Source organism: Buteo buteo, chromosome 14, assembly GCF_964188355.1.
Source record: "Buteo buteo chromosome 14, bButBut1.hap1.1, whole genome shotgun sequence".
In the NCBI taxonomy this organism is placed as follows: domain Eukaryota; kingdom Metazoa; phylum Chordata; class Aves; order Accipitriformes; family Accipitridae; genus Buteo; species Buteo buteo.
Genome location: NC_134184.1, coordinates 33,366,007 through 33,510,185, shown reverse-complemented (window position 1 = coordinate 33,510,185; position 144,179 = coordinate 33,366,007). Strand labels below are relative to the sequence as shown.

At 45.2% G+C, this 144,179-nt stretch overlaps 1 protein-coding gene across 1 annotated transcript; it reads right to left on the bottom strand.

The window, feature by feature from the left end:
- Positions 1-64,555: 64,555 nt before the first annotated feature.
- On the bottom strand, positions 64,556-130,211 carry FOXO1 (forkhead box O1). Its single transcript, XM_075046325.1, has 3 exons — positions 129,545-130,211; positions 68,548-69,904; positions 64,556-68,155 (listed from the first exon to the last, which is right to left on the bottom strand). Exons 1-2 carry the CDS (start codon positions 130,160-130,162, stop codon positions 68,561-68,563), a joined length of 1,962 nt encoding a protein of 653 aa, XP_074902426.1. The 5' UTR covers positions 130,163-130,211; the 3' UTR covers positions 64,556-68,155; positions 68,548-68,560.
- Between the last annotated feature and the right edge of the window lie 13,968 nt (positions 130,212-144,179).

The following is a 144,179-nucleotide window of genomic DNA, read 5'->3' as shown; positions in this document are numbered from 1 at the left end:
TGCATCAATCTGAAGGCTGTTATTATCTCCACACCCCCAACCGCCCTTTTCTTCCCATTAAATCACCCATCATTCAGATTTTTCTTCATGGCACAGGATTTCTAGACATTGACCATCGGCACGGCTCTCTTCTGAATTCCCCTCTACAGATCTACTTTTGTCTTGAAGCCCCACCTCCAAAACCAGATATATGTCATAGCTGAGGATCCACTAGCAGTGGGCAGGATGGACAACTGATGGAGCGTGTCAGGCCAGACTTCTCCATGCACATCACAGAGTGGCATCATGCCTAGTTGATAGCATGTGCCTTGCCGTGAGGTCTGGGTTGTTACCATGACACTTACAGCTCTGTCAAGCCTGTATGGCAGAAATCGAGTTATAATATTGACTGAGGCACTTCACCTAGCCTGCCCAGGTGGTGAGAGAAAGAAGATGTTCAGGAGGGAATGAAGAAGAGTAGGCAGAGTGCACCTGGACTGATGTCAGAAGGAGCTGGCTAAGAGGCCCCAAGGTGTGACTTGTGATTAAATAGTTGGAGGACATTAGTTTTTGGTTCATGGCATGTAGGTTGAGTGCCTTGCAGAGAGGATAGCCACCAGACCTCCCCTGGGAAGCTGGTAATCCCCTCCCAATGGCACCAGTCAGGCCCCTGCATCCGGACCACAAACCATGGAAGGGCAGCTTGCCAAGTGGTTCTTCCAAGGCATCCACATACTTGGCATGGCTATGCTTACCGGTTTTCAGCCAGCTTCGAGCCTTTCCTCACAGCATCCTCTCAAGCCACAAGGCCTGGCATATCTCTGCTTCTGCTTATATAATACTCCCAAATTGGCTTGCACATTCTCTCTGAACCGCACACAAAACCTTTGCCTTAGAGCAAACAACTCTTCTCGAGAAACGAGGAACCGGAGCAGGCACTGAGGTTACAGACCTGGACTCGGCGAAGGGCAGCCCCACGACGCAGCATCCCCTGTGTCCAGGGGTTAGCGAGCTGTGTGAGCGGAAGCAGCTTTTCCCAAAACACCTGCTGCTCACCCAAACTCCCCCGCCTCAACCTCAGCATGCATATAAATTGTTGCAACCATGTCAGAAGACCAGGAATGCATCATGGAAACCCTTTCCCTGTAACCGTAGCTGGGTGTAACGTTTGCAAGTGTTAAGCGCTTATGTTTGTGCAACAGCGCTTCCGTACACTGTGTTCCACCTGGACTGCGGGAAGAGGAGTTCACCGTGACCCCATCACAGCATCGTATTTAGGCACAGTCACACTCTCCTGCCATGAAGGAGGTGAGGGAGGGAGCAGGGAGCTGAAAACTCCCATTTAGTGCCAGCTGAAGCAGTAAGTTGAAGTGACAAAATTCAGGTTTCCACCCACTTTCTTCTAAATTTGACATTTCACTGCTATCATTTTCCACAATTTCTCTCAGGAAAATGTACTTTTAGGAACAGCAGTATGAATCTAGTCCATAAAACTCAAATTAAAAAAAATCAAGTCATGTTATTGATACATGTGCCAAACAGCAATGCAGACAGTTCGGAGAGGACATCAGTAAGAGGGACTTGGGCTGCCAGGACACCTTAGAGGTTAGTGCAGTGGGACTGCAGGAGGGATCACATAGTGACTGTCAGATTGTCAACAAAAGCACTCAGATGTACCTCAAATTCCTTTCTTCAAGGGGGAATCTGGTATTATTCCAGCAAATATGAGATCAACTCTACTTAAGTAAGGGATAGATATACCTCTATTTAATCTCCACTTAAGCAGAGGCAGAGAATGCTTTTATTAGATCAGCTGTCTCTTAAGTGTAACTACTGCATGGCACACGGCAAAACAAATGGAGGAGAGACCAGGCAGCAAATAAGGCTGAGCACTTACCTACCATTTGTCACTGTTGTGAGACTCATGAATTGTTTTTAAACAGCCAAAATACACTGGCAGAGCAGCAGGGAGTTAATGAAACGAATGAAAACGCTGCACCGATGGAGTGACCTGCAGCCGGGTGTCATGCCGGGGTTTGGGGCCAGGACGTGCACTGCAGCCCAAGGGTCCTAGGAGAGCTATGGGGAGGTGTCTCTCAGTCCCGGGTAGAGGTGCTCCTCGCTGTGAAACAGCTCAGTGCTCCATGGGAGGAAACGGCGCCTGCAGACTGGGTGTCAGAGCATTTAAGCAGGGATGGAGGGATTCAGCCAGCCTTCACTGTTCCAGTTAATCACTCTGTGCAGAGTGGAACAGCCTGAATATGAGAAACTGGAAAGAAACCATCCAAAAATGCTGAATGACCTGGTGACTGGAGGAACATTCAGGTCCCATAAGAAAGCAGAGGAAGCTGCCGGATGAAGGGTGGCACGTTGCTCCCCCCATCATTTTGTGTATTTCTCAAGGGAAAGTTTTCCATCTGTACCACTAATTTAAGTCAAATTTACAAACTATTGGAGTCTGCTCAAAACTGCATTTCTCAATTGTTAAGTTATTGTCCAGGAGAAAAACAGGGAGGAGAAGGGATAGGGAATGTGGAATCCCAACCTGCAACTCTTGGAAACAGGTGGAGCTGAAGATTACTTCAGAGAGCAGAATCAGAGTCTTCTCCTGCTCTTGGGGAGCTCAGGGCAGTGAGGCATTGTAGCAGTGTCCTACTTCTGCTGCTGCTTCACGTGACAGCAAAGACAAGAGCTTGTGGTCCCCCTGTTCTGCTGCAGCTCCAGCTGCTGCGGTGGGTAACACTAGACATTTCTGCCAGGGCTCCAAAAACACTACCACACCTAACGATTGTGTGAAACCCTTTCCCATCCTTGCCAGAAGCATTTTGCAAAGGAATAGCTTGGAGTTTTGTCCTCCACTTGGCACCTATCCTGCCTTCAATGCAGTAATATGGTTTTTAAGATAAATGTGTTTCCCCAGCTGGAAAAACTTCATAATAAGAGTTTGTTAGAAGCTTATAGATTTTGCCAAACAAAGCCTAGGCAAAGATCACAAGATTTTTGTGGCAGAAATCAGAATTTTCTGTTTGTCTACATAATGCCCCATGCAGTGGAGTCCCAACCTATCTGGGGCCTCCAGATGCTCTGAAAATAAAATGGGATACTTAAAATATTAATGTATTTCAATAAAGCTACTAGTGTTACTGATTAAACCGCTATTATGTCAATACTCCTCCTGATTATTAGTACCATTAATTATAAGAATAAAGTAATAATAAGTACAACAGAACTGAAACTGACTTTTTAAAATGGAGATTCCTGAAACCTCTTGCATTTTGAGCTGAAATTCAGGAAAGAGTCCCATCATCTTTATTTGTTGAACAAATTGACGGTAGCCCATAAAGGAGCAGCTCATTTGCTAACAGGTCATCAGAAAGGCTGACAAAAGTCAGTACACTGAACATTAATATATCTGTAATAGTGCCAAAGGTCAATACCTGGATAGACAGCTCTAAACCTACCCTTATACTACCTTTTTTCCTAAAAATAAATCAAAACTGTCTCCTTTGGTAACTAAAAATAGGTGTTCTCAAGGGTTTTAAAATCTGGTATTGACCTAGACAGTCCAAATGCAAGAAAAAGTCAACACTGAGAGGGGCCCAAAGCAAAACCTCAGACCTGAATAACTCTGGTTTCAGGGAACTTCTAAGTCTGGTTCATATAGATGTTTCACATAAGAGAGATGTGCTCTCTGAGCTTCTTTTGTCTTGAGGACTCTCGCAGCCCTGCCAACGGTGACATGCAGGTTGCACCTATATAATAACAGGGAACTTTCCCAGGCACGGAAGCTCAATCACCTACATTACAAGGAGGGCTCCTGGCGTGCTTTCGGCTCTCAGCCACCAGCCCCCAGGACTGCCTCAAGAGCTGTCTGTGTTGTGAAGGTCCCTGAAGAGGAGAGAAGAGTGCTACTGCTGGGGGTGGCCCTTGTCCCCCCCACCTGCCTGGCACTGCAGAAACGAGCTCTGTGATGCGAAGACCTGCGCAGACCTTCCCATCACTTGCAGCCCTGATGCTCACTTCAGCCTCCAGCTGTCTCCTGTTGTTGTTGTCGCTGCCTCTTTGGAGGAGCGCGGGAGATGTCACCACCCATGTATAAAAACAAAACTCACTTTATGTTACATCAGTAGTCTATTGACATGGAACAGCAAAGTAAGCTTTCTTACTGATAAATAAAAATGATTAGCCTAACTGACTGTTGTATATTCATCATTCTTGATACCTGGCAAACATTCTGGTTGTCAAGCAGGCAATATCTGATACATCTGCCCTGTTGTTTATCTCTCAGGCTACACTAACTCAAGCACCTTGTCCTTGTCTGCATTCTTTGCCCACTCTCTCAAAAGGCCTGATTGAAAGTATGGCCATCTTTTTAATGTATTCTTTAAAACTCAGACAGTACAAGGCTAACAGTGGACTTTTGAAAGCTTATAAAAACTGCAGCTCATACTTAGTGCCATTATTAATTCCAACCATTTGCTACCTGCTAATATAATAAACACTTGCTTAGGGCTATATTCAGACTACCTAAAATAGCACCTAACACTCCAACTTCGGAGCCAAAGCTCAGGGGAGCAGGAGCAGTTTGGGTTGGCTCCCCACAGAGCCTTTGGAGATAAATAGTCACAGTGTCCACATTAGGCACTTTACAAGTACTGGTTAGAAAACACAGCCCCTACATCTCTGTTGGCTGGATAAAAAGCCAGCTCTGCAGCCCTGGATAGCAAGCAGCTTGTTCAACTCTCAGGTCCCTTGAACTTACGGTTTGTAACTGGCATGTAAGCGTAGCTCATGTGAGGCTCTCTAAAAGGCAGACAGGATACTGCTTGAAGGGCTACATTCAGATAAAGTGGAATTTTAGCTAAGTTTGTATCTAAAATCAATAAAATCTGTCAGGCACTTACAAAACCTTTTCAGAGCAATTTAGAGAGCTTACTCAAGGTGCTGAGTGCCATCTTGCTATGTTATTGGCATAGATTCAGAAGGTAAACAATTCTTACATGATAATGTCCATTTCTGATCAATTAAACTATGTTCTGTACATCTAAAAAGAAATGACACGTGCCTCTGATTCCAGTTTTCAGCTTTTACAATCGACAAAGACAAAACTGTGGCCCTTCACCCTTCCACCAAGATGTAATGAATTTTCTTTTAGAACTATTAAAAACAAGAACAGCAACTGAAATATTAGCCTTAAGAGAAGATTGTTTTATACCCTAATTACTTTAGCAACAACTGGAAAAAAACCATGCAAAACTAGAGAAGATCTTCAGTGCTGGGTCTCACTTGGGACTGGGTCTCAGCCTCCCAAAATAGATGCAATGCCGTACGCTTTGTCCTGGGATCATTAGTTTTCCCAGTTCTTCCCTCCAAATTGCCACAAGGTATAATGTGACCCTAACCTAAACATGGGAGAGAGAGACAGAGGAGAACGCTGATGTTTTCAGGTGATGAGTGGACAACCAGTTGTGCCAGTCCAAAAGCAGCAGCGCCGCAGGGTAGGCAGGAATAGAGTAGACAGGGCTGTGGGACCAAGTGGATATAGATGGCCCCTGCCTGCTCCCTACCAAGGGGAGGCTCTGGATAGCGGGGCAGCTATCCAGCTGCATAGGAGGGACAGCACTGGAATTGGCTGGGCTTTTCCATTTCGGAAGTAGCAACTCTAATGCTATGTGATGCTTCACTGACCGTATAGGCTCTGCCTCTGACACGGCTGGTTTCTGCAAGAAGAAGACATGCAGATGTGCATCCCTTTGGCTGAGGTCATGTCAGGCAGCTGTTCTGCACAAACTCTACACTACACCAGGATCCTGGGCCCTTGCTTATAGCTCGCCCAGATGGGTACATATCACAAGGAATCCAGGGAGTCGGAGTAGCATTGGAACCCATGCAGGGTGAGACGCCCTCCCCTATCAAGGAAAAGGGAGAATGGATTTTTTTAATTCACCTATTGTTTTCTCCACTTTAAAAAGTCCTGCCCTTTCCTTTGCAAGGCTGTATCAAACGTTCCCATGTCTTGATGACTGGAATAAGAAAGATTGAGAGACAGAAATTGAAAATGTGTAGAAAAATAGGAAGGACTGCTGGCAGCCAGAGAATGACAAAAAAGCCTGAGACTGAAGAAAGAGATGGGGAGAGCCCCTCACTTCCCATGACTGACTGTGAAATGGATGGCTGAGGATAGAAAGGCAATGGACAACCTGACAAAGAGCCATGTTGCACATAAGAACTGGGCCTAATTGGGCAGATTCACACTGGGCAAAACACTGACATTAGACAAGCAGCCCCAGAAGGACACCAGCCCATGGAGCTAATCTGGAGAGATGACTAGGAGCACAAGTGAAGATGGGGAATGATGAAAGGGAAGAACTCAGCAGCAAAGAGAAACTGATGGCAAAATGAAAGTGCTACAGTGCCAACCAGGAATGACTGGTTCCAGTCAAAACCAACTGGGGAATTTGGAGTGGGAAGTCATTGGAGGACCTGCTGAATGATGAAACTGGAACTTGAGATAGGAGAGCTAAAGATGAGAGAATGAAGCTGGCTGGACATGGAGAAAAGGATTGGAACAAGCAGCCGGATTCGGCACAGGACAAGGCAGAAGGATGTGTTAATCCTGTACACTGAAGTAAGCAGTGCTTCTGAGCCCTCCATCAGGAAGTTAAAGACTGTGCCAGGAGATAGACATAGGAAATTATTATTAAGTTAAAAATCCAGAATGAGCCTACACTCTTGGTCTAACTTGGAAGAGCTGAATTTTGCAGCCTTGGAGTTCTTGTAACATGCTGTGTGGGTATACATTTGTACTTTATAGCACAGGATGGGGTTGGTCTATTCTATGCCAGAAGCCAAGAGTGCGAAACCAGGGCTTTCCTTCTTTATGATTTACTGCTTCTGACTCTTCAGCTGGAAAAGTTCATTGGCCTGTCTTGTTTGTGCTCCACATTACAGCACCTAATCTCACGTCTGATCAGTTGTCAGACAAGGCTCGTCAGAGCTGTCTCATCTCCATTACCTGTCCCCCATCCTAGTTTTTCAAGCTTACTGCTCCACCAGTTTCTCCTTTCTGTGGGAGGAGACCTTACATCACCTCTAGAGGACTGGCTTATTTTTACCTACATTGAATTACATTGTACTATGTTTTCCACATATTTTAAACACTGATGTATCTCTTACTTAGTGTTTTTCTTTTCTCAGTGGGGCTCAGATCATCAGTTTAGTTTCCTCTGGAGACACCACCTTCAGCCACGAGCCACCATTCAGCAGAGTCCTTAGCAGGCCACTCCTTGGGGGTGCAGGTCTTGGAGGCCACGGGATAGCCAGGTATATGTGAAGTGGCAGGAGAACAGACCTGACAGCAGTACTAAGAAGTGGGCAACAGTACGTACAGCCCCAGCTTTCCAGTCCTGCTTCACAGGCAAGACCAAGCTCCTTGTACAGCACCCAGTGGTGTGCAGACACATCCCAGCCCCATCGGAGCACTTTCCCTGGGGCTCTAGGCAATTCCACACACATCTAGCTATGGATTAGGAGTAGCTAAGCAGCTTCAATGTTGCCACCAAAACTTTCATGGGCTAACAGCCTTTTCCCCTCTCCTGCCTATTCCAGTGGAAGCCCTTTTCTTACCCCCCTTCAAATGCCAGCTCCCCAAGCCAGGACCCCCAGCCTATAGATAACAGGATTTATGATTCTCTCATTTCCCAAACCCCTACTGCTGCCCACACAGCCCCAGTCCCTCGATTCCTGCTTCCCAGCTTCTCCTATAATTACTTCATAGAAGGAGCACTGACTGCCGACCTCTTCCATACTCCACGTCCACAGCCCCTTTTCCTTACTTTCCGATCCCATGCCTCTCCCACACCCTCAGCTGAAAGCGCTGAGGCCAGCATTAGCTGAATTCCTAAATTCAGTGCTCCAGAGATGGCTATAAAACAGATATCAGAGCCAAACCTGCCACCTTACACAAGACCAAGTTGTCACGTGTGAGCTGATCCTTGCTCAGCCGTAACAGTTCCTTTGCTTACCCACATCGTTGCTGCACAAGAATTTCTTCTCTATTGCTATCCTAGTGTTGCTAAAGTCCATGCAGTCCCAAGAGAGTAGGCAGGAGCAGCTGATATCTCCTGGCCACCTCAAAACTAAGACATATGGAGAGAATTGCTGATGAATTTTGAGATGTATCATGTGACAGGTGCTTTTGGCTCTGGTTGTCTGGAATGAGGGGGAAGAGGTGGAGAGGGTCTCAGATGGATAGTTTTCTAGTGAAGGTTTAAATATGCCTAGCCATGAATCATTCTTGTCTATGCTGACCACAGAGCATCACATCTGTTGTTTTTATGGTCAAAAAAAATAAAAAAAGAAAATGACTAATACATCCTTATTTAGACAAGCCACTTGAGTCAAGCCTAAAGCAGAGTCGGCTAGTTGGACAAAACCATGGCTTCCAATAGCATTTTAACATTTGTCCTGCTTAATGTTTGTGTTTTGGTTAGTTACTGAAGGGTGTTAACCTAGAAGTGGTCACCACAAGGGTTTGAAGTTACAGTAACACCCCATTAAGCAGAACATGGCAAATGCACTTCACACCTGGCTTGCCAGTGGTAGTATTCACACTCTGAAGGCTGCCAGCCAAGCCAAACAGCAGCACAGGGATCCATGCAATGACTGACAGTTTTACAGCCAGGAAAGCAGGCAACGTTCTTCCATCTCTTGAAGAAAGCATGGGGGGATTCAGGCAAAGACTGTGAATTGACCATGTCCATATCTGCAGCTCTAATAGGTCTTCTCTGCCAGCACTCATTGTACAGGTACATGCACACATGTACTCCATGATGGGCAAAGCTGCTGGTGAAGAAGAGCGGTGGGGAGCCAGTCTTCATACACTGTCTGGAGCTCAGCACATAGATTCAAATCCCAACAGTGGTAAAAAAAAACCATAATAAAAGCACACAAACATGGAAGCTGTGGCAATAGATCAAGTGAAAATGTTGGCTTGTAGGACTCAGCCTCGCGTTCCTTTGCTATCACTGAGTTAGAGCCTATGAAGTTTCAATCACGCTCTGGGTAGTATTTCTGTGCACTCCAAAGCACTCTTCATGGCTGGGTCTGGAGTTTTCAGTCCTCTTTGCCCTTCTCCCCTACTGATACACTTAATAGATTACACCACTGTGGCCTCAAATCTCCTCTGCTGCCATTCTACCAGTAAACATACAGCAAGGGGGAAAAAAATCTTTCTGTATTGCTGTAGTTCCCCAGGCTCAACTCCCAAACTTCCTCTGAAATAATGCCAGCTGCTTTACATAGCGTACATTCATGTTTTTATTTATATATGAAAATTTATTTAACCTACAGGGTGGGGTTTGCTTCTTGTCCACCAAATAGTGCCGCCTTCAAACATGCAAACTTGATCTGTTTGCAGCATACAAAATAGAAACACTGCTCTAACAGTAATTAGATCACAGTTTAAAAGGATCAGATCCTCATTAAGGCTTTTCCTCAAAGACTTTACAAGCTTAGAGCTTGAAGCTAATCTTCAGTGTCAGCTGAAAGGGAAGCCAGGGGGGTTGAAAGAGGGGAACAACAACCGTAACTTGCATTGGTTGCTGTTGGTGAAAAGAAACAAGGGTTTAGTGCTGCAAATACTTAAATCCATAAGATCCTTGAGGGAGAGCCACAGCCTTGAGACTCTCTTAAGTATGCCTGCTTTCAACAAGACTTTGGTGTATTGTAAAGCAAAAGCTGAACTGTGACTGCCCTGACTTTCCCACCCTCCCTCTCCCCCCAAAGCAGCTGTCACTGCAGACAGCCACACTGAGCATGCGGAATATCTCTGGAGGAAAAATCCATGAGGGTGCCGAACCAGCTAGATTTCTCTGGCCTGCCTTAATTCAGTCTTTCAGAAGCTTCATCCTCTCTTTTTTCTCTCTATTTAGTCTTGGTTGTTTCTTCCCTTCTTCCTGCCACACTGGTGCCCCTTCTTCCACACCCTGTTTCTAAATAGCACAAATGAGTCATGAAATATCCTGGTGAGTTAGCAGGGGTTTTATCACCCATGTTTTATAGATAGAAAAATGAGGGACAGAAATATTAGGTACCTGACCTAATCAGCTCTAAGAACTGTGTGGCAGGGCACAGACCCAACCTACAAAACCATCTTTCCTGTCTCTATCCATTCATTCGCACACAGCTCTTGCACAATGTGTTTCTTGTTTACTTTTCTGTCATTACCATCAACTTTCCTTCCTTGCCTCCTGTCTAAATCTTCAGTTTCATCACCCCTCTGCTTCTTAATGTTCTTATTTCCTTCTTGGTGTTTTGCTACAGTCCTCACTCCCACAGGTTTTTATTGGTACCCCAAAACATCCTCTTAGCAGGGTTCAGGTGATTTTCTTTTGTGTCAAAGCTTTGCACACCCGAGGAAAGCCTTCCATTTAAAAGGTATGAAAGACAGCAAGAAACCTAACAGACACTGGCAGATTTATTTCAAACTGTAGGGATGGCTTTAAGATACAACTGATTCTTAGGGTCTGGGATTTAATATGGAAGATGAGCTGGGGGAAGTAATCCAATTGATCTAAGCCTTAAATATGGCCCAGTTCTGCTTGCTAATTGAAAGCAGTAATTATGCATAACCTATAAAAGCATTTGATTTCATTTTAATGGCCTTTGCAAATTGCATTACCAGATCATTTGTTTACAAAAGCAACAGATTGTAAAACAAATCTATCACCTCTTACCCCTGTTATCACATTGATTACGATGAGTTGTGCAGGATATAAAACTGAGTGGAAACACATCCATATCTTTGATAATGCTGAACTTCAAATTTCTATCATATAAAAAGAAGACCAGTTTCCTCTTTAATACCCAAGATGGTTCTGGTCTAAATCTTATAGTATTAAGAATTGTATTTGTACCAGACGAATGATGTCAAAATGCTGGTAGACAAGTGAACTGATTGTAAAGATTGATGAGACATAAGTGCAGTCCATAATTAGGGGCCACCGGTCTACTATGAAGCCAGGATCAGAGTACCCTGCTCATGAGCCACTGAGTATGTGTGATATTGCCCCTTGTCTCACCTCTTGACACTCCTCAAATAACAGGGAAGCACCTAAAATTTTTTTTCAGTGTTGAAACAATGCTTCTTCCACATTACACTGCACTTCCATTTATTAAGATGGGTTATCCACTTCATGCTAAACCCTGACATCTTTTTAGTCACTAATTAGCTAAATTCCCATCAGACCTGCTGCTACACAGTTCTGAGATCTGTGTAGTCAGTTAGGCCTGGCCTAATCAGAGCAGTTTCATTGTACAATCAGTCCTCAAAGGTATAAAAGTACATAAAAGGATAAGAGAGAAAAAATGGAGTGTTTCCTCACATTGAATTCAGTGAGTCAATGGGAGGTCTGAATAAAGACTGGGTAAGAGCCAAGGAAAGAACCTGATAAATCAGTGCAATACAGAAGACATTGTCAGTCTATAGAAATGCTTTTCCAATAAAATAAAAAGAGGGTCACTGACATGCTGGGAGAAATATTTTAAGTGCCTCCAACTTAAACAGAAGTAACAAATAAAAAGAGATTATCCATTCTGTACAGAAAGCAAAGGATCTTAGGCATCGAAGAGAAACAAAAACCGCAGTGAAGGATCCTCTAGTTCAGTGGTCCTCGTAATGGAGAAGGAGGGGAAAGAAGAGCAGACTATCCAGACTTCACTCCCCACCCCTTTTTCCCTCTCCCTGAGGATCATAAGGGTTAGCTGAGCCACGGAGAGCCGGCGGCAAGGACGGTGTGGGTGATGGCAGCCAGCCCTTGGACCAGTCCCATCTCCTACCTTCCTGTGGGATCTGGGGCCAGGCCCCCGTAGGGATGTGCCAGAACAGGAATTCAAGGATTGCTGCAGGGAAAGAAGGTATTGTTAGCAGATACTACTGACTGCTATACTCGGGGAAAGGTAGAAAGTTTGGAGAGGATGTTAGCAAGACAGAGTAGAGGTTGTGTGTCTGGGAAGATGGGGACTGGAGAGTGGGTAAGAGGAAGGAGGACAAATTATTGAAATAGAAATCATTTTCCAATTGAATTATTACTGAACTGAAATAAAGTCAATCATTAATTAATTTTTTAGATTATTGAAATCTATGTTGAGGAGAGGAAAAAGGAAAACCTGACTGAGAATTGCTGTTCTGCTTTACAGCTGAGCCTTTACGCCTGCTGAGTGAAAACAAAAGGGATAGGACCATCACCTCATGCAAGATAAGTGAAATAGGTGTTCTGCTCACCCACCCCAGCTAGGGCTCTGGGCCCAGATCCAACCAGTAACAAAAATCATAACTTCTTTTTTGCTTCTGACTTCTTATTTCACTTTTAAATTATAAACACAGGTTTATGCATTTTGTTTGGTCATGAATCTGGCCCCTCAAAACGGGCCTTTTAGATTTAAATCTTCTGGAATGTATACCAAAAAAAGAAAGCAGTGATATGAGAAAGAATGAAGAATCTGTGCAGTGAGACACCATTATCTCAGAAATGCTCACAGAGAGCTTTTTGCCTGTGCTAATGAGTAGCAAACCAGATCATATTCCTATCTGAACTAGAATTGGGGTACTTTCTTCAAATCTTGTTTAAAAAAAAAAGTAGACAGTAGGAATGAAAGAGGCAGAGAAGTCTCATGGGCCAAAATCTGCTTTCTGAAGCCAACAATGGCTCACCTGGACTTCCATCAGACTCCTCAGAAACATCTTGGCTCACGCTGTGCCTGCAAGTGAGCAGGCACTGTACCCAACAGAAACATGCCATGTCAGAATGAGACAGATACCTTTTTGCATGTCAAAACTTATTTAGTAACTGAACAGAAATACACAGATATCATGAAGCACCTTTCATTAACCTCACAGAGCCTCTCAGTGTTTGAAAGCAGTCAGATTTTGCCTTTCTCTCTTCATGAAGTTTTGCAATCTTACTTCCCAGCCATAAACACTGAATTTCATCCCTATTCTGGTTTGCTGGGGTGCAGCCACCCTGCCACCCAAATGCCTCCCAAATACCCTGCAGCAGTGCAGGGAGAGACCCGCAGCTGGAGCCAGGTCACACCAGGGGAGGACAAGGAGCAGATCAGGGCCTGTTGGGGAAACTGAGGCACAGTGCTTAAGCTCATTTGGAGGTCTACTCTTCAGATAAGATATCTAATTCACTCTAAAGATTGTCATGATAGATGGTTTACAATGATTGTCACGATATATGGTTTGAAATGTATTTTCTTCGTTTTAATTTAAATTGATTTGTGGGTTGCAAAGCAAGGCACATTTGTTGTTTATAGCATAAATGCAGTAATGTATTAAGACCTTCACCAATTAAACAATTAACATCAATTCTGGCTGTAGGATTAGTCCAGTGGTTGATGTTTATTACTAAACCCAGCATCCTGGAAACATGTCCAACATATTCCTCAAAGAGACTTTTAAGCCCATGGCCAAATACCTTAGACATGCACATGGGACACATGCACGGTGAGCCTGCACTCAAAGCTCTGCTGCCATGGGATAAAGGTAAGAGTCATCCCATGCCCTGGGAGCTGGAGAGGAACATAGCCTAGCGTTAAGAGACCCCTGGTTTTCTGCACAAGGTGAATTTTACCTCAATTACCACATAAACAGTCTCAGTTCTATACTTCAATATCACACTTCGGTGCCTTTAAGTTGTTAGAGCCTCTTGGGATGCGATATAATGTTTTATTTCTTTCATATATTTTGAATGAGGGGTTCCTATACAGGAAGCTGTGAAATAAATTTCTGTCTCATCATGCTCTGTCTTACATGATGGGTCTAAGGCTCTGGAACAGGTAGCCCTCTATACCTGAAAGATCTGGGTAAGAGATGAAGTACAGGTATCCCCATGTAACTTAAACATACTTTAACAGGCCATCTCAAAACACATTCTCTGACTGTGTATCTCTCCCTTATGCCCTATAAATGAAATGTCTAGACAGTAATTAGGCTTTCCTCAGTTTGTTTTTCTGGAATGAGGGTTCTCCACATTTGTACCTAACTTCCTAGGTATGTATCTTCATAGATGCCTCTTCCTCTGACGATTCAGATATTTTTTTAAATGAAGTGTCATCTACAAAGTGTGCTTTTTATTCTATTAGTACTTTTAACTCTTACACAAACAAAAAAAACTTGTTCCAATTCCCTGGTTGTGATTTCTTGTTGGTTGGTTCATTGTCCAGCTGTACGCTCAGTGATCAAAATATTCAAGGGGCTTTCAGGAGGTCATCTAGTGGTGCCCAAAGGCAGAATTGACTATACATCAACCGTTCTTAGCAGCTGCTTGTCTAACCTGTTCTTAAAAATCTCCAGTGATGAAGATTTCATCATCTCCCTAGGCAACGTGTGTCAGAGCGTAACTGTCCTTATCATTAGAAAGTTTTTCTTCCCAGTATGTAGGATCACCTACTGGAAGACATATCAGTCACTGAGAAATGCTTTGAGATAATGCTGTGCTGTCATCCAAATCCACCAGGTGCTTGCTTAGGTCTAACATTCAGTCAGGAATATGCCATCCTTGAAAGATACAGAAATGTTTTTGAGCCACTCCCAAGACAACAACTGATAGCAACCAGTTTAGATTCAATTAGCTATTGGCTCCTTAGAGGTCATAAATATCTCAGTGGCTGCTCCTGGATATCTTCCACACAATGAATAGGAATGAACTGGGACGAACGCTTCTCCAAAACACTTAATTCTTAAAGAATAGCCATTAAGGGGGAAAAAAAAAAATATAAAGTGCCTGGATCAAATACTGAAAGCATCCAGCCCCTGATGAGATCCAGATGGCATTGTGAAACAGATCAGATTAGACTGGATTAGGCCAAATATATATTCCAAGTTCTTTTGCCAATGAGCAAAAAGAAGCAGCTTCCAAGAAGGCCTACTGAGTTTGCAGTAAACTGGCACTCCCTGCAACATAATCAGATCACTTTAGTGACAGGCAGCCTTGTGAAGGCATGCTCATTTCCTGCATGGCTGTTCTAATGCGAAAAAATAGTTGTTTAATGGCACAAGAGAAAAGGCATTTCCAATGGTGTTCTGACCAGCAGCTCTTATTTGGTGTGCACATTTCAAGAAGGAAAATGGAGGCCAGGAGAAACCGATCACTCAATCCATTTTGGCTAATTCAATTTTCCATGCCTGAGATTCCTGACTTTAAAAAGATACAGAGGTGTATCTTATTTCTTCATTAACTTTTGTAAGAAAAATATTGAAGCTGTTCTCCTGCTCAATTGAAAAAGCTTTCCATGGAAACCAGATAATGAGAGTTAAAAAAGAAAAAGAAAAAAGCAAACAAACAGAAACTTTAAGTCTCAGTCACAAGCCCTCCATTAAAATTTTATTCTGTTCAGATCCTAGCACTCACTTGGTCCTCATCCAAATGATGGCTGAGAGATCCCGCTGAGCCACCTACTTTTTTGCTTCCATTATCTGGCAAGAAAATCAGCAAGCTCTGTGCTTGTGTGAAGGCTCAAACACGTGCAGGGAGGCTACGACATAGAGGAAAACCCTACGACCCCAAGAATGAACCAGATGGCACACGAAACAAGGCAGTTATCTGAGCAGATGAACACTGCAGTGGTTTTCAGTGTTCCCACACTGGACTTCCAGGGGACTTGTGCCTGAATTCACCCCCTCTAACTCAGGCACGTAACTGAAATCCCTCTTCGCCCTTGGTGACTTCATTAGTCAGTGGAGGGAGACAGGTATTTCCAGCCCACCCAGGACCTGCGTTGCTCTTTGAGGTCTCACTCTTCCACCACTGTTGACAGGAGAAGTTTGGAGCACCCAGGCTCCTAAATTAGATATTTCCTGTAAGTGTCCAAAATTAGATAGAATGCAATCAGGGCTTACTGCACAGTGGGAGGCAAACAGGGCAACTTAGCTAGGCAACTGAATGCCTTGTGCAATGTATGATGGCAACTGGGGGATACAGGAACCTGTGAAAGAGTGCAAACTGTTCTAAGACATAACCTCTAAGAAAGTTTAGGGCTTGACTGCAGAGTGCAGAAAGGGCTTTTCACCCCTTTGAGACTCTTCAGGACTTGGACAACATGGCAATCAAGACTCAGCTGGAGAAAGGCAATGCAAAAGCCCCCTGAGCAGAGTACTCCCTATGGACAGAAGAATGCTGGGGCAAGCCCTCCTCCTGCCTGAGGGCGTTTCAGACCACTTCTACAAGACAGCTGTAACCACAAAGGCACAGAGTATTCAGAGGTTTTGGCCACATAGTCCCCATCTTGGCAGGCGAGGTGATCAGTTAATTTCTGTAGCTGTGATCAGAACACCTCAGAAGGGTAGGTCCTAGAGCAAAACTGAACTAACACCTAGCTAAGGGCCTGCTTTCTGGCTCTGCGAGTGTGTGCGCACATACGCATGTCTGCCTGTGACTTTCCCTGTGGATTCCTCACCAAGGACCTAAAAAACTGAAGTCAAGACTGTCCCCAGATAATGCGTCCCATGTTTTAGATCAAAACTCTCATTTCCCAGCAGTAGGAACTTAGTCAGCATTTTGGTAGCGTTCACACATTGCAGACATGATCATTAAAAAAGGCTTACGGCTGGCTGCAGCCAAGACTCCCTCTTAGACCCTTCATTTCGCAGCGCTGAGGCTGCGTCCCGGAGAGGCTGTGGCAGCATCCCCTAATCCTTTAAACTCAACCTTTGCAGGCTGCCGAGGACGAGCCGTCACAGGATCGGTACGGTTCAGCCTGTGGTTTTTCAGCTGCACGCGAGACTACCTCTTTCTCGCTGTCCCCAGCCTGAGGCTGACGTCTCAGGCAGCAGCAGCTCTGCCGTTTGCCTCGCCGAGGGCTGCCGGCATGGCGGCCGCCGGCCTGCCCCGCGGCAGCGCGGCCCGCGAGGAAGCAGAGCCCTGGGTGCAAGATGGCTGCTCTCCGGGCGAGCGGCCTCCGCGGCCGCGGCCGAGCAGCCTGGCCTCGAAGCGGCTCCTGCGGGCCCGGGGAGCGAGCAGCCTGCTGAGGGGAAGGCTGTCCCGGGCCCCGCAGGGCCTGGAGCACCTCGGCTGTCCTCGCCGTCCTTCATCCCCTCCCGGCCGCCGCTTTTCCAAAAAGGAATAGCGACTAGGTGCGAACGCGGGGGAAGCAGAGGGTCTAAGCTCTCCACGGGTGTTATTTCGCCCAGACCATTGAGTCTGTAAGAAGGAAACCGCCAGGAAGAATTATTTAATCTTAGTTTGGGCAGGACTAGCGGTTAAGAAAAGCTTTCTATTACCAATCCGCACGTCGTCGTGAGATCCTATTTCTCGGTGATAAACAGACCTAGAAATTGTGGTTAGACATAGGGATATTAAATTCTATTGGCTGAAAATCTAACCAAAGATTATAGGCCTAGGTCTGCTAATTGTTCTGTCTTCCATGTATTGAACAGCAAAAATCGCCCTGGCGCTAATAGCTGGGAAAAGAAGAAAAAGAAACGACTAAAGTTGTCTCTCTTTTTCCTTCCCACCATGAAGTCATCCAGAGCCGGGTCCTTATCCTAATAAGGGCTAGTTAGCAACTCATTTTAGAAAGAATAAGTATGCACGCTTTCATCTTGCACCCTGATTACTTGCCAATGGTAAAAATAAATCTGTTCAGGTAGGAACCTAGGAGGATTTAGAGTGGCCACAAAAGTCACAATTTCCTGAAAGGGTTTGCTGAACAACCGACATTAAGTTATTTTCCTAAACCCTTGGTGAAAAGCAGCCGAGCTGCAGGTCTGACACTTCAAGGTGGGTCAGAGCTCTATGGTCCCCTATGAATTCAGCCCCATCAAAATTATAAAAGGTGCATCCAAAGGGAAGCCAATCAGTGGGAACTCAAAGATTAAATAATGGGTCTAGTAACTCTCAGCCTCCCGATTCCTCTCCTGAAGGTACTAAACCTGTACAGAGCAAAAACCCACTTCAGTATTCCTTTCTCCCCTTGCTCCTTGCCAAAGGCAGGTCGGATAAGCTTGTTCCATGTGAGGCTGCTTTCCCTGTTTGATTGTAAGGTGCTTATTTCAGTACCACTGAAGCAGGAATTAATATTAATCATTCATTGCCACCACAATCTTGACTCATCCAAAACTGCAGGGGTAGGTTTTCTTTGCAGCTCCAATTAAAAATAGAGGTGACTTTATCCTTCTAAAGAGGAACTGTCAGCAATGAAATACAAGTGACAGAAACTTTGATGCCTCGGGATCTTCTACCATTCTCTGCTGTGAGGTTCAAAAGGCCAGCAGGTTCCTGACAAAAAAAAAGTATTCAAACACAGATACCCGCTAAGATTGGCTTTCAGCTACTATAAAAAGTTTATTTATTTCTCCGTGACCAAACCGTTGTTATGATTGGCTAGAATCTGTGTGTTTCCAAGATAAATAACTGGCTACAGGGGATGCTCTAATGGGTGGGGACTGGTATCCAACCATAAAGGAGTATCCATTTTTAAACAAAATTATATACTTGTAATTGCGTTTTGGCTCTCATTTGCAATGGACCAAACCACAACAACTTCTCAACAAAAAATTCACTATCAACTACTGAGGACCAACCTGGGACCCCCAAATGAATTTGCCCTGAAGGATTAAAGTCAGGAGAGCACTTCTGCTAAGACACGATGCCATGAAGTGTTTCAAAACACCAGTGCTGGGATATAAGGTTGACTTCGGGGAAACTTGCCAAGTTGGCTTTGCTTTCAAAGCCTCGCTTCCCACTCACCAAGGCAGGGAGGATCTGATTTGGTGTCGATGTCGCAGATTATGCAATATCACGCAGCAGAACACTAAAATGCACGTGTCCCACTCTGACTCAGCAGAATGGGGTGACAGGGATGTGGTCTGGTGAGGAGGGATCACGCACAAGCTCAGGTCACTGGTTCCCTCTTTGTGGCCTTCCTCCTCCCAGGCAAACACCCGACCAGCTGACAGCTCCTCAGGCTGCCACGCAGCCTACACCCAGGGCAGCACAGCAGATGTGCGGGCACCCAGGCACTACTGCACCCCGAAATGCACCCGTGGGTACGGGACCAACCGCCCAGACAGCGGGGACCCTCTTTGTCAGCTCCAGGATGCTGACACATGTGAATCATCCTCCTTCCCTCTTTCTGGGTTATTTCTTCCCGCCCCCGCCGCCAAAACCACTGTCCCTCTGCCTTCCCCCTGCAACCCGCTCCCACCAGACCCACGTCATGAGCAGCACTTCTCAATCCTTTCTAGGGGCCCCCACTTCCCGGCCATGAGCTGTTACGTGTGAGTGCAAACTTTGGCATTTCTCGTGGGTAATGCATTCATGCCCCTCTCTTCCTGAACTTGAGCTCAAAACTCAGCTGGTGGGGACAACTGTCATCTGTCTTTTTTCTTTTCGGTTGCTTGCCGATTGAAGGGACCACCCTTCACATCTGACTCACCACCCCGCAGGCAGGCCCAGAAGGAGTTAACTTCCTTGTCACCCTGCTTTGAGGTTTCCTGCTTTGTTACTGCAAAGAGTCTTCATACAGTGATGCAAAGGAAAAGGAGGGGGGAAGCCCTTCTTGTTGTAACACCTGGTCATGATCTGCTTGCGTGAATAAAAATTACATTCCCCTTTCGCTCGAGTTGAAGACAAACAGGACTACTTCCCTGCAACCAGAATTAAATAAGCATACAGCCGTGCTGAGTGGGGAATGGGGAACTGCACATCGGTCAGTGCCTGAGATACAAGCCTCCTCAGCTGCCATCGGCTTCAGCTGCTCTGTCTATACTGCTGCAGTGGAAGGATGTACAGACCAGCCCACACTCACAATGCTTTGGGAGTAGCCCCTTGACGGCAGGCAGGCTATGGCTGTACAACACAGCGCGTGGCCCTGGATCTCTGTCACTGTGGTCCCCTATAACAGTATCATAGACTCACAGAATATCTCAAGTTGGAAGGGACCCATAAGGCTCATCGAGTCCAACTCCCTGCTCCTCGCAGGACTACCTAAAACTAAACCATAGGACTAAGAGCATCGTCCAGACACTCCTTGAACTCTGACAGCCTTGGTGCCATGATCATTTTCCCGAGGAGCCTGTTCCAGTGACAGTGTATTATTTTTCATGCTTTTCTTAACTGAAAATGCCTGAAGTAGTGAGGACTTGGCTCCACCCCAGGGGCATAGCATTATGGCACCAAGAGTCCATATTGCATACTCCTAGGCTGGCAAGAAGGTATGTGGGCATGTTTGAGGATACATAACCCTCAGATAGCACTGGATGACTGTGTAGGGTGGAGGCACCCACACCGGGTGCCCTTCCAGTGGGCACTATCAGCCCTTCTGAAGACTCTGCCCGGTGCTAGGACCGTATCTTGGAGACAGCTCGTTGAAGGAGTTCAAAAGAGAGCTGGGGAATGAGCTATGCAGTAGAGTCAGTCATGGCTTCAGTGCTCAGGCTTCTTTCCTGGCCTTTTCTATATAACACTATGGACATACCCTATGAGGCTGAGGGTGAGGAGTGCCATGTGGACACACACCCTCTCCAGGAATGTCCACAGTGGCATGCCTGCAAGGCTTTTGTCACTGGGAAAGACGAGCTAGCAAGGATGTAGGATCCACTTAATCCAAATGAGCTGATCCGTGGCAGTTATGTATGAGTCTGCTTTCTGTCTGCAGTAAATGCAAAGAGGGCCCGGCTAAACCATAGTGATAGGGGGTTAAGCTGGGTCAGATTTCCTCCCATGTGCCATAGGGTAGGAGCATGCACTCAATTACCGTGCCCCAGCTGATGCTCAATGTATTTATTGTGTCACAATATGCTGATCATATGTCTGAGCCTCAAGAAATGATTAACATTTCTGGTTTGATTAAGTAAAGGTCCCTTTTGAAGCTGCAAATGATGCCACTACAATCTATCAAGCAAATATGTATTTATGAATATTTAAAAATGCTAGTTATGCAAATGTGCACTTAGGGAATTTAAAAATACACGTAATTAATCTCTTTGGGGTTGCTGTGATCTGTTGAGTGAATACATATCCAAGGAGAATAGTCAAGTCAATAAGCCAACAATGACTATTGCAGATGGATACTCAGTTGTATCTCCCTTCTCCCCAGGTGATGGTAACACACAGTGGTTCTGGAGTAGACAGTTATCTTACGTCTTGAGTCATTTCTCTGCTAGGTGGCAATAGTTCAGGCTGGCTGATGAAGCATTCCCTGCCACAGCCACACCTAATCAGGGAGTTAAGACTCATTACGAAATCATTACTGAAAAAAAAAAAAGAGTATGCAGCATCTTTTCTAGATTAAATGTTTGTGTTCACGTCCTTCATCCCACCATTCACTTCAGACTATGTCCTCAAAGGTACTCAATGCTTATTTTTGTAATGTCTGACCCCACAACACCCCAGTCCCTGGTGGAATCCTCATCCCCAAGTGCATGCAATGCCCAAGGAGTGTGGATTGTCTAAAGAAAGAGGTCCTGGAAACCAGCCAAGTCGGGATTCACTTAAGTTAGCAAAGACACAAAGGAAAGAGACGGTGCTTAAGTTATATAAGGGTTGTTTCTGTTATCTAATAGCTTAGCTCCCATGCTTGCTCCTGCATCTTGGTCCCCTTGCCACCCATACTGCATGTATATTACTTCACACCTGGGATCTTTTTTGTAGAAGTCAACAAGGTAAAGCATGAACGCAGTAATAGCAGGACAGACATAGCCTGAGAGGCTAAATGGAGCAGCAGTGCGTGTCTGCTGACCAGTTAGCATTCACACACTCGCTAGCTGTCCAGCTGCTCTCTCCTGACTTCTACCTAAGCCTATCAGCCTGTTCTTGTGGAGCAAACAAATGGCTATAGGAGCCACACATGATCTGGAGGCTATACAGCGTAAAAGCCCATTGAAGAAATCTGGTATCTTTGAGACTTATTTACATTTGCTGAATTTGACTGAAATCAGATAATTGATTTAAAACTTATTGGGGGCTGGGGCAGGGGGGCAGAGCTAGCAAGAACATACATGCAGAATATAATCTCAGAAGGCTTTTGTACAATTTTCTCAGCAGACAGTATTTTAAAAACTGTCTTTTCTCATAAATCTCCTGGTTACTTACCTGGTAATCTGTAGGAGATTTTTTTCTACCTGAGCTGCAGCAGACTAAGCACATCTCCTCTTAAGCTTTCAGATGTTCTGGGGTGGGCTTCTAGCTAGAGCTATTTCACTACTTCTTCCCTTATTCCTTATGTCAATTGGTGATTGGCTCTACAATCTGCTCAACAGGGCTTTCATCTGAGATACAAGGGACTGAGGAGCAGATCCTCCTCATAACCTATTTGTACAGTGTTCAACATCCTCCCTGTGCGTGGAGCCAGCTCAGCACCCATCCTGTGTGCATGCTTAGGATTTGATTTTCTGGGTTCAGTAGGCATGATTTTCAAGACACCAAGAGAACTTCATTGAAATACCTTTAGATTCAAGGCCTCATGCATAACTGCGGTAATGGTGGGAAAGGCACCATGGGAAGTACTGTTCTCCTACCTCCATGGCTTTCGTGCCACGCCTTGCCTGTTTATCCAGTGACAGAGCTTTGGTCCATATAGGCTCCTTCCTTGGAATAATCTCCCATGAAAACTCTGGGTTCACATTCACAGGATTTCTCACTCATTCTGGCCTTAGGAGCATGTCCTTGCCACAAGGCTTGCAGAGGATTCAGCCTGCAGCAGGCGAGCATCCCTGGGGGTCACTGGCATCTACCAGAGCTGGCCTGGCCATGGAGCCCATCGGCTTCTACTGCCCACACGCTCCAGCGGTTAGGGTCCAGCACAGGAACCCAAGAAAATGAACAACTATTTAGTCAGCACTGACTCACACCCGGAGGATAATGCTAAGCCTCAAATATTACACAGTCAGCTCTGTATAAGCAGCATAGCTAATTTTTTATTTATTTCGTATATGAACTAAGACAGGCAGTCAATTTCCAACTCCAGACTTGCCAGAATAAAACAGAAAGCAGAAAAGAACCAGCTAAATTTTCAGTGACAAAACTGAGAATGCCATACAGGCATTTAAAAATAATTGCTTTGAAAGCATGGGAGCTGTGTCCATTCTTTCTGGAAGTGAGAAGTATATCAGGATCCTCAAAAAGGCATTTGAACAGGCTACAGGATACAGAGAGTAAGGGCAAAATTCATCCTCATGCAGATGTCTACGGCAAGCTTAGGCTCCACTGATGCCCACATGGTCCTGGGTACTTTCCATCACAGACGTTGCAATGCTAGCACTCTGCACTTGTGGTAGGCACGCCACACAGGACCAGTACCGGTCCCAGAGCGGGTTCGGGAAATCTAAGGGCAGCTGAGTACCAATGCAGTGCAGCAGATGATACTGTGGATGGTTACATTCACTTAGCGATTACTTTCTGAAAGCAAGTAAAGGCAGCACAGCCGTTCACAAAATAGTTGCTGAAACCTCAGCCGAGGGCCAGGCTTGTGCAGAGAGGTGAAGTTCAGCCTTTAGGGAACAGGCATTAACTTATAGCTGCCTTTACTAGCCACATCTGTATCCACTATTACCACACTTGTGACCACAGGAGCAGCAAATGCACCTCTAAACCCTGCCTGGAAATCTGATCGGTGTGAAAGGGACCAATGCACTTCACCAGAGTTCAGCAGAACCAACTAAAGTTTAGGAAACAGCAGCCTGTTTCTAATTTCAGAGATCTGTGAGAAAAGGCAAAATCAGGACCATTATGTTCAGCAGCGCACTGACTGACATGTTCATATGCTAAGTTTCACTCACAAAACCACTTATCTCTAGTGGAAATATTGACACATATACGAACAGCAACACTAAATACTTTTAGAAAAGCATTTTATTCCTGAGCTTAAGACCTACTGTTTCAAGTGGCCACAACTAGTAGTTCTCTTAAGCAAATTAAGTCCAATTATCTGATGTCTAAATTATAATCCTCTCCCTCCTCAGCTCCATTTGCAGCAATTTTTAGCACAAGAGCAGTAACAGTTACACACACTTTTACCTAATTATAGATAATGATCTTTATAAAGAGCTGCTAGAATATGCTAAGCATCTTAGCATAAACATACCCATTCATTCCTACAGCAAGAATATGGTAAAGCCTAGTGATCATGGCAAATAGTACCCCCTTGCAAGCAATCTGCTCAGTACAAAATACTGTCAGTCAAATGACCTACCTCCTCCCTTTCTTCCATCCCATCGGCTGCAGGTGTTCCCAGCTCAGAGAGAAGATCTGTCTGTCCCTCACACCAGCAGTTTTTAGGAAAGCATCCCTTATTGCCTCTGACTTGTGACACTTTCTCTCATTGCTGCCATGAGGCAGGCCAGTTTGAAGACCCATTTTGTCCCAGACCCCACACTGCTCACACTGTTAGATAAAAATTAATGACCAGATTCTTCTGCCAGGGCAGATTAAAGGCACCACTTGTTACAAAAGAGCCAGATTTCCTCAGTATGATTGGGATGGGTAACATAATAGAACTCCAGTCCTGTCCACTACTCTTCCTTCCCTTCCTTGACCTTTGTAGTCTGATTCTGGACACTGATGTCCCATAGAAATTAAATAATAGGTGAACAAATCCTTTTGTACCCAATGATTTGGGGTGAAACTGTATCTGCACCATACCCTGCATGCTGAAATTTACCCTGCGCATTATAGATCTTTCCTCACAGAAATGTTCATTCTGCTAGGGACAGGTAAAAGGAAGAGATCCACTGGTAAAACTAGGAGCCTGAGCCCAAATATGGTGCTTGTGGACCTGTGGGAGGCCATGGTCACATGAAGAAAAGCCCTACCTCTGAGCAGCCCTATGTCCCAACAGCACTCAAGGCTCAGCCCTGTACCCCTCTGATGTCCAGGACTCCTCATCTACCGCTGCTCCCCAACCCGCAGCAACCCCACAGGTAAAGAAAAAGGCTTCCCAGCAGCAGTAAGCTTTCCAGGTAACTTCAGGGAGCTGGAAAGGGAGAGGATAAATGCATTGTAAATACAGATTCCCCAGCACCTGGGCAGTGGAGCAGGAGACTATCTTGACATTAAGATCACAGCTTTGCCTCTCCTGGCATTGCAGCCTAGGAGTTCAGGAGCAAACACTGCCAGTTGCCAGGACGGTCTGTGCCACACTTCCCAGCCCTCCCTGCGTGACAGAAACAGCCTCATCTCACAAAGAGCAGCTGCTGGAAAGACAAGCTCTCCTCTTGCCGCCATGAATTCCCATCGGCACATCTCTGAAAAACAGCGATGCTGCTAATAGCGAGCTAAAAGGAGCTGAACTACAGCCCCTGCATGAGCAGGAGCAGCCACCGAGGGCCCAGGGACGTCCTTTGGCAAGTTTTGGAGGGCCCAGCCCCTAACATGCTGTCTGAAGCACGCACACTTTTTCAGCATCTGAGGACCAGGTCTGCAAGCCCCAGGGAGGCAGGCTGAGAAGCAAGTGCATTTCCTCCCCTCGCTGCCAGCAGACCTGAAAAACCACAAACCGCAGGGCTGGGAGGGGCTGTGGGAGCAACTTCTTCACAACAGAGTGGTCCAGCATCTGCGCCTGATGCCAGAGCCTCCTGAGAGAGATTGTACTGGCCAAAAAGCTTCTGCCAGAGCAGTCGGTGCTTTGGAAGCTCTGACAGCACTGGGCTCACCCCCCCTGAGAAATTATTCCTGCTTTGTATCCCTGCAAAATAACAAAACAGAGGAAGCCAGTTCCCAGTTCTGTGCTCTGGCCCATCAAACTGCCAGCAGCTGCCCCAGGGTTTTAGGCAACGGGGGTATGACAGCAGCCTGAGGTAGCAAATTTTGTTACCCTTGTCACCTGGTAGAAACAGAAACTTCTGCACAGGGCGTTGGTGAGAATCATCACATGGGGCACTTAAAAGATGTGTTTCCATGAGCTGTTGAGGGTCTGTGTCTCTTGACCATATAAATAAGCCACTTCTGTCAGGGGAAACACATAAGGGAAGCACCTTTGCTGCTGTCAGGAGCAGAAAGAGATGCAGCAATAAAAGAAAATTAGAAAATGGCCCCATTAGGGCCTCAGCTGTTTGATCCTGCCAAATTAAAAGGTCTAGTCAGAGAAAGGCATGGTGCGGAAACAAAACTGCTTTGAGAGGCCAATGCCATGCTTGGGAAAAGCAGTGGAGATGAGGCTGTTACAAAAGAAGTATGTCTGGTGAAGGACCTGCTTCTACCTGTGGTACACTATCTGTGTGAATATCAGCTCAGATGCAAACTCATATGACAAGTTACTGTACAAAACCCTTCGTAATTTAGAGTTGAGGTTGCAAGACTGCTAACCTTACCGGCACAAACCTCAACACTGCGGACAAACCCATCTCACGGCTGCTGTTTGCAGCCTACAGCCAGACCCTCCCCACCGCCTCCGTACAAAACAACCATACAACGTGTTTTTAGGAAAGTCACACTAATAGCGTGCAGAACGGATGAGCGTGTAGCTGATGTGCTGGGTTACGAAGACTTCCTGCCTCTTACCCAGGAAGGGCATGGTCTGCAGGTGTCATCTGGGTGAAAAATACAGCGCAGCTCCCAGTGACTTATTCCTAGTTACCACCTTGACTTTCAAGGTTTGTCTTAGTGGGAGAAGCCCTTTAGCCATGTTGTAGTTATATGGAAGCATATACATCTAGAGAACACATGTGATAGTGGGAAAAAGAAACCTGGCATTATTTTGGGCAGGCAGAGAGGAATTGAAGCTACACACACACAAAACCCCATTCCTTGCAGTGATAGAGGAATGGATGGGCTGGAAAGGGTTGCTGGAAACAACCCTTGAAGCTGTATCTGCAGTGCCTTTGCATGACCGACCTTTGCATGCCCCAGGCGAGCGGAAAGCAAGAGACCCCGGGGCTGAGGGAGGCTTTCCACCGCCACCAGCTGCTCACCATAGCAGCTCTGTGAGAATCACCCAAGAACGGCCTCAGCTGGGTGGATTTAACTGTCAAGAAAGAAGTCATTTCCTGCTGATATGAGCAACAGCACTAACTCTCTCCTGCACAGAAATTTATTTGTCCCATTTTACAGATAAAGAAACAGAAAAGGGCTGTGATCCACCTGACCTGGAGTCAAGACCAGCACCCATCTGAATCAGCCAGGAGCTCACACTACCCACTCCCGTGATCCAAGACTTTCTCTTCAAGGGAATACACCCGCAGAATCAATTTTAATAGTGTCAGCCAGGAGCTATTCTCTGGTGAATGCGTACAGGTGTACATTTTTCAGTATCTGAAACTATGCAGATTTTCTACCAAATGGGCTCTGCTAAGTGATCTGAAATACTCAGTCAAATAAAGTCTTGATTAAATGAAGCTTTCCATAAAGTACTTCCTTTGCATAACTGGGAAATGTGAAGGGCATGTTTTCTTCTGCATACACCGGCCTCTTGCTGCATAGGTCCAATAGGCATTAATGATCCTGGTGTTGGCAACTATTTGCCATAGACTTAATCTGGAACAATAACTCTTACAATGCCCTTATATAGTTTCAGACGATTCACCGCAGAGCTCATTCTTTACTTTCAATCACTAATCTTTTTCTTCCCCAGTTGATACTATGCTTTGCAAAAAAGATGGTGTGCCTGATTTGTGTTATTCCTACAAGTATTTACAAAAATGATGTTTTAATGAGGTCAAGGAACAGTGGGTCTGGTCCCCATCTCCAAGGCAAGGGCTGCAGAGCACAGTAATGTCTGTTTTACTAAGCAAAATCTAAGCTAGCAAGATGAGTTGGCGACATCATGCATGGGCATGAGACATTTTCTTCCTCTTATCCCGTCTTTTTCAAAAGAAAATCGAGCCCAGCATGCTTTTTGCACTAGCGGAAAGAATAAGGAAGTTGTTCTATAGAGGACACATCAATGGGGACTATATTTCACCCAGGGACAGCGAGGAACTCGGCTTCATTACATCATGATCAGTGGAGAGGATTAAATCTTTTTATCTACTTCTAAGCACAGTTTTCATCTGTCTTAGCCAACGGATTAAACGGAAGCAAAGGAGCAGCACCCACAGTGATTTACAGACTGCTGATGATATCAAACGTGACTGCTCAGAGCAAGAAGGTATTCCTGGCTGTGCTGCACTTTCCTGTTACGATCCCCCCGGCAGCACCCTCCAGCCTCAGTCCCCAGCCACCACCTACTTAGCCAGTCTCTGGGGACTCCTCAGCCTACCAAGTGAGCATGTCCCTTGCTACACCAAGTGGGAAAGTTTGCAAGCACCGTTCTCTTATTTTGCGCTCTCTGGTCATCTATCCTCACACGGGCATCTCCAACAGGGAGGTAGGGCCAACAGAGACCACACAAAGCTGTGCAGCATAGTGCACGCCGTTGCACGAACATCCTGTAGCCCAGCATGCCCATGACTTCAGGCCTATGCAAAGTATCTGTAGCACAGGCAAGACATGATCATGGTGTAGCTACATCTTGAATACTGTGGCATATTTTGGCCCTTCCATCTCAAAAAGTATACAGCAGAATTGGAAAGGGTAGAGCGAAGGGCTGATATAAAGGCAAAAAACCAAAGCAACTTCTGTAGTAGCAATAGCCAAGGAGACAAGAACACTTCAGTCCAGAAAAACAGGGACTGAGGGGGAGTATGATATCATATATAATGACATGTATCAAATCCTGAGTGGTGTGGAGAAGGCAGGGAACTTTTCTTCATTTTTTTGCCTCATATGCAAAGAACTAGGGAGCATTTTATGAAACCGGCAGATGGCAGATTCAAAACAGAAAGAAATACTTCATGCACACACAGAGTTCAGCTGTGTCCTCACAACTGGCTACTGTGGATGCTAAACAGTTTAAAAAGCAACTGAACAAGTTTGCAACACTTGTGAAAAGTTCGAGAGCTTGGGAAAAAGAAATATAACCTATTGATAGCTATTAAGTACAAGGAGACTTGCCTCCCTCCCAGCTGAGGAAGTGCCTAGGCAGATAGCTGTTGGAGGTCAGGAAAACTTTCCCATGAAAAGTGCACACTTGCCCTACATATCCCCATCCTTAGGTGCCCACTGAGCCTTCTGGGAGAATTGCCTTCCTTCCTTTAGTCTTAGCCCTACAGATGCTCTTAGGGTGTTTCTCGTGACACACAGCTCTGGTGTCAGACCCTTAGTGAGCTGTTCAGACCGTGCCAAGGCAGCCCATCACCTATGGGAGTCACATAGCTCTGCAAGAAATCCCATACCCTCTTTTTCATCTGGAAGAGATATACATAGGTTCACAGTTTTGGGAAGGCCTTTTACAGCCACCGTGGTGTTGCAGAGAGATTACCTGTGTGTCACAGCAGGGTACAGAGGCAAGAAGGGACTCTGCTAGATGAAAGGAAATGCTGAAGAACACTTATTACAGGGCAAAATACACATAGCAGACCACCACTAACAAGCAGGATCCCAGCCCCTCAGCTACATCAGGCAATAAATAGGAGGAATTACCCTTCACAAGCAGCACGATGTCAGATCCACCCAGGCCCTCTGACAGCTCAGCAAACACCACCAGAGGGGCTGCCATGGGCACTCAGAAGGTCTCTCTTAGAGCCACCCGCTCCAGGAGGGAGAGGAGAGGCCCTGGGGCAGCCCTTGGGAACACCTTCACCAGGGCAGTGCAGATGTGGCCATCATTTCTCTGATTACAGCTCAAGCATGTTCACAGACTGCATCTGTTCCTGAAGTTCCCCATTTATTTCCTAGTTGTCTTAATGCATAAATCTTATGTATTACCTTATATGTAAGATTTAGGTTTGCGCCTGCTCGCAAAGCCTGTTTCCATTAGATGTTGCTTCTCCATAGCTAAGAATAAAGGACCTCAGAAGGAAGGTGCTGAGCTCCATCCACTTTAATTCACTTAGAAGGAGTCGAGCTGTGATTCACAATAAGCTGGAGGTGATGGCAAGTGCATAAACATCAGAAAGAGTGTTTTTTCTTTCCAGCACAAATCATTTCACTTGACTAGGTCTCTGTCGGCCTCATTTACAGAGGTGAAAATATTTACCCTCTTTGGAAATCTACAAACACAAAAGCATGAGATAAGTGCTAAGTATTAGCTGAGGGATTGTAACACTTCAGAGACATTGCCACCGTGCTGGAACTTCCTTTAGCAATGAGGAAAAGACATTGCCACGAGTAGAGGAGGAAAACATAATCCCTTCTCATTCACTCACTGAAAGCATAATTGTAAATCACCCTTGACCAGATGACATGAGAGGAAGAAATGCTGTTTCTAAAGTTGTTTAGAAATCTGTGTCAGTAGCACCAAATGCTCCAAACAGTTGTTTTTAAACTGGGGACAATAAAATTACAGTCCTTGCCATGCACATCAGCAATGATAGATAATGTAACTAAATAGCTTCTATCACACTCCTGCAAATTAAATGCAAGTGTTCGCAAAGGGATGGGATTGTATGCAATCAATGAACAGCCACAGGGCAATTAATTACTGAGCCTACACAGTAGAAAAATTCCCTTTCTCTGCAGGCAGATGGTTTAAACTATAGACCCTGCACTGCTACTTGAAGGTACATGTCCTAAGACTTGTGGCATTCTGTCCCTTTGTGCCAATGGAAAGTCTATCCAATTGTAATCAAGGTGAATATCATTGTTCAAGTCTCTGTAAAAGGTAAACACACATACCACAGGTTGGAGGAAATTGCAAGTGAGCTATTACAATGATTAAGTAACTGAGCAACCTTTTGATAAGTCCCAAGTAATTTAGTTTTCCCTGGAGCCACGCCATTGGGTCCATACAGTGAGCAGCACAGGCAAGAGAGTGAGGGGCTGGCTGGGAGGGCAGCCATCCTACAGCTATGCTCGTGCATGCAAAAAGAGTTTCTGGAACATGCGCCTCCTTAACCACACTTCCACTGAGCTCACTTTTTAAGACTACGATTATGTTATGCAGTCCTGCCAAAAAAGCAGGTGATATGTGATGAAATTTTGAAGAACTCTGTTTGCTCTCTGACTACAGCACTTGTCCTGCCCCACGTTACTTCTCTTGGCAACTCCATTGAAAGTCAATTTTATTTTTTGGCCGGTTCCTGTAAATAAGAATTTGGGGAGGGAGCACATGGCTTCAGACCCCAGGTCTGCCAAACTTTCTTTTAAAGCGCTACCTTTGAAGAAACAGGGAACATTCTGCTGAGTCAAAGAGTGACATTGATTGACTTTATATTGAAACTACTTCTTGGCCCTATTCTGCAGATTAAGAAACAAAGTCTTAAAGATGGGTTTGCAATTTAGCTAGGAGCAACCACACAGAAGAGGCATGTGGAAATGAGCATCCGGAAAAACCTGGATTAGCATCTGGAAGTGCCTACACTGCCACATTCCACTGACACAAACCCCTAAAGTGCTGGTGCCTGAGTAGCACTACTCCATGTGTACAGAAATAGCTGCACAGGACCTACACACAGACCTATTAGACAATTTCAAATGTCTCTCACAACATAGAGAAGTACCCAAAAGGCTGGAAGGAAGGGAATGGGTATGCAAGCACAGGAAGCGTTCCCTTCTCAGTGAAATCAGGTCCCTGGAACCATCACATCCAACACCCAAGTGCACATTCAGGTGCTAGATACTTCTGCAACTCCGATCCAAAATGGACTTCGGTCCCTGGGGATGACATCTTCACAAGTGCTGTCCTCATCTTCACAATTCTGTCCTCATCTTCATCTGCAAAATAACCAGGCTCTGCTCACCCTTTTTTCAAGGGTCATGTGTTCCCCTTAAAAATATCTCTTAACTTGCAGGAATATAGCAGCATCCCTGTAATTTACCTCACGTTACATGCAACCATAGTAATGAGATAGCAAAGCCTTCTGGCTTTAACCACAGCCCACCAATTAATGTTGCATAGGCAAATGTAGTTCAGAAGCAAATGAAGTTCTAACCAAAGGTTGTAAGCGCCACTTTGTCATTTTTCCAAATGGGAGAGAAGTGAACACCATAATTTGAATCTGATGTAGTTTTCCATGTTTTTCAGGAATCAAACCAAATATTTGGCTATGAAATTAGATCTGCTCTTTCAAAAGAGACCCAAGTGGCATTTTTCTGTGATATTAACGCTGGCCCATCATCACCAGCACTGAAGTCAAAGGCATGAGGAGACTGCAGCTGATTTCAGTAGAGCGGGGTTAACTCAGTGCTACCTGCCTTTGAAGACCCAGCCCAGCAGGTCCTCCACATGCACAGGTTGTGCAAAATCATGGCCCAAATAGCAGAACTTCAAAGTGGGAAGGAAGTAGGTGAAGAAGAGACAGCAGTGAGTTTTGACAAAAGGGGAAGCGTCAGTCCATAGAGAAGCTACTAATAGAATTACTCAGGGAGCAGCCTTGGCCCCATCTTGTTTAATGTTTTTGCAAGTGATCTTGCTATGCAAAGCGAGTGTGCTGCTGATATTTGCTCATAGCATAAAGGAGACAGTTCTCATTTTTCTAGGGGAGGCTTGCAAAGCCAAGTACTGGAGGAGCAAGGTGACTGGAGACACAAAAATGGGATGAAGTTCAAAGCTACTCAACACAAGATCATATATCCATGGAGCAATAGTAAGAACTGCTACCCTAAGGTGAGAGCTCATTAACTGGAAATAACTGAGGAGGAAAAGAAGCAAGGAGCATCGGTTAATTATAGGATGACTTAAGCTACCAAGTGATGCAACTACAAGAAAAAGCAAATGTGATCCTAGGATATGTCAGTCAAGGTATTTCCAGAGGAGACAGGTAATTGTTGTCATTGCATAAAGCAGTGGTGCAACACAGAATGGTAATAACATACAAATGACCGTGCTAGTTCAGACCAAGGGTCCTCCTACCCCATTACCATTTCTTCAACAGTGGCCAGCGTAAGAACAGGAAGGATAAGAATAGGACAAGCACATGTAAGACTTCCCTCTGATACTCCCACAGCCTCGAAACATTTTCAGCTCAGGGGATTTCCTTCACTCGTTGTGGTTTGACTATTAAGCAACCCACAATGGATTTATCTTCCAAATGATTCTCAATCTACCCTTGAGCCAGTGTAAATTCCTGGAATCCACTGTGTCCTTCAGCAAGGACTTCCTCACATTTACTGCTTATCACATGAAGAATCACCCTCTTTTTTGTTTTGAACCTAGTTCCCCATAATTTCATCATGTGGCCCCTAATTGTTGCACGGGATGAAACAAGGAACAGTCAATCTACATCAACCTTTTCCCAATTTTTTTAGACCTCTATCATATCTTCCCAAGTGGCCCCTCTTCCAGGCTGAACAGGCCCCCTGTATTCAGTCTGTCCATATCCCTGATCATTCCTGCTGCCCTACTCCCAGTTCCAATACACCCTTTCTAAGCTAAGAAGAGCAGGACTGCACTAAGCATTCAAGGCGTGATCAAGTCACAGGTTTAAACAGTGGCATGAAGATGTTGTGTTCTCTATTCCACTCCTAATAGTTCCTACATTTGATGGGGATGGGGATTTTTTTTTACTTTCTGATGGGTAGAAAAGTGATGTTTGCATGTCTAACTCAGTCACCTATGCCCAAGAAACATTAGCTTCACCTTGAAGAGGTACTGAAGTACAAAATCAGGCTAAGATAATGAGAGACATGAAGAGTCCATCATATGAGTTGAGTTTAAAAGAAACGTTATGATTCCTGTTTGTACATATCACTGAGAGCACCAGGCAAGGAGCAGAGTTATTGAGGATAAAAGGCAGTATTAGGACAAAGATGTAAATTGGGTTTGGATGTAAATCCGGCTTGGATATATTCAGACTGGTGATTAGAAGAAAGCTGGGGGCTGACTCTGGAACAGCCTCTCAACAGAAAGGGGGTAAAAAATGAAATTAATTCCAAGATGGGGCACAGTCAGTTTGTGAAAAGGCAGTTGCCTGCAGAGATTGGTACCCCAGGAAGGCCCCACCTCAGTATCCATTTATGAGGAGCTTCACACTCGCTCCCTCTGCGGCTTCCTTCAGGCCTTCCCAAGGGCGATGCTGCTTCTTTTCCTTTTAGGGTGGAGTATGTTTCTTTGCAGATAGACGTCCAGAGACCTACCGAAAGCATCCACAAAGAAGTGAAGGCAGAAAGCAAGACAGGCTGTAAAGCTTGCTGCTGGTTAGGGTTACGAGCCATTACCAGATGAAGAATTGGCTTGGGCAGGTACCTGGGAGTAGGAAACCTACATTAATCCTTCTACCTCAGAGCAACGTGGTGGGAGGAGCTGGTTACATAATCCCTAACCATTTAAATAATTCAATACTTAGTAAATACTTAAATCATTTAAGCAATTATTTCTGGACTGATTAATCCCCTTGTTTATTGCTCCTTGTGTAGACAATCTCAGAGTAACCATTACTGCAAATACCTGAGCTTATAGTAGGTCAGATAACAGGAGTGTGGAACTAGGCACTGGATGGACAAAGAAACTGTGTTGGTTTGGTATAAGCAGCTTTTTGGTAGGCGGGTTTTTTTTTTTCACCAGGCTCAGCACTTATAAAACCTCAGACTACCACCACATTAAAGAGGAAAAAAAAAAAAAAAGCCTCCAGAAGTCTTCAGTCTCACTGTTTTCCTCATCACTTGATATATGAACAAAACACGAGAAGATACATGTTGGAAAGTTAACTAGTCAAAGGTACTACTGTATACGCTGGCACAACACAGGCACATTTCAGAGAAGTGTAATGTGACTTTAAGACATTTCTTTTCTCTTGGGAGGTCAGAAAACTGGGAGGAGACGTTTCCGTATGCTCAAAGAGATCCTGTCTCACAGGCAGGAACAGTAAAAGTCTTCCTTACTAAATTGCCAGTAGAGATGGCAACCCTGATTCAAAAGAGTGAGACCACTCCTGTAAAACTCTCTTTACCTCAGCTGTCAAACAGCTGCCAGGGTCTTTAATGTCACTGACAATCTCAGAAGATTCAGCCTAGTGACATCGGTTATAATGCTGTGCTTTAGTGCCAAAGTCATCCAGCCAAAGCCAAAACCCAGTGTCCAAAGGGACAAAGATTTAGAGCTGACTACAGCGAGATCTTGTTAAATAATCTTAAAACATGAAAATATGAAATAAGAAAAAGTAATGTAAGTTTTCTATAAGGTGCATGGAAAAACATGCATGTAAAGATTGTTTAAAATTACCTATTTAATTACTTGGCATATATGGGCAATCCACAAATACATTCTTTTCTCAAGAAAAATATATTTTGCCCATCACAGAAACACAAAATCTTGGGTTTGATAATCACTGTCTGTATTTTTCTTTCAAGACTAGAAGAGGGATGGAACACAACAGTAACTGCAGAGTTTCAGAGGTCCAGCTTCACACCACCCAGCTATAGACACCTCACAAAGAACCCCCAGCTTCCACGTGAATGAAGAGAGATCAGCAGAGAGCAATGCAGCCTCCCTAAAACACAGTCCAGTAAATTAACATTCTTGAAATCTTGTTTGGAGGAGAAAAAAAAAAGAGAACAAAAACCCCCTCATGATTTCTGTTCTATTCCCACTGGGGCCATGTCTTCTCATCATCAAGAATAACAATAAAATCAATTCATTACGTTCCATTGAAGGCAGCCTCAGGAGAGAGATCAAAGAAGGAGAGGAAATGAAAGCTGACCGACTTTATCACCTTTGGAGTCAGTCCCAAAGATCTCAGATTAATTTAGATTGGTGGGGCAGTGCATAAAAGCTGGCAAGCCCTTTACCAGCGCAGAGCCTCTATACAAACCAGTGAAGTGCTGTCGTCTCCGGGGTTTTCCAATATGCCAAACATTTTTGCGAGTGCTAAGTACTTCTTCCTTTGGCCGTTTCAAGTTTGTCATCGGAGGCGGGGGGGAATACTTTCACGTTTTCCCCTTGAATTCTGCAGGGAGCCATCTCTCTCTCCTGAAAGACCCAGCGGTGACACTTCTGCATGAGAACCTTTCCCTGGGGGAGGCTGCTGGCCATCGGCCCGTCCCACCCCCGGCACCAGCCCTTACCGGCCAGCCACCCCGGGACAGCATCCCCAGCCAGACCCCAGGAACCGGGGGCTGCCTGCAGCGAACCGTCCTCTCTGCTCAAGACAGCAAAGCAGCTCCCCGACGCCGTCGGTCACGGGGAGTTTTCCAGGGCTGCCGCAGCGCAGAAACTCTCTGGGAAGGGGCTGCGACCTGAGGGGGCTGCTCAGACGGGGAGCGGGCATCCCCCCCGCACCGGCTACAGCGGGCAGCACAAACCCTGACCCTTCCCTCATCCACACCGGGGCCCCAACGGCTCCTGAGCCCCCTCACCCTGCTGTTTATTTCTGTCACTCTCCTAGGAACTTGATTTCAGACGTTTGAGAACAGCCCTCTGAGCACTAGCTTCCCTTCCGGTCTTTCCTTGCAATGCCTTATTGTGTTTGATTTTCAAACCAGATCACCATTTCCTTTTCAGCCTTTGTTTTAATACCCAGGCCCTGGACTCCCAGACACGAGACTGGCTCTGCTCAACTGCCCTGCCTTATCCCAGGCCAAATTCCACAGCGTCCGTGGTACCACATGCCAGCGAGAGAGAGAGCAAGATCCTGACAGACACCTTCCCTTTCCTCACCTCCTCGGCAAGTGGCTGCCTCCTGGAAACACCCAGTTATTCAGTGGATCCCATTAGCCCTGATGACTCAGAGCTGTGTCATCTGCAGCTGCAGACGGGCACTGCCTTTTTCCCCTCCACTGCGTGCGACTCTTCAAATGGCGTCAAGGTATTAAGCATCTCTGGCCTGATTTCTCAGCAGCCAGCAATGTGGAGCCTGAGCCTACAAGGCTGGGGACTCTCCTTCAAAACAAGACGTGCTTGATACCTCAACACCTTCTGCACGAGCCATAGGATGCTTTGAACTCTGTGTTTCAGAGAGGAGACGGGCTTTAAGGAGGCTTCCAGGTAGCCAGGCATTCCTCACGGTGCAATCAAGCCCCACCACCGAAACTGGACCCTATGAAAGGACTCTCTTTTCAGCTACTCACTGAACATCCAACAAAAAGTGAATTCCCTTATTCAGCCCCAGCTCTACACTCAGTAGGAGGTAAAACCTCATGAAAAAATTATATTTTATGGAACAGTTCCTGATCTTCCAACTTACCTACCACCTGAGGACTCCCACAAGGAGTCCCACAGGGACTGTATAAAGTTTGCAGATCCTACTGCATCAGCCAGTTTTGAAGGATCAGCCCTGAAAGAAAGCTGCTCTGAAGAACTAAGAAAAGACGCAGTTATTGCCATCGAAAATCTGTACTCTTCGCGAGCAGTTTGCAAACCACCACTTTCTTTTGTAGCCCCCTCGCCATGTTGCCTCACTGGAGGGCAGCTAATATTTGTGGAAGGTCTCCTTGCCTGCTATTCCCAAAGCATGGTGGAAATGCATCGTGAATAAACCTAGGCCTGAACTGTGTGCTCCAAAAAAAGAAACTGTCCCCAGTCCATCTCTTGACCCACAGGCATTCAAATTTGCATGCAAATAAAAAACAAACAAACAAAAAAGTTGAGATTTTTTTTAACCATCTGACAGCTGTTCCTGGACTTGAATGCGAGGAGTCATTTGTCTCTGCGTAGCTCTTGATGGATAGATCCACATGATCAAAACCACTTTCAAAAGTACAGTGTAGTCAGGCTGCTGGCAAGCTCAGAGGACAGAAGGGAAGAGAGACAGAAGGACTTTTCAGCTGCTTTTCCTGGTGGTCAGTTCAGCTGAGTGTCAAAGTACAGTGATAGTCTAAAGAAGAGATGCTGTCACTGGTGCATGCCAGCCTCGCCTGTAAATAAATAAAAGGCATCATTTTCCTCTACTATGAATCTGGCACTTTTCACCAACACTAAATTGATTTAAAACCTTCCAAAGGAAAAGCCTCAACGTTTAATTTCTCTGGCTAGCCTTAGATTCTTGGCCCTACTTTTATTTTCCATAACATCCAGTTTCTTTTGACGCTTGTTATCCTTCAAAAATGCTATTGTAATTAGATCATGACACTCTACAGCTATCTCCAAACTTAAATATTCCCTTTCATTTAAGACAGTTTATGTGTAAATTTCACAAGATTCTAACAATGTTATCTTGAAAGTACACAGTGTTCAGAGCCAGGTTGGAAGGAAAATAAACTCATAGAGAATAAAAAGCAATTCAAACTTCTGCCCAAAAACTCAAATTAAACTCTTTTCATCCTCCAGAAAAACTTACTTGATTTTATTTATTTTCCCATTCTTCTCTGCTTCCTCTGCAGAGGGAGGGAAATACTGAAAAACCACGTGAAAAAAATATTTTTTACTGTATTTTCAGCTCAGTGAGGACTGGAAAATTAAAGAGAAAGCACTGTGACCTGAAAGTAATCTCAGTTCATTCACCTCAGGAAAGTTGTCTGATTAAGGGCCACTATGTAACATATTATCTGAAATATGGATCTGTCCATTTCAAACTGGTGCGATGCCACGGACTCACCAAGGATCACTTGCTGCTATGGCCAGATTCGTTGCTCCCCAAACTCCTTTGATTTCAGCCTCATATAGTTCACCATCAAATAGTTCTCTCCCCTATTTTTGCCATAGTGGCTGTGGCCTAAAACCAGAAGTCTTTGCTTTCTTTTCACAATTCGATTCATCTGCTGAGGAAACCTCCCCAAAAGCAAGCAAACTAAATAGCAGCTGGCTTTTAAAGATGAAAGGTTAATGCTCAGCCTCTGTTCATGCCCAAGTACACGTGAATGCTTGGGAGTTTGTTGGCACCTCTCTAACTGCTGGCACCAGCCTTGAGGGTCCCTTTCCACACCAGTATCCACAACTTTCCCCCTGAGTTTCTGTATGGGCCAGAGACAGGTCCTGGCCTCGGCTTGGCAATCACATAAAAACACCTTTAAGGTGCTGAATATGAGAGCAAATTAATGCAGGGGGAGGAATCTCTGAGCTGCTCTCAAGCAATGTCACACGAGCCAGAAAAAAAACATGCAAGAAAAAATATTGGAACCAGCTCCAACAACGTTCCCACTGCCTTTGCATACTACTGGCACCAAATTTCTGCAACCCAGAGAATGATGTTATGGATAGGGTTATACAGAGGTCCCAAGGCAGCAAGAGAAGCGACCGAGTCCCAGAGGTGGTTCCTTTTACCACAGACATGTTATGGGTTCCAACCACCATCACCCACAGACGAGCTGACCGACCCGACGCTGCTGCTACACAACAGCCCACTGTGCTGGACAGGACTCAGATTTTATGTTCATGTTCTGGGTATATAATCCCTACCTAACCTGCTCAAACTGCCACCCAAATCACAGGCTTGCCATGTAGGCTTGATTTCCCTGAAGTTTCAGACTTTACACTCAGGCTCCCAACTCTGCCATCCCACATCTCAACAACCCCACCCCATAACAAGGCATCTAGAAGTCAGCATTGCTGGAGTCTAAAAGGAAACCAAGGACATTTCTTAACAGGCTAAGGAGAGACGAGAGCTTTCTTTACCATTGGTGCACTCAGCTTTTAGGAGCCCAAACCAAGCTCCTGAGACTGTTAAAACTGCAGAGAGTTTAAGGCACTTGGCTTTAGAGCAATCACACAGAAATCTGTTGATTCAGTGATTTGTTTCACGTTGATTGGTAGGTTTCAAAGCAGATAAAGATAACTCTGCTTTTTGGCACGTTTTGTAGGTGAAAAGCAGCTTTCTTGGGCCTGCCTGTGAAAATGTCCTTCCCCCTTCAAAGCAGACTGCCTTTAACAGCCAGTCACTGGGGTCCATTGCCCAAACCTTGAGCTGTGCCTCTGAAATCACTTCTTCTCCCTCGGACTCCGTATTCTCCCAGTTCAACAGGCATGTTCTGGAGGGCAGCCCTGCAATGAAGAGGTAATGAAAGCCCAGGAGGACTCATGTAATCAGCTTGAACTCACCTCATCTCCCCACAGCCAAACACTTAGAGTGTCCCAGTGCTCCACACAGTGATCTCCAGTGGTTCTCACACAACAGCATGAAGACCAACCAAGTCCATGCCTCGTTATCAGACACACTGCCTAGTGCTCATGTACTGCATTTCTTAAACCCATGAGAAATGTTGAGTCAGCCTGTACCTAATGTAAAACTTCTTAGAGTAGCAAAAAAAAAAAAAAGGTTACCTGAACCTATGTTACCTTAAGTAAGTTACCTAAACATTATGAAAAACAAGCAGTTCTGATTCAGGTTGCCCCAGGGCCAGTTGGCTTCAGAAATGAAGGATCAGTTCAGGATCCTTAGGATAAAGCTGTCTCTGAAATCCACAGGCATTTTACCCCAAGGGTCAAAAGGAGTGACCATTACAAGGCTCTTCTGACGGTCTCCCCCTTTAAGCCCTCTTTGTCTTAGTCCAGTCTAGTCTCTGGGAGCAAACACGTGGTAATAGCATTAATCCTGTTCTCTGTTGAACAGGTTTGTTTCCTTCCTCTTCTGATACCCAGTACAACTCCCAACATCAACACACCCCTAGCAAGAAAGGTTGTGAATGAGCAGTAGTGCCAGAGGCTCCATCTCTTCTCACCTTTTAGGGCACTGGGGTACTCCTCAAAACATGGTGCCCCACCTCCCGGGTTGAGTACCCGTCAGAGGGAATCCTAGCTCTTCTCTTACTTTTCCTCCTCTGGAAAAACCAGTTCATACAGGGAGGAAACTCATCCAAGCTTAACTCTCCACTCTAAATCTTCACAACACTTTTGGGTGCTCTATGAGCAAGTCAGAGGGACTAACTAAATGGGTACCTTGTACTATTCAACTAAGGGCAATTCAAATTTTTTTTAAAAAGTGTGAAAACAATAGAAGTGCAAAGTTCCCAGGAATGAAATTGGACTCTTCCTTCTACTGTTAGAGGAGTTAAAGGGGATGCTCTTTTCAATTAACTATGGTAATACACCCAGTATGTCGCAGGGCCAAAATGCTCCTTCAGTTCCCGCAAGTACAAGATGGAAAGAATTTCATGAGACATTATCAGAAAGAATTCACAGTGAGATAAACACTTACTTCTTCCATTTGTTTTCATTCAGACTTGACTTGTCACTAATAATTATGACAGAGGATGTGATAAATGTCCGCTCAACATTTGTAAGAACAATATGCTTTACCCAAACATGAGAACACACAGGAAAAAAAGGCTAATCATAAACTAATTATTTCTTTCACTAATCATTACTGTTCTGAGTCACTGTTTCTATGAATTGCCTCACTTTTTTTCCTTCAGGAGTGAAGCAAAGGAATACTTCAACTTTGGTTTGTTCCTTACCTTGCATCTTTTTCTTTTCGTGTTCTTATGTATTTTATTTCTCCTTGTCAAGAGTATGTTGATGTTCCAACAACTAAGTTTGAATTTTCCAGCCTTTATAAATCTATTTAATGGCTAAGAGCAGTTAAAATACCAAAATGCTAAACCTGACTGTGTTTTCATTCACATAAAATGTGGCTCCTGGGAAGTTACATTCTTTTTATGGAGTTGGATGGAGCTTGAACGACAATTTAGACCTGAGCTTTACTCCTCTTTCACCTGCCACCTTTCCAGGGGGTGGAAAAGCTCTTCAGCCACAGAGATAAGACTTGTTCTTATTTTGGGCCTCTGTTTTGCTTTCATAGTTCAGCAATGGGTGAAACATCTTGAGCAGACCACCTTCTTACCATTCCTGAATGAAAAATAAATATGATAGTTCCAAAATCTTGACACTTCCTCCTGCCAGGAAAATGAAAGTCACACCAACAGCCCTGGAGAACAGGTACCACAGGTAGGAGAGAAAGGTGGTGAGGAAAATGACACAGGCTCTGTTGGAAGATTACAATTGTTGAACCAAATACATTTAGAAAAGTCAATATTTCACTGAGTCGAATACTTCCTTCGTGAACCGTTGAGGTTCTTTCATCAACAGGACTGTGTAAAACAGCAAAACTGAACAAACACTTCGGGATGTTGTAATTACCAAGAGAGTTTCACAGACACAGAATACCTGTGCTGCTTCTGGGTATGTTCCGTAGAGCTATGTGGACTCTCAAACCCACCTCCGTGCTGTCCAGAAATGGGACTGTGCATCATGCTGGACACCTTCAGTTTTTTGTGCTGGCAAGTAGGGTTTCTGCATATCTTAGGATTTCATCTTAAAAGACAATTTATAGATCCTGCAACTAACTGTATAACTCCTATGGTACTGAGTACTCTCACCTTCTCTTGGCTTTCTAAAAAGTGCAGGATTCTCAGTGCTTTACAGTAGGATCTCAGCAACCTGCTGGATTTAGCCCTTGATAGAAATGTACTGTTTCTTAGGTAGGAAACTCGTGTCTGTCATTTACTTAACATTCAAGAGATGTGAGAACTTCTGGATATTGCACGATCTCTGGGGAAAAGAAAAAAACCCCAGCAACCACCGGCAAATGAGCAGGGGCAAAATCAACAAATCGCTCTTCAGAAGCTGCACAATCTGACAGTTACATAGCAATTTGGAGTTATTGTCAACAACCCTATCTCCTTGGAGACTGGCTGACGCTGCAGAGAAATATTAGATGGGAAATTAAGGTTAACAAAGGGTTTCCTACTGTTGTTCCTAGTAATATAAGCACTTTACACATCAGTTCTAATTCTGTTGAACTGAGAAAAAGGAAATGGGAGAAGAAAAGTTCAACAAACAGGGACCCTCATTCTACAGCAGAATTAGCTATCAGAAACTCCTGTTAAAATTAGAGTTATCCCATCCTCCATAGACTCATAGTGCAGCCTTACCTTACCTTGGCTGGCTAGTTCAGAGGCAATCTTGTAATTACTTTAAAGTTCCATGATTTTGCTATTAACCCAAGTTCAATAGCTGTTTTTCAGCAAGGTCTTGTTTCTAGTCAAGTAGAAACCTGACATGGTAATGCCCTCGAAGACAGGACAAATTGTTTATCCAAAAGCTGTCTCAGGCCTGATGCTGAGAGGCAATGGGCAAGCCCGACACGTGGTGCCACTGATGCAATGATTGCTCAGCACTACTCACCACCATGTACATCAAATGTTGCAAGTGAATATGAACTCAAGTCTCTTCATAACAGCTGTGTTGTGTTCTGCTTTCCAGCAAGACTCTGACATGAACCAAGTAAAAGACAAAAATTCCCATTTCTCTTACATAGAGGTGTCAGCAGTAATGAAAATATTTCAAGAGGTCTAGGAATTCATTTCCAGTCAGAGCCTGCCTTTTCTGCTGTTTTCCCAAAGTACTGCAATATTGCCATCTTGCACTGAGAAACCCTCAGGTGTTCAGAGATCATACTGCCAAATCCACATTAGCGTGAGTGGTTATGGTTCTCCATGTTCTCACATGCTTGGAAACAAAGGTGGCTATTTTGAAGTAGGAGCAGCACAGCATGCCTGCTTAATGGATCTTTCACCAGGACCCTGAGAAGGAGCTAACATTTCCCAGGTCAGGCTCCTGTCTGAAGAGAAAAGGCTGTCACCCTTCTCCTTGTTCATGTGGGGAAGAACACATCCAACCTTGGACACTGAATGTTTCTGTTGCACCAGGCCACATAGACCTCAAACATCATGTTCTAAGTTCTGCTCTGACTCAAAGACTCATGGCTGTCCTGTGAGTGCTCTTTGCTGCTTCCAGCTCTGCCTCACAGGGATAAACAGGTTTGCAGAAACTTAGGAGGGAGGAAAAAAAAAAAAAGATATTTGCTTGTCTCTCTATGCATAGAAAACAGATTTGGCCTATGCAGCCCCTGCCATCATCATGTGTGTAGCCACTGCTGCCATGTGCTTTCCTGATCCTTTTTTATTGCATTAGCCTTTCACTTCATCTTGCTTTTGGACTGAAAGAAATTTGGAGATGGACTCATCTATCTGTACAGTATAGCATATGCCGGGTAGAGAATTACACACCATGAGCTTTCAGATAACATCATCATCATAGAATTTAAGATATCAGAAGTCTGAAATTTTGCAGAACTTTTCTTCCTTTTGAACCACCTAAGCCTGGTTTAAAAGAACTGTGACAGAATGGAAACAATGCAGACTGGACAGCACAGAAATGACCTGCCAGTAGCAAGAGAGCTGATAAAATTCAGGAATTCTGGATCTGAAGGGCAAGTATGAATATATTGGCCAATATTTCCTCCAAACCCTTCCAAAATGCCTCTGTCCCCACCTATCTTCCTTACCCCTGGCTCAAGCTATGTCATGCTCATCTACCCAGTTCATGCCTCTGTATCCCAGTGGTCCTAGTCTATATTCCAGACCATCTCCCTCCCTTCACTGTTTCCAGTTTTCCTTGTTCAGTCAGTCCCAGCCTCGCCTTTTCTTCAGCCACATATCTGACCCCAGTTGCCTTCCCATCCACCTCCCTCTCTGCTAGTTCCACCTAAACTGAGCTTCCCCCCACTCAACCCCCCAACACTGTTTCTCTCCCCTCTTGTCACCTTTACGTGCTGAGGTTCTTATTTTATCCGCCCCCCCCCCCCCCCCCGTATCTGGATGAGACAGCTTTCTCCTCCATATGAGTGGGGCATGAGGAAAAGGTCATGACCAGGAGAGCTGTTCCCCATCCCGTCCTCACCTCCAGCAGCTGCCCCCAGCTCAGCCCACGGCAGCTGAAGGCACAGCCACAGGAGATGCTGCTCTCCAGCCCGCCAGAGAGACAGATGCTCTGCAGGGATGGAGCATGCACATCAGGACATTGCCAGGGCTGGAAGATGGCCAGTGAGGAAGATATCTTCAGGAGATTTGAACTCTCAAAAGACCCACAAGTTTCTACCTCCAATTTGTGCAAAATGCAGATTTCACGTGGCTTAGCAAGCCTGGAGAGATTTTCAGAGGGGTGGAAAAGAGCCATCTTTCTTTGATAGAAAAGCAACCATTTCCTACTGTATTTTGAATCTCTGCTACAAAGCAGAGGGAAGCATGGAAATTACAGCATTAAAAAAAAGAAAAAAAAAAGAAAAATCACTAAAGTGATAATAATTTTTTTTAAATTTTGACTTTATCTTGAACTCTTCTTTGAGGGGGGAAAAAAAAAAGCCATTCTGGCCTCATTTGCCTATTACCACACACCGTATTGAAAATTTCAGCCTACATAGTTGAGCCTTGAGAACACGAGTAATAATTAAAAACAGAATACTGAGCTGCCAGGTATCACATGACTTTAATGATAATCAAAGCTACCAGCCCCATCTATAATCACATCTTTAAAAGAATAGAAATGAACCAGCCTTTTCTAACCTCTTTATATTCACTATTGCTACACCTTTTTTTTTTTCTTCCCATCTGCCACTCTTCTCCAGCTCCTCCCATCCCAGCCTGAGTACATTGTGGAAAGACCAGTCGCAGCCTGGGGGTTATGATTGTTTTCTAGGACATGTACACAGAAGATTTCACTACAGCTGGCAGTTTAATGCTACGGCACGTCGTACAATAACATAGTAATATTTTCAAGCAACTGTGTAATGCTCTATTCTTTCTGAATCAGTTAAGAGTTTCATTATCTAAATCCGTGTGAGAACACAGGAAGCTGTGTTTCCCCAACTCCTGAAATATCTGCCTCAGGAAGGAAGGTATATTGTCTTTTTGATGCCTCTGTTTTGCTTGTGAGGTGGTTCTGTGTGCCTGTTTTGCAACAGCACTAGAAAAGCAAACCAATTCAAATCTCCTATGGAAATGACATGTTTGCTAGACACAGTTTGCATCCTTTTAACTCAAGGGTGACTGGATCTTGAGCATATCTTTAGCATTATCAAAACCTCTATGATCTGGGGAGCTCCAAAGTGCGATCTGTTTGAGTTGCAGTGGGAAATGAACGATATGAAAATGATTCCCTGCATTTCAATCACTTCATGTTTTTGTTTTGAGAAAGGGAAATATGCTTCCTGAAAGTCTTTTGCTAAGTCCAGGACAAAAAAAGAAAACCCTCTGTAATCTTTCCTTTTAGTGTGTGAAAAATAATATCTGCAGCAAGGGATGATTTTTATGACCTCTGAAGGCATGAAAGCAGAGCTGAAATAATAACGATTACCCAGACTTCAATCTTCCTCATTCTTTGCCTACACAAATCCTACTCCAGGCACCAGGAATTTGATCTGACTAATAAAACCTAAAGATATAGAGATTCAGCACAGTTAGGAAAGTAATACTAAGCAAGTGCAAGTCGCTGACATGATAAATCTTAACCTGCAAGTGTAAATCATTAAAATATCTCTGTGAAGTTTAACTTCTTGGACTTAAAAAGAAGCTAGTTTTATAATGCTTCAAAATAGTTTCTGAAAATAATGCTCGCTCTTCTACTCTCTTGTTCGTCCCCTACCAACAGAAGACACAGTTCAGAGAAGCATTTACACATGCACGTACAATGAGCACACCATCAAGTCCCACTGTCATCAGCTGGAAAGTGAATTTCGATTCGCACCAACCTATACCACCCTTTTGACTGCTTCTCTTCCAGAGTCACATCCTTAGTGACCTGCAGGACCCTCCCTCTGCTATGTCCGTGTCCAGTCCCTGACCCATCATGCCCGTGCTTCAGTTCAGCTGCAGGAATAGACCCACTGGCTCACAGGCTGCAGTAGGCTTTAGGTTAGACCTGGGAAGATTGCTGCTAGAGATTACCACAAATGCAGGCAGAGACAAGCAAGCTTTGAGAGAGTTGTCAGAAAAGGCTGGTAAGTCCCCTTCTGGGCATTGCTTCGGTCACTAAGGGAAGAGCAAGAGGGACAGACAAGTGCCCAAGGAGCGGGGCAGAGCAGGTGACTGAGTCCACTGGGGAGACATTCCCCGTGACTCTTTTCCAAAGAGGGATGTGATCAGAAAAAAAGTCGATAGAAACAATCTTTGTAGAAGGAAAAGGAGCACTGGGGGTCCTGAGCCATGCTGCAGCCTGCCATGCAGACTGGCGTTTATTCTTGTGGTGAGAACACAAGGCAGCTGTAAGCAACAGCTCAGCCTTGTGCTCACCAGTAATTCAGGAAATTTTAGCCTCATCACATCTACTGTTCTCATATTTATTGGTCTCAGAGAGTTGGCATGTTCTAGCAAGGCTAGCGAGAAAGGATAATACTTGAAAAAGGTGACAAAGGGGGTTTTCTTCTTGAGCTCATAAATGAATGTTTTTAGAATGGCAAGATGTTCCTTAAGTTTACAGGATACCTTCTCCCCCTACTACTCATTAGACTGGATAAACATTTCAGAGCAACAAAATAAAGCCTAGAAATAGCCCCAGTAGGCTCTGATAGTCCATACCACTTGTTATTCTCTCTCTCGCAGCTTACAGACAACTTGAATTTTTTTTTTTTAAAATTTCACATATCCATCTTTATCCATCTTTATACACAGTCGACATTGGCCTACTGGTATAAAACAGAAAAAAATTCTGAAAGGTTTAACATAGTGCTTTCAGGCCATGTATATTATCAGCTCAGAAAGCTTTGCCACAACACCCTATGGTAAGAAACAAAGAACAAAAAAATGCTCTTAAAAGGCTGCTGAATAAGGTAGATAGAACACTTGTTCAGGACTTCTTAATGTGTTTTTTATATTCTCCCATGGATACATTTGTACTTTATAATTCACTTTCTCCACTGTCCAATTATCTACAGACAATTTAGTCTTGGGTGGATTATAATAGGTTCTGCTTCAGTTCAGCCAAGACAGAATCATGGATGGTTGGTACAAGGCCAGCAGTGAAGGAGTGGCAGATTGCTGAAGTATTTTCAGGGTCACTTCTTATTCTGAGCTTCCTACACTGTGTCCAAGCATATTGTAATCTTAGCTTTTTATGTTCAGCACATATCCAGGTCTGAGATAGAAGTTTTTACTTCCCTGCTTATTTCAAACATCTTTGAGATATGAACAATTACCAGCTCACCTTTTGTGCAGGGTCCAGAAATAGCCTACCTTCCCACTCTTCGTCCTCCTAACATCGCTGTTTCTTTCATTTTTTCAAGACCAGCAGCTAAAGACAATGCTTTCTACTGACCAACTTATATGACGTACAATCAAGCATAAGAGCTTGGTTTTGATTGTTTTATTTTAACCTTTTCACTCAGAAGGACCAGAACTTGGGGAAAAAATTCTCTTTACGTGCTTTTTAAATGACAAGTCCACACTCCGCAGTTCAAGCAGTGTGATACTGTATGTGCCTGGGAATATACTGAAAGAGGGATAAATTGAATGTGTTGAGAGCTCAGTTATTACAGTGCATTAATACCACAGACCTTAACTTCTCTGTAATTCTCACATGTAGCTTCCTGTAATATTATAAAGTCCCTATTGTCTTGTACGGAACAGAGTCTGGTACTTTCCTCCTTTTTAAATTATACTTGACATTTATAATACCATCAAAAGCTTTGAGGTTTTCTGACAAAAGCTCTCAAAGCCTTGCTTCCTGTTCTGATCTACAGGCAGACATAAAATTCACAGCAGAGCAGCATGTGCACCAGCAAGCCCTCGGTTTCTAAAGGGTTTGTGCGTTTTAGGGGTTTTTTCCATTTTGTCTCTCCCGAGGTGCACTATTAGCTGCTACTCTGTTTGAAAACCAGCATCAAGGTGGCCTTAAACCCCTCTTTGAGTGAAGGTAGGCTTTCAAAGTATTAGCTGCCAGACACCAACACGCTCTTCAAAGCAGATTCTTGGAGGCCCTGAATGACCCTTTCCGTTGTCTGGTTTGCTTTTTCCATCATCTCTCCATCAGAGCTAAAATCTGCTGCTTTGGGCTGTTGATATGGCAATCAACACTGTACGTTGTGAGGCAGAAGAGACCCAGGTGGTGCGAGTCCTTACCCCAAACCAGGCAGATCTCCCTGCTAGACCTCGATCTTTCCGCTGAACCATGGGAATGGTCCATCGGATTCACGCACCCAACACAGGTCCAGCTCCAGTGGCTGCCCTCCAGACCTGGAGTCCCCAGCTGGCGGGAGCACCCTGCTGCGTAGGTGTTCAGGGTGACATGGGCGTTGGATCCTGCCAGCAGAGACGTGCCTGGGGCCTCCCGCAGAGAGCACCAAAGCTGTTCACAAACAACTATCCTGGAGAGCAACTATTCCATTCCCTCCACAGGTTTCTCGACATTTCTGAATTTCCTACTGTTCCCAGAGAAATAACTCCTGGGTTGTAAACCTGCTTGGTGGAGTACCCCTCCCTACAGCTAGGAATATGTTGATTCTGTGAATAATGGAAGGACCTTGGCAATAGCTTCCACCGGATAATATCCATTTCCTGCCACTAAACAACTCAATCTCCATCATAAAATATCCTTAGAAGGATATTTTTCATTTAGATAGTTGTGCTGCCTCCAAGATCAACCAGTCAGACAGGTCTATAGGTTTACTCCTTTGTCTCCAAAATCTTTTTAGCCTGATATAAACCAAAGGCACAACTAAAAAGCCAATATCCACAACATCATTAAATCATTTGCAAAGGATTTAACTTCAAGACAATAAACTAATGTAGCCAGTGGGCTAACATAAGCTCGGTTGGTTTTCACTAGCTAGCTTCTGGCAGTGACTCTGACAACTTTATAGGGACTGTTTACATTGCAGATGGCCTCTTAATTATGTCTCCAAAAATCTAGCTGTATATCTTGGTCCACACCCTTTTTTAACAGCAAACAGCAATGCCTTTCAGTGCCTCTAAGTGACTGTTCTGTGATAATTAGGCCTGTTTTGCAGAAGTCTCTGGGCTGCAAACAGCTAAGGACACTCCAGTCATTCCTCCCAAGAGCTCATCCCCAGGTCCTAGGACAACCACCAAGCAGCTCTTCCACACACTTAGTTCCCCGTGGTTTTTTTTCCCATGGACCATTTCAGAGCCACGAGGAGTGTAGTAGCAGAGCCCATCATAGCTGGTGGTCTGAGAGGTATGTCAGAAAAGAAAGTAGTGTGCTGTGATCCTTTGCATGATGGGAGATTGGGCCACGGGGTGAAGGGTCAGTGTTCAAAGGGGCTGAAGAACGTGGGCTACTCCCAGCACGCACATCAGCATCACAGCATTTTCCCCATATAAGACAAGATATCACATCACAGCTGGCAAATCTGATGTGCCAGTGAAATACAAAGGGTACTTACCATGGCCTCAGAGATCATCAGGATCCACAAACTACAATTTAGGAACCATTAACTTAGGCTTTAATAATACAGACAGTCCATACATGGCTTAAACTTTTGTCAAAACTATTCACCTTTATGGATCTGCAGACAAACAACAACTTTTCTTGAAATCACTGCTCCCGTTCTAAAGCCTGGTTTCCAAGCTTCCCACCAAACATTTTCATGTTACCAGAGGATGAAAACCCTTAACACTACAACTCTTAAGCAAGAATGATGTTTGTGGAGTAAGATAATCAACAGTCCAAATGCTTATATTTCTGACTCCTTCATGCTATGACTTCTTTGTGACTCCACTCAGAATATTAGTGCTGTAGTAGGCAAGGTACTAGGCAAGCTGAAGGCAGAGGTGCATCAGGACTTCAAAACCCCTCAACACTCAAAGGTGAAAGAAAATTGGAAAAAGAGGAAGAGCATGGACATATTGTGATGTCATATTAGTATCCCAGGCTAAAGGGTAAATAAATAGGTCAACCCCATTCTATCAGTCTGATACTGACCCTAGTAAAATAACAATGTGATTGACAAAAGGATTGGGAACAATGTAGAATTATATATCATTAATGATAATCAACATGGGTTTATGAAAAATAAATCCTACCAAATTAAGTTGATGTCCTAACATGACGCAGTTTTTCATAGCAGTAATAGGAGTGGTAGAACTGCTTAACTATACATAAAGTATTTCGATGGGTACTAACATTTGGACCAGGAAGACAGAAGATGAAGAAATCAATAAAATGCAAGTTTAATCAAAATCGGTATTGTCAAAATGTCAATGGCAATAAACATCAAACAACTGTCTTAAGGGATGCTCCATAGGCAGAGAATCCCCTCAGGCATCCATGACTCTGACAGATCATGGGTCGGGATTTGATAGCAAACTTGCAGTGCTGCACTTTGGCCAAAACACAAATGCAATCTTTGAATGTTAAAATGGACCTGTACTAAAAACGTGGTGAGAATCATATGACTACTGCTGGTTCAGTGTACCCAGCTCTGAGGTCAAGCGGGACACTGGAAATCAGAGGGGAACTCGAAGAATGACTAAAGGGTTTTAAAGATGTGCCTTATGAAGATTCCAGCCAATCACTCCAATTTGTTCCTCAAAGGTGATTAAGAGAGCAAATGACAGCACTTCACAAGAAAATAGAAATTCATCCACTCTATCAGAAAATATGAGGACAAGATTCAAAGGCTGAAGGCAGAGGTTAGGCAACTGGTGCAGCATCTTCAGCAGGGTTGGTTATTTCAGACTCCCTTTATAGTCAACAGACAAAAATAGGGTCTTACAGGATGCAGTTGATCTACGCCCATTTTAGATGTCTAACTTCGAATGAGAGACATCATAACACAATAGTGCCTATATCTCTTCACTGACCAGAGACAGAATCTGGGGTGGAGGGAAACAAGCTTGAATCTAGATACCCCTTTTGTAGAGATCTGAAGTTGGGAGGGAGCAAACCCACCTAGCCTAGCTCGGAGTCAGATCCACTTTTGACAGCACTAGGACAACGTACCAAGAGGCCAAGTAGATCTTCCTTCAGCAATGGCATCTAAATCAGAGCGAGAAGGTGCATTGCTGTGGTGACAAGTCCCATGGCCTGCATCGTGCAGGCGGTCACGCAGCACTGTTGCAGTGCTTCCTTCTGGCCTTCTATCAGTCTGCGCTTGGCTAAACTTCTTGCAAGGCAGCTTGAATTCTTCACATAAGCAATTCCATTTATTTACACCATCAGCCTTTGTTCACTGCCTATTGTCACGTGACAATGGCTATGCTATGCAGGGTTAAATCAACATTGTATGTGTGCTTGTGTATATATGTGTACAACACCTATGTATGTATACAAACACAAAGAGTTGTTACATTTATGCCTGGATCTTGATCAGCAATGAGCAAGCTAGAGATAGATACCTGTTCATTTCAGTGCACTTGGATCTAGGCTGTTGGCGTCTTTCCTCACCAAGGAGTCCTTTGCTTTAGAACAGTAGCAGTTTCCATCTAGACACTCGCAGTGGTGGAGAGTCATCGGTTTGCGACATACAGTGTAAGAAAAAAAGGCAAGGTTTGTTGATACTGGTGTTTGATCCCCTGTGAAGCAGCAACCATTTTCCTCACCCCAGAAACCTACCAAACAACCCAGAAACATATCAAAAAAGGCCATTTAAACTGTTTTGCAAGCACTGTCAGTTTAGGCTCGGTAACTAGACATAAGGTCTTGCCAGCATTTCTCCTTGGTTTGTCCATGCTCCTGGTAAAATCTGAGATTTTTAAAGATAGCTACAAAGGCCAGCCCAGCCTCTCTAATGACAACATTCACACCAGTTACTTGTTTTTCTGCTCTTCAGGTTCTGCCTTGGCGCGAAGCAGAGGCCGAATGAAAAGCAGGAGTTAGCTAGGCCAGTTCACATCTTGTGTTGCAACTTCGTGGGAGGGAACGCTTGCTCTCGCTATTGTAAATTAGGGAGAATTATTCCCTCATCTCTGGCTTGGGGTGGAGCTGCCACAGAATTGCACACCTTTGCTTTCTGAAACCCAGCCAAAGGCTATTACAGTTCCATGCATGACCAGGAAGCAAACAATCAGCTTAACCTGTCCGTGCTAGCTTGGGTCTGGGACTCTCGCTGTCCTGGCAGCCCTAGGAACAAAGATAATAAGGCAATGGGAAAAGAAATAGAAAGCGACATGGCTATTTTCAAACTCTCAAGTACAGCACATAGGTCAGATTTGTTGGGTCACTGTTATACCAAATCAGAACAGCTGCCTAGCAAGAATCCAATCCACTGACAAATGGTCCAGCCGCCACAGGGAGAGAGGATAGTGTTACTAAGAAAAGTTGCTCAGAACAGAGGACGTCTGGTCGCTTTCTGTAGTACCAGGTGACCAAAAAAAAAAATAGTTTACTGCAAGCTGAGGAGTTTTTCAGGCACTTTTTTCCCCCTGTTTTTGCTCTGAGCCCAAAACTCCAAGTTAGCTCAAACACCTGCGGCATTTATCAGCTCAGTTCCTTGGAAATATCACGGAGTGGCCAAAGGGCTCCTTCAGTTCTCCCACGCAAGGCTCTTGTACACACAGAGCTCTTCTCTACTGTAAGCACGAAGGTGAGACCAAAGTTCTAGCCTAAGTAAGCAGCCTATGTAGGAACAACATACAGTCATATACATATATCTTCATCTGAAGAACTCAAAATATTTAGAAACTGTCATTAACTAAGCTCCTAAAATCTCCTGTGAAATAGGTATGTAGCCCCACGGCTTTGGGGACATGGTGTAGAAGCTCTGGAGTAATTTGGGGTTTTTGTTTTTTGTTGTTTTTTTTTAACTTTTACCAGCCTATTTCAGCTGAGAGTGAGATGGCTGGAAGCTAAGCAAATGCTGAACCTGAGACCTCAAAACTGGAACACATTTGTGGATTTAGCAGCTTAAATTTTCCAACAAATGCAGTTTTATAGCATGAAGTCTCCAAAGCTGAACATCTCAGACCTAAAGACATAGGGCTTAACCTATGCTTAAAGGTCCCTCAGCACCTGATAGACTTCACAGCTGCTGAGTTTTATTGCTAGCACCAGACAGTTCAAACTGAGGACATCAGCCAGTTTAATAAAAGCACAGCAAAATATCTCAGCAGTGACCTATTCCAAGTATCATATGTTATGGGCATGCTCATGCCTTATCACAAAGTCATGTTTGAACAGGTCATTAGACTGGAAACAGCAGATTGCTACACCTAGTTGTGGAGCGTTTGACCATTGCAAGAAGAAACTGAACTCTCTGAAAGTGAAATCCACTGCACACCAACCACAGGCTCCAAAAAAGTAACAACACCACACAGACTAAAGACGGGATGGAGGAGGAATAGGAGGAGGAAAAAGCCTCAGCCTTCTCCTCAAAACAGACTTTTTTCTCCAAAAGAATTACGAGGAGCTGGGTGTAAATTTGAGCATTGGACTATGTACAGCTGGTTGTACTTCGCACAGATCCATCCATGTCTAAAAGTAAAGGGCCTCCCAGAAATCCTTCTATACTGCAAAGTATGCATATGTTGGTTTCTACTAGCTTCTCTAGGGGGTTAAACTGTCGACCAGAGCTGCCAGAGGGTGGGAGAGCAGGTGGAGAGGGCATGTCAGTTGTCACAAATTCTCTCAAACAAATGGGAATGTGGTGGCTAGCACCATAAATGGGGCTAGACTTCTCAGACCAGCATTGGAAGAACAGGCACTGGGGACTTTCCATGCCAGGAGTAAGTTTAGACCCCGAGTCAGGCAGGGCTGACTGCATTCGTTAGAAAATTTAAGCTGCTAAATCCACAACTGTGCTCCAGTTTTAAGGTTTCAGCTTGAGCATTTTTTTAGCTTCCAGCCAGCTCACTCTCAAATGAAACAGGTTAGTAAAAGGATAAAAAGAAGAAATTACTCCAAAGCTTCTAGACCAGGAGCACTGTTTGGAGTTCTCTTAATCAAATGGATCTGGCTTTGCAGAGGAAAAAGTAGCTGGCATGGGCGAAGCAATATTTAAAGCACGGTCCTTCGGGGCTTTCACAAAAGTGAAAGCTTCCTTGTCTGGCCAGTGCTTTCTGTCACTTGTGTTCACAAGCACAGTCCCTGGTGTAGGACTCGGCACCTGCCTTTTTGGCTGGATAGTAATGCCTGGGTTTCCCTGTGCCTTGCTTTGGAGGAAGTGCTGACCCAGCATAGCTCCATCTCTTAGCCACAGCTGCTATTCTCCAACTCCGTAATTCCCAAGACCTCTTTTCTGGCAAGTTATTTTTTGGCTGAATCAGCTCCCTGAGCGACTGCCCTGCGTGGTCAGCAAAAGGGCCAGGACAAGTAGCCGGAGTCTCTTAGGCTCTGGAGTCACTAAGATGTGGAGCCACAGTCAGCGTTGGGTTTGGCTGGAGCAGAAAGGTGTGTCTCGGCTGTTTGGGTTTGCGGGTGAGTGCCAGTTTGCACAGACCGCTAAGAGCCCCATCCCGAAACTCAGCACTTGGCTACATGAATCCCATTTCCAGTTCCCCTAAAGACAGGCAGAAAACCAGCCCCACACATAGCCTTGACAAGAGGCCTCTGAGGTGTCTGTGCACCCACCGTTTTCTTGAGACTGTCTACCCAGACACCACAAATTCATCTGCTTCACCCTGATCCTGCGAGCAAGCAGGTGATAGATTAGAAGCTGATATAGCAAGCAAAGATGTATTTAGCAAAATCTAAGAACAGATTTGATGTCTTGGAAACAAAACCCAAGATAAATCCTCACTTGCAGCCCTAGAGATTCAGGCAATATTTTGTCTTTCAAGGACTGCTTTCAGTTCTGAATAATCTCCATTTCCATTGCCATCTGCCTCATTTCGATTCCACGGGTACTATGCTTGCACTGAGAATGGCTCTACCTGGTGTCACACTCTTCCAGCGACTGGCAGTATGTTCACTTTCTTGGTTCACACCTGATCGGCCACACAAATACCATTAATGACTCTTCCAGAAGCTGGGAGTCCATACTCCCCAGCAGCCTTGTGGCCAAACACTCTCCATGTGTAGTCTAGACTATTCGTTTTATACAGGACTGTTAATGCAGTCCGTAATGTTATACAGTTATCCATTCAGCTATGAATACCTCTGTTAAGCTCATTGTTTTGGGTACTTTATCAGCTTTGGCATAAAGAGCATACACTGCCACATGGGATGTAGTGGCTGAGAAGCTGCTTTGCCTGGACGTGTGACTGGGATCATCCTAGCCCAGCAATTTTTGCTGGCTTTCTGCACCGCAGACCAGGGACATCTTGCCCAGCCACTGGTTTGAATGCCTGGTAACTCTCCCCAGCTCTCTCTGTTCTGCACTGACCAGCAACTGCGTCTGCTCTTCCCCATTTCTTTCTCCATCTGGCTCTTACCTCTCCTCCCAATCCCATTTCACTTACCTCCATTCCTTTCAGCAACTCAGGTCCTTTTGGTTTTTCTTTCCCCTTAGCTTCTCTCTTGCTAAACACATAAAAGTCAAAGATGAAAAACTTAGATCATAACAATGGTTGCCAGCATGCTACTCAATCCATTTCTTTGTTTTCCCTTTTCCCACCCTGTTTTCCTTTTCACAACAAAGACCATAAAGGCTGTGAATCAGCAATGATTTCCTGGAGCAGGTTTTTCCAACACCCAGCCCAGTGGGGCCCATTCTGCCATATACAATGTTGATAAGTAGCAGTATAAATCTCTTCAAAGAGGGGAAGACTGTAGGAACATGGATAAAACCAGGTACCCAGAAGCCTAGCACCCCTTGATTTCCATCATCTGTCAAGGACTATGTTTATTTCTGCACTCCACATTATTGAAGGATTTCTTTCAGACTGTGTCATACTAACAGAAAATCGACTATTTCTCCGCACATACCTAATAACTAAGATGTGCCTTGTTCAAATACATAGCTAAAATGTGTTTCAGTATTGTCTGTAATCCAAAAGAGCATAAAGGAATACAGATTGGTTTTTTAAAATTTAAATTCACTGATCAGAGACATGTTTTTGTCTTATCTTGAGAAAAATAAGTCAAAAATCCCCCCTCCTTCTCATGAAACCTGTTCCTACCAATATATCAGAATGCATTCTCATCTGAGCCAGAAGCAAATGATTTCCAAATATGGCAAATGCATCTTGACCTTAAAAAAATCACACTTTTAAAGTTTTAAAACCGCAGTCCCCTAAAAAATGAGAGTCTCCTGGAGAAGTGGGTCACTTTTTCAACAGATAGAGAGCATCCCAAGCAAACACAAGTTAGAGGCTGCTCTCGCCACTGCTGAGCATGACGTATTAGCGTACCTGCAACACCAGCAACTCTACGCACCTGAACACGCGGAATCGGGGACTATCCTACCTACCGCCTTTGATGAGTGCTTCCCAACTGGGTAAACTAAATCCTTAAAAAGGAAACAGAAAATCAATGCCATCATGCGCTCTGCAAGGAGCGCTCCCTTCCTGCAGCTGTCAGCAGGGAGGGCTCAGGGCTCTTCGTGGGCAGCTCCTGCGTTGGAGGAACGACTAACCTGAGCGGAGCAGCCTCCGGAGCCGGGGGCGGCCAAGGCTCTGGCAGTGGGCTAGGCAAGCCTTCGTTTGCCAGGGTTCATGCCCTCCCCTTGCGCCGTGGGTAGGAGTCACATTCCAGCAATTAGCACGGCAGCACGAGGAACACAGAGCGAGCAGGGCTGCCTGACGGAGACCCCGCGCCAGCAGATCTGCCAGCTGGATTTCATCCCCTTGGCTGCCAGAAACAGCTTTGTATCATCACTCAGTTAACTAATGCGCAAAAGGCAACTGTAATGTTGGTATGCAATTGCCTCTTAAATTAGGGAATTATGAGGCCTTCCTCAGACAAATTATGAGGATGCACAGAAACACGGTGAATAAGGGAGCTGTCACAGTCAGCTGGGTCGTGGGTTCCCTTTACATGGCCAAAGGTGCAAGAAGTCCTAACTTCTGCTTGACAGAAGCTACCGCTTCTCCAAAGAGCTGCAGTAACTGGCTGTGTAAATACCACCAGGCATTGCACATGAGAAAAAAAAAAAAAGTTGATACAAACCACCTCCAAATTAAGTTTATTCAGAGGGAGTAGACTCACATGTTTCACTTTGCATTTGCAATAGCCTCAGAGTAGCTCTACAGCTTCTGGAGTGGGTGGCAGAGAGCTTCCTGAAGCTCTCAGAATGACCTCAACGCATCTTAATGTTGCTAATGGCTAATGCAGTCAAAACAGGGTTCAGGACAAACTAGGAAACTTTGGGGAAAGATATAGCAGCCTTCAAAATGAGTCATGCAAAACCATTGCTTACTACAAATTGTCAGTTGCAAGTTTTTTCAGAAACAGGAATATCTTCATCATGTTTGGAAAGTGCTTCACACCTTGTGAACGCTACTAATAAAAGCGAGCAAAAGAGAAGCTGCTAAATAATAACAGATGCCAATATAAACAGGAAGGAGCTCTGGATGCCCAGTCTCTGACATTGCACCCATGATTTGGGTGTCACTAAGCCACTGCCAAACCTATCGCCAAGGAGAAGGTGGGTGAGAAAAGACAGGGAAGAGGGAATGGACCTGCTTGATAATAATAAAACCTAACCAGCTGGTTCTCTATTATTCAATTTGAAATACATTAAAAAGTCCAGGTTTCAGTCAGTTGAGGTGCTAAACATTAAGTTAATTTAAACAACATACAGGTTGCATTTATGGAGGTTTAGATATCTCCATTTCCTTTTAATGGTGGAAATTTAGAGAAAATAACCACTCGCTCTTGAAGGGGAACATACAGAGGTGACAGATTTCTTAAAAATTCTTTTTGAATGTTTTGAGAAGAGTCAGCATTGATCAGACTTCACATTTCAAAGCTTCACAGAGGAAGCAGCTTTGGACACAGATCTAAGGAAAGCAAGCTATGTTTGCAATGCATATGGTAGTCCATTAGCATTATATTTTCAACACTTGAGCGAAGTCTGTGATTTCCTGCATGTTGACTGGTGAGCTACAGCATAAATTCACTCTCACCCAGTATTTATAGCTGCTGGCATTCAAGACTCAGTTGTGATGTCTCCTCAGTGTCTCTTCACATGAAGTCCTATAATGGGCTGTCTCAGCTACAGGCAGGATAATAAGCCTTACCTTTCCTTCATCTTTAGTCCAGCATTTCTCAATCCATTACGGTGAGTTAACAAGCCTGGTGTCATTCTGTTAACATACAAAGGAAAGAACTCAAACCACGGATCCGGCAAGAAAATGCTGTTCTGTCCTGCACTAGAACTCCATTCTACATCATTAAAATATTTAGAAAGAGATAAAACTGCATATTTCACACACATTTCTCTTCTGGCTGACCTCAGCTGTCAGCATGGGAGAAGCTGCTACCACTGACACACCATTACTTCTAGACCAGTTCTGCTAGGCTCACTGTCCAGTATCACTGTTGACTATCTTCGAAAGGCTTTCACATGCCCACAGGAATGACTGTAATCCCTTACCTGCCAACAAAAGCAAAAAAAGTAGTGCTTTAGTCATGCGTGTGGAAGGGAGGCTGGGATTGGTAACACTATCTTATCCCTGCCCTGAGCACGGCCTCCATAGAGCTGCTAGGGAAGAGCTGCTTGCAAAGAACAGAGATTTTACTCCTCCTTGCTCTGTTCCTTGTGCACTTTTTTCTGCCCTAAAAGCTTACAGATCTAACCAGGTATTTTGCATTTGTTACAACACAGCTTATTACGGTGAGAACATAACCTCAGTTGAGGCTTCCCAGTGAAAGGTATCAAGACTCCCAACAGAGAGACAGCCAGTCCACAACCCCTGACAGAGAACTGGAAAAGGACACACGGATGTTTGAAACCTCCTCACAGAAGGGTATTGGGCAGCTGTTTCTGGCTGCACCTATTCCCAGCACAACTAAGTATCTGAAGACACCCTTGTAAGGTCAGATCAAAGGTCCACTTATACCAGTGTCTGGTCCCTGACAGTGGCCAGCAGCGGATGCGTAGGAGAAAAGAGCGTAAGGAACAGACCACAGACTGAGTAATCCCTTCCCTGGTACATGCTCCAAGCTTCCAGCAATCGGCCATTTAGAGACTTCCTGAGATAGAGGCCACATCCGGACCATTGTATTTAACAGCCACTGATGGACCTATCTTCTATTAATTTATATAATCCTTTTTTGAATCCATTTATACTTTTGGCTTCCACAACATCCCGTGGCAACGAGTTCCAAATTTTAATTATGTACTCTGTGAAAAAGTACTGCCTCTTGTTTGTTTTAAACCTGCTGCCTGATCATTTCATTGGGTGCCCTCAATTGTGCCAAGAGAAATACTGATTAATCATTTCCTATTCACCTTCTCCACAGCATCCACAATTTTACAAACCTCTATCATCTCACTCATCTATACCCACCCTCACTCATCCCTTCTTCTATCTAGCCTCTGCTCCTGGCTCTTTGTAGCCCTGCAATACCCTCTTTGAAAACCAAACAGCATGCAATCTTTACGATATAGGTGCATTTTGCATGTAAGCAGTAGCACAATAGAGGTTTCCCATTCTCTTCTCTTGCTCTTATTTCTACTGTGTCTTTTTCTCCATAGGTAATTGTGAGCTGAGACTTGCAAGAAATCCTTCCGACAACTCCAAGATCTTTCTCATGGTGGTAGCACCTCAGCCAGGGTTCATTAATGCATCCATACGCACTAGACTCACTTTTCCCTTCTCCCCTGTGCATTATTTCACATTTATCAACACTTAATCACATCTGCTGGTTAATTAGCCTCTCACAAAATATCCTGAAACCCTTCCGCAGCTCCTGGCACAGCCTGACATTTCACTATCCTGTATTATGATGCACTCAGCGATTTAGGTCATCAACCACTTCTGCTGATCGCTGTTCAAACTCATTGAACAGCACAGGTCCTTGAGGGAAGGCAGTGGCAGCAGCTTCCCTAGTTTGGAAAAGCCAAGTACTAGTCGCGCTCAGATGGCCCACCCTTCACGGCAGCGTAGGCACTGAGAGGACCTCCATTACATCCCAGTTGTCTCAGGAACTTCAGTGAGGAAAATTTCTGAAGCCACTGAAAATCCAAACAGGTTACACTGATCACCCGTGTCCCCATGCTTGCTGACTTAGCCACACTGGTGAAGCACAGCTTCCTCCAGCTGGGACACTGCCACTGTCCCCCCATCACTCCACCCTGTTACGAGTCTGTTACACATTCTGTGAAGTTACCCTGCGTGGAAGTCAAACCCAGCTCCTCCGATCATGCTGGGACCCCTTGCAAAGACCAGCATCACCTTTTTTTTTTTACTTCACTTATCTGCCACTCAGTCCTATTTAAGCAATGGGTCTCCCAGCAGTTATATTGGAATCCAGCATATTCAATATAATTATACTGAATATTATTATTTAATGTTATTTTTGAAGTAAATACTGGCCCCATCCGTCTGGCACGCCGCTCAGTCACCAGCAGGCTCTTGGCTTGCTATACCTACCACACCAGGACCACTGAGATGAAGGCAGCCAGCTGCCCAAGCAGTCTGTAGGCAGTAGGGCTGCACTTCTTATTTTATGCCAAAAATAAACTTCCAGACGCAGGGGCTTACACCAGCAGATTTTGCCTGCAGCAGGATGAGACATCTGGGCTGCGGAAACCCTGCTAAGAAACCCCTCCTGTGAAAGCCTTGCCTGGCAGACCAACAAGGCTCGGTGCAAGGCTTAGAGGACACCGAGGCAGGGTGGGAGAGGGCCAGTGGTGGAGCAGCTGCATGGCCCCAAGACAAGCCCCTTCCCCAGGACTTCCCCTGCCACCTCCAGGCTATTTTCAGTTTAGAAGCCCCCCAGCAGGAGAGCCACAGGCAAACAAAACTTCCCACCTCAAAGGGCTCCTGGAGTCATCCCCAAAGTGAATCAGCTTTGGCTTTGGGGCTCATCTGGGCGTTAATTTGAGAGGTCTGTTGTATGGGCTGAGGGAGGAGGAGGAGGCAAAGAACTTCCCTCAGCACAGCTCAGCCATCGCCGTCGGGGCTGAAAGAAGGACCCAGGGCCTTGCCTAGCCCAACTCCTCTGAGCAGCGTGGAAAGATATATAAAAAAAAAAGTCCCCAAACAGTAACGCTCCTCTCAAGTGCCGTAAATTGATGGGGTGAAGGGGGAACAAAAGGAGGAGCAGGAAGCGGCAACTTATTGGGACTCCTGAAATGAAACTCCAGTTCTCACAGGGTTTAACAGCTCGTCACTTTTTTCACCTGGTCAAAAAGACCCAAGCAACAAATCAGGCTAGGACGCTGTGCCATCTGTGGCTGCTACTGGACACAACTTCAAAGTCCAGCAGAAAGGAAGCTCTTTTTTTGCTACATTGAGCCCTTACCCCAGAGAAATCCAGCCTCCTCTGCCCCTCAAAGCAACTGCCTGCCTTGCTTCGTCATCCCAGAAACAGCTCATTATACCTGCAGAATTTCTCATCCCCTCTCCCTTTCCAGTGCCCATACATGCACTTCTATAATGGGCTTTTCCATGAACTCCTCTGACTTCAGCAAAATTGAAGTCGACTGAATATTTCAGATACAATTTAGACATTCCTGCTGAACTCCACAGTTCCCTGGAAACCCAGCAAAGCTCTTGTGCAACCTCTGGGCAGTTGCCTGCTCAGGTAGTGTCACTCCAAGGCCCCGAGAAGGAAATGCAACCACTTGGAAAGGCCCCTTCATTTAAGGATGGCTTGAGCAACTATAGATGAGCACACAGCAAGGACATAAAATGTTGAGGTTCCAAGTTATGAACAAGCTCCTTGTCAGACTCTTCAGTCCACAGCCCTGTTATACCCATCAGAAGCTTCCTGCAGGGCTCCTCCAGTTGTACTGCACAAACCCCTCATCCCTTTTCCCATCATCTCAGTGATAAACACCCACGCAAGAAGTTTACTCGCAAAAAATACATGCAAAATTTCTGAATGCCCCAGGGTCCAACAGCAAGTAGAAAAACATAAAATAAAATAAGATGGGGCGCTGCCCCTGCCTCCTCATTTTAGCTATCATTTTGGCACATGCCAGAACATTACCCCAGGGAAAACATCACCAGGTAACAGGGATTTGCATGCAATTCCAGCAGTGGGCATGACCACAGGCACTGCTCAGTGCAAGGTCTTCCTTCTCAGGGTCTTCACAAAACCCATCTTTGCATACCAGCTGCACGATAAATGGCTGCAACGTCTAATGCTATTTGTACTTTTAATTGGATTATCAATTGACATGACATAATAGCTGATGTTTCTGTACAAAAACATGTTTATTGCATTGATGCAGAACTGACTCAGAGCACAAGGATGCTTTGAGGTTTCTGTGCTCGATCAGCAGATTCAAATCCCTTGTTGCCAGATTGGCATAAATTGCTAGCCGGTCCCTTCCCAAGAGACAAGCTTTGACTATCTCTCCTGACAGCAGTAACTAGTCATGTACCAATTAGATGCGCATCCTTTCCAACAACGGCTTCACGAACACCCGAAGAGAGTATCTTTGGATCTTACAACCCTCCCATTCCAGAAGTCAGGCTTTTCAAAACGTCAGTGAAGATATCCTCAGCTTCCCCCAATGCGCAAAACCCCTTCCAAAACATATGCTGAAGAAAAAAGGGCAAAGCTAAAATAACGATGGAACTGCAAAGTACAAGGGGAAATTATTTTTTAAGTATCTTTAAATACTTCTATTTTTATGTGCCATGCATTCTTTCACGCTCTTTAGGTCTACCTCTGCTCACTTTAAGATCAAACTGGCATTTTTGCCAGCAATTCATTTAAAGCCTGCTCTCTGCCACCCCTCTCCCTCCCCACCTGCAGGCAAGCGGGGATCTGGGCCTCACAAGACTACTGTGGCGTGGGTGTTATTGGCTGCCTGTTTTGGCAGCCTCTCCTCCTTTCTTCCAGCTCTGTTTTGAAACACAATCTAAATTAAAAAATAAATAAATAAATAAATTAGACATTCCTGCTTTCTCTACTCACATCAGCGCTCCTGCTGCCACAGCATAAAGCACGGCTGTGAAAGGAGCAGCACCATGCAGATTGGCCTATATAGCCCCAATATTCGGCAAAGAAAAAACTCTTACTCCGAGAAAAGGTACGTACTTCAGGAAGGCAGGAGGGGCAGAGGAAGGCAAGAGGCGAAACCAAGGGAAAAGAAGGCCAAGAGGACTTTGTGAGCGGTCTCACTTTAACAGGGGGAGCAGGGGGAAGAGAAAAATGTCTCTCCAGAGCTGGCGCTCTCCCACATTTAATAGCATTAGGATCTAACATGTAATTTGGACTAACAGACTAATTCTTTCCTGCAGTTTGATGGATGTTAGCGTCCCATATTTTTTTCTTCTTTAACAATGTATTACATAACATTCTGATACACTAATTACCATCTCATGTCATAGCAATTTTATTAAGAGCTTATACTTACAAATACCCATTCTGAAAGGATTTCAGGACTTTTTTGTCATTTTCTCTGAACTAGGCTTGTTGAAGCACTGGCAACACCGTCTGATGCTGCCTAAATGCAGCTTGCAGTAACAAAGTGTCTCTACACGAAGATCTCTCGCAAGCCCTAAGAGTCAGGCATGGATTCTTCTTGCGTTTAGTCTCAAAGACTTGTAAACAAGTTACTTTTAGCACACTATGTCGTGATAAAACACTGGTAACACAGCCCTATTAGGTTCCTGTACCTGCTACAGCTCCAATTCCAGAAGCAATGCCAAGAGAGAGAAATTCCTTTATACCAAGTAATGGAAAATTTGTTAACTGTTCTGCAGTTAGTGTTTGCTCGTTAATATGGTATCGTCTTGCCAGGCAAGACTTGGTACCATGAGGTATTTTTCCATATAAAATTGCTAATGCCATCAGGATTGTCCAAATGGGATCATCATCATTAAAAAGATTACGCGGTAAGGAAACTGATTACGACAACGTCTGAGTAGAAGGATTGCTAATCACAAGTAGAATCCTGGTACAAATCTCATTCTCCGTATACAAGAAAGGACACAAAACCTTTTAAACATAATTTATATACATTTATGGCTTTATACAACAAACTGTCAGGGATTGTTCTCGTGTGTCTGTAGAAGTACATCAGGCACTTTTTCTGAAAATATCCACGTATGAATTTTAATTCTGCAATGTGACTAAGTCAGAGCAGTGAAGCGTTGAAGAGCTGTCACACCACTCGCAAGTAGAACTAGCAGTATGTACATGCCAATCTCTCACGATATTGCTGGTTTGTGGAACACCCTCAAAAAGGAGGCCAGTTTTAATGCCGAGTAATTTGCTTTTTGCTTGCATAAACCATGCTGCATTTTACATTATGACTACCAAAATAATAATAATAATTATAATAATAATAATAATAATGAGAATACCTTATTTAAAATCAGTCATAAATTAAGGATCCTAGCAATTTCATAATGAAAATAGGAATTTCAAATCAGTAAAAAAATAAAAAAGTACTAACATACATCCAGTGGTTTAACAAGTGCAAATTTTATACTGTTTTATAATTGGTCCAATTTTAACTTCTCTTCTTAGGGATGCTCTGTTGACTTAAGCCAATAATAAGCAATATGACTTTTGCTTATAAGTGTAGGCAAATTGTCAGTTTATCAAAGCAGAGCTTTCCAATTAATGCATCTACTACCTAAACATATATCATATAGCTATATTATGGAAACAATACATCTTTATATTTAAAATATCTGAACAGCTCTATAATACAATAAACTTTTAATAACAGTACAAACCAGAGAAAAGTCAAAAACAAGGCTGCATAGGTAAGATCATCTGCACAATTCACAAACCAATCATTTACAACAATTCTGACAAACTAAGTTACTCCAGAAACTTGGTACTTTTACTGAAAAAGGATTTATTACTAGAGGTCACATAATGTTTGTTTTCAAGGCAGAAAACACGCCCCTTCACCAGACTTCACAGTATTCCAGAATTAAAATTGCAAAATATTAGCATGGCACCACAAAAAAAAAAAAAAAAAAAAAAAAATTTGACCACACAGCGCAAACCACTGATTATCTACAACTGCTTTCTCACAATAATTAAAAGGGGCTTCCTACAGACTGTTTTAATTAAGGAACGGCTACATTTATGTTATTCATAGTTATAAAAGGAAATGCAGAAAATATCTGTATAGAGGAAGTTATACAGTAGCAGTAAATAATAAACAGGAGGTATATTGTTAAATGTAGCATGTTCAGCTGCAACCCCATGGAGTACAGCATTAAGTACTGCTTTCTTTGCATGCAGAGGTGTATTTTACAACTACTTTGGCCTATGCATATCAGTGCCCATTTGGGGGCAAACATTTTTGCACATGCAGCAGAAAGAAGGATCTTCAGAAACACGTATGTGAGCCTTTCGCTTGCTCCACTGCCAGGATTTACCATCATGCTTCAGAGACTACGAACCTGATGGTGAAGATGCTACTAGAGATATTTGCCTGTAAAAGCAGGCAGCTTCACTGAGGCTTCGGCACTAAGAACATTTCATTTTGCTCAACAGAAGTTCAAAGACCAATTTCATGCTGGAGAGATCCTGTATCACAGGACAGCTTATCATCTGCCGCTGGAACTGCTGACAACCATAATAGGATATCTAAAAAAGTAGGACCAGCTGTAATTAGTAGTGATTTAAGCCCAACAGGGAGCTAAATGCTAGCACATCAATAAATACATTGCAGAGCCTTAGGAAAGTCATAACAGGATCATTAAATGTATGGCTTGTTACTAAACTTCATTTTCTTGGCACATCCCATTTCTTTCTCTACCACACACCATCACTACAGGGAAGATAAGTTTCAATTAGAACATTTTCCAGTTGTGGGCTACGTAGACAAAAGAAAAAGCAGTGGAAAAATGTTTATTTCTCCCCTTCGCAACAGCCAGCCTTAGCACAAAAGCTGTTCATCCTGTCAGTGCATAAAAAAGCTCCAAGGATTTCTGTAACACAAATGATGTGTAGCAACCAGTGAAAAGACAGGTGAGGCCTGTTATCCACATATCCATGAAAACTGCATCATATGATGACGAAAAATCAGAAATCATTTATCCAAGACTGAATCCTGAAAATGCTCAGGTAGCTGTCAGTGTACCTACTCCAACACGAGCAAGTTTTTCCACAGGAACAAGGCCTCTGTCATTAATGCTCTCCCCTGCCCTAAAGTTCATGTATTTGTATAACTTTGCCACTTACTTTATCTTTCTTTAAAAAAAGTAATGTTTTGTCCTGCAATAGGGCATCACACAAGTTTTTGCCTCCCACTCAAAAGTAGCACTTCTGCCTCTTCAAATGTACTGCATTACAGCAGAAACACTGACAAACCCTAAAACTAGTGCTAATTAAGACAAATGACAATTTTGTCATTAATTTTACTAAAATAATGAATTTTCCCCAAAATGTCCTGCTCTTGAGTGCACAAACATTATGAGACCTCCATGAAATAAATATAAATGTGAAGCATTGTACAAGCATCTAACAATGAATACTTAACACTTTGTGGTAGTCTGAGTTAAAATGATAGTAGAAGCAGATGACATTTCTAAAAATGCATATATAAAACTGATTAAATATTTCCTAAACATAAAAGTTGTCTATATTTATACATCACACAACAAAAAAAGGGACAGAAATGTTTTGTATTCAAGATCCTTATTAAGCTTTTCCTTTATTAGCACTCCCAAGTGCTAGGGAAATTTATAAAAACATGTACTTAATCCAGTTAAAATACTGTACAAAATGAAGAGGTTATGAATGCTGCCAGATCTCAGATTTATTTTTTTTTTAAGTTGCCTATGTAACAAAAGTAGACTTTAATTATAAGAAAAATAGCTTGGAAAGTATTCCAAAAATTATCTTAAGTCCAACAATAAAGTCATTAGTCTGACAATGAAAACCAGATATATTCTTGCATAAATTTACATGAATACAGGTAACTTATCAAATGGCATTTAACCTACTGTTTCCTTTGAATAATCAGTGAGTTTAGTAGGATCATATTTAACAGGCTATTCTGTTCCCATATGAAATGTGTGGCAATTTTGAGTAAAATAATGCAGTTCACACTGCTGCAAGGGAAGTCCACAGTTATCTCAATTCATCAAAACACAGGTAACATCAACGAAGGTTAAACTTACTTAGGGCATGAGATCATCACAGTATTCTTACAAAAGTTTATAAACTTTTCTTGGACCAAAACAGATAGTCTTAAAAAACAATTCTTCTTCTACAGATCATTCTGTACAAAACCGAAAGCACAACATGATGTAAGTTAAGAGTCTTTGCTGTGATTATATGGTGTAGTGAATTTGGCACTTCAGAGTAATGAAATTTCCAATGGCACAGTTCTTATCTACAGCAGCACATAACCTGCAAACCTTGGGCAAACATCCTGTACAGGAAAATACTCTGCCTGCTGCCAACTCTGACGAAAGGAAGAAAAAAAAGAAAAAAAAAGACCCAAAAAAAAGCTAGTGCATGCACACAGCTTTGTCAAGAAAATTAAAAAGGAAGGTGAAGGACATCTTTGTACTGCTTTTCTCAGTTCCTGCTGTCAGACAAGTCTGGAGAATTTAACCGTAGCCTAGGAAGAAAAAAAACAAACAACAAAAAGAACAAATTAACATTCACACCAAAAGATTAAATCTATTAAAATACGCTCAAACTAACTTTAAGATACCTTAAATAGGGGAAAAAAATGTATTCATTAATTGCTAGTTACCAGCAAGTTTTTTGTTTAAAGTATTAATGGCAAAACATCAGTGCTTCACATGAAGTAACAGACAGAAGTTAGTACATGGCAATCCTAATGCACCGGTGCAAACCTGATTTTCAAATAACAAAGGACTGGAAAGTGACTGACTGTAATAGAGGCACTTCACATGGCAACACAGAAGACCACCCAGTTTTTAAGCATTTTGACATCTCTTTTCCCTTTAGCTGTTTTTCAGATTTATTATAAAAAGCACAGCTTACCTCCTACTACATCCTAGCCTGACACCCAACTGTGTGTGGTTGTCTTTACGCTGTGCTGAAAACTTTGGTTAGGCAATACACTGTCAAAGTTAAAATCTAACGTTTCTCCATCCATAAGGTCATTACGGATAATCGACTCCATGTCACAGTCCAACCGTTCAATTAACATGTCATCTAAGTCACTGGGAAGCTTCTCCTGGTGGAGGGAAACAATTCCCACCCTTCCGTAGCCATTGCAACTGTTAACAGGGGCGTACGGGTTCATAGCATTCATCTGCATTGGGTGACTCATAGGCACTTGTAACGAAGTCTTCACTGTCGACAAGCGATTTAGACCTGATGTATGTGACATGGTGTTCACTGTGTGTGACAAGGCACGACCATTAACTGCAGGTGTTGGCTGATTATGTCCTTGGTGAGGGCGGGCGTTAGGGTTCATCATTTTGTTGTGGGGTGGTTGACTGCCATAAGTTGGCATCACCGAGTTAGCAACCATCAGCACACTTTGGCCCAGTGCCCTGCCACCAGCCTGGGAAACACCAGTGTCTACTGATGCCAGGATATCATTGTGCGGTGGAGAATCGGAAGTCAGTAACTCCTTCAGAAGTCCTGCAGGACAGTTATATTGGCTCATCGATCCATAGCTTGATTTACTGTCTTGAAGAGTCTGCATAGGAATCTGGGGCAAAGAGTTCATGCTAGCTTGAGCATACGTAAATTTCCTGTAGTCTGGATTTGGTGAACCTATACTTGTGGTCGAGGATGCGAATGAGTAACCTGGTGTTTGCTGCATCAGGGTAGCAGATGAAGACTGGGTTGACACAGTCATTGATGTATTAGGCGACAAGAGATTAAGGTTATCCAAAAGATTTTCCATGTTCTCAGAATTACTCATCTCTGAAAGGCTGGGTAGAGTAGAAGTCATTTTGGTGGCTGATGATGGGTATACCATGGAGTGCACATCCCCATCTCCAAGATCATCTTGCTCTGGCAAAATAGGAGAAAGTCTTCCACTAATTGTACTAGCGTTAGAGCTAGTTCTAGGTCGAAATGTACTCCAGTTATCAAAGTCATCGTTACTGTGAGAGCTGGGGCTTGCAGGCCACTTTGAGAACTGCGATCCGGGGCTGTCACCATTTCCCTCTTGACCAGACTGAAGGGATGCTTTCTTCTTGGCAGCTCTGCCTCTGCTTTTGGCAAACTTGCTGTTGTTATCCATGGATGCCGCTCGCCTCCTAGGAGATTTGCCACTCTTTCCTCCTTCAGGATTGAGCATCCACCAGGAACTCTTCCCTGTTCCTTCATTCTGCACTCTGATGAACTTGCTGTGCAGAGACAAGTTGTGACGTATTGAATTCTGAAAAACAAAATAAGGTGTAAGAAATGGAGAAAACATGCATCTTTTATGGCATACTAACATTTGTCTTTGCAAACATGCTCTCATTTTGTTAGAAAACATAGGGGTAATCATGAAATGGGAAAACACGCCAGTCTGGAAACATCTTTTATCAGCTCACCACTCAGAAGTGGCCGCAACGAGCTTGCAAAGAGCTGCCATGTTAATGTGTCTGTCATGTGGCCCGATCACATCTGACGTTATAAAAACTTAAATAAAATACTGAAGGAGCTGTTTTGAAATACAAATACCTCATAAAGGAGACAAACTGTACTAGAAGACCAAGATGACTGAAGATCTCATCATCAGCTTCACTCTAGTAAGTTGCACCTGACTGCATTTAGGGTGTTGTTGGTTGTTTTTTTTTTTTAATTAATTTACCCATAGTTCAGGAATGCTAGATCCTGTTCTAGGGTCCTTATAATGGGTTCTTATCCTGCACATCCCTAAACCCTGCAAACATGCCAGCCTGTGAGTATTGCCACTGAGTATTAGTGAGGTTTATATTACTTGTGTTATGTGAGAAAACACATATAGAAAACCAGTTGAGGATTAAGTTCTAATTTTTATAAATAAACATCACAAATTGCCTAAGAAATCATTAGGGAAAAAGGAATGCAAACAGCATAGACAAAATTGCATTTAAAACTTCAGTCTTAAAACCATCTCGCTCTTTCAAAAACAACATTTTAATATGCAAAATTGACTCTTCTAATGCCTGAGGGCATAAGTTATCTTGTGCCAAGACTGACCACAGGTACTGAAGCTTTTCATTATCTCTTCGGCCATGAGTAATGTTTCATGTTTTGCTCTTAAATACAAAAAAAAAAAAAAAAAAAAATTCCCAAAATCCAAGCCCACAGGTTGACCTGTTAACAAGAGGCTACCCTTTGCATCACCAAGCTGTAGATAAGCATTTTTCTTCCTCACGTAATTTTCTGCTGAGCACATGTAAAGAACATTGTATCAACAGAAAAGCTGTCCTATATTTTGACATAATTGCTAACAAAGGCCACAAGTTCTAAGAGTTCTGAAGCAGGCAGCCACGGGAGTTGGCAGGAGGGTGGGACAGTAGCACAGTCTACATGGGGACCCAGGGTCTGTGCTAGGACTGCAGTTCATGTAGAACAAGTAGGAGGGAACCACAAACCAACACATGAAATGGGTAAACTAGAAATTAGAGCTCAATGGCGGAGAAGTCAGTGATGCAGTAGCTGCCTTCCATTCATAGTCATTTTTAGCAAGTTGTCTAAAGAAAAATTTGGGAGAGCAAAAATGGAAAGACCGTTTCTAGAAAGCAGTAGCCAGGCTGATCTTGACCAGCAGGCCAGTAGGCCAACTATCTCAAAACACTAAATGGTTACCAGACCTACAAAAACCCTGTTCTGTCTTTCCTGTTTTCCTACCTTTTTCCTCCCATCTATCTTAAGTTTTTAACCTGACCCCCAAGACCAAAGAGCAAACCATGAGGATGATACAGCTCAGGGAGTTTTGCGTGCCTCGCGAGGCAAACCGGAGGAGGAGGGACACAGCCACCGCTCTGCTCTCTGGCTGCTTTTGCTCTATTTCCCAACCCAGAGTGCTGCCTGTGACAGCAGCATCTCCAGAAATGTCTTCCCTCACCTTCTCTACCTGTCCTCCCGTGTACGTCTGCTTTCTCAAAGCCGCGCCTCTTTCCCCACTGCCCATACACCCAGTTGCCAGAAGAAAAGGCGCAAAGACCGTGAGGAGGCACACCAGGTGACAACGGTCACCTCGTAGGGCCTGGCCTAGATCAGAGACGAGAGGCTCAAATTCCCTGCGAGGGCCATGACACGCTGTGGACCACAAGAAGCCAGCCAGCCGAAGGGGCCTGGCCACCTGCAGAGCTCGCCGGGGCTCGTCACTCGGGGGTCCAAGAGGAGACCTTCGGCAAGACGAGGGCAGCAAGGAGGCGTGACAGTCCTCTAGCTCCTGACAGGCAGCCATGTGCCGAGACTACCCCGCCAGGAGGGCGGCTTCACCCCAAAGAGGGGCACGAGGCGCTCTTGGGCGGCAGAAGATGGCAGAACGTGGCCCCGCGGCAGCTCGCTCTTCAACCAGCGCAGCAGGGCGTCAAACCGCGTGCCTCACCTCAGAAGCCTGTCCAACCTCTCCTTCGCTCCGAAGAACCACCTTTAACAAATTACCCCAGTTAAACAAACGCCAGCAACAATTTGAGCGTTCCCTTATGCAGTTTTGAAAGGAAGTCGTTCTCCCATTAACTAATTAACGCAGGACTGTCTCTCTTCGCTGCAGGTAACCCTGCAATCAAAGTCTCATCCTCTACCTAGCTACGGGGCATCAGGGAAGGCCTTGGACTTTTATTTTCACCAGGTGCAGCTGACACGTCGGGAGGGTAAGCCCGAAAACCCACCTTTGGGCTCGCCCGCGGCCCCAGGGGCTGAGGGAGAAGCCTCGCGAGGCCGGCCTGGCGCAGCCCGTTGTTTTCACTCACAGGCCGCGGCCGAATCCCCGGCTGACACCAGTCCAGCTCTAGAAATGTCGCAAGAAAGTTGTTCTGCACGTCTGTTGATTAAAAAACCTCCTGCGCCAGTTCATTTTTTTACTGTATTTTGTAAACATACCCAGCTGGCTCAGGCTTACTGTTTACTTTCAAAACAGGCATATCAAACACACAAAACATCAGGCAGAGAAAATACCATGCTAAGGCTCAGTCCCCTCTTCTCTGCAACAGAAGTGTTAAATATTTAAGAAATTGCTGCTATTCCTTAGTCATCAAAAATGTTATAATCTGGTATTATTGTACTGAGGACATCTGAGGTCGCTCTTTGAGTAACAGAGCTGTCTCCTAACTCTGCCAGCGATGAAAAAAAAATTTTTCCTAACAGGAAAAGGTTTGCGGCCCAGAGCTTGTTACATAAATTCCTGTTTTTCACGCAGCCAGCAGGACATTAAAGAAGCTATGATTTACTAACTTGGAAAAAGTGTTGAAGAGGTAAATCTTGTGAAAATATGCACTGCTGTTAATGATGTTGTGTCTACAAATCTTTGCCAGACACAAACATGACCTGATAAAAAAGTATAGTTTCAGCAGTGGATCTTGGCAGCTGGAGGAGTGGCGCGGCTGTCAGCGGCCGGCGTGCTCCGCGGCACCGCCGGCCCTGGCACGCCGTAGGACGCCTTCAGACCCAGCTTTCAGCGGGACTTGGAAGCAAAACCTCCCCAAACCTGGCCCGAATGACGCGCAAAGCACGCGGCCGCATTTCGAGGAGGGTTTCCGCGCAGGGGCGACGCATGCCAGATCGCTCTGACAGCATCCACGCTGGAATTTTATCAAAGCCTCGTCAGGACGGCAGCAGGGCTGCTGCCACCTGTGGGGTGTTTCCTGGGATTGATTTTCCACCTTTGAGATAAAGCACAGAGAGCCTCCGCTCCCGTTTGGTCTGTGAACCGACTTCATGCTGTACTTCAGCACGCGGACCAGGAACTGTGGATATGCTTATCACTACTCGCTGATTTAAGAGCCAAAATATGCAAAACCAGTATCTGCTAAATACAATGTGATGAGCACATACCGGCTAATAAAACTCGTGAAGCCAAGAAAATGATTCCTTTGAATTTACACATTTATATCATTCAGCTGCATTTCCAACATTTCCTCCAGCCGAACAGCACTGCTGTGAGAACGCCCTGCTTGCTGCTCTTCTAAACAACAAAAAACCTCAAACTCCTTTACCTTTTAAAACAATTAAAGAAATAAATGTCTCAGCCATTTAATCCCTGGGTGCAAGTAGCTCTGCTGATATCTAATACTGCATTTAAACCCAAGATATTCATACTAAAACATGCAACTTAAGTTTAACCTGACTAATTGCTGAAAAAAAATCATACCCCTATTACAATTAAAGTTGAGGTATTTGATTATTTTTTCAGTAAGTTGTTTTGGTGTTTTACTGAAGAGAAACACCTGAAAACACAGTTGCTTTGTTAAACTTGACAACTTGGTAGGCCTGTACTTACTGAAGTGAGACCATACAGTCACGCTGGCCATCTTCCCTCCACCCCAGCCCTTGGAGCATGCAAGGGAGAGGGAAATAGAGCAGAGCTCCTGCTGCAGAGCTCCTGTTTAACACCTCTGCAAAGCTCTCCAAGCAGGATCTAACTGTGGAGCTGTGAGTATCTGGGGAGCTGCAAGACCCAGACTTTGTAAAAGCATCTACAAGTGCCCATGGTCTCTCCCACGCTCACACCCTCACACACGGGCACAGGCAGCACCCATTCAGGCACAGTGCTGCGACAGCCGCCAAAAGGGAGAGCAAGAAATGCATGCAACAGTCGATACACTTCACAAAAATGAGTGGATTTGCCACCAGAGTGGATATGCTGATGGTATTGCAATAAAGCACGCCATGGCATCTCAGAAAAGAGATTCACCAGTAACTAGTAACAAAGGCAGAAGGAGCTGGCCTCTGGAGGCAGAGGCCGCCATAACAAAGCCAGAGGCTGTAAGAGCAAGACTGCTTCCATAATACACAGGTCAAGCATTTCTATTAAAATTAACAGCCTAATGACTGCCCATTCATTCAGAAGACATCTCAGCAGTCCACTGCTTCCTGCACCTCATCCAAAGGGACAGTCTACATATGTTGCTGGTTAGCTTGCACTACTATCAGCTCAAATGGCTGCAAATACAGATTGGGGCACAGTGTCTGACTGTACTTCTCAGATCTCTCCAAATAATATCTGAAACAGTTTCGGAAGCTGGAGAGAAACTTCCAGGGAGTACGACACTCAAGACTGCTTCTGCCATGACCCTCTAAGATAATCACAATTCAAAAAAAGAAAAAAAAGGTATTTTATTTATTTATTTTGTTTTATTTTAACTGATAGCTGGAGAATATTGCAATAGGAACATGCTTGGCAAAAAAGTCAGGGTTGAGGACTGGTAGGAGAGAAGTTCAGAGACCCGTCAGCTAACATCATCACTGCTGAGAGCTGACTGCTACAAGCAGTGGTGGCTGGCACATGAGCCAGCTGTGTTAGCGTGTCCTGTTACTGACAGCTTACAGCAGGATTCAGAACGAGCAGAATCTCTCTGTGGAGACAACACCAAAGCAAAAGCTCTGGAGCAGAGAAGGGAAAACCCCAGCATTTCCATATGCTGTTACAGTGGACATCAGTCCTGCCTCTCAAGGTCTGTGTATGGTGACTCTACAGCAGGTCCAGAAGTTCAAATCACCCTCCTCTTGGAGCCTCAGCAGCAAGCACCACTCTAAAAAGAAGTCATAAAAAAAACCTCCGAGGAAAGCATGCAAAGGACAGGAAGGTCACCAGCACACTTGCTCAGGGTTCCTTCAGCATTAACAGCTGGACAGCAGCAGCAGGGGCTAACTGTGGCAAGTGGCACCACGCAGCATCTATCCAAGGCTAAGCTAGACCACACCTGGTGAAACAGACAGGTCTCCTTGGAATGGTTACACTGCCGGCACCCTCTTTGCTGTGGTTTCCAACCATCCTGCTAAGTTTGCAGGGGCAGGGTGAGGAGGCTAAGGAGGAAAGAGAACATGGATAACTCCAGATGTACCAGAATTTCCTTTGATACAAGTCTGGTGTAAGGCAATCCTGTTTGTCTTATCTAACGACTATGAGATACAAAAAGCTCAGATGCAGATGCTGCACATGGAGCTTGGGTTTGCCTTGGAGCTAGCGTTGGACACTCAAAAGTGTTTGGTCAACAGATAGCACGCTTGCTCATAAAGAGCCTTAGCCCCATTTCTCTCTTAAAAGGGTTCCTGGTACCTACAGTGTTCACCAACACAACCGCACATCTGACTGCAGTGTCAGAGGCTTCAAATGCTAACGAAATAGTTATCTTTGCCACCCAATTGTAGCATTCTTTGATTACAGCTCAGAAACCTTCTCCATTGTCAGGTAAGAGCATGGACAGAAAGCATGTCACTTAGCCTCAGGTCAAAGAGTCACATATAGAAGATGCTGGCAATGTGCCACCTGCAGCTGCATGAAGGTGGAAGGACAGGATTTCCTCCCAAACAGGTCATGCTTTTTTGGGTCCTTTGCTCTTGGGGGGGGTGCTTTTGTTTGACTTCAGTTTTGTCCTGCACTGTTAATACAGTTAAGAAGTGTCAGCTGGAAAAAGTGCAGAAACACTTCAATCTTACTAGAGGGACTTTGCACTGTTTCTCTGTGCTTTTGATTACAGATGGTGGCATAGCAAGAGCCTTTCCCAGACCACAACCCATGAAACACCATCTCCAAACATGGAGATACTTTCATAGACTGTTTTATTTTATAAGATTTCAGCAATGCATGCCCTTGTTCCATGCATGAATGTGCAAGAATGGGACAGACTGTATGTTATCACTATATGGTCTCTACACATCTCTCCTGTTGGGTGGGGGGTCTCCCATGACCACATATCAGTGGCTTTAATCTAAGTCCTGCACATTCTGCAGTTAAGTCTGCAGATTTCTACTCTCCTACACTTCCTTCTCACAGCTGTAGAAGACTAAAAATCTTTGGACACCAAAGGGGCTTGGCCATCCTCCAGGCTGCATCCTGCTGCCACACGTGGCACCAAGGACTGGACAGGATTTCACGACCACCGGAGCTTTCTCCTCTGGAACATGGTATGTAGTAGCAGAAAATACATGCACAGCTCCAGACATTGGTGTTTAAGGGACTTGGCTATGCATACTTACGTGTCAGAACTGGCAACTCTACTGACACGTATTTAAGCAATTCCAAATTGCTATCCCCAGATACCCTCCTCTTCATTCTAGGCAGACTCCTTTGAAGCACTTTTCCATAATGGCAGTTTGGACATTTCCAATGAGATGATAACACCTGCCTACTTTCCCTACACAGGCATTTAGAAAGAATGAGCGTAGAAACCATGAACAAGGTAAAGCATAGTATGAGCAGTATACGCACAGGGCAAGCACACACCTGGATACTGTTCCACACCCCAACCAAAACTTCCATCCAGGAGAGAGACAGAGCCACAACTAGGTTAACGATCGCCTACATCAGTGCCAATACTCCATTTTATAACTACATTTATTCCTACAACCACAATACAGGCGTGATATAATATCAACACAGCATACACCAAATATATAAACATTTGCTAGCATTTCAAAGCCAAGGAAACTAAGTGACACTGATTAGGAAAAACAACAGACGAAGATGCATATGAAAATTGTGAGATTTTTAAAAGGGATTTGTCAAATGGAACTTCCTCCCTCTCTGGTAAAATTATCTGGGAAGCCAAGACAGCCAACAGGTTTGTCTAAAACCTACCTGTTTTCAGGGGTGAAAAAAAGGCAACAATAAGAAGGCAGCACAGCGTTATTTAAAAAAAAAAAAAAAAAAAAAAAAGGCAAAATAGTCATCAGGATAAAACAAAAGTTGTCAAGTGTAGAAAATAAGGGAAGAAATAAATATCATATGAAAAAAATTCAAAGCTAGCAGGGATAACTACGTATTTGGTGATCCAGACAAATCCTAATACTGCCTTTACAAAACTGATGCTGTAAGCTTTCTATTCCAATGGATGTAAAACAAGTGTTTGACAAATATAAGGGTTCCATATTTGTAAATAAACATTCCTGTTTTCCAGAAATATGCAACACACACATATATATATGCCTATGTACATATATAGCTTATGATGAAGAAGCATTTCCCAAGTTCACTAGTGATACAGGCCAACACTGGGGCCTCACTGAAGAGGAACATCTTAAAGTCAGGATGCCCTTATAACTGGAGCCTCTTCTCCTCCCTCTTTAAGCGCTCTCAGACCTCTGGCCTTTGCAAGCAGCCTGTGCTGCAATTAACGTCAGTAACGCAAAAATAGCAAAGTAGGAGGACGCATGCATAACCTGGGTGCCCTGACATCAGTCCCAGGTGCTATCATAGAAAAGCTGGTAAAGGATTCAATTAATAAACCATCAGAGGTCAGGGATACAATTAATGTCTTTCAAAAGAGTCCCACAGAATATAGGCCACCACATGCACAAGAAAAATATATCTTTTGTTCAAGAAAGGTAAGCGAGAGAACACCTGCAGATATGCCAATGCCATACCAAATGACAGTGCAGTCAAGATTAGCACCATGCACCACTGCTAATGTGTGCTCATCAAAGGCATTCCAACCATTAAAATTATCTGTAGTGCAATAAGCCGTGAGGAAGGCTGCTGTGATTCATGACGGGCAGGTAGCCCTCTTACAATTATTCAATGCAGGTTCTAACGCGCCAACCAGGAATGCAACTGTACAGGGGACACAGGCACCGCAGCAGCGGTAACGGTTTGATGCAAGGCTGTCCTTGAATGCAGAGCACAAGCAGGTTATTGCAAGGAAAACGTGAATCACAATTGTAAGCAAAGTTTTTTAAAAATAAATAAATCAAAATTTGGATTAATAAAGTAGCAGTTCATCCGTACAATGCCAGAATGACTAATAGCTTTAAATTTTATTCTGCAACTATAGTAAAGAGAGACTAAGGGGTGTTTATTTTTTTTCAGCCAGTGGGAATAATTATGATCAGTAGGACAAAAAATGTTAATCACTCGTTTCCTGTTTAACAGACAGCCTGTTTCACCTCTGCCACTCTCCACGGTTACACCCAATTCATCACAAAGACTACAGCACTGTTTATAGAAAGCTTCCCCCTTTTTTTTTCTTTCTAAAACTAAGCTGCCTTTTATTGACATTCATTAGCTCTAGTGAAGAGGTACAAATGTGTATGCATGCTAAATATATCAATACTAATTAGACCAGCAGATCATCTTAAAAGGAGCACTAGAAACATGTTCTCACCAATAAGAGGCAATAAGGTGAGAAATAGGCCAAAGTCTCAGTGTAAACCAGAGAGGCAAGTAATATCATAGTCCGAAAATAGGGTTAATTTTTTGCATTGGCCTTCATGGACATGCAGAGAACTCCCAAGAATTTAAAAAAAAAAAAAAAAAAAAAGAGAGAGGAAACCAGGTATGATTACTCCAAAAACATTAATAGGATAAGTGAAACAATTGGAAAGATCTCTGCCTGAGAAGTCACATAATCTTTACATGCTAAAAGCCCTGCATAATGACCAAAGCAGTCATTGGCCACTTGCCTAGGTAAAGGCACAAGCAGACTTAACCCTAAATGTTTGGCTTCAGTTGGATGCTTTACTAGGGAGCCACACAACTCCTCTTCATCTTCATGGATCGAGATTATTTGCTTTCACAAAATCACTGACAATCTAAGGGGTTGGAATGATTGTCACGACCTGATGCATTTACAAGCAATGGGCTACCCGCAACAGTGGAAAATAAGTTTAAAACTGAGGCTGGTAAAGCCTGGTAAAGCTGGTAAAGCAAAGCAGGATGCACTGGAGACATGGGCTAAGCCCATGACACTTGCCCCATTCGCTGTGCTCCCCATGGGCTAGCTGGGGCTGGAGAGGCTTGAGGATTTACTTCACTGCAACAACGCCCACTGCCTGACCGCAGACCTCTCCTTAGGGACATGGAGAAGGAGCAGCTGCAAGTTTGCAGCCGTGGATCCACAGACAGAGCCAAGCACACCTGCAGCACTGCGCCCACAACTCCTACAACATCTGACATGGGCAGTAGAGATGTCTGCTTATTCGCAGGAAAGGCACCAAGCCTGTGTGTATTTCTTACCTTGGGAAGCAACATACCAAGGGGGATGTACAGATGCAATAATATAAAAAGTTGGGTTGACTGAGTCTTTGTGTAGATTGGGAAAAAAAATAAGAAAGAAATATATCTCCTTATTACACTTGTACTAGCATAGCAGAGGGAGCCTTTTCCTTTAGCAAGCAAAGGACTCAAATTCTCCGGACACGGGTGTCATTGAATACTAGTTTTTCAGAAACAAACAGTCAATGAAAGCAGCAAGCTTCCTTTGCAGCAGGGTTAGCTGTGCCCCACAGGAAATCCCTGGCTGAAGGAAACTGCAAGTCTTGTAAAAAGAAGGGCAAAGCCTTCCATTTACAGGTCGAACAATATCTTACGCTACATCTCACTATGCATTTGATCTTTATTTTGACTACAGCAAGTGCAAGGATAGGCTAGCAAAACTTTAGTATAGTCCCCAAAACTACAAAAACAAAAAAAACCCCAGAGTTCAGTGGGATTTTTTGTTTAGTTTAGTGCATCCTTAGAGACTCTTTACTGCATCTAGTGGTAAAGATGCTGAAGGTTCCACATTTGTAAGGGACAGTGTCAGCTTAAAAATAACAACCACCCTCTGGATTTCACCTAATGTTGTAAATATCCGATGTTGCTGTCGTCTTTCCTCGGTTTCTCTTGGTTACAACAGGGACATTTCTCTTTCCTCTAGTTTCTTCTGTACGTCCAGTGTATAAAGCCACCACTTTTACTATTCTACCTCTAGCCAATTCTCCCTTTATCTGTCTCATATATAAAAAGAAAATACCTTGTTAACAAAATATTAGCAGAATATTTTATTAAAATAGCTTAAACAGGATCAGATTTAAGTTCTCTTTAAACTACTGCATCATCTGCAAATACGTAGATAAAGGATACTGCCTTATGCAGCCAATATTTGTTCATTTGTATTTCTGTTCTGTTTTTCATACTTGTTCTTTACCCCGAAGTTACAAGAAGCAAGTACCAATTTCCAGTTACTCTTTTTTGTACATTCTAAAGAGGCAGCACGTATACTAGGTATTGTGTTTCTACTCAGCTTCTTTAAACACAGTTTGCCTTCGTACTTTTTTCCCCCAACACAGAAGCTTGCCAGCACACTCTCTTCAGGACAGCTTTTCCAATTCAAGTTTTCTCCCATAGCCTAGTAGATTTTATATAACATGATTTACTACTACAATGCCCACAAAAACCCTCATCCAAATTTCATTAAAGCCTTAAGCTATATTACAGTGTGCATTACCCCCTCCACTCTCTGGCCAGTTCCAGCCACCCTCTTTCACGTAAGGTGTGGTTTATACTTAAAGGGTTTTTAGTTTATTTTCTCACAAGAGGGTCTCAGGACTCGGAGGACTCCTGACGGGTGGTTGCACTGTTCATGCCAGCATCTTGCTCTCGAACGCTGCTTTCCATGACATTCTCCAGGCTGCAGTTTCAAGAAACACTGGCACTCATCACTGGTTTTTATGACAGCTGTTCAGCATTGTAAAGCCAGTCGCCCAATCTTGCAAAATGTGTAGCACCAACTCTGAACCAAGTTGCCCCCAGACATGCTCACAACTTTCAGTAGGCTACGGGAGGCAGAGTACTATTTCTCAGAGCAAGCTGGGCACACAGAGGAGGGAAATCTAAAGTGTAATTTCTTCCCTCACACCCGTTTTGGAAGCATTCCTATTCCCTCACTACTGTAGGCTGTGCTCTGTACTTAACAGACCCTTATTAAATCAAAGGACTATTTACAATCTGCATACTGGCAAGTCCACATTCCCATAGAATGTCATCTGGCAACAGTGACTTAAACCATCAGCTCTGTACTTACTTGCTTTCCTCCTTCCCAAACAAGAAAATTAAAAAGGACAAGAAAAAGCCATGTTTTTAATGACAAGAATGGAGCTAACAAGGTAAAGCCCAAGAGCTCTGGTGCATCAGCATTCATCACAATACCCAAACATCCATTTTTTTTAAAACAGTAAAATATTACAATGAGGACAATAAAAAGGCAAATAAGCTATACCATTGTGGCTTGGGACCTTTTACATACACACCTTCTGCTAGAGACGTGCAGGACCATGCTGGACACAAACTAAGATAGCTCCCAGAGTGGGATGCTGTTACGCAAAAACGAGCTTTGTTAGGCTTTTTGGGTGCTATTTTTCTCCTGCTAACTAGGACTAATTAATCTCCCCTCATTACTATTTCTCTCTACTTGATATACGCAAGGAAACTGGCCTCACCACGGCTGCTCAGAGCAGACCTCACCCATTCTCCCATTGCCCTGGACAGAGCCTGACACAAGGAGGCTCTGGGCGCACTGGGCACTGCCAGGTGCAACAGGAGGTGTCCCAGGAAGGACACTGCCATCACCCTCATCAGTTCAGAGAAGAAAACACTGGTTTTGAACAGCCTCCCACCCCCCTTCACTAACACCACAAACTCACAAAAGCTCTTATCAACTTTCAGATTAGGCTCCCTCCTCTTGGAGGTCACAGTCTTCACTTGGTGCAAACCTCACCATCATTGCTCCCATCCCCCCTCAGTGAAAAGCCCATGGGTAACTGGGCAGCCTGAGCCTGCCTGGGTAGTTATTCAGATTTAAGGACTGCAACATCCAGCTTTGCAATCCCAAAGGCTGCCATGGGCCTCCCATCCCTCCCGTGCCTTTGCCCAAAGACGAGGATGGTTCGGGAGCTTTCCTCCAGCCTTCTCCGGACATGCACTGAAGCTTTATGGCAAAAACACTGCCGAGACGGGGAGCTAAAATGCCCTCATCAATTCAAAGGGCTGCAACAAGGAAGTCTTAAGACACACTACAGGGACTTGCTCAGTATTTGTCTCCTTCTGACAGCTTTGCTTCTTTCAAGTACCACAGCTTAGTTTCCCTCTTGCAGATGTTCAGAGAAAGAAGCAACACAGCCCCCTGTACAGCTCCAAAGATGTGCAAGCTCTTTCTTGACCTAATGGGCTTGCTAGGTCACTATGGGGCACTTGTTGCAAAAAATAAATAAAAAAAATATTACAGGACACAAACTTACATCAGATTAAAAATAGCAGGAATGTCAGCAGTAGGAGCTGTCATTTGCAATAGCTATCAAGACACAGGAAGTTAAGTTATTCTGTGGATCACATACGGGCCTCTCTAAAAACAAGGATGAAGCAGAAAAAAAAGCGTGTTTACTGAGGCATGTTTTCCAATATTATTTATCTAGCCAAGTGTGTTTATAAAGTTTTATAATAATTCGTCATTGATACATCTATGGGTTTATGTCCACAGATTCGTTAAACCGCTGGCAAACTCCAGCAGACACTGCAGCCCTTGCTGCTCTTGTTTAATTTTTGGATTATTTTCAGTTTTGAAGATATTACAGGGAATGTTTCCACATTTTCATTTTGTTTTAAAAGAAATTAAAGTCTTCCCCCGGAAAGTCAGGTGTTTTCAAGTATTTTGTTTGTTGATTATTCATGTAGTCATAAATTACAGAGAGTATTTGGCAGGCCATGCCCTTCTCTGTTAAAACGTTTGTTTTTACTTTTTCAGTTATTGTTTAGATCCTGGTCATAACATGCTTCAGGTTGTTTTGAACAGCAAAGAGGAAATAAGCAATATTTTAACTTATATCACACTGTAACAACATTAAGTGCCTACACAGCAATATGCTGCCTATTCAGTATTTTCAACTTTCTTCCTGTCTGCCGCTGACTTACAACAGCAAGAAGATAATTCATAATTTCACACAGCTTTGCAACCTGTAAACACAGCTAGGATTTGGCTCACAAGCATGCTCAGAACAAAACACAAACAAAAAGGAGCAAGAAACTGGACATAAAAAAAAGAGCAGAACATAAATTAACCATATTTGCTGAAGGTTGGTTTTGAAATCATAGGAAAACCAACAAAGTTCTTTTGGAGTCAGCTCACACGCAACCAGGCATTGCAGGTAACACCGCTGGAAGAGGCAGAGCCCCAGCAAGGCACTGTTTGCCTACATTCACCCTGACACTAAGGCAGAGAGCTAGAAAAGAGACTTTGAACTACATGCCATCCCTGCTGCTCATCAGGATCACAGTCTGCTGTGGACATGAATACTAACCCGTTGTGACTCCTAAGAATATGCCCTCTGGATTAGAAAAAAGAGACACACCATTCCAAAAGTCACACAATTCATACAAAACAGCCTATGCACCAAAGTAGAAATTACAGAACTGCATTTCAGGAATTTCTCAAGGGTTTTTTCTATAGGGTTAAGTTGGACATTATCTTTCAAGCATTCAATTCTCATGCAGCAAGATTTCTGCCTCTCCTCTGCTAGAGAAGTCTTAGGAATCCCAATAAATAAGAGGGAAGAAATATGACTGTTTCACTATGTGTTTTCCTTTGGCCATCTTTGTGAAAAATATTTCTTCAAAATTTAAGAGTCTGAGTTTTGACATAACATCATATTCATGCCTCAAGTCCTCCAAGCACACAGGCTCAAGAAACCAACCCTTTGTGTTCTCGAAAGGCAGCGTGAATGAGCCCACCTAAAACTACCTTATTTTGGATCCCCCTAACACGAACTTTGAAAGATCTCATTTTCTAGGAAAATACAGACTACTGACTCAGAAATAAAGGTGCCTGGCAAGCTAACTCCCTCTCCCCACAGACATCTACAGTCTACCCAAGCAAACCTCTGTGGACTACAGCCATCCAAAAATATCCTTCTTTTGAAGGTGGAACACATTTACCAACTTACCAGCAGAACAATTCTGGCAAACCAGCAACAACAGAAGAACTCCTTCTCCCATCCCCGAATTTCAAGTGTGTAACTAAAGTACAAGGAGACATGCAAGAAAGAGCAGATCTGCTTGTCTGTAAACCAGAAGAGCTCATGGACCTTTCTGAGCTGTAAAGTTCGAAAGTTGCTGTCAGCCCCCAAAACATAGCAACTGGGGATTGAGCTGAGCCAAATTATAGCCAACTGGGCAACAATAGTTGGGGCAAAGGTAGTTTTCCTAAAGATAAGACTATGTGCATCAATTAATTTTTCTTCCCTTTCTCTCCCATCACCAGTTGTATGTATGCCAGGCTTGACACCAGGCATCACCATTCTCTACTTTTCTTTTAAATTAAATTGAAGTATGCCAGCTCGATAAAGTTACAAAGGAGCCTCTCCAACAGAGCAATATTGTACTGGCACCTCTCTCTGACAAAGTTGGTATCCGAAGGTTCAAAAAAGCAGTGGTAGAAGTTGAGAATAAACATAAATAATTGCGGTTTATCTGCTTTTACACTTGACCAATATCGAATGTATCTACTTCACAGTGCTTGGCCTTAAATAATAATAGGAAAGCTTACTTACCCTACCCTTTCTCTGTCCCTTCCTCTTCCCTTACTCCCTATTTACTCCAGAGGGGAAAAGTAATAAAATCAAAGATAACAACAGCATAATTATCTGCTCACAGGGCAGAGTCTTGACCTCAACATTTACAAGCTAGTTGTTGTTTGCCGCAAGATCAAGTTTGTATCTCTTAAAAGGACTACAACTAACAACTGCTCTGATTTAACTACATGTTCCCTATTTACCTAGAAAGGGGAGGGAGCTGAAGGAAAGAAGAACATTTCTTCCAAGAGTGGCTTTGTAAAAAAGGTACTTTCAAAACTCAGCTTTGGAGCAATGACTGAAAGATCTGGACCTAGTACCTTGAAGATACCTAGGCACCAATTACTATTTTAACGAAGTCTAGTACCCCCTTAGTCACTCCTTTTAATGAAATGCTCAAGGCATCAGCTGAGTTCAGGACCTACCACTCAAAAACACATTGCACACATCAAGCTCAAATAATGGAAACTGGCAAAACAGCCATAGCCTCAATCCTCCTTTCCGCCTCCATCAATTATTCAAGGACCCCTCCCTCATTCACTCCTCCACTGCTGCCTACTTCCTTCAATGCCAGGCATCTCTGGGGCATCTGATAAGGAAGCTCAGAGTTATCTTGCTCAAAGTTTGTCTAACAGCAGCAGCCATCCCCCACACACATACACATTCAATACATTTGACTGATTTTCCAAGGAGAGTAGCAGCTGAGTGATTTTGACAACAAAAATACAAATCTCTGGGCTCTACAGCTCTTTAAAAAAAATTAAGTGATATTTTAAACAGAAAAGATGGAATTTTTAGCAATTCTCACCTATTTCCATCTATTTTCGTGTTAAGTATTTAAATGTGAAAACATTCAAGATCGAGCGTGATCAACCAAAGCATTAAGAGACACATTCCCCCCTAAGGAGAATTGTAGAGAACTCTGATTCGTACAAATCCCCCAGCTCCAGCGACTTCTATGCTGTATGGCTAGCTAATAAAAGCCACAGCAACACGTTTAAAGCAGGCTTAAAGGCCTTTTACCCTAAGAAAGAACTTGCCAGAGAGCAGCAGTGACAAGGCGCTTGCTTCCTGGCACAGCTAAGGGCACACTGCAACTTTTGCATTGGCTTGCATGACTCCTCTGCATTGCCACAGAGACTGCCAGCTTCTCAAATAGCCTTAACCATACAGATTTTTAATTTTTTCATCAAGTCTGTTGGCAAATTCACATCCTCTCTACTGTAGCTGTTCTCAGCTTGAAGCCCACAGACTCTTAGGGCCTCCAAAATACTTTTAAAATCCTTTAGAAGGCAGCTCGAAGAGGTAGTGGCAGTCAAATGTCCTCTCTCTGATTGCACTGGCTTTCTTGTAATCCTGGCTTAAATACACCTTCACCACAGGAAGAAAATAGACAACTTTAAGTTGCTGACTCTAGAAAAAGAGCAAGAACTACCTAAGATTAAACCCAGCCCCCAGACTTTGTCAGAAGGCTGATTTAAAGGATAAGGCCAAAGGAGATTAACACAAGTACGATGTCAAAGTACACTGAAACGGCAACAGCTTCTTGACAAACACTGAGGGGTCGTAAAAACCAGAACATTTAGGAAACCGCTACTGCAGAGGAGAATTCATAACCCTGCAGTCTGTGCATGAAGGAAAGCTCTCCCGGACCAGGTTCTGGCACCTGGTAAACTCCAGCAAATAGTTCCAGTTGTAGTGATGCAGCACAACAACTCACTGAGCCTGTAACCAGAAATGAAGACAACCCAGATGACTTCAGAGTAAGAAACCCCTCCCCGAGAGACATATTGTCCAATGGAGAAGGTGACATTGCCATTCTTCCATGCACTTTGGGACCTGGTGGTTCTCCTTGCAGCTGCTAGGAGCCGGGGAGAGATGCAGTAGCAGACAAGTGCACAGTTTAGAAGGGGACATCCACAAACCCATCAGCAATGTTAGCAAGGGGCAGGAAAAGAGGTGGACTCATCAGCTGCCTCCTCTCATTCCTGCTATGAGGGGCAAGGGGCTTTGGGGATCATTCCTACGGAAAGGCCTGTCAGCCCCTCACAGGCAGGGATCAAACAAGAGCAGGTCTCAGGCTAGGAAGCTCTGCCAGCTTGTGGTCGTCTTCCCACAAGAGTGAAAAGACATGGGGGGAATAACCCCCACTAACAGCATTACCAGAGAAGGATTTAAAGACCATGACTCATATTGTACAGCAGTTTCATCATAGCTGCTCAACAAGCCATAGCAGATACCAGTCGCTTGGCGATGCCGAGGGAAGGAGTGTTGGCTGCTGAACCAGGCAACGCTTCCCTGAACACTTTGGGTTGTCCGGCTCCTCCAAGGCAGTGGTGGGCTTCTGGTGTCGTAGCACCAAAGCCACTCAAATTAAGCTGTTTCTGCTTCAGATGAAATCAGGAACCTGCAGCCTCAGCAGCAGCTTCAAAATAGAAAGGCTGCTGCTTCAAATAGACACCCAGAGAGAGCATCCCTACGAGAGCTTCAGCCGAACGCAATCCTGATTCCCAAGCACGGCTCGCTAAGAAATGGGGCCAATGCAGCAAGAGTTTCCCCATACAGAAGATACTCCTCCACACCTCAGCTGCCATCCCCTGAACCTGCATGTTAGCAGACTCAATCCCGTCGCTTACCAAAATTTTCCTCCTCCTCTTTCTCCTCCTGCCTACACCAAGTTTATTTCTACCAGAATGATGACATCTCCAACAGCGGGACTGAACACTGGCACTTTCCCCCAACGAAGAAACCAATTCCCACACACCAATTCCCAGCAGCAAAAGCTGCCAGTAACAGGTTCCAACAATTCAATATATGGACAAAACTGAAGTCAACAGAAACTTACCATCCATTTCTCTGCATCCAGCACCCATTTTCTATTGAGGGCATTAAAATACTACAGTTAATGTTGCTCGTTCTACCATATGAAGATCTGCTCTGCTATGGTGCTATTTTTCCTTTGCCTACATGTCAATACAATATGCTTGAATATTTTTGTTTCCTTTTTTTTTGGAAGATGAGTTTATTATCCATCCTAGGAGCCCCAAGATAAGAGAAAAGGCAGTATAGGCAGTATAAAGAGTACTTGTGAACATTAAAGACCATAATGACGATTGCAGGTCACACACAGAGGAGGCTGACACCCTCGCTGGTATTTTGGTTGTTGACTGCCTTAACGACTTCGCAAAAGTCTAACTGAGCAGCAACAAATGGCGGTGAAGAGTAACTTTCTCTCCCAGATGCTCTCCCTGATGATTCGAGACACAAAAACCTGCAACGTGCAGTAAGCTGCCCTCTCTTATCTACAGCACCACCGCTAACAGGTGTTCCTGCCAGCCCGGCACCTACTCCCATGTGGAAAGGCTGAGGGAGAAGAGGAGGGAGATGAAAAGGTGCCTGGCACCCTTGTCAGATGTTCGGAAAAAAACATTTTCTCTAGTGCAGAGAAGGAAGCAAACAGCAAGCACTGCAAGCACCATCCCTCAGCCGTGGCAGCACGCACGCACATGTACACGCATTTCCTCCAGCTTCACGAAAACAATGAAGTGTGGGGAGGCCGTCTCTTATACGAAGTACATACCAGCTATATATAAAATTAGGAAAGCAGCTGCTTCAAAAGCTCAGTCACCCTTTTACCATCAACAGGGCTTTAATTAGTACCCATCTGCTTCCTGTTTTATACTACAGAACTAACTTTCACCTGTTTCAGCAAAACACCCCTTCCAAATGCAAGTGTCTGCATACACACGAACACACGCAAAAAGTTAACAAACACCGTTACGCCTAAGTAATTAACATCGGAGCTACTAGTTCTGAGTATCTGGGCTATTTATTTGTTATTTAAAAAACTAAGCTTTGCCAGAGTTACCAAATTTCACAGCCTACACCTTTAAATCACGCACATTATATGCTTCATCGTTAAGATTAATTCCTTGGCACTCGGGCACCCCAAAGGAGGAGTGGAGCCCTGTTGTACTGGCACTGTACTACAGAGAGCCTGCCCAGAGGACTCACAATGGAAGTGTGGGTTTTTCCTGAGGTCCGTCACACACATGAAAGGATTTAAGAATAAACAATGGCAAGGCTGATAGTTAAGAATGGATTCAAACTCACCCCATTGTTTGAAGAGAAGAAACAACATGCAGAAGAAAAATATTACTGAGGGAGGAAATAGCTTCACCTTTGAATTTCCTGACATTTTTCCTCCCACGCTTTTCCCCTTCACGCGTCAATTATTTATTTATTTTGCAGGGAGAAGACAAGTGAAAGTTAGGTACACCAGCAAAGCTACGTGCTGTCAGACCTGCCCACCTCTCCTGCATGGAGGAGCTACCAGAGCTTGAAAGCTTGCCAGGCACATGGTATCCAGAGAGCAAAACAAGGGTAAGCGAAGCACTAGGAGGAAGAATTGCTTGGCAATGGCCAAGCAAGGAGCACCACTTGCCTGCTCCTAGGCCCAGCTATAGGAATGGGGAGAGGGGCAAGTGCCAAAAGGAACAGTATTCGTAAGGACTCTACGTGAATTTTGGGGGTATGCGAAGCATTCTCAAACTTAAAGCCGCTCATTGCGGAAAGGAGCTTTTCTTAGCACACCTTTAGCATCAGCCACCACCTCCAACGCTTCTTCTGCCAAAATAAACCTGGCAACCACTCGCCTCGTGCTCCAGTTTTGGAGCGGGAGGAGATCTTTCTCTCTTTACAGTTAGAAACCTCATCTGCAACAGCTTTCCCAAACACACAAAGCTGACCTAACCCCTAATTAGAGTTTTCTTCCATAGCATCTCGGAGCTGCTTGCCAAGGTTTTGGACCTGCCTGTCTGCAGGTTCCATGAGATTCACCTCCAGAAGGCTATTTTGGAAGACTGAGACTTTTTTTTCCATTCATTTCAAACCTTAAATCATTTGCTAGTTTGGGGATTTAACTTTTCAGAGACTGCCAATTAAATAGAGCCATGAGAACAGGTAAACACATACGCACTCCAGCATCAACCATTGCAAGTGCATTTATTCCCCTTTCTTTCCTACTCAGTGACAAAAAACAGTTCTCCTGACATCCTCCTTATTAGGGGACTTTTCCATTTCGTTCTCTGGGGTTGGAAGAAAAAGAGAAGGATAATACAAACATCTGAAGACTGAAAAGTAAAAAAAAAATAAAAAAAATAAAAAAAAAATCATCCCAGTAAACAGAATTTCAGCAGTTACCCCTTGATGTAGCTACTCATGGTGTTACCATGAGTAACCAGCCTATAATATCTTCCTGTGCCCCCTACATGATCACGCAAGGGGAGATCACATTGTTGGCAACACCAGAAGGGTCGACGCTAACAATCCAACATTGCTGGGTGTAAGACTCAGAGTATTCAGACTAGGTTCCCAGAGAAATTTATTTGCAGCATACTGCCATTTGTTATTGAAACAGCACACCAAAGTACCATCTATCTCTGTACACATATATACGGGTGGGGAAATGGAGAAATTTGTCCAGCATCACACGAGTCTGATAAAGAATAAGCATTGTCATTCAAAAGTAAAGATTGAGCCTTGTTTTTAAACCTCCAACTTCTAAAAGTTCTCACCAACTCTTCTGCTGTATCGCTGTCTAGCAAAGGCAGGATTTTGTACATACACTAAGGGAGGCACTAGTGAAGGGAATGAGCTCTGTCTCTAGAGGAAAAGATCAAATTAAAACAAATAGGCTTCCAGGCACAATGAATGCTCTGAGCATGTGAAATCAGTGAGAAAGGATGGAGCAAAATGAGCACCAAATGTGAGAACTCCAAATATTTCTTGGAAAAGAAAAGGTGGCTCACTTCTAACTCTACTGCTGCAATCAAACATGGAAAGAATAGGTGCACTAGAGTCTCGGTGTTTTTTTTAAAAAGATTCTATAGGTTTTGTTCATTGATAAAACCAAATAATCAATTTTCTACTAAAAAAATTTATAACCTGGTGTTTTCACCTAGAAGATTACACCACCACTTAGATATTTTTCCATGATATCTCAAGTAACATATTACAAAACTTCATCCAGGACTGAAACAACAGATTGTCTCAAGAGCAAATGACAAAATATTTGTACCAGAAATCCTGGCAACGTTGCGTGCAGATGGGTTTCTGAAAAACGGGGTTCCAAGAATAAGTCACCCATGGTTCCAAAAATAAGAGTTAAATTCAAACAAAAACTGGATGTTCACTTAGCAGGGCACTGCAGTCCCTCCCCAGGGTCCCACCCTCGCCACACACACGAGACACTTGCTAACCACAAGCCTCTGAAGTCTGAGCTTCAGCTAAATACACAAGACTGGGGGAATGCAACCAAGTCCAACATCCTGGCCACGTAACCCAGAAAATAGCACGCTACGGGGTGGCCAGCCATTTTACTGCCCATGGACTCGAACCTGAGCATCGGGGCAGCCCCAAAATTGCATGGCCACCATCTACAGGGGCTCTGAGCTGCAGCAGGAGAGGGACCACCCCATCAAACAGGGCCAGGAACATCTCTGCCTGCAGCTGGAGATGTGGGGACGCTGGTCGGGTCTCTCGGCCTGGCGAGGCACAGCTGGGACCACCTCCAAAACGCTCGCCCTCCCCAAAGCCAAAGCACCGGGGCAGGCGCCATGTGAACTGAGGCACAGAGACGTGCCACGCTTTGGTGGGGCGAGCACCGGCGCATGACTGCACCACAACTGAAACAGATGTCTGCTGAGACTACTCTTATAAACAGGGATGGAGGAATTTAAGACCTGCGGGTTATTTCTCCTCCTCCCCTTTTTTAAGGGGAATCAGAAGCAAAGTTCATTGGACAGTACTGACCTTTTTTTGAATGATTCCTGGGGTCTGGGACGCACTGCTGTCAAGGCTCTGTTTGGTTTCGAGAACCTTACTTAGCCAGACAACCACGGTTACTGTATTTTTTTTGTTGTTATTGTCAATAGCTACTGAACCGACAGGGAATTCCAGGATATTTTGAAACAAGAGTAAAAAAAATTGGATCCTTGTTTTAAAAGGCATATTTAGTCAATATATTTCCTATCCCTAGAATCTAGAGCCTTCAACAAATTTTTCACTGTTAGCTTGTCTTCCTTGGCAATGGCCAACTTCAAATATATATAAATACTGTTCATAAAGGTTATGCAAAGCTAGTAATGTTTGGTAGGAGACAGGCACACATTAACAGTTCTAGCCTGAGATGTAAAAGCTAATACAATTTTTTTTTTAAATTCAGCACTCAACCGAGACCAAACTTTTCCGTTAAGATGATTAAATAACTGGCTTGACGTATTTTGCATAAAAGTCTTAAAAATGCAATAGGGATATGGGGGAAGGAGAAGTGAAACAAGAATGGGATAATGACATTTCATGATAACAGAGAGCATTACAATCTGGTGCACATAAGCAAACAGTGCCCTCCCTTTCCTTTCTTCCCCTCCACATTTCCCTCTGTATATGAAGTTAATGAAACTTTTGTTTTGTTTTTCTTTAAGCTTAAGAGATGACATAAAAATCAGGGCTTAAACTAAAAGCTTGGTCATACTCAACAGAGCCCAAAGGAATGTGATAAGAGGAACAGAAAACAAACTCAGCACCTCATAACATCAGCAGATACAGTACACACCTATATTTTTGGTTGTAATAATTACAAAGCCACACACTGAAGTTTATTCATTCTCTGACATAGTGCAAACTTCCAGCTTACAAACCTGAATTTTCAAGAAAAAGCAAAGCTGTTGGTGTTACCACAACAGTTGTCTAAAGTATACGCTATTCTCAACATATAATTAGTTCAAATGACAATTGGATCAAACCTTAGTTTCTGCCCCCCGAAACATCAACAATAATGTGTGAAGCTGATGACTTTAGAAACTAACCACTTTCCAGCATTTTACTGCCTCTCCATCATATTCTTTACTTTGACCAACAACTCTTATTCGCATTGGATAGTTACATGCAATTTTTGTTGCATCAACACATTTAAGGCTTATTTAAGCGGCACTGCAAATTTATCTTAAAAAAGACACGCACACAAGAAGGCTTGAATTAATGTTCATCCAATATAACTTTGTTTTGAGCACGTCAAATCACTGGACAGAATCTGCAGATGACAGTACAGATTACTGCTGCCAAGAGATATGCCTGAATTCAGAGGCAAGGCTCTCTGCCATACTTACCGTATCTAAATAAGCGTTCATTGGATCTATTAAACAACCTGCTTACTCAGGACAAGCAGTATTACATGCCAAATTTTCTATCAGAGTTAAAAAAAAAATTCTTTAAAGATCTTCTCTTTTCTTTCTTGAAAAATTAGGCTAAATGAGAAAAACAAAACATGCAGCTTTGCACAGTTCAAATAAGGAATAAGGAAACTACCTACATGAGTGCAAGAAAACCTGCAGGGACTCAAAGGCCAGTGATAAATAGCCTGACTCCACCTCATATTTTTTTTCTTTAGAAGAGAAGCTTGGGAAGGGTCATTCAGTGACAAACCAAAATCAAATTACAAGTCTGCAGTCCTGCTGGACCCCACAGACACGCAAACTCTGCTTCAGAAGCTCTAGATTTCAAGGGAAGTGGGAAGAAGGTTCCCTGCTAAAGAGGAGAGATGGCAACATGATCAAGTAAGGCCTTATTGCATACTGCTCCCTTCCTATCTCACTGGGGGCCAAAGTTCAGCAAAACTGGATGAGCTTAAAAACCAGTAAACTGAAGATGACTTCCTTTGGTACAGGGGAAGGCAGAAGACAGACCCCTGAAGCATGCACGTGCATGCAAATACCAGCTGTAGGAGGACACGGGCAGCTTCACACTCATCCTGAGACCTCCTGTCCACAGAGCAGCTGAAGACAAGCAAGTGAGCTCCTATATGCTTAACTTCTAACAGCAAAAGAACCACCTTCTACCACCTTTCTTAATTTTGCATCTGGGCATTGCAGTAAGAACAAAAAATAACCAGAAATATATTTTTTAGAAATTCCAACCTTTTAGAAATACTAAGTACATTAAAACTAGCATTTTAGAGCCATCGGTGTAAAAGTAATCTTAATGATAAAACACTACTAACCCTCAGTTCAGTCAGAAGTTATTTCATAATGGAGAGCAACCCTTAAAAAAGAGCTCAGATACTCAAAGCCAACATTTAACTGTTGCTGTGTCTGTATGACTACTAACATATCCCGAAGTTTGATTTACTGCTAGTAAAACTCATAAGCACAGCTGTGATGAGACATCTTTCTGCATCCAACTATAAAGGTGACTTTCCTTTTAAATTGATTCATTTAACTTCAGTGTCATTTACTTCTGTAGTACCTCAATCATGGCAAGAACATACTTCTGCTTTAGGCCACAGATAGATACACTGTAAGAAGGTAGAAAGAAAAATTCATTTTCTTTATTAACGCAACAAGATGACTCACTTTCTCTATATAGCGATGTTACCTATATTACACCTCTCGAAAGAGGGAAAAACATCTAGAAAAATTTATTACAGCAGTCACTGTACTCACAGCCACCTAATCTTGCCAACTTGTGGGTACTTTGCACTACAAACACAACCACAGACAAGACAGGGTAACACCAATGGTCCCCAAACTCAGCTGGTCATGACACCGCAGCCAACAGGACCACATCAACCCCTCAGCAGCTTCATTACTTTTCCCTGCCTCCAGCCCAACCACAGGCAGCTTCTTGCCACCACAAGCACAAGGATGATTTGGGCAGTGTATTGCCCAAAAGCCAGGGATGGAGTACACTGGAGTACACGTGGAGTTATGCCAAAATTCCCAGCAACCAACCTTGCTCTGTTTTGTTTTCTGTGGGCTTCATCTGGCTGATCTTCCTTGATAATCCTGCCCAAACTGTTGCAGAGCATCTTTGCAGAGATCAAATCACCCCACAGCTGTTCCCCTCCCACCCAAACCAACGCCAGGCTGTAGCATTTTTAAGAGTTCAGACATCTTCACCTAACAGAAGTCACCTTCCAAGACTACTTAAGATTCTTCTGTTGTCCCCTTTTATATGTTTTCACTTCTAACCCTTAAACCTGGCTCTGTACCCTTTGGACCACAAGGCTCTCCACACAAGGGAGCTGTTCGTCCAAGTTCACCAAGGTAACAAATCAGGTCTCTACATCATAGATCTACCATCATTTTCTTGTGTTATGGATTATCCCGTCAACGTACGGATTGTGTCCTATTGTACTGGGCCTTCTGCAGAGGGAGAGAAACAGTGGCCTCTCAGGCAAGGGGTTTCAACCTGAGATAGGAGAGTACAGCAACAGACAAGCCGTGGTATGGGAGCAGCGTGACGTTGAACGATGAGGGAACGTGCATCTGCAAGGGAGTAGTAGGAGCACACCAGCAACCCAGCCTGTTACCAAGGTCTTTAAAACGCTACAAAGACTTGAAATAGGCTTTTGAATGAGGATAATGAAGCAGTTTTGTGGAAGCTTTCCCTCCAACAAGAGACCACCAAAACAGGTTTTGTACAGGTGCCTCAAGTAGGCAATGGAGACAGATACTGCAGGCAAACTAGAGGCTGGTGTGAACATCACAGGAGTGAGTAAAAGTGGAAGGGAAAATAACAGTGGGTTAAATGAGGCCCTGAAAGTGAAGACGAGACACTCAGATCTGACGCGACAGACGGAGGAGCGGGGAGGAGGTGGTTAGGCAGGATGAGGCACGGCCCAGTACGGGATATGGGGTGCCATCTGTGCAACCACGCTGTGAATGGACACAAGCATGGTGCTTTTCTCATGGTTAGGGACACGGTGCAAACACAGAGCAGCTTCTGGCTTCTCAACAGTGATCTCATATTTGTTTGAAATGTGTTTCAGATCCTTTAGCAAAATTTAAAGTGGTCATTTGCTTTCATCAGGTCCCTGGCACTATCTCCCCATTTCCCTAGGGGATCACCATTTCCGTGTTTTAAGAAAAAACACCTTTATTGTGACAGTGGTCAAACAGTGGCAAAAGTTGCCCAGAGAGGCTGTGGAGTCTTTACCCTTGGAGATATTCAAAACCCAGCTGGACCTCGTCCTGAGCACAGCCCCCGCAGATCCAGCTGTGAGCAAGGGGCTGGACTAGACAATCTCCCTGTCTCAACTACCCTGTGATTCTGTGATGTCTCCCTTAGCTTACCTCCACTGACGGTCATCTTATATGCCCTGGAGACTCTAGCACTGCCACAGGAGGGATGGCCACGTACCCTGTCTTAAACAGCAGTTTGATCCACGGTGCCTCTGTCCTCTTTTGACAACTTGGCCCACAGCAATTCCAAAGGAATTGCACTCTCTGTGTTTTATGAAAAGCCTGAAAGACTTTCAAATACTTAAATGGAAAATTACATGGGGCCTCATGTTCCCAAACCATCTTGGACACTGACTCATCACTGTCCGAGCCTTCCAAAACCGTGTCACTGCGGCGCAAACGTACTCGATCCACCCCTTGAAACAGAGCTGGCCCAGCACAGCTTTGGTTTACACTGCTCTGGAGCAGGTTGCGGTGAGACGATGGACTTTCCCTGCAGACCGTACTCATCAAACAACGACTTCTTCACAGAGCGCAGGACGGACTGAAGAGCAGATGGGTTGAGACGTTACTGTCTCTCTACTTAGGAAAACAGCATTCAGACGCAGTCACTGCAAGCTGTATTTGAGATACTCTGGGTAAAGTTTACATCACCCTCAACAGGCCCAGACAGCTATGAGCATGCATCTGAGGAGCTCTGAACAGCAGGAAGCCTCTCCTCGCTCCCTCTACATCCCCAGGGACGTCCATCAGCCGCAAGGCTCCTCCGAGAGGCTCCGGGCTGCGCTGTCCATGGGGGTGTCCAGCTCTTCCAGCTCCATCCTGCGAGGAAGGTGTTAGCAGGCACTGGGGGCTGGGTAAGACATTGCTCCTGGTAATCTGGAGCTGCAGGGCGGCTTTATGGTCACAGGCCCTGAAGTAATACACAGGTCAAAAAGATAATGAAGACATTGGCATGCAACTAGTGCTTGGAGTAAGGGAAGTTCACCTAAAACAGCGTCGAAGATTGCAAGTATTTACGTTCCCGATGGTTATAAACTTTTTTTTTTGCATGCGATCTCGCTCCCAAAAAAATCAGAGGCAGAAAAAGCAGAATTATTACTAAGTAATATCCATCAATAAAGATAGATCAGCAACGTCCTTCAAATTAATTTACATTAAGCATTCTGAAAGCTTTTCTTTTTCTCAAGAAAACGTTCAGTATAAATTCTAATTAATTTTCAGCTCATTACCTCCTGATGCATTCAAATGCCATCAACAAATAAAGACAAGACAGAAAAATCATCATCTCCCTCTTCTCTCATTTTATCATTATGGAAGTTTGATACAAAGTCTATCCTTAAAAAAAAAAAAGAAAAAAGAAAAAAAAGGAAGGGGAATCAAATCCCACAAGCTGTAGCAGGCACCCAGAACAGAATACAGTTCTTAACGAAAGGAATGCAAATAGCTGTCATAGCAGATAGCTTTCACAATGGACTAATTTATTAATTTATTTTTAAAGCAAGACCATAGGAAGAAAAAAAAATCTTCAACACTGAAATGAATCAAAATATCATTTTGATTAACCACAGCTAAGACCATGCAGTATTACTACAGATTTCTGAAAGAAAATTCCAAGCATGTTCACAAAAATCAGACTATTTTGATTTTTTGCCAGACAGGCTACCTTCCAAGAATAAAAGTGTGGGAAAAAATGCTAGTACAGTGACAGAACAACATCCCCACTTCTCACTCCTAAAAGAGACAAACTGAAGATAAAATGAAAGAGTTGACAATTACTTGGTGGATCTTAAAGCTCATGTATTCCAAGAACTAAGGTGCGATAATAAGTGATGTCATCTGGAGAAAGCGGATGAAAAGATGAACAGAGTGTCTAAAAAAGCACTAGGATTTTCCTGAGCATTTATCAATGGCAAGTACGAGAAGAAGTTAAATTTACGGAGGAAGGCATTTGTCTATTAATTACTCTGAAAGAAAAAATACTATTAAACTTTAAACCATACTTTCATTGCCAAGGGTGGGCTTTTTTGTGGGGAGGGTCTGATAAATTTACTTCTCCTGTTTCTTTTCCATGGGCAATGCAGAGACATCTTTAACAGGCAAACTATGTAGGTTCCACCAATCTACACTTAATGTTTTAAGTGTAATCAAATTAACATTGTCTCAAGCGTATCGAGTCCATAAATTTTTAAGCTGCTATAAAGCAAGAGTCACTTAATGCCGGTTTTTGTTTGTAAGGAACCAGGCAGTACTCGATGGTGTAAACACGGCCACCTGTCTCTCTCCGTGTCTTCACGTATTGCGCGAAAGCCAGCGTGAACATTTTTTCGCCTAAAATGCTCGGCATATGGTTGGACTGACAATTTAATAATATCTCGATAAGGATGTTGCCACATTTTTGGCGGGAGATAAGCATGTTTTACCATTAAATATTTGTACTACAGTAGCACCCAGAGACCTTGAGCAGAAAGGGGCCTCGCTGTGCCAGGCACAGCGGCTTACCAAGTCAGCGACCCAAAGAGCTGACGGCCCAGGACAACCAGGCCATGAGAAGAGACCTAGGAGGGTATGTACCACATGTCCTACACTGGAAACAAGTCCTCCTCCCAAATACACCTACACACCTACCCATTAAGGCTTCTTCTGCAAGTCATAATTGCCCTGGAGACAGAAATTGGAAGGATCTACTCTGCACTGACCTCCCACCATGCTGAGAAACCATAGTGACTTTCATGGGGGAGAGGACTGGTTTACCTTCAAGATGTTTTCTTCTTTATGCATCAGAAAACCACACTTCAAAGGCAAAATCAAAGTGGGCATTCGACATAACAGCTAGTGGCTTCATTAACAGCACCACACACTGAAGCTTTGTTTCCTACAAAGTTTCCTTTAAAACACTGCACGTGAACATTGCTCTGGCACTGCAGATCATTCTACCTGCAAAATTTATAGCGTATTCTTATTTATGGCCCATGATCCAGTGAAAATCCCCTCCTCCCTCCAATTCCATCAATATGATTTCTTTGTTTCCAGAACATCTTCTATCCTTAACAACCAAAAAGTGAAAAGTGAATAGAGGAAATTGATTAAGCACAAAATTGGGTCTTGGGATACCTTCGTTCCATTCACACTGCTAAAGTCAAGTTAGTTACATAGACATTACTGAAAGTAGTTCTCCTAGGCTGTGCATTAAATCTAGTGGCAACCCCATAAGAACAGAAAACACCCCCCTGTATAGCACAGCTGTCTAAGTCTTGCCCATCTAACAGTGTTTCCTACTCAGTGACTTCCTATGAAAATGGGCTTTATTAAACCATGGACCAGGAGATTGATAACTATGACCCACGGTACAGAGAAAAGATGAGAGCAACAAAAGTTTCTATTCAAAAAGAAACTGTATGTGTGGAAACTTAGCAGTAAGACTACAAAAATGAAAGACCTCATCACCAGTAGAAATGTCTCAAGTCTGATTCACCTCAATCTTTAGACAATGACCCAACGCATTTGCTCCACTGTTATATCCACGACATGAAAATAACTGCTGCAGAAACAGGATTTTAGCATATAGATGTTACATGCCTCCTAAAGGCCGCATGCAATTAAAGCATCTGCCTTTCCAGCACCACCATTATTTGTGTATTGGCCATTCTACATGGTTTTGATTTGTTTTTTTTTTAAATGTAAATACATCATATACAAATTAACAATGAGACACTAATATTTTATATATATTATATGGAGATAGATAATATTTATATATATATCTATCTCCATATATGTGTGTGTGTATATATCTTTAGATGCTTAGATGAGGCATCCTCCAGGCTTACATTGCACAACAGCTGGTAACACCTCCTTTTCCCCTTCTCCACTCCCAAAGGAATAAGCAGGGGCAGGCTCAAATAACTTACTTTCATCTAAGGTTCATACCAACACACAAATTCTAGAATATTTTTGCCTGCCATGTGTTTTCAATTGCTTTTTGTGTATCACATTTGTTCTGACTTCATATTTAACCGAAGGTTTAACTTAAGTAACCCATAGTATTTTAATTTGCCTTTACAAGCCCTGTTCACAGCTGACGAGTGAACTCTGTCCTTATTGCTATTTGCAGACATGTCTGCACATGCAAGTCAGCCTTATTCTGCCTTCTCGCTTCTGGGACTTGAGGAAGTATACACAAGACATCATTTCTAAGAAAGTTATAATGGTTTTAGTGAAATTTATTCTAAAAGACCAGAGACCCTTACTGCATAATTTTTTTTAAGATAGCCAATGGGATTCACTTTTTTATTTAGTATTTTTGTGATTTCTTCCTCTTAACAAGAAATATGACTGAAAGCTTCAACAGCAGCAAGTACCTTCTTGATGAAGATTCTCAGCTTGTAAAATTTAACAAGCATTTTATGCACACCAATGACAGTAATACAACATCGTATTTTAGGAGCCCAATGTGACACCATTAGCATTATTTGCTATTCATTTAACCTAACATGACAAATTAAGAAAATGAAAATATAATATTTATGACGATACATGTGTAACTTGAAAATTCAGTGTGTTCCAGCTATCCAGCTACTTTAAGTTATAATTACATGCTTTCCACAAAATAAATTCAAAGACCTTGCTTGAAGTGAAGGTGTTTCACTGAACAGATGCATGCCTGGATCTTGAACTCTAAATGCAATAGGTCCCAGGCAGAGAAAAGACTGGAGTAGAACGATCTTAGGCCTAATCCAATAAAGGCCATTCTTATATTCTGAAATTCACTTTTAAAACATCCTTTGGCTGCGGTCGGGTAGCGAACGGAGCCTGCAGGCAGACAGTGATAAGTGCACTGGGATGAATTGGTTTCAATCCTGACATTAAGCCCGATGGGTCAAACATCTCCCGTTCTCCCAGCTCCATCTCACGGAGCCCCTGCCAGGGGGTCCTGCCTGCCTCCCCCGGCGGGTGAGGAAGCCAGGCACAGCTTCTTCCCCCGGACAGACAGCAATACCAGGGGGGAAATCCTTTTACAACTGGAGCTCCTCCCCGCTCCTTCCTCCCTGCGTTCGCTGTCATTGTGCTGTAAAACAAACTGGAGGGGAGATGTCGGGATAACAATTACAGGAAGAGAGCTTGTGACAGCCTGGCCACAGAGTTATGGTGCCCCGAGACGGGAGGGCAGGGGTTCACGCGGAAATGATGCCGAGACCAGGACCCTGCCCTGGCTGGCAACCGGCCTCTCAGGGCTACGAGTTTCAGGGGGCGGAGGGAAGAGGAGGAGGAGGAGGAAACGTATTTTGCTCTTTACCTTTTTAAAGGAATCAAAGTACACGGTGGCGTAGAGCCACTGTACAGCACAGGCTGCAGGATGTTTGCACTGACAGAAGACCTGAAGGACTCGCACTTAGAAAAGTCCGCTTCGCTCGGCTCCGTGCCGCTGCAAAGCCAATAGCAGGCTCTGCCCCGCAGCTGTTTAGCACCACGCGAGGAATTCAAGCGTCTCTCTCGCTTGAGTTGGGAAAAAGTTCAGCACCATCTCCCATAGAGGAAGGACTTCTCTGGCTCCCAAGATGACTTCCAAGAGTGGCAACAAGTGAGTCCTTTAAAGAAAACCATCTGCCAAACCCAAACACAGACTTGCGTCTTCCAAGGGACTAGGGTGCATTTGAGAGCTGCTGCAGTCTCCAACACCATTAAACATTGACTACAACAGAAATCGTGCAATAAGGAACGAACTAAAAAGGATCTTTGAAAAATAAATACATTTATTTTAGATGATGCAGAGTACTGTGTGCTCTAAACTTAAAAAATCCTTGTGAGACAATTTCAGATTATGCTAAAGCAAGTTATGCTCACTCCTTTCTGGTGACCGTGCTCTCTCTCCACTCACCTTCTGCTGGAGGAGAAACAACAACATCACATGCTGCCCTGCAGGTCTGGGACGGGACAGATGTTCATAAACACTTGGTCATGTGTCTATCCTGTTTTCCACATTTCTAACTTCATGCCAGTTATTGATAAGTTTTGAAATTCCAATACAAACATGAGTTTAAAATCCTCTAAAAGCTGCCCCTTCTTGCAATAGCAGAGTTTCTGATTTGTTTACCTATATACTGCAATACAAATACAACTTTCACTTGTGTTTCTCTACCCCATTTCAGTCGAAACTCCCATTTGCCCAGGCCATTCACAGCAAAAACACTGGGCTTTGGAAATGCATGTCCTCATCTTCTGGTAACAGCTTCCTTTAAATTTTACAGCCTCTCTGACATGTTACTGCAGCCAATGACTCCAAGGGTGGTTTTGAACTTGGTCTCCCCACAAATGCCTCTTTGAGAAGCTCTAGCCTGGCACCACTTTCATGCTGCTGCATGTGATAGAGGCCAAAGTCTCAAAGCTATAAAACCCAGCAAGTTCAATCACCCGCAGGAGCGGGAGGCACAGTGCTCTGCCCACACATTGCTGTAGAAAAAAAGTCTACCCAGACTTCCTGATCCGATTAGCAATGCTGGCATCAAACCCTCACCCAGACAAAGTACGTGTGACTGATACTTGCCTAGGACCAGCTCAAGGTTTCTCAACAGTGTAGGCAAAATTGAATCTGGTGGCATTACCAGGTTGGTAAGTGGGAAGCTGAGAACAGCCCCAAAAAAGTGTTTTCCATTCCCTGCAGCACGACATCCTCCATCCATCTACCTCATACACATTCCCATTACAGCATGCCCATCCTCCGTCTTCTCAAACCCAGACTCAACTAACCACATTTGTCCAAGCCTCATTCTTTCTACAAAAGCTATTCACCCTCCACGTTGCCCTGCTGCAACCCTTAATCATGGTCAGGCAACTTTCAGGCTGCTGCGGCAGGGAAGAAATCACCAGGCTGAGATCTTTGCCTTGGGGAAAAGAGGCAGTGGGATTGGGCAAAAGCACCAGGACTGAGAGTCGGGCTTTCTTCTTTTACTGCAGTCTTACAAAGCTGGAGTGATGACTGATGCTGCTGAAGAGGGCTTTCCTCCCACAAAAACGCGGGCTGGTCCTCCCAGCGTGGCAGAGGGTTGTATGGAGGAGAAGTAAAATAAGCCATCTGGGCACCAGGCTGGTCCTCACAGCCTCTGGTTCAAACAACGCTGGCAGCCGTCACCCTGCCAGCTTCACCCAGGCCATAGCGTGCCCCGACATCCCCAGAGGACTTGCACAAGGGCTGGTGTACAAGGATGCAGGGAGCTGTTTTCACCTCAGCTCTATAGAAACCATCATTAGAAGGTCCATTTCCCAACAGGTTTAAAAAAAAAAAAAAGTTGCTAGCTGCAATGCAGAACCTCTTTCTGGGAGCAGCTTTTTCAAGGTGTGCATTTTATAACAGAGGGAAGGTAACAGGAATGCTGTAGCTAGGCAGAACAAGCCATTTTTAATTTTATTTTTTTTTAAAGGGGTGGGCCACAGTTGCACAAAGCAATGGAGTTCTCCATCCCAAGAAAAGCACTGTGTGCAGGCAATACTTAAAAAAAAGGATTATCTCCAGGTCCCAGAAGGAAAGAAGACTCAAAACCACACCTAAATACTTCCTACAATGTGACTGTTTAAGAAATCTTTGCTGCCTTCTCTAATTTTCCATGGATATCACCTTGGGGGGCAGAGGCTTCTCAGCTAGATATTTAGTGGTGGGTTCCCAGAGCAAGCAATGGCTCAAAAAAATGAGGTGAGTGGAGACCCAGGGGCAATAAGGATCACACCATGCTTTCTGACATGCTATGGTTTGGGTTTTCTCTGCACTGTGAGCTCAGTGCTCTCACTGTAGTCTTTTTCACGAAATAATATGCTTCCTAGGAACACCCTTCCTATTAAATATTTGGGATAACTACCACAAATAGGCTCTAGCAAAATACTGCTCACAGAGTTTTTTCGGTTTCTATATAGGACAAATCCAGAAGTGGACCAATTATAAATACTTGTTGTTAGAGGAAAAATGCAAATTTTTATTAATGAATACTCCCAAGTTTTCCCCAGAAATATAGGGTAAAATATACATACATATTCAGCTACAGTTTCTCAACAAGAATTCTTATCATAAAGCAAATGGCTTGAGAGAGGTCCACATACTTGAGCTTAATACAAATCTAGCTTGATAAATTGATGGGAATGTGGGGTTGGTAGGATTTAATTCATTCTTAGCCTCAAACCAGTCTTTCATAGTAAGTCTAAAGCTAATAATATCAAATAACTGTAGTAGAAAGATGCTTGGCACGTGTAGAGTAGAGTTAATCATCAGTACATTCCTGCTTTATGATTGTAAAGCTGCTCATTATCCAGCACCATGCATCTAAGAGAAGATGTAACCCCTATACGTTTCTTTACTAGCCTGGATTTAAGTACCTAGAATTTAGTCCTGCAAGTCTCATTTTTATCTCAACACTTCTTCTTCCAAAACACATGTAATAACGTCTTTGCTTTTTCATAAATAATTATTTGCATGGGTCTTTTGAAGTATGGAGCAGAAAACTCTCCTGGCTGGGTAAGTGGCTTGCCTAGAGAAGGACTTGTAACAAACATGCAAGGCAGTGCTACAGCCAGACTAAGTAACAGCAGCAGAGAAAACACAACGTATTTTGACAACACAACAATCTTAGTAAAAAAACACCTTGTAACTCGCAAGGAACACCTACTCACACATTCTTTGTTGATACACATACAAGGGTAATTTCTTACTCTAAATTTAAACCAGACAGCTCTTCCTACTTACAGATCCCCATGACCCCACGGAAAGCACCTACCAACTACAGCTCTAACTCCAAACCTGCTACCGGTCTCTCACACAGGAGCTCCAGAGCCATTCGCTTGTTAATCCTGTTCTGGGAGAAGCTCTCTGGTTCTCCAAAGAACACAGTCAAAGCCCGTTCAAAACCTGTGCCTTCTAGTTTTCCCTTCAACACGAATTCAGGCCAAAAAAAAAAAAAGAAAAAAAATCATTAATTAAAGTAAATGACAGATTACCAACGTGCTTCATATGATAAATAAAGGGTTCATAACATAAATGCTCCCTTGGGCCCACACTGCCTTTCAACTTGCGTATTTTGTATAACCTTTTCCCATACTGTGATTTTTCAGATTAGATTTGCCAGTATTGTAGCCTAGAATCCAGTATTTCATCTTGGAAGGTCTGTGCAGACCCACGGCACTGGGAGCTGACAAGCCTACAGAAAACCATGTAAGATTCTGGATCCTTGGACAGTTTACGGAGAACTGCACTGCTTGCATACTTCAGTTTCTTCTGCGTGCAAATATGCACAGACTATGCATTTATAAAGAAGCAGCTTAAAAGACAGACTTCATACAAAGGGCTGCTCTGCCTCCAAAAAAAAGAAAAGAAGGAAAGCAAGGAGATGAGTAATTTTGCTTGCCTCTTTTATCATATGATAAGTTATGAAGCCTGGCATTAATATTTACTTATTAAGAAAACTGCGTGTTCACCATCAGATTTTCTTCTCAGCAAGTCTATGCCTTCAGCTGTCGTACATTCTTACACACACTAGAGCTTCAACACAGCTAGTGAAAGTTCCTGGGCTACTATGATGAACTGCTTGTAACTCCAATCTTGCCATTTCCAAGGAGCCTCAAGCTATCAGACTCTCTCTGCTAAGTTTTAATCCGTATGCTTTCTTGCATCCTGATTTTGACAACACATTAAGTACCACATACTCCCTAAAGATGAATTAAAAACGAACCACCAAGCAGAATTTGCTATGGAAACCTACCAAGCAGTCTTTTTGATGCCTTGCTCAAATTACCCTGCACAGCTAAGTGGGCAATCTGCATTGGTTAAGCAACCAATTATTTTGACTCCCGTCAAACATCCTATATTGTATATATCCAATACTGTGAGACAGAAATGCTGCAACACTGGCATACTTTCTGAGCACCCAGGGAGGGAAGAGACAAAAGAGTAAAATATGTGTTGAATAGAGGATTTGATGGTTAACTACAGAATGCTGCTAAGTAGCAGGCTTCAAGAAGACATGGGTAGTCTCCTCATCAAGAAGAGACGGGATGAAGCAATTAAAGGGCAGTTTAAGAGTGGACCATGCAAAGCCTAACTTCTTCAGGATAATAAGTTGCAAAAAGGTAGCTCCTATATGCATAGGAAGTCTCACTGAACCTTGATTTAGTATTTGTACTCAAACATGTGCTCAGTATCTGGCAAGCAAAAGATTATACAGTCTCTGCCAGATGAACTCAACAGAAAATCTCAGCATAAGCTTAACTCTGAGGTTAATCTCTCCATCTTCCTCATAAGAAAGCAATCAAGCTCTTGTGCGCATGAGCCCACACAGAAAATCAAGGGGCCAAGATCTTCAGCTATGTCAACCAGTTCTTCTACTTGCAGTTTGGCTCTTGCAAGTAACTTTTGCATGTGTTAAATGTGTAAGGGGACATCTGAATCACACTCCGTTTGTCACTCACTGGCAAAAACCAAGTCGACATGAGAGTCTTTCAGCTATGCAGCTCAGGGAACACATTAGCCAGATACCAGACTAAACGAACTGACCAGCAAGAACCAGTCTACTGAATCAGCGGCCACCTCCTCTCTCAGAAGCGCCAGACCTCAAGTCTCTGCTGTTAGAGGAAAGAGTAATGAAACACTGGCAGAGCCCCTATATGTGGAAGGGGGTACAGTACCCACCTGCATGCAGGACTGGTCCCTCCCATGGAGCAAGCCGGCTTTCCTCCCAGCATGGTGGGATGAGGTTGTCTGAACACCAAGGCCCAGAGCAGAGCACTGGCTACGCTCTTACTTTTGAAGACACTCTCAAAGTAGACAAGACTTTCTGACCTGCCTTCCTACTCCTCTGATTCACTATATATGTGGAGCTGTGGGTTTGAGTAGACTAGAGATATCCCGTCACAGGTTGCCCACTGTGATGCTTATCAAAGAGCAAGAGACCACCTACTGTGCTTAAATAGCTACGTGGAAGACTCTTAGCTCATCCACTGACGAGGATCTCAATATTCCTTTCCCGGTCACCTTTCAACATTTGGCTATCAAAAGGCCATGAACTTCACAGATGCCCTCATTCATCAGTAAATGCAATAGTATTCACAGGCTGTTTCTGAAAAAGTAGAGTACAAGATGATGTGACACATTTCATAGTAAAAGGAGCATTTTAGGAGTTGGCTTGGCCAGTCAAACACTCAAGTTCTGGTTATTTTTATTCCCAGGCCATATATTTTGAAGTTATTTATACAAGTACCAAACATGACGGGACAGATGCTTTCACGAATGCAAAGAATGAAAGCCAGGACTTATCACCCAAAAATGTACCAGAGCATTTCTCGGGCTATACACAAGTGCGAGGATAAAGTCACTCACCCGACGTCAAAATACAGTTACCTCCAAGGTGCGATGAAGCAGCCGCTCCGCTTGAACACTACGGGACTGTTTATAAGAAGGGCAACAAAGCTCAACCTCTCCAGCTGAAGCTGCAGAGGAATTCAAGGCAGGCAGCAAGTAATTATTCAGCTGGAGTTTGGCCAGGACACTGGAGTTAGCGCTGCTGTTCTTGCAGACTGTGTCGGGGGACTATGCAATGACCACCAGCGCTGTCTACTGAGTCATCAGCACCGCCTCCCGCAGAACCCGGGTTCTCCTTGGAAATCTCCCGTTTCTGGATGGAGTAAGCCCAGCCCCGCTCAGTTTGGGAACAACATAGGACAAGGAGGAAGGGCGAGAAGTATAACTATTAGTGTCACTTTCAAGAGCAGTAAAATTTACATGGATTAAAGGGATGAAATCTTTATATATAGTAAAAGGGATAATTATAATGAAGGCATCTGTCTAGCTGGCACCACCTACAGCAAGACCTGCAAGCAGTAATTGTACAATAACAACGTGGTGTTTAGTGTGAGGTTTAGGACATTCTGCCAGAAAACCTAAAGCATCCAGGTTGTAAAACACTGTAATAAGTAGGTAATCCCCAGCCTGGCGTCCAAGTTACTGCCCTAACCTGTTCCTTATGATTATAAAATGTCTCAGTGTCAGCAGGTTCACTGTGAGTCAGAGCTGAAATAATAAATGGCTTATTTTCCATCCTGATGGAGGAAATACATCACGGCTCATTGTGGCTCACTTACTGAGGCTTTTTTTTTTTTTTTTTAAACAGGAAAATGTAAAAATAACCAAGTCATTCTGCCTTATTGCACTTATTTTTGATTAACAAAGCCCTTATTACAATCAAATTAGAAAAGAAAAAGAAGCATGTTTTCAATATGGTCTGCAAAAACAATACCTTAGGAAAAAATACAGAAGAAAAAATACTGCACAAACAGCCAAAGAATATGAAATATGTGACAAATAGCCTCTTTGCCAAAGTGATTCCACCACTACGCTCCTGTAAACAACGGGTTGCTTGAGCTGAGGTAAAGGTCTAAGCTCTAACCTCGCCTGCACTTTTGCTCCCAAGAAGCTGTCTTTAATCAAGTCCCAGTGCTCACAACACACTCACAACTGCTCTGTTGTGTGTTTGCACACTCAGAATCTCTGGCTGTAAGCTCTAGAAGAAAGGTGCTATCTCTCGCTTGGTGCATTGCTAGCAAGCAATAGTGTCCTACTTCTGGCAGGTCTGCCCAAACACTACATAAAAACCACACAAATTGTCCAACTGAAAAGTGTTAAGAGACAGATGAAACACCAGCATCCCCAAAACACTCATCATTTACCTAACACAGAAATATGTAACAGCAGTATTGCCAGCAAGGTGCAATCAGTCCTTATACCATTAGCAAACTAGAAGAACTGTAACAAGTAGGAGAAAATAAGCATCATTATTTTATGGACTTAGACAAAAAGCACAGACATATTAAGATGGCTATTTCAAGCTCAAATTTGGAGCACATCATATATTTTTACACACACACACACACACAGAGTGGCCTACATACACAGAAAACGTAAAACCACAGAATAATGTAGAAAAAATAGAACAGAACAATATAGAAAAATCTATAAGCAAATTATATATAAAAGTCTTAAGTGGCATCCATTTTTAAAAAAGAAAGAAAGATACCTAAAATAGTAGAAAACACAAACAGACCACTATTTGCAGAAACTGTAAAAGGAAAAAATCTGAGGTGGATATCACAAAGACAGCCCTGATTGTTTCCAGGCAAAATACCTGTCTCAAAAAATTGCAAGCTCTATGACTCTGCATATTTGAAATATACAGTAATTGATATTAGACATACAAAGAAAGCAAAATTCTTTGAATTAAAACAAGATGGACTGAGAATATAAAATTTCTCCAATATTTCATTGTAGGGAAAAAAACCTGACATTTCTCTGCATTATAGGTAGAATAACAAATTGTAAACCAATGCTTTAGGCTGGAGTATGAAAAGCAAATGGTAATTCCTGGGGCATTACTGCTCGTAAACAGGCAATCAATAACTACTAAGTTATTTGTGACCAAAAGTCTAATACTGTACCAAAATTACAGATAAAAGTACGAAGTTGCTTTTAAAGTGCCGTCTCCTGACTGCGAGTTTTTTAAAAGTACAGTTTAAATGCACAATTTAAATGAACAATTTCCATTTCTTGCATATCCTTCCTGCAGCTTCTTATGCATGCTTCAGTAACTCAAATTTTTCATGACCTTTAAAACCTCAAGACCCTTCGGCTCACAGCGTCAGGACTCTCAGCTAGACTTGCAGCAGGCCAGACTCTTTCCTCCCATGCATGTTTCACCGTGCCAGAGTTTGCCTGAGAGACACACTGCAGCGTTGGTTTCCACCCCATGCTGCTTTCTAGCTGAAAACCCCGAATAATTCGAGTTCTGTTCTGGCACTATCCACCAGCCCTAATTCTTGGCAGCCCTTAAGGCAGCTACTTAAAAGGACTAATGGTCTTGCAATGGAGTCATGGGACTTTGACTCACGGTCCCAGACTCAGCTCCAGGTCCCACCACCAGCCCCAGGCAGCCCCAGCCCTCTCCTCTGCCCCGTGCTCCTCCTCAGCCGCCGGCAGCGAGGATGCCGAAACCCCTCTCCTCCTGAGCCTCCCTAGGCTTTAGACTATTTCGTGGCGGTTTCTGATACATTCAGGGTTGCCTTGGCTTGCAGTTGCTCCTCTCAGCCGCCCTCAGCACAAATACATGTCAAAATAAGTGAAAATACCGTCATGTGAAAGGTTGACATGCTAAAGCTATGCGAGCACAACAAGCCGTGCCACGGTTTCCTGCAGATTTACAACCCCCTCCCACTGCCAGGTCCCACACGGCTTCCCACGGGCATAACCTCAACCCCAGGATCTGCACCCCCTTTCCAACTTAGCTACTGTCACTCCTTTATATCAGCAGCCCTTACATACTGCAAGCCCCCAGTACACGGCCCCCAAACTCCACAGCACCCTTCGGCCCCTCCTCAATGATGGCCCTTGGGGGTCCATCAGGGCCACGACAGAGCTTGGACTGGTCAGCAAGCTGCTAGCCACCAGGAGCAAAACAGGAGATCCCAAGCAAGGCTACTTAACTCTTGAACTGAACCTTCTTTTTTTTTTTTTTGTGATGTTTTATGACAGTTAGCTGTAATGACGAATATTACAGTGATGAGCACAGAAGCTGGATTCACTACTGCCTTGTGAGTCATTAAAGGTTTTTTCTAAACTGAGTAAAGTTTCCATAATTTTTGGGCCACATTTCACATCAGAGCTACACTTCAAAAAGTGTTACAAATCAAAACAATTTTGATGACAACGCTACAGGGAAGCACAAGCACCCACCATTTGGAATGGCAAGAAATTAGGATTTATAAACATCCCTCAGATACATTTAGAATTTTTTAATCCTTTTCGCACTTTGGATTTCAACCCTTAAAAATGCAGGAAGAATGGTTCGTTTCAAGCTTCTGGATTATTTTTTTTTTAATTTATTTCCGTTTTGGCTTGTGATGTGAACAGATCCATTCAATGACATTACGCAGCAGTGCTTCTGAAAGCAAAAGTCTGCTCTTTTCTATCCTACACCAGTAAGAGCAAAAAAATTCTCTTCCTTCCGACCCAAAGATCATGGAAAAGAATACATATGTCTAAAGACAAGACTTGCAGACAGACGTCATACCTTGTACTGGACAACAAAGTTGGAAAAAGGAGACAAGCTTTGAACTACACAAGCTCTTCCTTTGACTCTTTTTATTATTTTAATTTTCTGCATGGGAATAGCCATTTTAAACACACTTCATAGCAAGTTACCTTCCTTATTAATTGCAGCTTGTTTATAACATTCATTTAATTCTGCATCTTTTTCTTTTCTTCTCATCTGTGTTTACAATGTTACTGAAGAGGTCATGCTTCCAGGTAAAGATTGTTTTTTTGAACTAATGGGAAATCCTATAAGGCCTTACTGTTGCAGTTTTTCTCCATAACAAGCCCTTCCGTTACATAGCAGATGACATACCTTTAAGATATTCCTTGTCTTTGTGACACACATCGTCTTCTCTTTAGAAAGTAAAACTTTACTTACTAAGCCTCAGCAAGAGAAAGCAGGATTTTACAATGCAAAAGACGAGAAAAACACAACAACTCATGGCAGTCATGATTTAACTCACATTTCAAAGCCTTCTCATTTCCTCTCTCGCCTTTTCTTATAAACACCGCAACCAAAACACATTTGTTCGCTTTGATTTTCAAAACTCTACTACTCCTAAATATGAGGAAATTTCTTTGCAACCCACTGAGGTTACCGGCACATTATAGCCTTTGTCCCCATATCGAAACCATCCAGCCTTTGCAGACTTTCTAGGAAGCACACAACAACTTGCAGTTCAGATATTTCTGACGTCTGTCCTGGGAGTGGGCAAGCCTGCGACTGACGGACATCTTGGCTGTCTCTGGCTCCAAGAGCCTATTTCATCACATGCAACCGGGACGGACAGCGTACTGCTCTGTATGCCTGGTCCTGCTTTCAAAACGGAAAAGGGGGAGAACCCTCTCGGACTGCACATGCATGGAAGTTACGCTGTTTCTCTGAAAAAACACATCTGTGCTCCGTGTGAATTGTGTGGTTGTGTGCAGTCGTTAAGGGACCAGAGCAAAGACCTCCCAGCGCTGGCAAGCAGGGAGTCAGGCACTGGTTAAACCCCATGTAAGACTCTCACCTTTCCACCTCCTTGGAGGAGCAGACTGCTGCTACTGCGTGTGACACCCGTGACTTCTCTGTCGACTCAGAGATTCTTGCTTTTTTAATCCTTCTTAGAGAACCTTCTTCCCAGTCCTTTAGCGACCACTGTGGTATGGACAGGAAGATGCCCAGAGCTTTGTTTCCAAATCAGTTTGCCAAAATATAGCCAGTACAGAGAAAGCCAGAGGTTCCTAAACTCTCAACGTCTGCACAAACTGGGCCAGTCCCTCAAGGAGCCAAAATACAAAGTCCTCACATCAGCTGGAAACAACATGGTCCGAGGTACTATCTTAGTCTCACGCACTCAGGACTACTGGCTTGAATTTGATGAGGTTATTTCGTAAACACTTGAAACTGTCCCTTGGCCTTTTCCCTAAACTGATGGTGTCTCATCGTTTGAGCCCCAAAAGACCTCTGAGGATGTTCACAAGGGCTGCCTCCTTTCTGGGGAGTTACTCACCATGCCTGATGAAGTTTCTCCTTGTGAACAGTTAGAGCAGGAACCTATTCTCCTTCACCAACTACTGATCCCAAAGAGACCAGTCTCCTAAGCTAAAAGCAGTCTACGCAACCCTGTTCACATCTAGCTGTCTTCTTTCCCTTCTGCTGTTACCCAAGGGCTTTCCTTGCAACACGAAGAGGTACTTTGAATCACAAAAGCCAACAGATGCAAAGGAACCACTACGCTTAACTGAAGGCAACTACAAGGCTTTCTGACTCCAGGCAACCTCACGTGGACTGGGGTCTACACACCAGCCAACTGGTCAGGGACAGGGAAGAAACCTCTGTTTCCTACTCAGAAGCTTCGATGCTGCAGAGGAACCTCAGAACCCCATCGAACTCTCATGCAACCAGTTCCCATCAGCAGTTACACACACGATCTTTAGGCTGCCAGTACAAGATGAAAGGTCAAATCTTAAATGGTAAGCGAGATTTACTTTTCCTACTGGCACTACCTATGTGAACATTAATGCAAGACTTATGTGGCAGAGGAAAAAAGGTGTTAACAGGGAGGGGGAATATTCGGGTCAGTACAGATACATTTTGCTACTCTATTTCTGTTCCTCATGTAATAAAATGCAGTGTATGTGGTACTTTAGCAAATCAGCAGCAGAAGCAATAAACCCGGTCAGAAGTTTCTGACAATAAAAGCATATTCTGCCCCCTGATTTTTATTCTTTTTTTGCCTTAAATTTGGAAAGAAGTTTCACATTTCAGTATAATTCAGACCACGTTAAAGACATTTCTAGGAAAAGGCACGTTTCCTACAGCAAAGCTCATTTAACAGTCACTTAACAGCAACAAACTTAAAGCCTTGGTTGGCAATTTCAATTTCTCCTCTGCATGATTCATTTATCCCTGGGATAGGCTTGAGCAAGGGATTCTCCCAGCAAAATACAGACTAATCAAATTATTTCAAGTCAGTCAGGTATTCACTTTATGCCATCCGGCCCCGATGGCAAAATCTCTTGTAATAGCAGATCTCCCAACGTTAAAAGAAAAAAATATTCGCGGGCTAAACACTGGCTCAATCAGAGCCAAGAGGCAAAGCTCCTACAGTCAGAAAGACATTAAGTGTTACCACGGTCTCATTCTTGTTCCTAATCTTTCACGCTGCGTTGGAAAGTGGCTTATATACATACAGATACACGCACCCCATTTCAGACACGCGCTTGACAGAGCACAAAATGACCCCCACGTGCCAGGCGCCATCGGTACGTTGCGTCCCAGCGGCTGGCAGGGAGAGGACAGATTTTTGCAAGATGCTGAAAGATCCCGGCACCGCGGCCAGCACCGAGCAACAACCCGAGAAGGCCGGAGGCTCTCCGCCCCCCGTCTGAGCCGAAGGGCCTTCCCCGTCCGTCCCAACGCACGCAGTCCGGGAGAGCAAAATTCTCCTTTCCCGTTTCCTTGGCCTCCAGTGAGGAAGGGAGACGGGACCCAAGTCAGTCCGCCCCAGGTTCCCAGCGGCCGGCACAGCAAAGGCCCCGTCGGGCCCGCATCCCCAGCCTCGCGCGCCGCCATCGGGCCGGGACGCCGGCCCGCCGCAGGGATGCCGCCCCGAGAGCCGGCTCGCGAAAAGCCAACGCAGCCCGTGCCTCACTAAACCCCGGGGTTCAGCCCAACAGCTGGAGCCGTTTGGAAACTTGTACCTCGGGAGAAATCTCGGCAGCCACGGCGCTGCCCCGGGCCATGGACGGGCTAATGGAGAAGGCCTGACGACTGTGGCCTGAGTCGCGGTTGATGCACGGGTCGTTTGCTGACACTTTTACACGACGTGCCTAGCGAAAGACGCCTGACCTGGTAAGTGATTTTTGGCGTAAATATTTCTTATCTCTGTCTCAACCTGGACCGTAACTTGAAAATCGGGGCGCCTGGTGCGCTCTCACTTTACCCTGGTTTCCAAAGGACTGGCTGCAGCATCCATTCGGCCGACAGGTACCTGCGCTGCAGCTGGCTGGCGGTGAAAAAACACAGCAAATGCCAGCTCTTGCCCCGCGAGCAGATAGGGAAAAGATCAAGCAGTGATGCCGATAACTACGGTGGGTTATTCTTTTCCTCCCTTCCCACTGAGCTCTCCAACAGCTTCCAGCTCGCCCTCCTTTGGGAGAACCACACAGCCCTCCAACTCCCCCGGTGCCCCTTCTCTACACCTGCCAACGACACTCTTGCTCTGATCGTCTTTGAAAACGAAAATATTTCTTCTCAGCTGTACAGTTTTCAAGTTGACAGCTTTTATTTCACAGGCGGAGAACCTCCTGCAGACCTGAGCGCCTGCCAGCCTTTCCCCCACGGCACCCTGGGCTCTAAGAAAAGGCACTGCCTCCTTTAAGAGCATCGTGACGCCGACGCCGCTATTTCCTACATTCTCAAATCCAATGCAGAGGGCAGTCACATGCTCCTGTTTATACATCCCATAATACAAGGCCCCTATTTATCAATAAATGCCTTGAGGTGCAGAGCAAAGCCCAAGCTAATAAAAATCTGCTAGGATTATCTGCTGGTGTTTCACATCAGCAACAGCAGTGGCCAGGGGAAAGTGAAGGGAAATGAGGATGCAGCAAAGAGTAAAGAGCAAAAGGAAGGGGCTGCTACAGGTATTTGAAGAGTTGGGGAATGAAGAGGGAGGACAAGGCAACACAAGTAGGAGCCCAACTCTTTCCCCCCCCCCCTTTTTTTTTTTTAAACTCTAATTCAAGGCATTAAAGAATGACTCAAAAAAATACACAGACAAACAGAAAACTGCTATGTTTTGCTGAGTAAATAACTAACCATTGGAACCCAAGGCTGCAGGATAACTACTGGAAAATAACTTGCAGTGATTAAAAAGGGATTAAATGGGTTTTATAAACAACAGTATCTGTTGTTAAACATGCTAAAATAAAATTACAAGAGTTAATAACCCATTTGCTTCAGGGCATAAACTAATCCTCAGCTAAGGGTAGCAGAGATCTGCCTGCATGTCAGCTCGATATCTGGTGCAACAACTCCTCTCTATAGGCAAGCAATCCTTGCTTTTAATTCCTGGCATTTAGAAATTGTCTTTCTTGCCTGAAAAAGAGAGCATGCTATTGTTCAGGCCTTCAACTGACCTCACATAATTAATTCTGGAGTTTACCAGATATATCATTCCCTTGAGGGGTGGGGGTGAAATGCATGAAAAGGGAGGAAAACAGTTTAATTGCTCTGCACTTCGATATTTTGCTCTCCATTTCTTCAAATATGGTTTGTCAGGGCACTAAAACCAAGCACATGAGATAAAATTCTCGTAAAAAGCTTAAAGACATGAACAAAGCACAAAATCTATGAGTACTTTTTGGTGCAACAGTTCACCAGCTGAATCAGTTTATGAGAAAATTAGATCTTTAGGACAGGCAGCAAGGGAAGATTTTTAATATATTAGAACAGAAGAATTTACTCTGCTTGGTAATAATTAAAGCATTATCTAGTATCATAGCCTGTTCTCAGAGATGGGATAGGGTTGAAGTACAAACTCCTCGAGATTACGATTCGAGCCCTCTCCAAACCCAAATCCAAACCCATGAGCCTTACTAACAGATTGGCTAGTGTCCCAAATAATTGCTTCTGGACAAAACACAAGATGGGACACGACATATCCAATGCTCCACTGTGGTTATGAATTTTTGCTTTCAAACACCAGCTTGCTCTTTCCCACAGGTAAGACGGCTGCGCGCTGGGGACGCTCCTCCCCTGGCTCAGGAGAGCTCCTGGAAGAACAAGTCTTGAACATCAGCCCTACAGAACTCAGTCCACAGGTGACCTTTCCCTCCGTATTGCCAGGCTACTCGCTCCGGTTTCATTTGTCTACAACTTTTTGATTATTTTTTTTTATTATTTTTAGGGGGGTGCAGGTTACAGCTGGCTCAGTCTGGCTATCCCAAGGGTCAACATTTGAACTCTGTTTTCAGAAAAGGACTTTGCAATGGTCCACTTCAACTCACTAGCAGGCCAGATCAAGCATGCCCTGTGCCTTATGAGTCTCTGCAAAGTTTGGCACTGGCCACCCAACAGAGCAATATCAGTGCTGGAGCCACACATTAAACCGATAACCAAAGCAAGAAATATAAAATGCCTGCTAGGGGAAAAAAAAAAAAAAAAAAAAGCTCTGAAATGTAAATTAGTTTTACAGTGAATGCAAACACACTGTTTCAGATCACTGTACGTACACATTCCCTCTCCTCCCCTACTGCTGAAACAGCAAAGCATGCATGGCAGATGGCATGATTCATCTGAAAATTACTCTAGCAGCACTCTATTAGCCTCTAAGGAGTAAACTAGGATAAAAATATTCTGAATGTTAACTTAAACTAGGCAGTTGTCATGAGGAGTCGTCAGGTCAGTCTACTTGCTTAGTCTGCAGAATTTTTCTTTCAATCAGCAATAAGCATTACATATGAAGATACCATCATTTATTTGTTCTACCAACCAGGAATGAATACAGAAGCAAGAAGGGAAGCAACTGAGGGACAAAAAGGTTTATTTCCCCACACGTATGTAAAAAAGTACCAGCCAGAGTCAGGTCGAGAGCCACAGCACATCACGTTAACAGCGGCACGAGCCATTTCTGGTGCGATGGGATAGACACAGCTTCAGGAGACTGCGCATCTTAGCTGGGAGAACAACTTCCCCGCAGCAGCCGAGTATAAACCTGCCCAACTGAAGACATGGAAGGGACCTCAATTACATCCAGGACATTCGCAAGAAGCTGCTTGGTAATAACACCCACCCCGGGAGGACCCCCAGCCCCAGCCCCCAGCTCACTCCCAGCCCCGCAGAGGACACGGGTGGCCGGCAGCCACCCCCGAGGGGGTGAGCGAACACAGCAAGGGGCTGATCACGCCTCTGCTCGGCTGCGGTCCCGCTCCGGGCTCTGCAGGCAGCGCTGCCCACCAGCCCGCATGACACGCAGGATAACTTGCCAGGGAGGTGACAAAACCAAAGCCTGCATCACTCACGTTCGGTGTCAAGGCAGTCTTACCCATCAGCCTGCTCCAAAAATGCAGTTGGAGCACCCAGGGCATCGGACCCTCTCCTTTACACAAAAGGCAGGGGTCAGCGGTGCTGCACATCTTCTTCCAGAGAAATTAAAAACCATAGGAAGTAAGGAGTTGGGTTCCCAGCTGCAAGGAACGCTGAGCGCTCGCTCGCAGACCTGTTGGACTGGCAGATGATGCCTTCAACTGAAACTCCATCACTCATTTGAAAACAAGAAACAAAACACACACTCGGGTGGTTCAGAGTATGCTAACGGTACAAAAACTGACTACAGTGCAGGATCCTGCCCCAGGACTGACTACGGTAACGTTAATTGCCTGGACTCTGGGCCCCAAGCTAAAAAACTCCTTCCCAAAAAAACAGTGCACAAGAACCAATTTTTTTTTTTTGCTCCATCAACAATAAACCTCACTCAACAGAAGCTGAATATTTGGTGTGCTCTAATAGGCAGGTTAACCAACCGGTGGTGAAGCCAGTAACACAGTTGCCCTCATCTTTGGGGAGAAGGTGGTGAAACTGTGTTTAATGTCATCTCTTCAAAAAGGCGTTTTCTACATATGTATACGCTACCACGTCAGCCTCATTGCATAACTGGGTTGTGCAATCATTGCAAATTCATTTACATCTCCATTTTTGCTCCAGAGCTCCAGAAGGGGGAAGGAGGGATTGCTCTCAAAGGATGGGGTGGACTTTGCAGAACTGGCCTCCTCGGCCGCAGGAGGATGGTCTGAAGAGGGGTTGGAGGCAGCGGGAGGGCACCAGGACTCCCCCACTACTGCCACTACCGCTCACCCACAGCAGACGCTTCGAGCAAAGTCTTAGTTAGAAACCTCAAAGCAAAGGATGACTTCATAGCATCAGGGAATGAGTAGCGTTGGCTTGGACTGCAAGCAGAGAAGATTATGGTTTCTTCTTTTAATACTTATTACTATGTCATTGCCACAGAACTGTAAAGAAGAAATAGGCAAGAGTGCGGTATCAGGTTTTCATAGACTGAACAAACTGGATTATTCAAGAGTGACTCAAGTTTCCTAACAAGCATGGAAAAGTCTGCATTAAGATAGCATCTCTTTATTTTCCCAAAATCGGTTGCAACAGGCTGCGTTTTAAAATACTGCTTTAAACTCCTGTCCTCGTTTTTATTTCAAGAAGGCATTTACTGGATTTACTACATTTATGGATAAGGGCACAATGCACCAACAACACCAGGGACCAGACCCTAGGCCAGCATTAATACCCCACCGGCTAGAACATACACTTACACAATGTTAGGAGCGACGCTTAGCTCTTGCAGCAAAGGCAAAACCACAGCCATAAAGATCTAACACCTTAGTTTTACTTGCAGGCTGTCTATGTTCATCAAGGAAGGCGGCAAAATAAGGCAAAAGAAAATTAATCCCCCAACTTGAGCCGGAAGAGAAAGGTCCTGGTTGAGCCCTCTCCGTCATTCTCCCAGGTTTCCGAGCATTGTGCCACCTGCGTTTAAAACGCAGAAGTGCCTTCCAGCTCTGCCTGATGCCATCCCAGGAATGGCAGGGCCAAGATACCATAACAGCTACAAAAAAGGAAGCTGCTCTGAGTTAAACATGCAGTCACACTCTGGGTTTTCACATCTAAAAAAAAATTACCCCCTTTTTTGGTATTACTTCCTTCACTATAGATTTCTAGGTATTAATCAAGATCTAAATACATCTAGCTAGATAAAAACCCGTAGTGCATTCTTATTTCTGTTTGAATTACATAACACCATTTGATCAGCTCACACGTAAATTCACCCTGAATTTCAAATAGCTTCTGGTTTGAGCTGCAGATCCGTCAGCTGAGCAGAGCTCAGCTCAAAGAGGCAGGGCTGAAGTAGGACAAGCGTAGCAGTGGCAACAGGCAAACAGCAACTGCAAATACCTGAGCCAGATCTGGCTCTGGCAACTTAACCTTCCTTGATGTCACCACAAAGCTCATTTAAAAAAAAAAAAAAATTAGTAGTAACACTAATGAATCTAATCAATAAACATTTATCTTGGAGCAGCACTTCCATCATGAATCTTTCACGTTAGAACAAGTGTTGCTTCCTCACCTGAACCTCCATAGACACTGGAAGGTCTCACTGAGGAATAAAGGCAGCAGCCCGGTATCCTGCAGGGAGGCCAAGGGACGTACCTTAACTGCTTTAATTTGGAGGGAACCCATGGGGTGGATGACAGCAAACTTCTCCCCGTAACTGCTCAGAGGGGACGCGACTCCCTTCCCCGACCTCCTCGTCGCACCTGAGCAGCGAGCAGAGCGGTACCCACAGCCGAGCCCAACGGACGGCAGCGTTTCGGCAGGACCCCCCCGCCAGCGGGCTCGGCTCCGGTACGGAGCAGCCGCTGGGTCACGGCTCCGACGCCCAGAGGAACTGGGGCAGCAGCACCCTGCCAGCACCGGAGCAGAAGGCAGGCTTTCCCAAAAAGCTGCCAGCTCACACCTCCCCACCTCCTGATGCCATCCCACGCTTCCATCCAGAGAATGCTGCTGGGGGCAGCCGGGAGCAGCCCCCCGCCCCGGCCCCCCAGCGCTCCGATGCTGGAGCCTCGCAGGGCACTGCTGCGGGCGAAGGGGGCGAAAAGGAAAGAAGAGGGAGACTAACCAAACAGTTACAAATTACACCTGCTAATTATGCCTTTCCAGAGGGGAGACAACAGCAGGAATAATCCCTCTTCCCTCAGCGCGCTGCCAGGGTGCCTTCAGAGCCAGGTTTTCTGGGAGAAGGGGCTGTGGGGGTTGCAAATAATTACATTTAATTTGAAGGTTCACATTTGAAGAGAGTATTTTTGGAAAGAGAAATCAACACGTTAACAGCAAGCAGGAGCACAGAGCGCATAATCCTTTCACATCCTGACAGGGGAGAACTGCGGAGGCCTGCTATGAAGCATCTCTGAATAACAGCATCTTCATTTTTTGAATATCTAATTAGGAGTTTCTATATATTGCAAAGCATCGCTATAAGATATAATTTAGTTGGCAAACACTAAAGATCTCTCAGTCTGTAAGTATGCTTTTGGCAATCAAAATTTAAATCTGGGTATGTATCTGAGATATGTACGGCACAGGTACTTTTTTTTTTTTTTTATTCTAACAATCACGTCCAAATTAGCAGATTAACTCGAATCAGTTTTAAGCAAATGCAAGCTACAAGCAAATCAGCCTCCCCCACCACCACCACAGTGTATTTTTGGATTGTTAGTACCCTTATTCCTGTTAGTGGCTTCAAATACATTTAACACATATTAAAGGGCAGCAGACAAAGTGAAACAAGTTTTGTCTAAACCTGAGAAGGCTACAGATGCCAGAGCTTAGCACCAACTCGGACTTGAAACTCACACATGCCAAAAAAACATTTGCAACTGCGCTAATTCCCACTGTGGGAACTAAAAGGCAGCTTCATAACACAATGGGCAACACATCCATTCCTTTAATTTCAGTCGCCAAATTTTAATTAATTTCCATCCAGGCAAACATTAAGCGTTTCTGCTGATCTTGCGGGATGCAAACTCATTTGCACAATAAATGCGGTCTAACAAGTCACCACATTTATAGCACGTTGCTTCAGTCTTATCTAACTGCGTAGTTTAAGTCAGTGATGGGTAAGTGAAACTCCACCCACGTCACAGTTTCTGGAGTTAAGCATAAGAAAACTGAAGAAGTTGCTACCTTCGCACTGCAAGCAAGACTGCCGACAGTATTTGGACGATTGGAGCCCATATTCTGAACTACACATACAGCCCTTGTTGAGGAAGCGGGGGGGAAGCATGCAATTTTCACTTCAATTTTCTTCTACAAAATGAATGTCTGTATCCCAAAGCCCCAGAGCTCCCCTTCCCAAAAAAAAGCAAAGTCAAAGACCCTCTACTGCCCGCTCGCGGTAACTGCCAAAATGAGAAAAAGGGGGGGGGGGAAGGAAAACAAATCAAACTCAAATCAAAGTGTATAAATTTAAATAGGTCAGCATCTAAACAAACCAGTCACAAGTTCTGCCCATGCCAGGAGGCACAAACCACTGCAGCGTCAAAGCAGGGACCCTCAGCAAGAACAGGGATTGCCCGAAGGTGGATCTGGCAGCAGAAAGGGCAGCGGGGCAGCCAGGGCATCAGCCCGCACACAGGTAGCGGCTCCAGCCCGGCGACTGAAGAGCAGCTCCGGGTGAACAGCAGCGGCGCAGGGCCCTCCCAGACGCAGCACTTTTGCTCACTTGCCTCCCTCCTCCTCTGCAACTCCGACAGCGGAGCAGGAGAGCGGTGGTGCCCTGGCACCCAGCTGCGGGGCTGTGGGTCCGCCTCGCCGGCCAGCGCCTGCCCTCGGCATCTCCTCTCTTCACGAGCCTTCAACTCTTCCCAGAACCGCAGCTGCCATGCGGAGCACAGAGGCTGCTTACAAGGACAATTCCTTCACGTGTGCACGCCGCTCGCTTCGTAGAAAAAAGTTTTTGATTTCCCAATTTCTGCGCATGATGAAGATTTCACTCTGGTGCTGACTACATGGAAAGGGGGAGGGTGTCTCCAACGCTTCTAGAGGGAGACGCAACACCCAAGACGCGGAGAGCAGCCCACTTCACCCTTCGCATCCTGACGCAGGAGAAGCATGGAGGCCTGGCACGAAGTGGCCTCTGAACAGTAAGAGATTCCAAAAAAAAATGAAGATGCTAAGTAAATAAGAGCTCTTCCGTATTACAAAGCATAGCTAGGAGATATAACTTAGCCGGCAAACACTATGGGTTAAGGGCGCCTCTGCTTGCAAGCACTTTGTCGGCAATCAATCCAAATTGAAGTCTGAATATGTACTATTTTAGAGAGCGTGTCCCACACATACACAGCACGTTCTCTCAAGCACGCACATGCCAGGCCCCAGAACTTACACACCCCTTAGACCTAAGCAACAAAACCAGCCTTGACAAAATGCAAACGGAGCCCCACGTGCTCCCACCAACGTGCGCCTGGGCTGCAGCTAACACACCAGCAAAGCACCGGGAGAAACACGGGCTGCTTAGAAATGCAGTCGCAGCCATCCCTGGCACGCTGGCTTGAAGCGGCAACGGGACTGAACGCACTTCCAGCTGCATGGATTCCTAGCATTCCCAAAAATTAGGTTTCTAAGGCTAGAACAAGAGAAGACTTGTACCTTTAAGTTTAATTAACTCTAGAATAAGACGTATTTTCAAACAGAACTATAACATCATTGATACCGTGCAGTGGTGCAAGATGCCTTTAACAACAGTAAGCTGTCTGAGCAAATCGAGTGTGCTCTCCGCTCCTCCAGCAAATTTCTAATCTCCTGTCTCATGCGGCAGCCGTCAAGGGTCCCAGGAGGTTTTCGGTGACTACATTTTTAAACCTAGCCACTTCTGGTCCCATCCACATACCACAAAGCAAAGCATTGTTAAATCTTCATCATTTACTGCAGAAGTGCTTCAAAACTAAATACGTTTGCCTCCTTGGGTATTATTTTAAGTCATCTGGTAAAGATCGGTATCCACTATTGAAATCTAGCACAAGCATGAGGCCTAATGAAGTCTTAGCAGATAATCATCAATCCAGTAAAAGCAGCTGACTTTGTTCATTTTATTCCTCCACCTCATCCATTCGGAATGGAGACCTACCAAGAAACTTTGCGAAACAGCTGCTGCGCTGCTAACGTAAGATGTCTGCGTATCACAAACTACAGTACAGGAATGAAGCACCTTTGCTTGACGAACGCACGTGAATAACATTTACTATGTATATTTAGAAATAACACCTAAATGTGAATAGCGCTTGTCCTCAGAGATCAATTTAGTTCATGCTGAACCTCTCTGTGGAGCAGCAGAGATGATGTTCTTCAAAACGTGACTCCTCCCCGGGCATGCTTTACTTCTGAAGTGCAGCCTATCATCACGAAGAACAGTGTTTCCCCAGTATTTAAAACCCATTTTGGCAACCAGACTTACAAACAAAACGCTACAAAATTCATTAAAATATTAGTATGCACTGCCATATGCTTAACTATGACTAGCTGCAGCCAGCATCAGTGAATTTGAAGTTTCTTCTTCATACGAGTTGACAATAAAGTAAATATATCCATCTTCTACATACTTCTGGAACAGGAAAACAATAAACTATTTACCAGGTATCTTCACTGTGTCTTACTTCAGCATTCATTACTCAAGGTTATAAACTCATTTTCATTAGAAAACCTTGTTTCATATACAAACTTTCTCCCAAAACAGAAGGGGCTGAAGGATGAATCTCTGTAGCCACAGCCCTACATATTTCACAAATCTGTGGCTGCGAAATGTATCAGCATTTTTGTTCCAAAAGCCAAGCACTCATTTTACAAAATATTCACCAGTTGTGTAAACAGAGGAGCACATATTTAGGCAGTATTATGCTTTGGAAACTGAAAAAAGTCTGAACAGACATCTCAAGAGTACATCATTTCTGGAGTCTTATAAAAAACCTAAAGCACCAAAAAAAATTGCCTATTTTATTGTTGATCAGTGTATTTAAAAAAAAAAAAAAACAAAACAAAAAACCAAAACAAACAACAAACCTCACATAGCCTACCTAAACATCTTTATCCCCTTGTACCACACTGCTTCCCCTTTCCATCCCAGGCAGCAAAAGCCCCAGTTCCCTGAACCGCCAACTTCACCGACAACTTGTGAAATCGTCTAAGTGATACAAAAATAATGATACTAAGGAAGCAGCCGAGTGTGTCGTAAGGAGTACGGTGGCAAAGGGAGCAGTTACCTCGTTTTTGTATTGAAGTTCTTTAAAGTCAGGCAATTCAGGAAAACTTAGTTCATTACGTCAGTACACAAAGCCACTCAGGCGTTCTGTTTTGGTGTTTCATCTTACCTATAATCATACGAGTAACTGAACAGACATCACAGCAGATAGAAAATGGGCAAAGAAAACCAAGAGTATTTCCAACGCGTCATTCCAGGCCCTGATGGGAAGCTCAAAACCACGGATGAAGGCTGGGACGCACCGCACCGGCCCCAGCTGCTGCGAGGCGGCTCAGTCCCTCCCGGAGGCGACCTGCCTGTGGGACGGGGCCAGGGAAGCCCGCACGCCCCCCCAAAAACAGGGCTGCCACATACAGGTTTGAGGTCAGAATGGGCTTTGTCCTTCAAGCAAGGGCCAAGGTCCAAAGGGCAAACGCAAAAGGAGAAACAATTACGTTTAAAAGGAACAGACAGTTAAGGGCCGGCACTGCCGCTCAGCTTCGCCATGAGTTATTCGGGCACGGGCGAGGAGAGCACCTTGCACCTCCAAAGATTAAGCTGAGCTTTCATACCTGAAGCGAAGTGACACACAAGCTGGTGACTCGCAGACGACGGCTGCCTCGGAGGACCTTTTTTTAGGGGCAGTGAGCAGCTATGTCAGCCACTAAAGAGTAAAACTCCCAACGGGGTGGGCAGAGGCTGGAACTGGCCTTGCCGAGATCGGGCGTCAGGGCAGAGCAGATGCAACTCCAGCTTCCAGCTGGTGAGGCTACTACTGGTGCCACATGTGAAAAAGTGTGACTGTCATAGCGTTCAGCCTGGCAGAACCCAGAAAGAGAAAACCAACCATACACACTGGTATATGCATGCGTGTGTGCTGTATGTACATATAATACAACGCGTGATGCTAGGGGGACCCCAAATCACCCAGGGAAGCATCTAAAGGCACAGAGGTAAATGCCCAGTATGCAACCAGGACTGAGGGAATACACAGCAATTCTTCAAGGTAATCTTCAATTGTGATAGTTCCACGCAGAAAAAAAAAAAAAGTGTGATAAAAACCTCACAAAGATATACTCATTTCACTTTTAATAAATTGTACAAATTTCCGCGATTTAAATTGTTCACTCATCTAGAATCAAAAGTTTTGGACAACCCCTCTGAAGATTATTCTTGATTTCTCAAAGTCCTTCAAACACTTCAGGCTACGTGTGGCTTTCGAATCAAATACACCACTACCCAGAATTTGTTGTGCATGGAGACCAATTTACTACAGAACAGAGTCATGACCACCGAGCACTCCTACAGTAGGGGCACCCAAAGCACCCGTCCCATGGCTGTTTTGTCCTTGGGCTTTCAGGCTTACACCCATTCATCCTTCTGCAGCTAGGTATCAGCTATTCTCATTCCTTTGGCAATGGCAACAAATAAATTTAGGGGATCACGTTTCCTTGGGACTAGAAGTGGAGGAGGTGTAAATGCCCACGTGCTCTTAACACCTGCCACTGCGAAAAAATTAACACATCCACCTCCAGGTGAGTGCCACCAAAACTCTGTGTTTTCTGTTTAAGAAAAATTACAGCTTTTGATTTGAACCCATTTTCAAACGCAGGTTAAAAGGATGAGACCGTTCAAGGAAGCTTCTTAACTGTGATAGCTCCTTTATGATAAATCTCAACCATCTTGCCATAAAGCAAAGACATCAAGAAATACGCTCATCCCAGAGATGTTTTATATTTTACGTATGATGATTAGCCCAAAGGCTATCAGATTGGAGTAAAGGAAGAGTTACCTACAGTTGCAGTGAAGTTCTTGGAGGACTCTAGACTGTCTTAAGCCCGGTGCCTCCCACTAGCACAGGTAAGGGAAAAGGTTGCTTTCACTTGACTACAACTAGGATAGAAGTTTTGTTCTTCCATACAACTTTCACAACAATTTCTTTTGTTATCTCTGAAACAGATCTCGTTCTTGCTTCAGCCTTCTCTGAGCAACGCCGGTCGCTATCGGCACTCGTTCACAACCAACAATACAGCGGGTCTGGCAGAGCACATCTCCAGCGCTTCCTTCCGTCAAGGTAGCCACTGTGCAGGGGTCCTGCGGACTTTGCTCCCGAGAGTTCAACGGGGGCTTTGTTCATAAAGCAGAGTTTCTGCTAGGAAAGTCTGGAATAAACTGCTTTGTACATATAACTGAGAACAACTTTAACTACCCTAATAAGCTACTACTGATAATTTCATGTTACTACCTATGGCTTCTCCCCTTATTTAAAAAGCTGTTTTTATTCGGAAGAACTTGGATGCTATTTTGAGCTCCTAACAGATAATGTTGACACCATTCAGCTTCTTTATTCAGCAAAAAGTGAAAAAGCAGCTTCGCATCAGATATTAAATCAGAGCGGTGCATGTTCACAAGCATCAGAGCAGTTAGCCCTCATCTTCTGGGTGAGAAACACAGCCTTAGTACTATGCAGAAAGCGCACATTCTTTTTAAGTTCCTGTGTATTTCATAGGTTTTGTGTGTAATTTGAAACGTACCTTGTTGCGCTTACAAACATGCAAACTCCTACAAGATGAAGTGCCTCGAAGCTTTATTTAAGGGCAGTGGAGGAAAAAAAAAACCAAACCACCACCCACCCTCTCTTTCTCAGACTGCGAAACACCGGCACGGAACGCACTCCCGGCCCCAACGCAAACCCGCGCTCCCTGTCAGCAGAGAAGTCGGCCACTACCGATCTGTGCTCCTCGCCCAGCGATGCTCCTCCTCTGCCAGGGCCCTCGGCTGAGTCCGGCTTCACTCCCAGCCCCGCGCCCGCACCGACGGCGGGTCCCCGGCCCCCAGAGCAGCGGCACACCGGCAGCTCCCAACCCGAAAAATAAAAATAATCCTCACTCAAGCTGAGCCGCGGATAAACGGTGAGAAACAAGGCAACAGGCTGCACGCCTCGACCAGAGCAGTTACGGCATTGACACCCAGTGGCTGCCAGCAACTAAACTTGAAAATGCATTTAAGAAACGTTGCACTTATCTGGCCGAAGTGGCACAAGCTGCAAGCGTGTAGCTTTCTGAGCAGCCTGGCAGTGACACGGCCAAAAGAAGGGATTAGGGCAACGCGTGTCCAGTGCAGAACAGGGTAACCACCCAATTACGGCAGGAGAGCGCACGTGTATTTACCCGCTAGCCATGGCAGGGCACCTACTGCACCCTACCAGAGGGTACCACAGCCAAAAAACATACCGGCAACGGCTCTCCGTCTCTCGGAGGGGCACGGGGGCAGAGGAAGAGCTCCGTCAGAGGGAGGGGTGCGTGACTTCTTACTCGCTGAAGCACCACAGGAAGAGCAGCAGTAAAATAGGAAGCACCTAACAAGTTACACAGCTAGCAGAGTTTCTTAGTTGCTCGCTTGAATTTGGGAGTTCTTTGCTTTGATTTTGTTTTGGTTTGTTTGGTTTTCAGTTCTCTTTTACTTATTCTAAAATTGATGCATCTTGCTTTTTTCCAAGGAGACTGAAATACCACTGGAAAAAAAACTCCACCGTTTTCAAGTGACAAGTTACCTTATTTAAAAGTTGTCAGCTATCAATCATTTCACTCCTATTAAGGGTTTTCAGGAAAGATGTCTTCAGACAATTATCCTTTAAATTTTTCAGTCAAACACATCGACAGAAACTAACAAATTACTATTAAAAGCCTCAAAAGCCTTCAGCTAAAAATGAGTTTTAAGATTACCCTGCGTTTCCTTAGCAGGGTGTTGCTTACCTCCAAAAAAAAAAAATTTTTTTACAAAAATCTGATGCAACAAACGTTCCTAGCTATGCAATTAAAAATACATGAACGCACTCTCTTTTTTAAAAAAGGCACATAATACCGATACTAGGAAGCAAAGCAAAGAGTTTGGCTGGCCCCAGCTGGACCGAAGCGATGAACGCACCGGGACGCGCTGACGCCGCGCCAGGTGCGTGCACCTCACACGTTTACTGCCATCGCTTAATCCCTGGCGGGGCGGCGGAGGCTCTGCCTTGACGCAGACGGCTGCGGCTTCCTCGGACCACGCTCCCACGCAACAGGGCCACGACACGAGGCGCTCGGCCCTCGCTGCGAGCGGGGACATGGGTGGGTGACACTTTCTCCAGGGAGGAGGCCTCGGAGGACGGGAGGATTCCTTTGCAGCCTTCGCCACCCCCGGGGGACGGATGCGGAGCCGGACGGGACCACGGGCCCGGCGCGGCCACCGCCACGGCGGGTGGGCGAGGGCCGGCGTGGCCACAGAGCCCCACGCCACACTCGACGCCCGGCCCAGGGCCACCTCGCCTGGGGTGGCCGCGGGCCGCGGGGGCCAGCAGCCCCTCGGGCAGCTGGCCGTACGGCCTGGCTCCGAGCAGCACCGGCCGCCGACCGTCCCAGCGCCTGAGAGGAGAAAGACGCTCCCGCGACCCAAGTTTAACGAAGCCATCAGGACAAATACAGCGGCTTACTCATTAAACACACGGTATTTTTGCAACCCTTGTCCTGCCTCCGCTCTTTCCCCATCCATGTTTGCTTCTGTGCCTCCCGCCCCAACTTCGCCCCGGTGCCCGACGGCGATCCCGGGTCCGGGCAGCCCCAGGGGACGCGGCGGAGCCTCCGCAGGGCCCCACGGCCGCCCCCCCACCCCCCGACACGGGTGTTGAACGCCGGTACCGGCAGCCCCCCCGTCCCCCCCGGGGGAGCGGGAGGCGGCAGCGTTGCCGCCGGGTTTGCCCGGGGACGGCGCCGTGACACGGCGTGAACTTTTGCTTTCGGCGGGGGGGGGGGGGCGGAGAACGGAGGAGGGGGGGGCGGCCCCGGCCCCTCCTGCGCCTCACCGGGGGGAGGGCAAACCCGCTTTTTTTCCCCCTGAGGGTGAAGAAAAAGTAAAATTTTAAGAAAATAAAATAGTAGTAATAATAATTAAAAAAAAAAAAAAAAAAAAGGCGTGGAGCCGGAGCGGCGGGCGGCCCGGGGGTGGGCAGCGGGCCCAGCCGCTGGCAGCGCCGCGGTTCCCTGCCCGGGCGGCAGCGTCTGCAGCCCCGAGCACGGAGCCCAACTCCGACGGGGCGGGGGGCGTCCCGTCCCGTCCCGGTCCCGGTCCCCGTCCCCCCCACCCCCGCCCCTCACCTTCCAGCCGGCCGAGCTGTTGCTGTCGCCCTTATCCTTGAAGTAGGGCACGCTCTTGACCATCCACTCGTAGATCTGGGAGAGGGTGAGCCGCTTCTCGGGGGAGCTCTCGATGGCCTTGGTGATGAGGTCCGCGTAGGACAGGTTGCCCCAGGCGTTGCGGCGCGACGAGCTGCTCTTGCGGGGCTGCCCGGCCACGGGGCCCGGCGAGAGACCGGCCACGGGCGGCGGCACCGGCGGCACCGGCGGCGGCCCCGGCGGGTGGAGGCGGCAGCCGGCCTCGGGCGCCGGGAAGTCCCCGCAGCGGCAGGCGGCCGCCTCCGGGGGAGCGGCGGCGGGGGGCAGCGGCGCGAAGTCCTCGCTCTCCTCCAGCAGGCTGAGGTTGCTGATGAAGTCGGCGCCGAGCGCCCCCGAGGCGGCGGCCCCGGCCCCGGCCCCGGTCCCGGCCGCGGCCCCGGCCGCCCCCTCGGGCTGCCCGCCGCACGACGGCGCCGGGCTGGAGGTGGCCGAGCTGGGGGGGTTGAACTCCGGCCGCGGCAGGGGCCAGGTGCAGGAGCGGGGCCGCGGCAGCGGCTCGAAGTCGGGGTCGATGTCCACCAGCTGCGGTGCCTCGGCCATGGCGGGGCCGGGGCGGGAGCGCGGCGGCGGCAGGAGCGGGGCGGCTGGGCTCAGCGCCGCCGCCCCATGCGGGCTCCGGGCGCGGACCGGCGCGGCCCCGACGGCGCGGCCGCCAACTCCCCTCACGGCTCCGGCCCCGCCGCCCTGCCCCTGCCCGGCTCCGGGCTCCCTGCCCGCCCGCCCGCCCGCCCTCCTTCCCTCCGCGGCAGCGGCGGCAGCAGCAGCAGCGACCCGGCCGCCCGGCGCGCACCGACTGGAGCGACCGCCCCGCGCGGGCCCGCCTCCAGCCTTCCTCCTCCTCCTCCTCCTCCTCCTCCCGGCGGGGAGGGACGGCCCGCTCCGCGCCAATGGCAGCGCCGCGCCGCCCGCCCGCCTCCCGCCGCGGGGCCGGTTTGGCAGGAGGGTGCCGGTGCCCCCCGTGCCGTTTCTGGGTGGGTTTTGTTTTCCGGCGGCGGCGGTGTGAGAAGCGCCGTGCCCGCCGCCCCCCCCCGCCGTGCCCCCCGCAGCCCCGGGCTCGGGTGCCGGGGCTCCCCCGCCCCGCCGGGCCCTCGGCGCCCTTCGGACGACGCATCCCCCGGCTGCAGCGGGGGGGGGGCCGGGCGGCGGTGGGGGTCTTCGTACGGGGAGCTGGTGCCCGACGCCGCGGGCAGGCTCGGCGGCGCGGGGCCATTCCCGTCCTCGGTCGGCTCCGAGGCGGACTCGGTGCGCTTCCCCGCAAAGCCCGAGGCCCCCCGGCTGAGAGGGGCTTGTGCCCCCCCCGCCCCGCGGAGGCGGCGGGTGGAGGACCCACCGCCTCAGCCCCCCGAGCCCCGAAACGTGCGGAGATGCGCCTCAAGGCAACGCAGAAGTGCGGTTCTGACTACAGCTAAAAGCGAGACGTTCGCTCACGCTGGGGAAGCGATCCCGGGGACGAGGCACGACTCAACGCCTCGTTCAAGCTGGCAAACCCTACTTTTTAGAAAATCTGCTTCGTGTTCGGTGGCAGGAGCGCTTGTAAAAGACGCTCCTCAGGCGCGGCTTAGAAGTCACAAAATTCGCAACCAGCCGCGGCAGCCGGCGGTGCCTGCCAGAGAACCAGCGGAGGGGGGAACTGTCCCCGTTGAGCCGGCAAACCTGCTACTCTTCCCTCCGCTCCGCGTGAAGGCAGCGGGCGTTAATGTCGTCTAAATGTGGTTCATTGTTCCCATAAAAATACTTTCTGAAAATGAGTAACAATAATGAAGGAGAGAGAGCCTAAGACTGGATCTAGGCCCACAGCGTTTAATTCGGTGACGGATCATACATCTACATACACACGCTGCCTATTATGAAAACACTTTCTAAGACACGCAATGACACCTAACTACATAGTTAGCGCGACATATGCATAAGTGCATAGTAACTGGTCGAATTTTAAGGCACTGGTTTTGTCATGTTTCTTTTCCCAAATGCCAAAGGTGATTATACCTTATTTTAGGTTGGCTGCTCGTCAAATTTCAGACTTGCTTTGCCTTTAAGTCATTTCTGTGTTTTACAAACCCTTTAAGGGATTCAACCCACAAATTTATACTGTTTAGCCCACGGAATTTAGACACACACACCCCCCCTTTATTTTTTTTTCAGTTAAAAAAAAAAGGCAACATAGTCCCAGTTCAAGCTAATAACTTGCATGCCACGTTTCAGCTTGGAACAGCTTTATCCGGCTGCGTTACAAAACTCGGCTACAGTAGTTGCCCTGCAATAAGGGAGAGCACCCTGCCTTGGAGAAGCAGAGATTATATAATGGTGAGAAGCAGCCAGGGACGCGCGGCGACTGGACGTGCTTAAATGGGAGCCAAAACAAAAGAAGTGCCTGAGAACAGTGAAACATTTTCTTTTTCTTTCCTTGGTGTCTGAGGGAAAAAAAAAACCTTAAGAGCCAGACTGGCACCCATCCTGCTAGAGGAAATGGATTTATTACCCAGGCTTTCTTCTAAGGATTTTTTTAAAAATCTTGCACTCCTTCCTTTTTCACTTTGTCAAAAGTAGGGATGTTATTCCCTGGCCTCTATTGGTATACGCAGATGTTGAAAAAAAAAAATCAGCTTTCCTCTGTCAGGTGCCAGCTGTGAAAACTGGGAAGAAAGCTACTGCTGGGGGATTTTCGGAAGCCCTGGTGTGTTCGTGGTCCAGCCCAGCTCGCTCTGCAGGGGAGGGGTTGTGTGGCCCTTTCTTGGCCCCGCATGGCATTGCTGTCACCCGCCCCACCGTCTTGGCAGGGCTCTGCCACCACGTCTGTGCCCCACGTCGCCGCTGGTCTCGCAGCTCAAAACCGAGCAGGGGATACAGACAGCAGTTTGCGGCGAAGGGTGAGGGACACGGAGGTAGAGAGCGATAGAACTAGAGCCTTCAAAACGCTGCGTTTGCCCGGCAAGCGGGGCCCCATGACTCACAACGCAACAGGCAGGGCTTAGCTCTGCCGCGGGGATTTTGCCTATTGCACGCGATCGGCTGGGCCCAGGTCTGCTGGGGGCTGGAGGAGGGATGGAGGCCGACGAGACGATGCTGCTCGCTTTCCTGGGATGAGTAATCCAGGCAGTCTGCCCTGACTTCGGCGGAACCGCCTGGGTGAGTGAGTCCTTCCGAAAGGAAGGAATCCTTCCACGTCAACCGATTTTAGAGTCAAAGCAACGAAGTGACACACACGCCACGCACGACACAAGGGTCACGCCGGCCACGTGCCCTAACCCCGCCGGCACCGCTTGCCCGCGGCCCCCCAACACCTTTGACCACCCTCAGGACACGTTGCCGTGAACAAAACCGCCCGTTCGGCAGCTGAAGGGGGGCTTCCTCCTCCTAAAACAGCTCAGCACAGCGACGGCTCAGCACAAGAAATGTTACCGCATCTACAAATGACAGCGTTAAGTTTATCTCATCTCCCACAATGCCGAAATGCTGATGGATGCACCACAATTCATTTTCTACTCCCACGGCCCTCCTCCTACACTCCACCTTTTCATTTCTCTACTCCTACTCCTGCTCCCGTTTTCCACTCCTCTACAGTACAATATCTCCTATCATCCTTAGCATCGACTGGTATTTTTTTTTCAAATTAAAGACCTGAAGATTGCCTTTTATCATCACTGGAATAAAGCGGAGCCTTCTATTCATAATCTGGGTTCGAGGCAGCCAAAATAAAGGATCTGTACTGTCTTTTTACTGCTGCCTGTATAATTCACTTTCTGAGGTTTTGATCAAATTCAGCAGGAGACTATATGAAGTTGAAAGCACTTGTACTCTGCGTACAGCTCTTTTTTCTACATGTATGTGCGCGGCGAGAGAGTACAAACCTTCTAACAGAACAAAAAGCAACCATGAAACACCAGTTTGCGCCTGGTACCGTAAGAGCTGGGAGAAAGGTTATTTTCTGAGGAAGGCTGGGGGAGTCCAGCACCTCCAGTTTACTCCCACGTCTCTCAGAAGGGATCGCCTTCAGTTCGCAGTCCGTGTTTCCGCGGAGCCAGGGTATGGGAAGGGTGGCGTGGCACCTCGATCACCTCCCTGCCGGGCCCAGGGTGACTGAGGGCCCCCCCCAGCCAGATTTGGAGACGTCCCAGGTGGACGGGTCATTCGCACTGCCCAGCTAAGGGAGTCGAAGGTGTCTGAAGCTCTCCCAGCCGGGCTGGGGCTCCTTACACAGCCACCGCAGAGAGGCAGTCCCTCCGCAGCGCATTTCGGAGCAGGCGCTTAACGTCACCGCTGTGAGTTAACCTCCCGGGACTGCGCGTCTCTCCCACACGAGCCACAGAGGGAATTTAAGGATCTGCTAATCCCTTGCCACAATTTGGCGGTGCTAATGCCCCCGCTCCCTTTCCATCCTGCCCTTCGCCTCCCGCCTCGCGCAGCGGCACCCGCTGCCGGTCGGAGTCCGGCTGGCCCGGGGAGAGGCGGGTGTCACATCCAGGGTCACTCCGTGGCCGATGGAGGGAAACACGTCCCCCCCCACGGGTGATTCACCACCCCAGGTGGCAGAGTTGACCGGCCGCGGGGATGCCAGGCTCTCGCTCCGAGCAGTTCGCGCTCGCTTCCAGCCAGCTGCCTTCAGGCCAGCAAATCCCACCCATCCCGTTTTATAGCACGTGGGAAACACCTCATCTATTCCCTTGCCATCGCATCCCCGGGATTTTCAGGGCTCCAGAAGCGTCCGGTGGCCTGGTAAGCCAGAACTGATGGGCAGGACGATGCTGATCTTAAGGGACCACTTGCTCGAGCAAAACAAGCGGCACGCAGCCTTGCCTGGCACAAACTTGGACTTTTTTTCTCGTTATCCAGTGTACACTAGCACCTAGACCCCCCAGGAGGGCTGCAGCCCTCCTGAGCTCCGCAGTAAGAAAAAGGCCGTGCTGCAGAGCATTGGGCTAACAGGCTAACCGGGCACTGCGGAGAGATGGCCAAATGATCAGACCCACTTTGCGGGGGGGGGAACCGGGCCACCGTGAACTCACATGATGTGCAGAGTCCTCACAGAGGACGCATGGGCAGAGATAGACTTTGAAGCCAGGTCTACCAAGACCCGGTCCTTAGGCTTAAAAAAAATCCATATCACCAAGGAGTTGTCAGGGTACTTGCTGGTGAGGGGTTTGACATTACCTTGTCTCAGGTCCATCTCCTGGTACACGCAGAGGACAATCCTGAGTGCTCCCCACAGAGGCAGCAAGGTCCTCCCAGACTGACATCTGTACGGCTGAAGTTAGGGCCACGCGCCGGCTGCCCGCCTCACTGGACATATTTCGGAGTCGAGAACGGCCAGGTCCTCGCAGTGTGGTGCAGCTCCAGCCTCCAGAAAGCCTGCAGGCAGCCCACCCTTCTTCTCAGAGGAGGTGGGGAGCCATGGCTGATGGTGGGAGAGCCGCCCAAAGAGCCAAACGCCTTCTCCTTCACCTCCTCACCACCTGCCGCAGGGAGCGGGGATGCTGCGACCGGGGGTCTTGCAGCAGCTGCTGCATCCTCCTCCTCTTCTTCCCCCTCCTCCTCCTCTTCTTCACTGCCAGCAATCCACAGCGAGTCTCCAAACCGGACAGCGACAGCCCACAGCAAACCCTCTCCCCCTTCCCCAATTTCTCTACAGCAGCTTCAGTGGCGGGGAGCGGCCGCGGGGCTCGGAGGCCACCGCTGCCAGGAGGAAGGGCGAAAGGGAGCCGCCAAGAGGGGTGAAGGTGGGGTTCTGCTCCCCAGACTGGGAGATGGAGCTGCTGGGGGGGTGGGCTCCCAAAATCTTGGTGCAGACCTAGTGGCTCCTGCGGTTGGACCACCCTGGCTTAAAAGAAATGCCGCAATAAATATTTAGTTAAATAAATTAAAGAATGATTTAGTAAAAAAAAGATTTTTTTAATTAAAAATAGCTAGTAAAAATATTTACTATGTATTTTTGGACAATTTCCTTTGATGTTGTTCATACCTCATTTGTCCTCAGCATCTGCAAAAATGTAAACAATTAAGATTTGAGGGCGAGGTTTCATGGAAACCATTTCTAAGTTGCACTATTTGAAGGAATCAGAATTTAATTTTAAATTTCCTTGTGCAAGAGCTCATGTCAGAAACGCTCGTATGTTTTTCCAGTCAAAGAAAAGAAACAATAATATGACTTTACTGCTTGATGCAATTAATGCAGCTCAAATTCCTAGTAAGTGTGGCTATTACTTAGCATTTGGACAAAACCATATTCACTGAATGAGCTCAAACGAGGCACACATTGCTGAGAACCACAGTCTGCTCCCACGTTTCCTAAACAGAAGAAGGTAAACTAACGAACACGTTTGACACAAACCCATCTCTCGACTCACAATCCAGGCTCAAGACCTCCCATTTGAGCATACATCCTCTCGCACCCACGAATATGCATCTGTAAGTGAAAGACTGAAGCACAAATACGCCCAAGAAATGATCCTTACCAGGATCGATATGATAAACCCCAAAGGTAGTGTCTATGTAGCGATAATCTGTTTTTAATGTGTCACGTGCAATCCCTGGCTGTGATGTAAAAACAGAAGGCAAGAGTTTATTAGGTTTCAGATTCAGCTGAATCACCCGGCCCACCTTTATGCGAAGGCCAATGCGCCTGGAAGTAAACACAGTTCAAGTGGTGTGTATGTTTTCCAGGGTGTTGAGTTTCTGTTTTGTCGTAAATATGATCTATTACAAATATTCTCCCACATCCTACGGTCAATGTTTCAACATTTTCAGGTGCGTTTCTCATGTCTTGTTTTCCTTGATATGTTGCTGGAGGAAAAACTGACTGGCTTCGCATGATAGCTTTTGTATATTAAATAATTTTATTGTGTTTGAGCAACAAACTAAAAACAGGACGCTTGACAGTTACGGTATAATTCAGTGGTTTCTCTTCAGCCTGTAGGAAGGAAAATTCATGGCATGGTACAATGCAATGCTTGACACCTATTTCATCTTCTTTTCCTTTGTTTCACTGGAAAACTGATAGCTACCTGTCATCAAGGAGAAAAATAATTTTTAGCCAGAATCAGCATGGAGGCTGTGGCATAATAAGGGCTTACTTTTAAAAACAAATGGGTTTTTTTCCATTGTTGAATTCATGCTTGAAAAGCGTATTTATATATGTATACAACTGTATTTGCATACAAATGAGTGCATTATGTATATGCTACACAAATGCATATGCATGGTATCGTTATATACATTTTATGCTAGATTTATATAGATGCAAACATGGCTAGACAATAATAGTAAGACGGTGTTTTGACATATATGCATATATTCCTACGCTGCTGGTGACTAACAAACACATTATAGAAGGCAGTGTTTGGGCAGGATGCTCAATAGGTAAAGTTTGTAGCGTACAAATACTGTCCACGGCGTAAATATCCGCAGCAGAAGGATGACAACCCCAAGCGGCTACACTCCTTTTCTTCCTGTGAAACACAGTAACTCTGTGCCTTTTTTTTTTTTTAACCTCCCTGTAAAATGGGTATAAGAAATGTCTGCCCATTACAACCCGGTTAGTTAACAGTTTAACTGCTTTCAGATCTGGTGCTGCAAATGCAAACCTTGCTTACGCCTGGCCTGCGAGGAGCACATACCGATGAAACTGAAACCAGCAAGGTCCCAGCAGCAGGTTGTGCCTAAAGGCAGAGGCGCACCACGTACCGGCCCCGAAAGAGATAAGAAGAGCAACCAGTAGTTTCAATTTTACATTTGCATCTTCCAAGCCCTGAAGAGTGAACCTCGACCAGGACCAGACGAGCTCGTGCCATGTGGTCGGTAATAGGAAGGCACATGGCGGGTGGCAGCTTGGTGGCTTCTCTTTTTATCCGAGAAGGAGAAGGGGATCTCCGATCAGGTTTAGGAGGGGGCTCGAGGCGAAGAAAAGCATCGGGTGCAAAGGGGTAAATGGTGGGGCTGCTCAGATGCGTCCTCCCACACGTTACAGAAATGCTGCTGCAGCTGCAAAGAAATCAGCAGTGGCTCCCTGAAAGCCACCCACTTTCACTCTGCTCCAGCTGTGGGTACCAACCTCACTGGCTGATGAAGCAGCTTGCAACAAAAACTCCAAAACCCCCAAAGCAAACGAAAAACAAAGTGGAGTCTCAGACAGCAGCTGGACTCTCCGGTATCCCCTCTTTGCTGGGGCGGGGATCGGTTCGCTGAGGCACAGACTCACGGGGATGCCTCGTCCTCTCCGATGGGTGCCAGAGCCACCAGAGGATGGGAAATGCAACGAAGGGGCAGAAGGGAAAGGGTGAGCGGAGACAAAAAAGAGAAGAAGGAAAGGGTGGGAGGAGATAAGGAAGTCACAACAAGGGAAAAAACAGCAAGAAAGGAAAGGAAAAAATAGAAAGGAGGAAAATGAGCACGAAACAAGGAGAGAAATGAGACTTGGGCAGCGTATGAAGAAAGAGGATGTGTATCAAAGCACTCCAAATTGGAGCTTTTGCAAAACAAAGCACCCACAAGAATACTTAACAGGCACAGAAGGACTGTCGTCCCAGAGCTGTGCCTCCAAGGGACAAGGGGCAACCTCGGCGGGTGCCCAGGGCAGGGCTGCGTGCGTCTCCCAGAGAGCTCGCCCCGGCCGCACGCGCGTCCCCACCGCCGCGTGCCTTGCGGAGGCTTCAAGGGCGAATGGATCCAGAGCTCCTGCCCCTGGTGCAGTCGGATGTAATTTTGCGTTTCCAACGTCTACGCCGCAGTGAGGTTCACCCGGGCGAGCGTGTGGTGCAAAGCTGGCCCCGCGCCTCGCTTTCTGCTGCCGTGCAGCAGCCAGACAGGGTTTCCTTTCCCTTTAATCCTTACAACGTTGCCCTGCAGCACCCACAAGTCCAGAAGAAGCACCCCCGGGCTGTGCTTCCCCGCGATGTTTCCAGCAAAGCCTGGCGGTGCTGCAGAAAGACACAAGGTTTGGAGTTGGCCGAGGAGCCCTCGCCCGGCAGTGCTCCGTCCCGGCCGGCCAGGCACAGCGCATCGACTGACGGGCTCAGGGCTGCCAGGGCCTGACAGCTCCTGCTGAAGTGGTATATCAGAGCAGCCAGCTGCTCTCTCCTTGACCCACCTGAATAAATGCCACGGCACCCTCAGCGTTTCTTGCTAGCGTTCCGCCCAGGAGGACCCAGCAGCGATGGCCGCTGTTTGGATACACCCTTAAAGAAGGACTCGGGAGTCAAAATAAAATGGACAAGGCACAAAAATGAATTTTAAAAAATTCCTTAATGTATGTTGGTTTGTTAAAAACTTGAGCCTTGTATAGTTTTGTTGCAAAACTGCATTTTTACATTACAGGAAATTCAGTTACTTTTCCAGATCTGCCAGATGTGTCTTCCCTTCAGCTGGTATCTTCCTACAATTTTTTTTTTAGTGAAACATTTTCTTACAGCTGTTTTTCTTCTTTTCTACATATACACCTAATCATACTCTTTGTAAAATCACCGTGGTGTGGTTGAAAAGTTGCTTTGCAAACAAGCAAGGAGCACACTTTTCTCACAAGACTCAAAAAGCATTACCCTCTCTGCACATGAAACTTCACAAAATAAGACTTCTACCATGAGAGACAAGAAATGCAATTCTAGATGCTGGAAGTGTTGTGTTAAGGCTTTGACACCACCAGGCAGAGCTGCCTTCTCTGTCGTTCCTGAACAAGGCTTTCCAGCCACTCGTGATGTCAGGAGGCACCATTCAGACAAATAACAGCAACCCACATCTCTGTGGATTCTCCTCAGCCTCCATAAATAGGCACTTTCTTTGCTGCTCCATCATGTGAACCTAATGAGGGGCTTTTTTAGTATTGGAACTGAATCAGGAGTGCAAACACAGGCACCGCTCTGATGCTGTCTAGACCCTTCCTCCCCCCCGCCACCTGCAGAGGGGCACTTCGGGTGTGAAGCAGATGTACAGCCTTCTCCAGCGCAACACTCGAAATCCAGCACAGCAGCGTGTAACCCGTCCAAAGTCGGTCCCCCAAACCAGGCAGGCTCCATGCCCCAGCCTGCCAAAAAGCACAGAGGCGAGGAAAGGACTTGCCCTCCCCAGAGCCCCAAGGCTGTGGAGATGGCTTGGTGTGTCACCAAGAGTCTCCAGCTTTGTCACCCTGGAGGCTGACCAACGGACAATAACTGCATTGTACACTTCTTGTTTTACAGCGTTGGCACCTACATCATTCAGACCCCTCCCGGGCACCAACTTGAACCAGGGCTGAACAACCAGCAGCCTCAAGAGAGGGAGAAAGAGTGAAGGCGGCGAAGTTCAGTCGTCCTCTGTGAAGGGTGCGAAGGCAGCTCAAGAATGGGGCTAACTGCTGAGATAAGAAAAGGAGAAGACAAGAGAGAGAGAGGACAAGGGTGAAGGAGCCCAAAAAGATGGCACCATGTTCCTACAAAGCTATCAGTATCTGGTAGCTGAGAGGGGAGATGAGCGTAAGACTCACCGTTGAGTACGTTGAATTTCTCAGTAGCTGACTGGTTAGCAAAGGTTGTAGTTTGCAGACAGTGATGGCCAAATATTTCTGACTCACCAGAACAGCTCTCATTTTTGTTTGCTTTTCTGACAGATCTTCAGGAATAGGTCTTTGCCCTACTGCAGTTTTGCAGCATTATGGGTTTGCATTATAATCTTTCTCCTCGATTCTTCTTTCTCCAGGGTCAAGCCTAACCCAGCCCAGAGGAAAGTCCCTGCAGAAGCAGTCACCCAGAGCAGCTTCGTCCACTCCTTGGTTTTCAGCTTGATCCAGCCGCAGGTGAGAAAGGAGACTCAGTGGTTGCTGGTGCTGTGAAAGCAGCAGCCAGAGTAGCTCAGCGGCCAGATGGATGGTTTGCAAAACATCAGCTGTGGAGCACTGGCACACCGATTACACAACTCTTCATCCCAAGCACCGCTGTTACAGCATGGGTAGCGACTCCTCCTCCATCATCAAACCCAGGATTTTCTTATGGTGATCAGAACCATCTATTTGAGTAACGTCTGTGAAGTCGTGCAAACGGGTCTTCAAAAACACCTACGTCAATGGATTCTGTCTTTGATATTTTAATCAAATTCATGTGCCAATGTCAGATGAAATCAGCACATCCCTTCCTCAGTGGGGTTACTGTCTAGCTGACAGATTGCTGCATGTGCAGCGATGTCTGAGCCAGCCAACGAGATCTGCAGCTCAGCAAGGAAGTGGGTAAATGCCATGGAGGTAAACACAAGGTCAAGAAAATGGCTATAGCGAGTGCAAAGGTAAATGCTAAGCAGAGCAGTGACAGGCATCCAGAAGGGATTTTTCACAAGCACGCTGGCATGCTGTGTTGCACAGCTTGCTCTGCTCCTGTAGATTTCGAGCAAAAGCAGTCTGTGACAAATATTTTGAGAGTGCTTTGCAGGAATAGAAGCTGTGAGATGTTCAATCTGCACCGGCAGAGCCAAGCACAAAAAGTGGCGAGTGAACTTTTTCCTATACTGACTGCACCACAGAGTAAGTTTCCTGATTTGCAGAGGCTTTTTACACTTCTTGTCACAGGCAACCCTGCTATGAAAAAGTATCTGGAAACCTCTTTTGCAAAACCTTGGTGGCGTAACTTGTTTGAATCAACGGGGGTGAAAAAAGGCCAAAAATTTTGGTAGTCATACGAATGACCCACGAAAGCTGTTGGATGCTCGTGTTGGGCATCGTCTTGCAGCAGGCAGGAGAGCAGCCTGGCAGCTGCTGCGCTCACCGCGGTAGCAGTGCCGTGTTGTTCCCTCGTGGATGATTCACAAGGGCTTGGTGAGGGAAGCAGGCAATTCGCGACGGGGATTTCTTCTAATGCAGCGAGTTTAGTTAGAAACCAAAAGAGCAACCCAGGCTGTTGGAAACAATTCAGAAGTATGATTTTCCTTTTGAGAAGACAACAGCTTTTGTTAGCCATATCACTGCGGGCACAGCGAGAACGTGGGAGAAAAGCCCTGTTTCTCAATATAGTGCATGTGGCTTGCATAAAACCTTTGCTCAGCTTAGTTGGGGGAAAATGGAGTTAATTAACTTGTTATGGCGGTAAAACGGGCCTCTGCTGCCTTCTAACAATATCTCCAGGCAAAGGGGAAAGTACCTGCAATCTTCCCAGTCATAAGGTGGAAGAGCGGCTTTCAAGTCGTCTTTGTGCTGGCCAAGGCTTCTGGGGAGACTGGCCTTTAAGAGCCTGCGTGCAGCTTCTTTTAGCAGTTCAACGTGTGGGTAAGGTTCACCTGCCATGACTCTAAAACTTAACGCTTAGGTCCTTGCCAACCACCTTCAGCGCCATTTGTAGTTGAGGAAGAAAAACAGGCAGAGAAAGTTCACTTGCCCAAGGCCGGCCTGAAAGCCAGGAGAGCTGAGCAGCCCTCTGTCTCGACTTGATGGGACCGACGTGGAGGAGCCAGCGCTGACCTGGGCACCGGTTACCTGCACACCGCTGCAGCTGGGTGCAAAGCCCACGCTTCCTGCGGGCTGCTAGAGGTACGTGCAGCTGCTTCACTAGCCCGTGCTCATTCTCCAAGGGTAGTCCCAACCCTCACAAAATCAAACATCAGAGCACGTCAACGAGCAAAAGCGTTGGTCAGCTTTGGCTCTGGCTCAAACTTTACAGTCACACCACTGACAGGACATTGACCAAGAAAACCCTCCCTCAGAGCAGTATTAGAAAAGTATTCTGCCTTCACAGTTGTCAATCAACTGCCTTTTTTTTTAAGGTCTGTCAAACGCTTGATCCAATCCACATCAAATATCAACTGATACTTTTGAGGCAATTTCTGTGTTTGAAGACGATGTGTTGGCTAGCGCCGTCGCTTCAAGTCTGGATGGAAAACCTTCACAAACTGCTAGGTTTTCAGGTGACTTACAGGTGCCCAATGGCAGTGAAGACTGAGGGAGTGCATATTTTCTTTATACAAAGGTGAATCGCATCATTCCAGACAAAAAATCGAAGGCAGCAGCCATGCTATATACAACACCATTTCTTAATCAGAAAGATCTTCAGCTGGAACTGCAAACCATCTTCTTTTCTGTAAAATAAATCCACAGCTAAATGTAAAATTGTATGTTTGATAGTACCGTGTAATAATAGTATTGATGGTATTAAAAAAAGACTATTATTTAAAAGCATCTTTGTACTTCGCTTTGATAAAAGCTACATAAATTAGTAATCTGTGAGCACCGTTCAACCCCTGCTACTGAATTTACTTCAAAATGCCATGCCAGTGTTGTAGACTTAATAGCAACTTAAAAATGAATACGTTGACCTGAAAATGGGCTGGTGTCAGTGTAAAGGGAGAGAAGATTGACAAGGACTTTAAAATCTGGTCCCCCTGCACGGATTTTAGTCAGAATTACCAGCGGCCTTTAGGAGACCAGAATATTCTTGTTTGGAAGAGCTGTAGATGGAGTCAGCTGGTACTGGTACTACAGGGTAAGGTAGATTTCCCCCTCTCAGATTGCTCTCTTTACCTGTTAACCTGTTATTATAAGAAAGACTCGTCTTCGTTAGCCGCTCTGCCGCAGGGCTCACCTTATCTACCAGCAGAGAACGCTGATTTCAGATCAGAAGGGGGGGGGGCAAAGAGCGATGGGGCGGCAGGGCGACCAGCGGAGCGGGAACCTCGCAGCAGCAACCAGGGATTCCAGGGTGTTGAAACATCTTGGGAATGCACCGACCATGGTGAGAGGATTTCTTTGTCTTTTCGTGCAGGTAGGAAGAAATACTTTAAAGCAGTGTGTGCAGAAAGGGGATGCAAACTAAGGGTCCAGGGAGACACCGGCAAGAAGCACCGAGAATGAGCTCGCAGAAAATGGCATGGAAGACTGTCTAAAGCATGGAAAGAAACACACACTAGCAGCGTCTGGCTCTCTAAAGATCTCTTTCATTTAAAAGAAGCAAAACCTTTTCACAAGAGTCTTCATACAAGGGCTTCTAGTACCTCCTGAGAAGCAGAGCATGCACAACCCGCACAGTCAAAAAGGGAAAGATTAAAGAGGAGCAGGAGAGACTTTTCAGAAGACAGCTATGTTCAGTGCCAGAAACATCATCGTGACTATGAATGGGCCTCTTCACCGTTAGAAGTGAGACACTGATTCACTAAGTGATGCTGCACCAAGAGGCAGCAGGAAAGGTTTTGAAGAGCGAACCTGCTTTTGCTCCACACAGCATCTCATGGTCGGCTCAGAGTTAGAGGATCGTTTCAGCACTGAGTATTTGTGAACTAGATAGTTAGAAAAGCAGAACGCAGCCTCGGACATGCAAACCATAAAACTGTTCACAGGAATGGAGGAGCAATGCTAGGGTCAGAGGCCAGGTTTCTCTGAGAGAAGCTACACCATGGGACAAGGGCACATGAAGGTAAGAACAAACATGAAGGCTCTCAGGCAGCCGTCCAGGTAACCTGGGGTGAACGCCACGGATGAACATCCTCTGCGAGTGCATGCCTTTAACTCAGTAAGCAAGAGCTGAGGGTAAAAATAGGGAATTCTTACAAAGACTATGAAAATAATGAAGCAGAAAATGCTCTGTGATAACCCATGAGCTGAAACTCTGGCACACGCAGACCC

What these genes read in the sequence shown, in the direction of transcription:
- FOXO1 (XM_075046325.1), bottom strand. Translation starts at nt 130,162, where the DNA reads ATGGCCGAGGCACCGCAGCTGGTGGACATCGACCCCGACTTCGAGCCG. An exon ending in ACAGCTCGGCCGGCTGGAAG is followed by an intron (nt 69,905 to 129,544) that starts GTGAGGGGCGGG and finishes TTTGTTTTTCAG; the next exon opens with AATTCAATACGTCACAACTT.